This window comes from Meriones unguiculatus, chromosome 11, assembly GCF_030254825.1.
Source record: "Meriones unguiculatus strain TT.TT164.6M chromosome 11, Bangor_MerUng_6.1, whole genome shotgun sequence".
NCBI classification, from domain to species: domain Eukaryota; kingdom Metazoa; phylum Chordata; class Mammalia; order Rodentia; family Muridae; genus Meriones; species Meriones unguiculatus.
Window position 1 is genome coordinate 101,841,557 of NC_083359.1, and position 143,737 is coordinate 101,985,293.

The 143,737-nt window shown below is 47.7% G+C and overlaps 1 protein-coding gene across 2 annotated transcripts; it reads left to right on the plus strand.

Annotated features, from left to right (window-relative positions):
* The first annotated feature begins 374 nt into the window (after positions 1 to 374).
* On the plus strand, positions 375 to 120,307 carry Susd4 (sushi domain containing 4). 2 transcript variants are annotated; one of them, XM_060364851.1, is made up of 9 exons: positions 375 to 635; positions 1,237 to 1,419; positions 62,025 to 62,237; positions 82,081 to 82,254; positions 86,428 to 86,615; positions 113,399 to 113,597; positions 114,859 to 115,003; positions 117,464 to 117,849; positions 118,890 to 120,307. In XM_060364851.1, the coding sequence occupies exons 2-9, from the start codon at positions 1,272 to 1,274 to the stop codon at positions 118,916 to 118,918; spliced, it is 1,482 nt and encodes a 493-aa protein (XP_060220834.1). In that variant the 5' UTR covers positions 375 to 635; positions 1,237 to 1,271; the 3' UTR covers positions 118,919 to 120,307. The 2 variants fall into 2 exon arrangements, with proteins under 2 accessions (XP_060220834.1, XP_021489307.1); XM_021633632.2 differs by having other exon boundaries at positions 377 to 635; positions 86,428 to 86,616; positions 113,406 to 113,597.
* The last annotated feature ends 23,430 nt before the right edge of the window (positions 120,308 to 143,737 follow it).

Here is a 143,737-nt window from a genome sequence, read left to right on the forward strand (position 1 = left end):
CGCGCACAGAGGCTACCGGTGAAGGAACGCGGTGCAGACCTGCGCGTGTGCCCGTGTGCGCGTGCCTGCGTATGTCAGCTCGCCCCTGAGTGTGCGTGTGTTGGTGAAAGTGTGCCGCCGCCTGGCGACTCGTGCCCGACAGGTGCAGGCGCGCCGGCTTCCCATTGGCCGCAGCGTCCTCCTCCGCCCTCTCCATCTCCCCCCTATCCCCCCGCTACCGGCGCTGGCTGGGATCCGCCGAGGCGCGTGCTGGCCCGCGCGCCCCGGCCATACCCCCGCGCGCGCGCCCCGGCCCCATCCCTTCCTCCCCTGCTCCGCGCCGCCGCCGCGCGCTCCCGAGCTCAGGTAGCGGGGACGCGGGCGCCTCCCCGGGGGCGCGCAGCCCCGCAGCCCTGGCCCTCGTCACCCCCGCCCCCGGCCGCTCGGGGGAGCCCGGGGAGGGAGCGCGCGGCGGGACGGGCGGGGGCGGTGTAGCCCGGCAGCCGCCGAGCCTTCCGTCTCGCTCCCTCGCTCTCCCTCTTGCTCGCTCGCTGGCTCGCGCAGCGGCGGCAGCAGAGGTCGCGCACAGATGCGGGTTAGACTAGCGGGGGGAGGAGGCGGAGGAGGGAAGGAAGCTGCATGCATGAGACCCACAGGTAAGAAGAGCCGGAGCCCGGAAGGGGCTTGCCTGCCCTGGGGAGGCGCGCGCAGGCCGGGCTGGGCGAGTTGGCTTCTGGCTCAGTACCCTTAAGGGAGGAATTTTTAAAATAAAAATCACAGCTCAGATCTCCTAGAGGACTGGGGGCAATAGGACCCTCCCAATCCCTGGGAAAGCAGAGAAGTAGCGGGGGGCAGCAGGGGGCACATTGTGAGATTCCTGAGAGTGAAATGTACAGGCCCCGGGAAAAGTGTTTCCTCAGCCGCTTGATGCTAGAAGGCTTTAGACTGTCCTGCCATGATCACAACCGCTGAATCCCAGGGAGCAGCGTAGAGCCAGTGTGCACTAACCCCTGTCCCCTCTCCCCTCCTCCATCCCTCCCGCACGCGCAGTATCCCATGGTGGCTGCTACTCTCTGGACCCTGCATGGGGGGTGGCAGGGAGGATCTCGCAGTGGAAAGGGGGCGGGGGCTGCGTAGGGGCGAACCGGGATGGAGCCCGCAAAGCCCAGGCGCCGGTCCCCAGGGCGGAGGAAGGAGAGCGTGGCCCCAGAGCCCGGACAACCCCGGGGTATTGTCGTGTTCCGCTCCTGGTTGCAGACTCTTGCAAGCTGGATGCCCTCTGTGGATGAAAGATGTATCATGGAATGAACCCGAGCAATGGAGATGGATTTCTAGAGCAGCAGCTGCAGCAACAGCAGCCTCAGTCCCCCCAGAGACTCTTGGCAGTGATCCTGTGGTTTCAACTGGCGCTGTGCTTTGGCCCTGCGCAGCTCACGGGTGGTGAGTGACCCCGCTGTGATGGGGGGAACCTTGGATGGCCCAGCAGGGAGGGGAGCCTGTGCTGACAGGACAGCACTGCGCCTTCTGCATACATGCAGACTTTAGGGGTGCCTGAGAAACAGAATCCCCGTGTCCCAGCCTTCTGCAAAACCCCTGGCGTTCACAGAAAAATGTGTGGAATCAGTGTAGGTTCGCACACCCTCTGGCAGTCCGGTTGGGCTTTTTTGAAGGAAGGACAAAAAGCCTGGTCCATTATTTTCATTTTGGCCAAGAAAGGAAAAAGGGGGATAGAAGAAGAAAAAGGAAGGAAGGAAGGAAGGAAGGAAGGAGAGAGAAAGAGAGAGAGAAAGGAAGGAAAGAGAGAGAAAGAAAGAAAAAAGAAAGAAAGAAAGAAAGAAAGAAAGAAAGAAAGAAAGAAAGAAAGAAAGAAAAAGAAAGAAAGAAAAGCGGTATATTTGTGGATACTTGACCCTTGGTCTTTGCCCTCTGCAGACAGGTCAGGTTTGGGCTTCTGTATTTGAACAGCCTTAGAATATCCACCTTTAAGAATGTGAAGGGCCTGAAAATATGGTCAGACTAGTTGAAGGACAGGTTTATTTGAAAGTTAACTTTCTCTTTCTTGGAGACGCTGTGTTGAGGCACCAGGTTGGCTGTTGGGGGTGGGGGAGGCTTGTAGGGCTTTCTTTCGGGTGTGTTTGTGGAAGATTGCTTCCTGAGAGGTCTGATTTACAGGGGGGATCAGGTCAAGTACTCTTCTATGAAGTGGAAGTTCCGAAATAAAATTGATAGCCCCAGTCTCTGTAGGCAGCAAATCTGTAACATATTGGATTTCAAGAGAGAGGGCATCTTTTGGTTGTCGTGGAGAAAGACAGATGAACTTTCTGTCTGAATGACTCCCCTGAAGTATCTCCCTTATGCACCACTGTCCACCATGTCTGTCTGTTCCAAGTATTCCTTGAGAGCTTGCTGATGTGGGCATGTGAAGGACAGATTTGCATTCTCATAGCCAAAATGCTGTGGATGCCTGAGTAGCTTGCCATTACACGAGAAACAAGGGTTGCTTGGCATAAATGAAGCATTTCCATGTTGTTAAATATTGCTGTTTCAGAGACTTTGAAGGTCTCTGATAGGCTGAATGAACGAGTGAAAATTTAGCAAAGCTGGGGGAGGAGAATGACAACGCAGGCCTTAACACAGAGCAGTAAGTAATTGAGGCATCCCACATGGGCAGCCATATGATGCCTAGGGCACACAATTGTTTATTGTGGTGTGCGAGGAGTCAGAATTGTGGAGAAAGCCTTTACTTTTGCTTTGGTTGGGGTGGGCGGGTGGGTGGAGGTTTTTACTTTATTATTATTTTTTTAAAGAGTAACTTTTTGTGGTGTTATTTCAGTTTTTACTAGATGTCTCTTGGAGGCAGGCATCTTCACAGAGGACAAGGTCAAATGTGAGCCCAGACCAGGTCTTTGTGGCCTGCCAGGACTCTCTCCTCCGCTGATACTGACTGCCTCCTGAGACGATGGGAGTCAGTATGCAGGCCACCACTGCACAGGCCTGGATCTCTTTCTCTTACCTTGATTTTCAGTCCTAGCTCCCAGTCCTTCCAACCAGGTCCACATCATTTTCTGTCTTCCTAACCCCTGGCTCGCATGTGGATGACAAATGAGCTAATCGGAGTCCATCTCCATGTGTCTGCTGTTGTTCTTGGCTGTGTGAGGTCTGAGCAGGGGGTGCAGTGAGAGGCTATGCTCTTGGTTTCATCCAGTGTTGTTTTTAGGACTTTCTCAGTTCAGCCTACCAAGACCTGTCGGACTCACCAGTCACCTTTGCAGTTTGTACAGTGGTGTCTTTCTCTATCCCTTCCCAGAGCCTTGAAAACAGAGGGAGTAAGGGTTCCCTGTAACCCCTCAGTGTCAGAACCCTTTCATTCTAGGGCTCATCTGCTACAGAATGGTGGTCACCAGCCTGATCTCACCTTCAACTCTCTTTTGTCTGATACTGATATTCAGAGGAATACTTATCATTTCAGGATTCCTGCATGAATGCACAGTCTGGGCAGGAAAGGACAGCGGGGACATCCTAAGCCGTCGCCGTTGACTAAATAGGTTTACTTATTTGGACAAGAAATCTGTGGTTACCTTTACTCTAAAACCCTGCTCTGAAAACTTCCACATGTGTGCAAATAACCTGGGATCTTGTCAACAGACAGATTCAGATTCCACTGGCTTTGGGTGCTCCCTGGGAATTTTCATTTCTAGTATCTGCCACGTTTGCACCAGTTCCCTAGGAGACCAGAAGAGAGCGCTGGGTCTCCTGAACCTTGAGGTATGGGCAGTTATGAGCTGTACAAACTGGGTTGCTGGGATTTGAACTCAGGTCCTCTAGAAGAGTGTTAGGTGTTCTCAACTCTGTAGTCGTCTTTTCAGCCCCGAGGGTGCATATTCAATAAGCTCCCAGGTGAAGCCTTTGCTGCTGGCATAAGGACCACAGTTTGACTAGCAATACTTTAGATTAAGGTATTCCTTAGAATAAGTTGCTTCTAACTCCAGACATCAGACATCCTGACCTCCTTCTCAATTACCAGATGCAAATGGCCTGCTAGGGAGCACAAGTCTCACCCAGTATCTAATCTGTAGGTGAAACACAGCTGAAATCAGCCCTCAGAGAGTGCTTTCCTTTTTTAACCCACAAAAGGTGCATATTTAATAGACACTGTTCTGAAATGTGGATTTTCATTTTTGATTGCTTTCAGAGGAAAAAGAACACCACAATAGCGAGATATAATAGTCTGAGCTTGGGGTGGGGGGGAGAAAGCTGTGCCCAATATAAGTATTACAGAAAAAGCCTCAACTAGAAAGGGAGAAATTGAGAAAATGACCAGACAAAAGACGAGAGAGAAAAGAACTCCATCAAAACCGAAATGCTTTGTCCTGGGAAGCCAGAGATCCAATTCAACTCTTTGAGCCCTAGGATAGCTTTTATAAGCCTGGCTTGGGTTGCAGTGACTTTGGGTGGCTCTCCTCGGGCTGCCTTTTGTCATTCTCTTCATTTGGAGCCTCTGAAAATGGTTATCCTGAGCAGACTCTTTCCAGGCTCATGGAGGGCTAGGGGACCCTGCTGTGTCCAAAATCTTTGTGGACGATGGCTTCAGTTGCTTTCTTCTTTTGCCTCCGTATGCTTTCCCAGAAGCCTCCTGGGTTTTGAGGGGTGACTGGAGTGGTCCATCCAGATGTATAGCAAGAGGACCTAGACTGTGCTCTACAAATTACTCTTCAAAGGTGAACTTCTTCATTATTGAGAACTCAGGGTGGGCTCTGACACTTGATAGCTTCGAGGGGTTTTGTGTGTGTGTGTGTGTGTGTGTGTGTGTGTGTGTGTGTGTGTGAGTTTCCTTGTGTATACAATAAGGAGGATTTTCTAAGTCTTAGGAAGTTGGTATCGGGATGGAACTGCCACAGATGCAGAAGGTCATGAAGAATTTGTCGCAAAGACAATAGTTTTGGGTATCTCTGCTGTGTTTATTCAATAAACAATGAATACTTGTACCCACTTCAAACCAAGGCCTCTTGCTTACATTTTGCTTTTAAATACTAGAGCTATATTCTCTCCTCCCCCCGGAACAATGTTAAGGTATAGCCTAAGCATCATCAGCTCATACTTCTCTGATCAGCAAATTCTTCTCTCCCCTGTGCTCTTGTTGCCTCTAGAGGCAACCTTTCATCATACATTGTAAGCTCAGTGAGGGTAAGGATCCTTGACATTTTTAGCCACTAGTGCAGCATCTGATTCATAGCAAAATGCTCATCTGATGTTGAGGGAAAGCAAGAAAAAGGACACCCCAATTCCTACTTCACCCCACTTAGAAAACAATCACTGTGGGTGGATGAGTTATGAAAAGTCAAGGCCACATCCAGTTGGAGGTGGTCTGGGGAGGCTGGGGAAGAAATCGGGAAGGGCTTCAGAGACAGGGTGATGCTTAGGGTGGGAGGGGGTGGCAGAGATATCCCTCACAGAGATGTGGAGATGGTCACATGATTGGACTCACCAGAGATCATAGCCTGAGGAGTGCAGAACATATGACTGCAACAGATCGATGTGTAGGACAGATAACTTGGAGTCTTGAGGGTCTCCTGTCAGGCAGTGGGACCCAGCGAAGAGTTTGCAGCGGGAGTGTAATGCCAGGCCGGCTGTGCTTCCCACTTCCCTGTTTCCGAGTCCGCGCACCCGTGACCGTTCTTTCTGAATTTAGCCCTGTGAGGTCTCATTTGGGTCATGACCTGTGTGCCAGAAGATAGAAACAAGTACTTTCTGAGGGATCAGCTGGTTTGTAGATGTGAGTGAATGTCCTGGAGTTTTATTGAGGAAAAAAAATTATATGTTGTTGAGTAGAAGCTTTTCCTGCAATGCTGTATCTGAAATCCATGATTTCAAGCTGAACCTGGTCAACAAGGTCCCAAACTCCCAGAACTCTAGCATATTTTTCCTCAACAAAGCCTTTGGTGATTTAAGCAGGCTGGAAGCTCAGCTTATTGACAGGGTAAAACCTGAAAGCTTTGGGATGCAGAAGAAAGATTTCCTGCAGCAAGCCAGAAGAGATGAGGCTAAGCAGAGAGACTTGGGGTTCCTTTAATTCCGGAGAGTAACAGTGAGTGCAGACGAAGATCATGACCCCAGTAGGCACTGATTGGAAGTGGAGAAAAGCAGCTATGCTATTCTGATCTTAGTGTCTGAGATATTTTTTTCAGTGCTTCCAGAAGTCCTTCAAAGGAGAACAACGGCTCTGCATTCTTTACAGCATGAACAGAGTTCAAGGTCAGCTTTCTGCCCTTACATGCTTCATGGCTTTGGACAGATTGTATCACTTCTGTTTGGCTCCATTTCTTCCATATCGTGGACGCTTTTATTGTAGTTTGTTGCAGGGACCTCTGTTACAGTAGTCGGCCCTTCTCTGCAGTTTTGTTTCCGTGATTTCAGTTGCCAGTTATCACTGTGGCCTGACAATATTAAGTGGGAAATTCTAGAATAAGCAACAAAAGGCGAGTATTTTTAGTAGCATGAGGAGGTCTTTCACCAACCTTCCCAGTTCTGCCTGCATGGAATATAAGTTGTCCTTTTGTCCAGTATATAATGCAATAGGATCCCGTGAGATAATATACAGAACCTGTGTATTATAGCACATTGTTATAAATGTTCTGTTTTATTGTTTGATATTGTTAAGTCCTTACTATGCCTAACATGTAAATTTAACTTTATCACAGGTGACTATGTATAGGATAAAGCAAAGTATAGTATGTGGGATTTGATATTGTTCATGATTTTAAACATCCAGTGGGAATCCAGGAACGTACACTCACAATAAGGAGGACTTTTAGGAATTGCTGGGTTCCAAGCTCTTAGCTGTTTTTTCCATCTCTCCCTTCTATCATTTGGTTCTGTTGCATGCCCTGGAAGTGCATAAATAAGGACATTCAGTTTTTGCTCCCAGGGAAATACACAAAACTTCTCAGAAGTTTTAAATGCAGACCACTTACACAAAACTCTCTGAATACAGAGTTTTAGTTCAGTTTAAAATCTATTGTTATTTATTGATACTGATGAGAAAAGTGACCTTTCAGATTGCCTCTTTTTTTTTTCCTTGCCCGATTTTGGAAGCTCATTCAGTGTTTGATAATTGAAATAATCACACAGGGTGACAGTATATCTAAATAGGTCACTGGGATCTCTGCTTCTGAACCGAAGAAAAGAAATAGCCGAATGAATAGGCTTTTTAGGTTATTTACAGTCACAGTCGCCTTCCACCAAGACACACAGCAACATCTGTAAGACGTATAGTCTCCTGGATCTGACATAACACTTATCTACTTATTGGTCTGTGTCCACATGAACAAGCCGTTCAACTATCACTAACCACAGATGAGTGAGAAAAGATGGGACGCAATGTTAAACTGGCTGAAATCTGATTGATTGATTAACATTTCCAAATTGTCAGTAATACTGCAAATGCCTAGATCACGCTTTGTATGTGCCAACACCTATTTCCATACCTTAGATATGTTCCCTCATTTATTGCTCACAGTGAGTGTGCATGACATATCCCATTTTTATCCTTATGGAATAGAAGAGGAGCCTGAAGGATGGCACTATTAAGCCACTTGTCATTTTCATTTTGGCTTTTCTTTTAGTAAGCCAGGACGTGATGATTCCAATACCCAGCATACTGTTTTATGATAGTTAACTCAAAAAATGCCCCTTGAAGCTGAGGTTATCAAGCAGTTTGAAAATGGGCCTTCCCTACCACGACATAAAGGAGCTCTGGCATTGTGACCAGAAAGGGCCATAAACATACTTTTCTGTGAGTTCACAGAAAAGTCAATAATCCTGGGTAAATTAGAGACCAGGGTGCCTGAAGCTTGGACTGAATAGATAATGGACATCCCTGGCGTTAGAATGGGATGCTGCCTGACTCTCACCTGCTCAGAGTAAAGAGGTGCCTGCTCCCTGATACCCCTGCCAGTGACACGAATGCTCACTGCCCCTTTCTAACAGTTATAACAGCTTTCCATGCAGTTTCCATGTGCTTCCGACAGGGGTTCATGATCCCCTAGCTAACATGTGCTTAAAGGAGTGGAAAAAGTGGTGCAGACAGTTTTTGTATGTATCACCACCTGTAATTTGTGAATACACCAAGAGGAGATTTTGACTATCTCTCCTGTCTTTAACACCTTTATTTAAGAGACATCTTCAGTAACGTTGCTCTCTTGGAGTCTACAAATGGTCAAATGAAGCCAGAGTGGGAAGCAAGGCACAGAGGCACACACACCTGTAACCCAAACCCTAGGAAGTAGAGAGACAGTGGCCACTAGGACTTTTGGGCGTCAGTGAACATTTCTCTCCTGAAGAGTTACATCTGGCGGAAGAATAAGATAGGGTGGTTTGCAAGATCTGAGAGTCATTTGTGCTTGCTCTTCTGCCCAGGGAGGCATGTTGGGTAGATGAGCTTGAGGCTGCATTTTAGGAGGAAATTGGCCCCAGTTTTATCCTAAAAAAAAAAAAAAAAAGTCTGAACTGCTGCAAGAGAAGTTACCCACTCAAGAAGAAAAACAAATAGAAATAATTAAGTGAGTTGCTCACCAACTGGAATTGAAAGTGCATTTTAAAGTAGCTTCTTAATTGGGAGTATTGTAATTGCTTTATTAATCTTAAACGAGGTAAATTGGAAACATCAGAGAAGTCAAATGAAAACAAATTCTTGACATTATTTAGAAGTGACGTTAAACCTGGGGACACAGCAGTGACTGAACCTCCACTTGCTCCACTGTGGAGAGGCTGGAGGTGTTTGCAGCCCCACAGGCCATGCACTTCTGTGACCCCGCACTTCTGTGACCCCGCACTTCTGTGACCCCGCCTGTGCATAGGAACATGTCCCGAGTCTCCACGCATGGACTGCCAAGAAGTCACAAGCTTGGTCAGCGGTCACTTCAGCATCGTTCCGATAAACTGAGCTTTGTAACGGAGGGTGAGGAAGGGCGAGGGTGTGGTTCTTCGGAGAAGAAAGCTGTGCTTGGCTATCTTTTGCTTCTATTTGAGATGGTTGGATTTTATCTCCTAGAATCTCCAGTGTGGAAGTGGTGCTGGACAAGGAAGGTCACTCATGAACTATGTTTTTGTTGTTGCTTATTTCTTTCTAATAGTAACAAACTACAAAACAACCTTATTTCTTTGGTCTGGCTACATTGGAAGTGTGGTTGGATTGAGTGAGGCAATAAGAGGAAAGGTTTCTTTTAAGAAAGATATAAAACATATTCTTAGAGTGGATTTAACGTTGGTGTTCCCTCAACACAGGGGCTGATTTAGATAGTTATCAAAATTCAAGTTTTCGGTGAAGAATGTAGAAGTTTCTGGACTCTAAGCTTTTAAACTTGGGAGATTCTGACATAAATTGAACAATTAATTAATATCGTGAGATAGATAACAGTTTCCACTGGTTTTATGGAAATCTGGTGGGCTTAATCTTGTGAAAGGTTTTTCAGTTACCCTTTCTGAGGCTTTCTGTTAACTAGCATGGAATCTTAATAACTTAATCCAACCCACAGATACATTTTAAGATAAGATTTGGGGGCTGGGAGGTGGCTCAGCTGGTGAAGTGCTCACTGTACAGGCACAAGGACCTGTATTCAGCTCGACAGCAGTCACATAAAGAGCCAGGCTAGCCCGGTTGTGCGCACCTGTATGCCACTGCTGTGGAGGTGGAGAAGAAAGGACCCCTGGGGCTTGCTAGCCAGCTAGTGAGCCATCGGTGAGCTCTGACTTCAGTAAGGGACCCTGTCTCAGTAACTAAGTTGTCTGTGGTGGGTGGAGAGATGGGGCAGCAGTTAAGAGCACTTGTTGCTCTTACGGCGGACCCAGGTTGGGTTCCCAGCACCCATTTCACAGCTCACAACTGTCTTTAACTCTTGCTCCAGGGAATCTGATGCTTGTGGCACATGTCCACATCAGCAAGCAAAACATGCATCTATGCAAAAGAAAAGAAATAAACTTTTAAAAATGTGGAAGAGAGATAGGGAGGAAGATACCTGACCAGCCCCTACTCCCCACCATGCGTACTTACAGGCATGTGCATTCCCCATGAGCACATTTATATGAACACAACACACACACCCACAAAGTTTTTTGGAGGATGGTAGGAGGCTTCTGCAAATTTAGGTCGTGGTATAGCATCACGTACTCGGTAGCTGATGGGGACTCCCCTGTCAATTAAATTGTATCGAATTATATTTAAAGAGGGGAACAAGTTTTAGGAAACGTTTAGTTTCTTTGGTTAAAGAGAATTCAGTTGTGAGTTATTTTGTGGCCTTTTAAACATCTTGCCCGGGTTCCACCCACAGCCCTGTTTGCATTGGATTAGAAGCAGAGGGCAGTTTTTCCCTGTGTCATCTCATTTATAGCACTGCCTTGCAGATGGAAGGCACTCGCTTACTTTCAATGTTGACTTGGTGGGTCTGCTATAGATTCTGGGGCAAGCACTGGGGAGAAACAGCGTCTCACAGAGAGTAATCAGTTTGCGTTGCTGTTACTACCACTGGGCAGAAGGATGGATGGTAACCTACTTGCTGCCTTAGTTTTATTATCTGTGAAAAGGAGGTGCTTCCCTGGGTGCTGTGCGAATCAACTGTGGTGTGTGTAAGTGTGTGTGTGTGTGTCATAACTCCCCAAGGTGCCAGCATCCCTGGGAACAAACTGATGATGAACACTTGCTGCATTTTCTGTGCTGCTGTGGGATAACAAATTCACACTCAACCCCACAGGCCAAAGGAGACGGCCAGTGTGCGTATTCACTGCACAGCTACTGAATCTTGGTCTCAGCGGTCCCATAGAACTAACCACCATGAATTGGTATGGTAGGTTCTTAGTGGAAATATCTCTGAGATTCTGGGTTGGGGAGGGGTGGAGGCTTACAAAACACAAAGGCTTTGGAGCCAAGCCTTGATCAATAAAATAATTTTCCAGTCAGAGAAGGTATTGGAAGATGAGTTTTTCTGAGAAGAGAGAACAGTGCTACTGAACAGAGGTGCAGGGGGGAAAGAATGCACCAAAGGCAAGGAATGGCTCAGGGTCGCCTTGGTAAAGTGCACACGCAGAGGGTAGGTTGGACCGATGTGCCCAGCTAGCCATAACACGTAGGGGCTTGGATGAGAACCTACAAAAATAGGCCTGCAGGGGCATGGCACGATCTGGTTCATTTTGTTGTAACAATGGCTTTTTTTTTTTTCTTTTTTAGCAGTGTGGAAGATAGAGATGTAGAGAAACCTTTGCTCATTAAATATTTATCACGCATCTATCCAGGACGAGGTGGCAGATACGGTTGGAAACAAAGCCCTGCCCTCTGAAAATTCTATTCTCTCGGGGGCAGTTAGGAAACAACTGTATTGACTCAGGAGGGACATGCGGAGGGCTTCAAGTAGAGAGAGCTAAGCAGAAGGAAAGACTGCAGAGAAGCAGAACGAACTGAGGCAGACAGCAGGATGTGAGGCTGGCAGAAGAGGAAGAGCGGCTGACAGCCTGGCAGCGCTCCTTTGGAGGGGCCGCTGGTGAGGGGTGGCGTCAGGGAGGGTGTGCCCCGCCACTGCCACTCAGGTAAACAGGAAGGGACACATCCTGAAGAGACACTGCTGACTTTACTCTCTTAGCCTTGTCCTGCCAGCCAGGAGGGGGCCGCCTTGCTCTCGGCACGCGCATTGGGTCACCATCTGTCCATCCGACAGCTGAGAACTCAGTTCGATGCTCAGGAGAGACGTTAGGGCTGGGAGATGAAGATGTGTGTGTCATCTGCTGCAAGAGGGTTGTGGGAGGGGCTGGGCTTTCCCAGGAAGGGAGTGTGGGAGAGAGGTGGAAGATGCAGTGTTGGGAGGAAAAGCCAGCCTGGAGGCTGAGGAGCCATGCAGCTCATCAATATTGATACTAATAAGAATTTAAAAGCAAAACCGAATACACTTGATTCAGGCTATTGAATGCTCCCTCCTGTTTGGGAGCTTTTATGTTATTTTTATGTTATTATTAGGATAATGTTTTAGTGAGTCAAAATTCTGACTGTCTGTGCCAGCCAGCCAGAAAACCGAGCCAGGAAGAAGAAAGTTACAGGAGGATCTGTTACATTTGGGATGTAAAATGTCCCCTACAGGTTTTTTGTTGTTGTAGTCAGAGTTACTGTTATAGTGATGAAAACATGGAGAGGAGAGGGTTTATTTCTCTCAGTTCCATCTAACAGTTCATTATCAAAAGCAGCGCGGGCAGGAACTCAAGCAGGGCAGGAACCTGGAGGCAGGAACTGAGGCAGAAGCCTTGGAGGGATGCTGCTTACTGACTTGCTCAGCTTGCTTTCTTACAGAACCTGGGACCACCAGCCCAGGGATGGCCTTGCTCACAAGGGCTGGGCCATCCTCCATCAGCCACTAAGAAAATGCCCCACGGTGGAACACATGGGAGCATTTTCTCAATTGAAGCTCCCCCTCTTTCAGATAACTCTGGCTTGTGTCAGGCTGATGCAAAGCTAGCCAGTGCACATGTGTTTGAACATTTGGCTTCTAGGTTAGTGCTGCTGGTTTGCAAGGTTATATGGAGCCTTTGGGAAGCAGAATCTAGCTGGAGGAAGTGAGTCACTTAGGGTGCAGTGGGCTATTAGGGTTACAGCGAAGCCTTGTTCTCGTCTATTCATCTTGTTCCCTAGAGAACTGAAAAGGTAAGAAATCCTGGCCACACACCCCACCCCACTTCTCACTCACCCTCCATGGAGTGGCCTGCCGTCATGGCTTTCCCAAAATGGTGGGCTCTATTCTCTAAACCTCAAGTCAAAGTAAATCCTTCCTCCCTTTATGTTGCTTCTTATGAGGCTTTGGTTACAACTTAAAAGTAATGCAGGGGCTGGAGAATCCACACGGACAGGCTTGAACTCAACTGAAGAACACTTGGAATGTTCCCAATCTTTGGTGGGAGGAGAAGGCCAAAAGAGTAGGGGTTGAGCAGGGCCTCCAGCACCTGTGAGCAGCCGTGGATGCTTCCCTTCCTGTGTGCCTGGTGTACTGATGGTGGCAGGGCACCCCATTGGTACAGCCATCTCTTACTCCTGTGGTGCTGAGGTTTTTCTGTGTGCTCCATGCTGTGTGACAGTCTTTCCCGTGCATCTGTCTCCTTGCTGCTAGGCACCTGGCAGGGTTGTAGGGCATGGGGGTTCTCAGGGATAGTGCCAGAGGCCTCTGGTGAACATGAAGCAGTGATTCCTACCTGGACGTCTGGAAAGAGGTTCCTTTCCACCACACCGGTAACCACTTTTTCCTTTTACCTACCTAAGTAGGAATGGCCAGCGGGAAAATGCTCTGCATAATGTAAAAAGTGCCTCCCCGTGAATTCTGACCCTACAGAAACTCATGAGATGAGGCAAAACGGGATGTGCTAAGTGTTCGGCGAATAGTCATGTCTGAGTTGAAGAAGGTCCTTGTACCGCCAAGAGGAACTTCTCGATAGCTGTTGGCCCAAGCCCAGTAAGCTCTTTTTGTGCGCTGACAGAAGCCCCAGGAAAAGGGGAATTAAGCAAAGCAAGTTATTACAGCTCCTGTGAAGGAAGGCTCACGCGTGAGGGACTTACTCTGTGTTTCTCTTACTCTGCCTCCCTGATAGCCAGCATAGTCTTTCTAGGTGGAAGCACATGGGCTCGAGGGCTCCGCCTCTGCACGCTTAGTTCGATGGTGGGGTGAGCTGGGACCTTGCCTTGGGATCTAACACAAGTGGGTCCAACTGTTTGATAGTGTGATGTGATGTCACCGGCCAAGTTCAGACTCAAGAACCGGGTGGATTGTCTTGTGAAGAAAAACTGTAAAAAAAAAAAAAAAAAAAAAAGTCTCCTTTTTTAAGTCTGTGGTTTTTGTCTTGGGCCGTATCCATGGCCATCCTCAGCGGCGTGCAGTCTGTGGTCCACGGGGTGACACACCTGAGAACCTCTTGGTACTTGTATTTGTTAAACAAAGTCTCCCCTCACCTCCAACTACACGCCACATTTAAGTGATGGGATTCTTCATTGTAGCTTGGAGAGTAGGATGCACCTATTGGACATCTGTAGGCTGTTGATTGGCCGCGGGATTCCTAGTTCCTCATGATTGACAGGAAATCCTCTGTTTTGATCTCAAGGCCCTCCAGGAAGGCAGCCCTGTGAGAACAACTTCTGCTCTCCCTCAGACCTTGACCATGAGAGGGCTCCTAGAATCCCCAGCCTGACTTGAGGAAGGCTTCTTTCACACACACAACCTGATCCTTAGGCTTTGAATTGATAGCACAGAGTCTTGTGTGATTTTATGAGGTAGCAGCATTTATCTGTCCCTTTGAGAATGGCTTTGCTGAAAATCTGCTGCTGTGGCTGTCATTTACGTAGAAATGAGTGCCCAGACCTCATGCCCTCACTGTGCTCCAGCTGAAGGAAGTTAGGAGCTCCAGAAATTTCTGCATCTCTGCCCTGGCTGTCTTTGCACCTTGGCTGTAGCCACAGTCAGGGGCAGGTCCCTCTGAGTCTGTTGTTGGCAGCTGCTGTTAAAATTGGTCTTTCTTGGGTCCCTGCATGCAGTGTGGGTATCATGGACTCTAATCAAAAGCTGAACCAGTTACTGGTTTCTGCCATCACTGTGCTCTTTGGTTTGTAGGCCTCACCTCCTATGTGCCTTGGCCTTCTGATATTTGGCATTTTCTCTGGTGCCTGCTGTGTTGATGTTGCTGAACAGGGTAGTGTTCTCAGCAATACAGCATGAGCTAACTCCCATGCACAAGATTGTACCAAGTCCATTTCTATTGTTCCTTGAATTTACAGTGAAGTTATTGTCCCCCAAGAACTGTTTGTGGGCCAAACTAAATAAGAATTCTTAACGGGAGACAGCCACAACAATGGTCCCAACAATGAGATTAAAGCAAGGTCTCATCCTCTTTGGGTAGTGTGGTGGTATGAAATGGCCCCTATTCTTATGTTTGAATACTTGGTTCTTATGTTTGAATACTTGTCTCCCAATTAGTGGAACTGTTTGAGAAGGACTAGAAGGTGTGGCCTTGTTGGAGGATATGTGTCACAGGGGGGTGGGGGCTTAAAAGTCTGGTGCCATTTTGGGTTAGCTCTCTCTCTCTGCCATGCTTGCCTGCTGCCATATTTCCTGCCATGATGGTCATGGACTCTAACCCCCTGAAACTAAGACAGGCAGTTGAGACAGTCACTAAGAACAAGAGCCCTAGGGACATAAATTCCCACACCCTAAGGTGGAATCCCAGCTCAACAGTTTAATGGCTTTGTAGAACAACTGACTTGTCCCTGTCTCAGCTTCTTCATCTCTGAAATGGGATAGTAGTACCCAGCCACACCACAGGAATATTATGAGAGTTAAATGACTTCCTATAAAAAGCACCCAGAAGACTGCCTGTTATGTAGTGATTGAATCAGTGTGTACAGGATCTTCATCATTAAGCCCTCTAGAGGTAGGATCTGTGATGTCACTGAATTGAACAGAAAGAGGGGCTTAGAAATTGTGTGTTTGTGTGTGTGTATGTGTGTGTGTGTGCGCGCGTATGTATGTTTGGGAGCATGCAGGCCACAGCACACATGTGGAGGTGGGGGACACATGTGTGGAGTTGGTTTTCTTTTTTTCAGTTTATGTGAATTTGGAGGACTGAACTGGGCGCCTCCTCTAACAAAGACTTAGCCCTGTCAGGTCTGGGTCCCACTTTTATGGCTTCATTTAACCTTGATTGTTTTGTAAGGGTTCTGTCTCCAAATATAGTCAGAAATGAGGGCTGAGACACTCACTGTGAATTCAGAAGGATGTGGTTCATTTCTGAGCAGATCCCCAAGGAAGGAAAATATTAATTCTGATAGAAAGCTGCTCTGAGGCCTCAGAGCTCTCATCCAAACCGAGGGGAATCTGGAATGGCTTCTGGGAGATAGATGGGGCTAACTTTGTTCTGACACAATGCAGTAGTTACGTGGAGAAAGAGAATCGATATGAACAAAGGTGCATTCACCTGGAGCTGGGGGGGGGGTGGAAGCTACATGATATTTATTCATTGACTTATTGATGTATATCACTAACTCACTCATCAAACATTTTCTGAGGTCAGCTCTGTGTGCAGACACTGACTGTGGGGTGCAAAGAAGAGGCGGAAGCTCAGATTTGCAGCTTCCTAAATTAGAGAGCCAAAGCGTTTGCTCTAACCTAATCAACCTACTGCTAGACACTCACATTATTTGATTACAGCTGTTGGCCACTGAAAGTCAATTGCAAGTGGCTCCCCAGGCCATGCAGGGGGCCCATCCCTGGTTTAGGTCAGGTAAATATTGAATTGTTGTGAGGACTTAGCCTGAGGAGAAGTGATGGGTTAATAGCTGGAGTAATAGGAGGCCGCCTCTGAATGTATGCTTAAGTCGTTTTGAATTTATCTTCTGTGGGGTGTTTTCTTGTCTCTAGTCAAAACACTGCCTTTGTGTTTTCTCCTCCTGCCTCCTCTTTTCCTCTTCTTCCTCCTTCTCCTCTTCTTCCTCTTTCTCCACTCCCCTCCCTACCTCACCCTTTCGAGATACCTTCAACTTAAGAGAAAATGCGGCATCTGCATGATTTTTGTAGCCAGATCGGATTGCGATGCATTATAAGGCACCTGGCACCATGTTCCCTGCCATGGTAGTCATGGACTCTGACCCTATGAAGCTGTACGCCTCCAGTAAACCCTGTCTTCTGTGAGTTGCCTTGGTCATGGTGTCTTATCACAGCCATAGAAGAGCAACTAAGACAGGCCCTAACTAAGACTCATGGCCCGTTTGTTAGCAGAGGACCTCACAGAGACTGTTGGAGAGGATGGCGGCCGAGTCGAGGGGGGTCTAGCTCTTCTGCCCACCTCTCTGCTTGCACACCCCACATATTTACAGCCTCACCACAGACCAGCCTCTGCAGTCTCTAAACCATCCCCAAGGTCACTCATGACTGGTGTGGGCAGCAACCATCCCCAAGGTCACTCATGACTGGTGTGGGCAGCAGTGTGCGCTTCTCTGAAGAGGGTCGGTTTGAAGCTTTCAGCAGACCCCCCTGTGGGTTCATTAATGAAAAATCTACAGCTCAGAACAAACCGTTTAAGGTGAGGCTGTGGCCAAGCTGCAGAGAGCGATTGTGCAGAGACAGGAACAGTTTTTAAGACCCTGGGAAGATTTCTCCTTTTGTTCGCCTTTTCCCTGGAGGTTTTGTGCTTAACCAGCTTTGACAAAGGATTTGGGGTGTCCTGGGAGAAGAGAGTATTGGCTGAGAAGCCTATCAGAGAGAGCTGTTCTTTCAGCTTCATCCTGCCCCAGCCCGGTGGTGGTAAAGACTGCAGTTCAAAAGTCTCCTCTGCCGATAAGCCGTGTCTTTATAAGCATTGAAGGAGTAGTTAGGTCTAGAACAGGTGGGACTGTCTGCAAACCTTCTCGGAGCCTGTTACATGCAAGGCGCTGCTGGAGGCAGGGTGGGAGAGCAGGAGATGAATAACAGGCAGGTTCCAGAATCCTGAGCTGGTAGAAAATAATGAGTGGAAAATATTCATCTTCATTTTTTTTCCTTTGAAAATGTGGACAGTATGAGAAATATTCCAATAAACAGGCAAGAGCAACACTTTGTCTCTACTATCTCTGTAATTCAGCATGCTGCGGTGACATATTGAAGCATTACGGGTTTATAACTATGATTATGCTGCCATTTCCAGCACTATAAACTGATGGTTTCATTGAATATAAAGAAACTTGGATTTGCCTCTTAATTTTTTTCCCCTGGATGCTGTAATGAATATTAGGAACCCAATGAGTGTCTCAACCATGAAGATCTGTGTTAGATCCAGGCCTTTTGAGTTTGAAGTATTAAAGCATTGTGCCTCCATAGTCAGCTTAATGCCGGTGAGCCCGGAGAGCAGGGTGGGGTGGGGTATCATGACTGTTCGGTGAGTGACAGAGCTGCCACTGGGACCCTCATGACCTCTCTCTCCATAGCATTGCTCCTCTTCCTCCAGACAACGGGGGATAGCAGCAGAGAAGCTTCCTGTGAGGGCCTTGTACCTGAGCGCCTTGTGTGCCAGCCAGCTTGTCTATGTGTCTTCCAGGGTCTCCCTTGGTGGGTGCTCTTCCGTCCTCCTGAGGCTTGGCTGAGGGCCATGAGTAGTCCATTGCCAGGCTCAAAGCTTGTTGGGGTGACGGTACTTTCTGGCATTGCCCAGAGCACCGCTGCTGGCTCCGCCGTCTCCTGCCACAGACTGGGTGGTGGTAGTGATTGAACCAGGCTTTACCACCAGATGTGCCTAGAAGGCAATGGTATGGCCTCAGCTTTTGCTGAGAAAAGAGAAAGACGGTTACCTTGAGATGGCTAGCAGGGTTGTCAGCAACTGGGGAGAGAGAAAAGCCCAAACCTGCCTCCCTGTTGAGCCGTAGCGGGGTATATAGCAAGCGAGATGGGAGAAGCCGCTCGTTCAGTGATGGTGAGGCATTTCAGGGTTCGTCTGTACCCGTGTGTAGACAGCCATCATGCCTCTTCACAGATGCCAGGTTTTCTTTCTTTTTCCTGGTGAGTTCTGCAGTGGGGTTCTTAGCTTATGATGTTCCAAGGCCATTGGCTGGACCAACCAGCTGCTGTGCACAAGTCCACTTCTGAAAACCGGGTTCTCAGCCGTTCTTGGTTGGTCCTGGAGGCCCTTCCAGGAAAATGGTGTGAGTACCCTGATGCAAGGCATTCACACCCTGTTGGCTCCCGTTAGCAGAGTTCACGAACTCCAGGGCACAGGGACCCACTCAGGATTGCTGTGGTAGGGAGCGGGCCCTGGCGTGAATGCCCAGACTCACATGGACGCTCGGGGGTCGGTGAGCAGAAGTTGTTTTCCAACTCTCTGTTGTGGAACATCAAAGTATACCCAGAAGCAAAAGGAGGCTGAAGAAGTTAATGATTTACATGAGAATATTAACTCACCCCTTAAGATGAATTTTAAAAAGTGGACAAACGATGCTTGTCTTGCTTAAGACCTGATAATTAAAAAAAGAGGGAGAGTTTGGAAACTTTATTTATAATCAGTCCTCCGTGAGTTCCACACCCATGGATTCAGTCAAATAGGGACTGAAAATATTTGCGGGAGAAAGTGTCTCAACTGAGCACGCATACGTACTATTTTCTTGTCACTATCCCTTACACACACAATGTGACAGCTCTTTGCATAGCACTTGAACTGCCTTAGGCATTTCTAGTGATGATTTAAAGTCTACAGGAGAGTGGACACAGGCTGCATGCAAACACTATGCCCATTTTGATAGGTCATTTGAACATCCACAGATTTTGCTGTATAGGTGGGGGGTGGTCCCAGAACCAGTCTCCCTCGGAAGCTGAGGCGAGGATACCAGCATGTGTTAGGAAAAAAACAAGCCAAACAAACAAACAAACAAACAAACAAAAAGCAGAAGTTGTCTTCCTGTATGTTAAAAATGCTTTTGACAGAAATACCAAACCGTCCCTTGGTTACGTGTCATATGGGTTCACATTGTGATCACTGAGACTTTGCTGTGTGAAGGTCGAAGCCGGATTCCATGACTCTCAGACAGGCCAGCTGGGTGTGAGATCCTTAGTCAGGAAGGAATCCTGTCACTCAGAGTGGGGATACAAGGTGCTGCATGCATAGCCCAAGTGCTGTGGGGCTCAGGGGTGGAAAACAGGAGCTCTGGCTTGCTTGAAGATGCTTGGGACAGAGGTGACTCTGAGGTTAGGCCAGGAGAAATTTGTAGAGTTTCAGCATTGGAGATGTAAGCCGACAGCCGTGGAACAGAGGCTATGAGCAGAAGTGCCGCTGGGCCAAGCACCTGTGTTGTCCACTGGCGCAGAAGGACTTACTCTGACCTTATTGTGGACAAGTGTCTCCAAAGAGTGCGGGCATGACAGTTAGTTGCTAGCCTGTGACACTGGTGGGAAGTGGAGGGATGTTCAGTGTAGAGCCTAGTGGGAGGAAGTTAGGTCATTGATGTGTCCGAGATGAGGGTACTGAGACCACACACTCTCTTCTGTTTTCTGGCTTCCATAGGTGAGGAGCTTTGCATTTCCACATTCTCCCCAGCATGACATATGATCATACCACAGACCCTTAGGCAAGCGAGGTGGCTGAAACCGTGAACCAAAATAAACCTTTCTTTTTAAGTTGATGACCTCAAGCGCTTTGTCACAATAATGGAAAAGCAACAGTCTTGAACTGTGAGTGTGCTTGGGGACCTGCTGGAAATATGATATTAGTTAGTACATGATGCAAATGCTGGCCGCTGTTTGGTTCTCATGTGTTTGTTTTATATACTACCTCATTTAACCTCCCAGAACTTGAGAATCAGTTTTCATTCCCATTGCCACATAGGGAAACCGGGGTGAAGGGAGGTTAGGAAACAGATGCAGTTCCTTAGAACCAGGAGAAGGGAGTCCTGGGGCCCAGTGCAAGACATTGGTCATTCAAGTACACGGATGTTCACTCTCCTTCGCCTCACCACCTCAAGGGTTTCCCAGCCATGGGGGCCGCAGTGTTACCAGGGGTAGCTTTGCTTTTCCTCCACAGACCTCAGTTTCCCAGCCCAAAGGTTTAAAGCCCAGATCTCAAGAGAAAAGAAATCATATATAGGAATTCTCTTTTAAAATATTTCAAATTATTTAATTTCATTATTATTGAGTACCTGTGGATTTTACCTGCCTGTGTGTCTGGTCAGTGTCCACCAAGACCAGAAGAGGACAGTGGATGTCACACACACCTCCTAGACCCAGAGTCGTAGATGGTTGAAAACTGCGTTATGGATGCTGGGGATCGAACCCAGATCCTCTGAAAGAACAGCCAATGCTCTTAACTCCCGAGCCATCTTCCAGCCCCATAAATCGGAATTCTTATTTTACAGTTTCTGAAAACTATTTCCCTTTCGCAAACGCGCCCAGAGCCGGTTGGTGAGAAGCTAGGGCTTCTGCATGACAGGTGTGTTGGAGAGAGCTGCAGGTTCTCAGTGGAGGTGGCTTTACTCCTCAGGGAGGCCTTTTTGGTTGTGAGGGGAGTGAGGGAGGTGAAGTGGGAGTAAGTACACACTGGTGTTTACAGAGTAGAGACCAGAGGCGCTCCCTACTGACATAGCTCCACGGACAAAGAATTAGGCAACCCGGAATGTCCAGAGGGGAAGGTGAGCAGCCCTGCCTGGGTGGCCAATGTAATTGTCACCGTGGGCAGGGCAGACTGGAGCAAGGACTTGGAGATCGGTACCCTGGAGGAGCTATTGTGGGGAAAAAGCCCTGAGGGTGCTCAGGCATATACATTAAGGATTAAAAGGAGAGGAGAGAGGTGAAAACCAGGTCGGCAGCCACAGGCCTAGGTGTCTTGTATAGGATCAGTCAGAAGTGCAGCATTAACTGTGATTAAAAAGCAAGCAGGAAGCTTACGTTAGGTGGTGAGTTGGTCCTGAAGCATTTTGTTTGGACCTGGAGGTAGAAGTTCCCTCCAGCACTTTCCAAGGAAGGATGGAAAGGGTGAAGCTGGGTTGTAGATGAGGATTTAATACTCATCTCAAGAGAAGCTTGCATGGATGACCTCAAGAGAGAGTCAGGGCCCCGGGGTTCGAATCCCAGCTCATTCTTTGAGCAAGCATGTGAACTTGAATGTGTCCTTGAACCTTCTCTGCCTCGACCTCATTAGAGGAAGCCGAGAGAATGTTGGGAACTTGCGAGGAGCCACGCTAGAACAGGGTAGCATGAACTGGGGACGGGAGAACCGGAGGACTGGCCACTGGTCTCTGCACAGGAGGCGGTACGTGGAGTCATGAACAGCCTTGTGTTATAGAGCCCCTTGGTGACTTTGGGGACAGCAGTTTCATTATTGTTTCATGAGTGCGGCTTCAACATGAGTTAGCCTGCTTGGCACTGCCACAGCATCCAATTATGCTTTCCTTACAGAGTTGTGTCTGTGTAGATTTAATAACCAATTACTCATATTAACTTTATGTTTTCCTTAAGTAAGAGGAATACATTGTAGAGAAGGAGAAAGAGGAGATGAGTTATAAAGGAATGGGGCCGGGTGTGTGTGTGGGAGACGGCAGACAGGAATGTACGGTTGTTTCCACAGAATCTGTTTTTCTTTCAATTTCCAAACTCCTAGCATCAGACATGAGAAAGAGGGCAAATGTTCTGAACTTGGAAATTGGCCAGACCGACTGGAGAAAGTAGTCTGCTGGCCTCCCTGTCTATGCAGCCTCTGGATGGCAGGCAGGCCAGGTTAGCCTTAGGGAAAACACACCAGCCTTTGACATTCTGGAATCACCCGTCTTGGCTAAAGATGGGCCAATGGATCTGGAGAAGGGGAGACAAAGATGAGAATCTTGACTTTCAAAGAGAGGGACTGGACCCACACTGCCCTTCCTAAGCTTTGGCCTTTGCAGCCTTTCAAGGGTTGGCGGTCCTTGAAGACGAACAGTTTATGAGCAACGCTTTCAGTGTGTGCACAGACTTGTGCTCTTAGAGACAGTTAAGGCTGGTTTTATGCTCATCACTCATGTGCATCACTGCCTACGCTCTACAAATGTCCACGTTTGACTTTCATTTGTATGAGAGCCTCCCGTGAGATAGGGATTCCCACGTCCAGCCCTGTGTGGTGGCTTCTCTTCTATGTCCCCAGTGTTTATGCATAAAGCACACCGTCTCCTTGGCCTGAGAACAATCCCGCTGTTAAAGCTTTAGCGGGCTAGTGTTCTTCCTCCATCTTCTGAGGCAGTCCAGCTGCCCACATGCATTCTTTGAGAGGACAGCCCTGAATGCTGAGCAGATGTGAAGAAAACCATAACCCACATTCCATCTTGGTTGTTTTGAGGAGTCTAGCTCATACATTTGGTTTTGATTTTCTGAAGGTGGGGAGCATGGAGCTCGGAGGTGGTTGGACAGAGGTTCCCCTGTGGCATGGGCTGGGCTCCCTTTCCTACGGTGAGAAGCAAACCAACAGAGCAGAGAGGGGTCAAGGAAGGACAGCCACAAGGCCAATACAACAGTCACGCTTGGACTTGACAGTTACAGAGGAAATTTAACCCCACCCATACCCCGTGTCTGGGCATGCACTTACTGTTGGAATGTTCTAGAAAATATTTGATGAAAACAAAATTAAGAAAAATAAATCCCACCCTAATTCTGCTAAAATGTGGTTCATATCTTATATTATATATTTTTATCCCCGAAGTTGTACATACATATTATGTCAAAACCTGCTTTTTCTACTGAACAATATGTTGTGTTTTTGTCACCATATAAGAATTTACCTATTACAACAGCATTTAGACTTACAAAAAGAATTCGATTTTTGATACTCTATTAGCGGCTAGAAAAACCAGAGGTAGTTTATCCAGACACGGAGCTTTCTAAACACAGAAATAAATGTGTACTTACAGACTCAAAGTGCCAGGGAGGAGGTGTTGAACATGTTTATCAGAGCAGAGAGGGGCATCTGCATTTCCAGCGTGTTCAGGGGCTTTCCTGGGGACAGGGGCCTCACAGATAGTTGATGCAAAGATCCTGTATTCATAGATAGCCTGGAAAGTTCACGAACCTAAAGGAAGACGGCTGATGAGACTGGAGCACGGGGTGTTTGTGTGTTTATCTTTTTCTTCTTTGTCAATTTTCTTTTCTTAAAAAATAAATGTGTGTGTGGGTGTGGGTATATGTGTGTGTGTGGTTGCTGCAGAGGGCCTCAGGTTCCTCAGAGCTAGGATAACAGGAGTTCGTGGGGTATACAGTTCGTTCTGTGGGTGCTGGGATCTAACTCTGGTTTTCAGGATTGCTCTTAACTGCCGAGCTGTCTCTCCCAGCCCTTTGTCAGTCTTCCTGCTGATGCCTTTCCCCATTCCTTACAGAAGCCGTTTTCAGACCTCTCGTCCCTCAAGCGCTTGCTGCACTACTTGTTCTTGGTCATGTTTGTGAAAGTTCTGCCGGCATTATTCCTGTGTGGTTCCTGCCATTTGGTGGCATGCCTCGGAGGTTCACTGCCAGCCCAAGGTTAAGGAAATATCCAACTGTAGTGTCTCCTGTTAGTCACACTGAAATGTGTAGTCTGTCTGAGAGTTCATGCCTGTGTGTACTGGGAGAAGGGAGGGCATTGTTTATTGTTATCTAAATGATTGGCTAGTTGAAGAAACAGAATTTATTGAATAGTCTATCCTTTCTCCACTGTTTTGAAATACTACCTTCATAACATTCTGACATTGTGTAGATATTTGGGTCGGCTTCTGAACCTTCTATTATACGCCATTGATTTGATGTCTCCTCCTTTGCTGCCACCTTTCTATTTTCCTCCCATACCCTTTAAAATCTGATAGAACAAATCCCCACTCATTACTCTTTTTTTTTTTTTTTCCCAAAATGTTTTCAGTCCCAGGAAATGATTCCTCTGGATAAATTTTAGAATCATTTAGTTAATTTTGCGGATTAATTTGGGGACAAGTGACATCTATTCGATAGTAGTTCCTCAGAAAAACGGTAGAGCTCTCCATTATTTTAAATCTCCTCTTGGGTTATTGGGTAGAAAGGACATCTTTAAAGAAAGCAGCAGCCTAGAAGGCATTTCAGTTTCATCTAGAAAATTCCACAACCCAGAGAACATGGCCAAAGTGAAAACCAAGCCGGCATTAGGACGCTGAAGTTCCTGTGTGGACTTGTTGTGGTCTGCCTGAGGCTTTGGTCCACCGGACAGGCCTCAGCCATGGCTCTGAAGAGCTGTGGAAGGTAGGGAGCTTGATGTACAAAGCTTATCCATGCTGGGTCTCCCCCCTCAGGACTTGGCGTGGGCCTCCTTCACTCCCAACATGACCAGCAAATGAGTTCTCATGGGCTGTTTCAAGGCCATGAGAACTTCTGACTTCAAGGCCCTGTGAAGTAATTTAGCTTTGCCAAGAGGAGGGTAGTGATAACTACCGGGAGCATGGGTTGGGTGGTGGGGCAGCGCAGGAGAGGCGTCAGATGATTTGCGTGGGCAGGTAGCTGAAAATGCTCAGAGGTCCTGCCCTTATTGAATGAAGAGCGCCACCTGCAGGCAAAGGTGCACATGTACCCCTTTCTGTGCCCGGGCAAGGGGGAGAGATGTTCATTCCTGTTCTTGGTTTAAAGTCAGCCTGTGCCTTGTCTGTAGACCAGGGCCTCCCGACTTGTCTGCAGCTTCTGTTCTGCATGGGGAGTTTGATGGAAACTGACTCTCCACTGCTTCCCACCCAGCTGGGAGGCACATCTGGAAGAGGAACGAGAGGGGCGGTGGGCTGCTCCGGGTTCTGCCGGAGGCAGCTGCCTTGCTTCTCCTAGACCCTGGGCTGGCAAGATCAGCCCAGCTTTGCTATTTTTAAACTGTCCGCTATGCTCTGGTGGAGGCTGCCTGCACCTCATGCTGAATCATGATCCAGCCTGCTAATTGCAGCAGCGCCTGTGGCCTGCCAAGTACCCAGACAGGCATCTGGCTCTGCATTTTGGGTTCCCGCAAGAGGACAGGCAGAATGACAGACACTCCCCAGAGGCAGCGGTACCAGGCAGGCCCAGTAAGTATTTCTGTGGCGCTCCTTACCTTTGGACATCATAAAGAAATTTATAGCGGCAACACCAAAGAGCACCAGATTGTTATAGGTTACACATTAAAATGAGGAGCTTCAGGACTTGGTGTATCAAACACACACATTTCAGCCATCCAAGTCGCATCCGTTCTCTCTCTTAGAGCAGGTAGCATTCACATGCAAACCACATTAAAAAAGAAAATGTGTAACGCACACAGGTTGATGTATGAGGTCGACTGTGTCCTTTCTCAGAAGCCGGTTTTCCAGGGCCGTTATTATATCTCTAAAGCAACGGGGAATGAAGAATTATTCCCCCAGGGTGCTGGCAGCCTGGCGCTCTCTCTCACTGGCCGCCTGTTAGTGCGTCTGTCCTTAGTGTCCCCACCTATGAAGTCACAGGGCTAAGAAGGGCCACATGCCCCTCCTGTGAGGGCTTAACCTCCATGCCTTGTCCTCCTGGAGCCCCTTAGGGCCAGCTTCCGGTGGTTGCATGGGGCTTGACGCAGTGATGTGCGGACAGACGCCACCTTTGCACCACCAGGAGCATAAAGGACTGTGTTGACAGCCCTTCCTTACCTTTGACGGTGGCATTGCTCTCGGGAGACATTTTCCCATCTCTTCTTAAAGCACAAGGTGGCTGGTTTCTAACAGCCACCGTGTGAGTGCTTGTCTGGGTCTGCCGCTCATGCAGAGGCCTCACCTGCTCAGGCATTGCCGGAGCTGGTCCCTTTGACCCATCAGAGGTTCAGAGAAGCCAGAGCCTGGATTTCTGTCTGTACTGGGACACAGGACACAAGGGTTGAGCAATGCCAAGGGAAGAAGTGACCAATAGACTGTGGCTCCCTGGTTCGCAGGAAAAGGGGTGTCTTGATTTTTGACAACATTAGATCTCTTCTTAGGGTCTAGACCAGCCCACAGGCTTGCAGCACAAGCCAGATACTCTTCTAGGTCTTGGCTGTGTGTGTTCAAGTACAGAGAAGGCAATTTGAGCAAGACGATGTTGGTTCTCTCTTTTCTGCAATCTCTTGTTGAGGAGAGTAAAGAAAGACAGTTTCAAGGGCAGCTGCCAGAGGGGGAATGAAAGTCTCAGTTCTGTTGACTGAACAGATTGCCATCTGCCTCCCTCAGGACCACTGGAAATGGCCTTATGATGAGTGAAGACACTTAAAATGGGCAGGCCTTGAGGCCTGCCTGGTTTTGGAACACAGTGGTACTGGGCTTCTATATCTTGCAGGGACTCTAACATACCATCCACAGATCTTGTCCAGTTAATGCTGCCTCTGTCCCCAGCAACCTCGGGAGGCTTTCCACAGACTCCTTGGCTGAGCCACCATCGACTCTGATGGCAGGCTGTGGAATGTGGAGATACAGATTTGATCTTTGTGAGATTCTAATGAGTAGCTGGTGTGTTGGCCTGCTGTCTGGGATCTCGCTCCAGCTCTGGAAGGATCAAGCCACGGAAAGACCACAGAGCTTCCAGGATGTGGCAGGCTGGAGGGGAGATGGTCAGTTGACATGAGGATGACCTCTCTCCCACCCATCACTGCTCATAGCCAGCCACTCTTCTCATTGAACCCCCTTTTGATCCTGGCTTTCTACCATGTCTCCCTCCCCAGGGATTCCTGGAGATACAGTTCATATTTAGTTTCTTCCCTCATCTCCAACTTAACTGCTCAACCCACAGCAATCTGGTTCCACCCCCACCACGCCACTGAAATTATCCTGGTAAATGTCACCTCTGAAGACGTGTGAACAGCAGATCTGAGTGTGTGGTGGGTCTTGTGAGTTCATTTCTTTCTCTGGATTAGCAGGACTTGACTTCTCAGCTGTCTCTTGGCCATGGTATTTAGCTATTACTCTCTTCTGCCCTTTCTTCCTCTGACTATCTCTCTCTACCCCTCAGAGACCTTGGCTCCTTTCTGCCTCAGTCCACCGATTGTGCTGTGTGACCTCATTTGCCCTGTTTTCAATCACCCCTAGAGTTGGCTGTTTCCTCCCTCGTGTTTATTTCTGGCTCTGACAAGGAATTGTACCTGCTTGTGGAAATGTTCACTGTGTTGTCTGTCCATCCCCACCCTCCTCCCCCGCCGAATCTCATCTGGTCTAGATGATTCTATTGCCTGTCCCTGCATTTTCTCCATCTCAGTGGGGTTCTATGGCCTACCTCATCCTTTACCTCACGTGGGAGTCATCTTATGAGTCTGTACCAAGTCTGCCCTGACAGCTCTTCCTCTACCTTCATCTCTACCGACCTCATCCAGGCTCTCAATACAATTGCTCCTGGATCGTTGGACACATCTCTTAGCAAGTTTTTACCTGTAGGTAGCATCTATCCAACCCATTTTCCTTCCTGCACGTGGGATTGTTGGTACTGTCTGTACATGCCCAGAACCTCAACTTCCTGTGTTTGAAACTTAATCCTCAATGTAACAGCATTGAAAGTTGGGACTTAGTAGGAGGTGATTAAGTCATGAGGTTTCTATCCTTATTAATGGCGTTATCTTGGGAGTGGGTTAGTTGTGGACAGAGGTTGGCCCCCTCTTTCTTGTTCTGTTGTCTTTCTTTTTGCCATGGGATGGTACAGAAAGGATGCTTTCACCAGATGTGCCTCCTGGACTTCTGACTTTCCCTCCATCTGAAACATAAGGGACAAATCTCTCATCTCTCTCTGTATTTTTAAATAAATTCACCCATCTATAATATTCTGTCAATATCAACACAAAATGGACCAAGGCATCTGTGGCTCCAGTGCATGTTTGCTAGTGTCCTTTACTGCTGGAGTTCCAGGCAGTAGTAAACTCCAGATCATAGCCTCCCCAGTGCTCCGCAGTAGCCACCTTGTCTCTCTCTGGCCTCGGGGTTTGTGTCTCCTGTTTCTCCCCGCCCCCACCTCTCCGGCTGTTTGTGCAGCACGGTGGATCTGATTTCAGAGCAGAGGCCCCAATATCACCATAGCGGCTCGTGTTCTCCCACCTCAGGATTCCCCCTTTATTGTTTCAAGAGCATTCACCTGTCTTGAAAAAGATTGAGTGGCTTTATGAGTCCATAGTTAATCCATTCCTCCATTTCTGCCGGAAGATAGATGTATACGCAAACATCACTCTTGAGCACCAATATGTGTTTCCAGCCCAATTTACATTCCCCTGCATGGGACTGTTTGTCCTGGGTAAATGTACTATTTCCACTCACCTTTTTAAAGAAATGAAAAATAGTTCAAGCATTCTCTGGGAGTGCAGGGACCTCAAGTAGAGCAGGTCCAGCTCAGCCTGAGAAAGAGGCTCAGCCCAGAGGCTGGTCAGCCTCAGCACACGGTCCCTCGCGGGCTTTCTTAAGTAAGACGTTTGGTACGCTTCAGCTTCACCTTCTTACCACAGGCTGCCTGTGTTTCTGCGCCTATTTATGCTAAAAAAAAAAAAAAACACACAAAAACAAAAACAGCTTTTCCTCTTGGAGACAAAAGCGACCCTGAGCGATGACTCTTCCAGCTGACCGTGTGGCAGGTGACTGTGCAAGGGAGGCTGGGAAGAGGGTAGGGATCGAGTGTCCCAGTGAATTTATACTCAGCTCGCAGCTGCAGGCACGTGGCTCTGGGCTCCCAGGCTGAGGTGGCCTAATTGCTGTCTTCTGAGCAGATGGCTCATTCCCGTGTGCTAAGGCTGCCAGAGAGGCTCTGGTATTAACACAGGGTCGCAGCAAGAGCTTCCATTACCTACCCGCCTCCCACCCCCAGGAGTTCATTACTTGGATCCTTATATTCTCCCTCACACCTTGAGCTAAATTTAGATAGTGGAGGTTTCATCCACTTAACACCGTCTCTGGGTAGGCTCTGTGAAGTGTCATTCATTCATTCATGTGAGTACTGAGAGAGCAAGGGTGACTGTGGGACACAGTCCGTGTCCTCCTGCAGGATTGGAAAGCACATGAGGACAGCGCAATGTGGAGAGTACTTTGAAGAAAGTGCGCTGACTTCCATCTGGAGAACAGGATGGTGAGGAGCAAGAGGAAGCCCCTTGGAAGGCTGGTGACAGTGTCCTTGGCTGCCACCATGGAGGCCAGCCCTGGCTGCAAGCGCCACACAGGGTGCTCCTAGCTGTGCAAATTGTGCTAGAGCCTCAAGCTATGAGCATGATAGCCTTTGGACCCATTTAATGTGTCATGTATACTGTGGCAGGCATTGGTGAGACAAGAATTGGCATTAAATTTGGAGCCAGAACTTCTTGCTTGGTTTGAGTGCAGACAGAACAGCCTCTGGGTGAAATCTGACAAGTCTCAATAAACAGGGAGGCTAAAGCTCTTTGTATCCATTGCTAAGATGCCATTGTGTGAATGAATCTGTGAGCCCATTTATAAATGCTTACCTGTAAATAAGATGCAAACAAGACTCCCAGCACTGAACTTGGCCTCTGGGTGGAGTTTAATATGGGAAAGGGAAGTCCCCTGCATTGCTTCTCCCAGGCCTCGCCCCCACCAGCACCTCAGAGGAACCCCCACCCTCACCCCCATGCTCACACCACGTCTGTAGCTGCCTCCGCACATCTAACTCTGTTGCTTATATTACCACTTGCTTTCACATATTTCAAAATGTAGAGCATAATGATAGAAATTCCTTCGATTCTCATTCTTTCTTTCGTGGTAGTTTTTTTCTGGTTTTTGCTCAATCAGTAGTTGTTTACAGTGACTTTGTAAGTTCCTGCTAAGACAGAAAGTATAAAGATGGCATTTTTCTTTCTTCCTTTTTTTTTTTAAGCTTATAACCTTTCATTTCTCAGGAGTTAACCTGTTGTTTTATAGTAATTTCCATGCCTCTATAATTCTTTCTTTGATCTTTGTTTGTTTGTGGGGATTAGACCCACATGCTAGGCATGTAGTCTTACCAGTGACCTACATCTCAGCTCCAATATTTTTTGTTCCCACTTTTCATACGAATAGACACAGGCGGTAATCTTTCAGCTCCGTTATTCTGCCTACAGTCCTCCTTCTGGCCCTTTCTGGCCACAGTCCTGATTCCCTCCGGCTCATCTCTGGATCTGCTTCCCTTGATACTTGCCTGTTCTCCGGTGTTGCTTTCTCTGTTTCTGAATCTCTGTCAGCCCATTTCTTGGGATGCACCCAGATTTTAATTGAGAAACATTTTTTTTTTTAAATCAGTCAGTCTTGTGAGCAAAGGGGTCTGAGAGTTGACTGTCCAAAAATAGTCTCCCCTCCACCTTCACATTTACCAGGCAGCTTGGTAAAGTTTAAGCTAAAATTAATTGTCTTCAGAACTTTGAAGATAACACTCTAGAATCTTCTAAGTTCTGGTATCTCTCTTAAGTGTAATGTTACTTTGATCACTATTATTTTATGTGATCTGCAGTCTTACCACTAACCTACACCTCAGAATCTCTTCCTCTATCTCTCTACAAAGCTCAAAATTTTTTTCTTTATTCTGGTTCTATGCATTGTCCCAATTTTGGTATGTGTTGAGGAGGACTATTGATTTATAATGTGATGCTGGGGGAAAGGACATTCCTCCCGTCCCCAAGCCCCTGGAATAATGAGTTGTGAGACTCAAGTATTATTTACTTGAGTAAATACGTAGGCAATACAGCTAGGCTCTTCTCTGACCCGTTTATAATAATCTACATTCGGCCACGTGGCTGGTTACCTGAGCTCAGGTGCCATGTGTCCAGCCAGAAGACCCACCTATTTTCTGCCTCAGCCATAGAGCATAGGTTTTTTAATTGACAGGTGTTGCATGAATATAATACACTAGATAGTCCTTCTACAACTGTGGCCTTGACAGTTTGAAAAGCCTTTGATTTCATAGCCGTTATTTATGTATTTATTTATTTATTTTGCTTCTTTGATTATTTTTCTCTCTCCTTTTGGAATTTCCAACCAGTAAGGTGCTAAAACTCCTTGGTTGGCCTTTAAATGCTCTTATCTTTTCTCTCCATTTTGTTTGTGTGTCTTTATCATTCTCTCATCAGAGAGATTCCCAAAACTTATCCTCCAAGCTTTGGAGACCTTTTTCAGCTACTGCACATGACACTTTCTTTTTTTAAAGTGACGTTGATGGGTGCAATGTTGTCCTGTATTGTCTCGGAGAGTTGTTTTTCTTCCTGGATTGCTTCATACTTCTCACTTTCCTTTTTCCCTTTTATTAAAAAAATAGTTTCTTTTCCCACACAATATATCCTGGTTATGGGTTCCCCTCCCTCTACTCCTCCAGTTCGTCCCCACCTCTCCTCCCACCTAGATCTACTCCCTTCCTATTTCTCATTAAAGAAGAACAGACTTCTAAGAGATAACAACAAAACATAAAACAAAATACACTAAGATAAAACAAAAACCAACACATTGAAATTGGACAAGGCAAACCAAGAGAAGAAAAAGAGCCTCAAGAGAAGGCACATGAATCAGAGATCCACTCATCCACACATTCAGGAATCCCATAAAAACACTAAACTGAAGGCTGTGATGTATGCTCAGAGGCCTGGTACAGAGTCATGTAGGCCCTGTGCTTGCTGCTTCAGTCTCTCTTCTCTCTTTTCCCCCATTGTTTATGTATTTCTTTGTGTGAGTGGCCATATGTGTATGGGCACACGTGTGTAGGTGTGCATACACGTGTGTGGAAAGCAGAGGTTGACATTGGACATCTTCTTTAGCTACCCTGCCACTTTCTTTACTGAGGCAGAGTCTCTCATCCGATTCTCCTGGTCAGGCTAATCAGCCCTTCCAGGCACCCCTGTCTCTTTCTCTGAGCTCTGGGATTGTAGATGTCTGCAGAGTCCATCTGGCTTTTATGTGGTGCTGGGATCCAGATTCTTGTTCTCATGTTTGAACGGTCATGTGCTTTAACCACTGAGCTGTTGCTGTAGCCCCCACACTTTCATTGATCTGGGACCTTCCTTGGATGTAGGTAAGACTGAGATAAGAAGGGATACCCCAGATCATGAATTGGGGCTTGTCCATCCTTAGGCATCATTGAAACGGGTTGAGCTGGAATTTAGACATATCACTGATGGTAGGTGGTGTTAGGCATAGTCCTTGGCTGTCTTTATCTAGAGATATTTCCTCTTCGGCTATTTGTTTGTTTGTTTTCCCCCACAAGTCTGGAGCTTCTAAAAAGATCACATGTTCTTCAATGCCGTGATGGGGAGAGGAGGTCACCAGGAGGCCAAAGCCATTGGACTAATTGCTCCTTACACACTTCAACCTGTCTCTCTCTTTCCAGCCTCATTCCCCACCTCCTCACCTCTGTAGAACCTGGCTCTTCCAGCTTCCCCAGCTCTGGGTCTTTCTGTGGTATTCTGGTGATCTTACACCTTTCTGGTTCAGCTGGGTCCTTTATTCACATTTCTTCAGAGTTTCTTCTCGTTTCTGGAATGTCGGGGAGGGAGAAACGATCAGATGTTCAATTTATCACATTCAACAGAAGTGCTAATTTCACTATAATGTGTTTGGAATGCTTTTTAAAAGTTGATAGGATGGCAGGCACTGATCTTTGCGTTTCCTGTGTGTGATCTGACTGGGTCCTGATGCTTACCCTTAAAGGAGGTGTTCACCCTCCCAACCCAGTTTACAGGAGGTGAAAACAGGCAGAGAGAGACTGACTCAAAATGGGTGGTGTGGTAACCAGAAGTGGCAGCTGCTGTAAACTCTAGCCCCTATCTGAAGCATTCTCTCCCTGGGATGAGCCCTGTGTGTGTGCAAGCCAATGTATTTACTGTAACATTTGAGGTTGTGGTCAGGACGTAGGACAGATGGCCTGGGACAAGGGAGGGAGGGAGGGAGGGAGGACCTGAGACAAGGAATGAGGGCTGTGCAGGGTTATGGAAGGAGAGGCCACGGAAAGCCGTTGGCTAACTGTCTTACAAGTGTTATTCAGGTTGCTCCTACTTCCAGGTCAACATGGATGAGCCAGCAGTGGGAGACAATTGGCAGTATCCATTCCATGTGCCAATGGCTCGTGGTCACAGATGGACATTGGGCTGGAAACATGTCAGAATGTTTCGTGGCCTCCACGAGGTTCTCCTAAGATAGACCCATCCTCCCTAGCACCTGTGTACATAGAGAGATGTTCAACATTCAGAGCAGGAGATGGACTGGAGGCTCAGGAGGGCATTTTAATCTTGGATTCTAGTTTCCTGTTCCAGCTATGCAGGAAAGGGTTGTCTGTAGAGGCATCTGTCCTCCATGACTGATTTCTATTGCCAAGGATGGCAGAGTTAACTGCAGAATGCTCAGTCGTGTTTCAGTGCCCAGGCTGGATGTTTTCAAAAGTCCAGAATCCAAATTACAGCATTAAAGCTAACTAATGACCTTGAGTTTAAGTGGTCAGAGCTAAGGAACTTTATCTGTGTCCAGGCAGTGAGCTAGCGGGGCTGGTGTTAGGTAATGCTCATGTCTGGAAATTGTTGCAGACACCAGCAGCAATAAATACCTGATTTTTGCAAAGGAGCTCACCAGAGTAATTTAATCACACTGATGCTTGCTGGGACTTAGGTACCATGTCTGAATACAGAGACAGCATTTTTACGTATATTGTTAATATTTTCTGTAGATATGTATGCATACGAGCACATATAAAACAGGTTGCTTTGAGGTAGCCTTGCCATCATGCTTCCTAATACCACCCTGCAAATATTTTATGAACTGCATCTTATGTGTTTTATGTCCTTATAGAGTGTTCCTGATGCACCGCCCTGGCTGCTGTTTCATTTACCAACTGACATTCCCCCAAGAGGACTAGAATGCAGCCGCTTCAGAATAGGGGGCGGGGAGGTCTTGAAACCAGCGCACCCAGGTGACTCCTGCCCCTGTTGCTTAGCTGTTTCTACACAGGAAGCCCTGCTCAATGGCCATGTTGCAATTCCATGAAGCAGAACACAGGTTGAAGGTCAGGGGAATCAGGGCTGGGAAGCCAAAGTGACCCTTTAAGACTAACGAATGGTTCGCTTGCCGTCTCCCTCCTCAGCAGTTGTCTTGTTTCTGAGTATTGCTTCAATAAACCCAGTTATTTTGTTGCTGCCCTCCAGCACATAAAAGGGATGATTTCTTGGGGTGAGACATAGAAATCTCACCACTTCCTTAGCATCTCTGAGTTGATCCTGGCAAGCTGAGGCACAGGGTCCCGGGGCTCCTCAGTGTGAATCCTCTTGTGGGGGCAGATGACTTTCTCGGACAGAAACTTTTCAGCCTGCTTAGACAGGAACAAGGTGATGTGTAAGCTGAGGCCTCATTCACCACGTAAGTTCATTAGGAGAATTGCAATTTGAGCCTCAGGCTCCAAGAACCACGTTTGCCTTGCGGCAAGGGTAGAACCGAAGGTGCTTGGGAATGATGGAAAGCTGTTGAGCAGGAAGCATGGCGTGACTGGAATCTCCAGGTGAGGCTTATGGCTGCTTTTCACAGGCCCTCAGTCACACTCAACTCCAGCCACACGCGGACACAGCTTCATCTAAGTTACTGCTGGAAGTGATGAAGCTTTGTTGGTACACAGGGTCCTCCCGCCACCTTGGAAAAAGAAGGATAAAGAGAAAATGAAATGCTTGCGTTGGGGACCTCTGTGGCAAAAGGAAATGATCACGCAGTGAAGAGCCAGTCCCTGTGATGCTGGAAAGTAGAAGCACATCATGAACTCCAGGGGCCAGTGTGTCAGATCTTAAGTCACTTTTTCTTGCTCCTTTGGATCAGTGGCGTCTATCACTGTTCTGAGCAGTTAGCACTGACATCACTGTGGAGCTATGAGCAAGCAAGTGAGGTGACCTTGGGGTGCAGCCGTCAAAGGGCTTAGATGGCTCAGTGTAGAGGAATGTCCCCGCTGGAAGGCAGTCATCTGGTGGGACAGCTGCTGCACCTCTGGCGGAACCCTGGCAGGGGGAGGTGGGAAAATGGAGCAGGCGCTGGCATGAAGGGCCCAGCAATCTGTTGGAACCAGCATCCTTGGATGGGAACAATAATCCTTGCTCCCCACTGGGAAGCACTTCACTCATTCCTTTGACTATCCTTCCATCTTCTGTACATGACAGAGGGGTACTTCTGTGACATGGAGGATCTCAATAGGTTCCCTAGGGTCATGCCACCATAGGTTTCCCTGTTTTTACATGAAACCCAACAGCTGTGCTGAGTGGTTCCATGAGACTGAGTGCTGCAATCAGTCGTGGCTACAATCTGTTTACTTGAATTTGTCTTCACCGTACTTGAACTCCGTGGCTCCCGTTGCCTGGGGTGCTAACTGTACATTAGCAGCATGAGGCTAGAGACATGCAGTTTTGTTTCTATTAATGCCAGGAGAGCGCGGAAGGTAAAAGCAGCAACTAGGACAAAATGCTTTTATTGGCAGGTCCTCCTCTTGCTCTGTCGACTCACCTGTTTTATGTTTCTTGGCGTGACCTTTGTTTCCTTGTCTGCTGTTTTCTGAACCTCCCTGGTTAAAAATTAAAGTTTGATGAGAACAGGCAAGGAGTGTCTCAGGAAAGACGAGAGGCGTTTCTGAAGAACATGGGAGGTGCATCAGCAAGTGAGAGAAGGAAGGGCGGGGGAGTTTTCCCAACAGAAAACTTCTGCTTCTTAAATATGGAGTGAGAGTAGTGATATGTGGATTGCGGTTCTGTGGAAATCAAACCCTTCAAGTTGTGGGCCCTTTATAGCCTTCCCTTGCTGCTGTGTGCCAGTGAGCTTTTAATGTAGCGGTGGCAGCAGAGGACTTGTGAAGCCTTCCTTTGGGAACGTGCTTTGGAATCAGATGAGCGTGGTAATGAAGGTGAATGTGAGTTGTTATCCCAAAGAAATGAGAGAAAATTGTAGTAGCATACACGAAGGAAGAGTGCCCCTTCTCATCTTCCTCCCTGTCCTTTGTTCATCTTTCCTGCTGCCCAGCCGGCTGGCCAGCCGGCCAATCAGCCACCCATCTCTCCATGCATGCGTGCATCCATTCAGGAAATCAGATTTCAGAGCTCTACCCGTGTGAAAGGCCTGGAAGTGAGGATTCCACTCTAAATTGTTGACCCCTTCCAGAGTCTAAAATAGAAGATGAGCACAGAGCATGGTGTTGAGTAATCAGAAGCAAAACAGTAAGACATAGATGAAGTATCAGAGAATCCTGCAACTTTAAGGCAGAGTAAGTGGAGCCTGGACTTAGAGTGTGAGCCTGTGGGGAAAGACAAGGCAGTCAATGTCTGGGATCATAGGCTGTGAGGTCAGAGCAAACAGCTTAAGGTTATATCCTTCCACATTATTGATCCAGAATAGCTAAAATATGACAGCCATTGGTAATCTGAAAATTTTACCTCCATGTTGAGTTCCTGCCTTCTTTTCTCTGAGTTTAAAAACTGAATTGGGTTGAATATAACACCTTTTCTGAGGCACACCTGGTAACACGAACCTGCACTACCAGCATCTGGGAGGCTGAAGCTGGAGGGTTATGAATTCGAGGCCAGCCTGAGCTATACCAAGAACTGGAGATATAGCTCAGTGGTGGAAGGTTTGCCTGGCCTGTACAAGGGTCTGAGTTTGAGTCCTAGCACCACACAACAAACAAACAAACATAAAATCCTTTCTCTTTTTAAAAATATATATCCACCAATAAGGCTGTGGAATCAAGGCGTTCACCTCAGAGAACAGCAGTCTGGATGTGAAGGAAAGTACGAGAAAAGGGAGGCATACTGAGTACTAGCAAAGGAAACAAACTCTGGATGTTTCAGAATTGGTGGTCAAGATGGAACATAGTGCCTAATGGTTGCTTTCCTTCCTCTGAGCTGTCCAAGACAAGATGAGTTAGCCAACACCCAATTTGGGACTAGCAGTTGGTGTGCTGTCTCTAGAGTCAGGGCTTGCCTCCACTAGAGAGTCAAATCTTCCCCTGAATGGCTGACGTCCTGATGATCCTAAAGAGCCAACTGGCCAAAGGCCAGGGAGAGAGAAACAGCCCCAAGTGCAGCTGTCGGCATCTGGGCCTGGTCAGCTGGATCTGCTCGTGAGCCCTGCAGATGTCCCTGAGGGCAGGATCTGGGGACGTTGTGAGACTTGGGGGCAGTGGATTTCCTTGCTTTTTAACTACCTAGAGAGGTTCAAGGGGTCCTTGGGCAACATGGCAGTACTGTCCCCCCAAGGGGACTTTGTTTAGGCTACGCTGGTGACACAGGCCTGCACCCTCAGCTACTCAAAAGGTTAAGATAGGCAGAGAACAGGGCCAAGTCCCATCTGGGATACAGAGTAAGTTCAAGGCCAGCCTGGGCAACTTCAGTAAGAGCCTACCTCAAAATAAGTAAAAACCAGCTAGGGGTATAGCTTTATAGAAGAGCCCTTGCCTTGTATGCTTGAGGACCTAGGTTCAATTCCTAGTATCTCCAGAAATTAAAAATAAGATATGTATTTCATCCAAGCAATGCTTTTCAAATGATTAGGATGATTAACAAAGGAAAACTTGCGTGTAAACACAGCACCTTAGTGAATCTTTGGACAGCAACTCCACATGGCAGGCCTATGCAGATGGCACCCTACCCGGGACAACCAGGCAGCCAAAGAGTCTGCTCTTCATGCTTGGCTGGATATGGAGATGCCTGTTTGCAAATGCATGAGTTTCCTGGGTTGGCAATGGGCCCACTGTGGCCTTGTTCCCTGGTTGAGTTACCAGAACCATGAGTAGGGTGCTAATAGTACAGAAACACCTCAGTAGAACCTGGGACCATTTTCCCCAAGCTCTGGCAACCTCATGACCCCAGGCGGTGAGTTCACAAAGTCACAGTGGAACAATATAAAAGGAAAGCCACTTTCTCTTCTTCTCTTCTGGAGATGTATGAAGTCATAGGATCTGGTCTAGAGGAAGTGTACAGAGATGGATGTGAATTAGTCTTGCCTAGAACTTTGTAGATTAACTTGTAGATTAACCGTAACTTCCAAAGTAATCGCTCTTGTCCTTTCAGGATATTTGTTTTAGAGTTATGTCTCCTCTCTGTCTCTATCTCTGTCTGTCTCTATCTCTTTGTTTCTGTCTCTGTTTATCTCTGTGTATCTCTGTCTCTGTATCTCTCTCTCTCTGTGTCTCTCTCAGTGATGGAGATAGAAGCCAAGTTTTACACATGTTAACCAGGCATTCTGCCCCTGAATTATACCCCCAACCCAAGAGTCATGGATTTTCTGACTTTTTTCCTCATGACAAAATTCAATTAAATGATGATGCTTTTTGGGAATTCTTTTGTTTTGAATTCGTTTGTTCAGTTACTCAATTAAGTAAAGACCTTGGCACAGGAGAGGGTTTTCTTCCCTTTGGAGGAAGACAAGAAAGAAGGGATGGGAAAGCCAGGTCACAGAATAGATGCTCCAGGTCTGCGTGGCTGCAGAAATCACTCATAATTTGGATACCTGGGTTCCTTTTACCTCTTGGATAGGTGAGGGTTGAAGAGTCACTGGCTGGTGCCAGCTGCATGATGGAGAAGGTGTCATAGAGACACACAAAAAGAGCGCCACACTGGCACTCAGGGCACTAGTTCTGGACTACGAGTCCACTTGCTGGCTGTCCCCTGGAGCCCCCTCAGCCTTCTTATCGAAGAGCTGATGCAGCTGGCATTTGACCCTGCTGGATATGGGAGGTGGGACCTATGTGGGCCGGGAGGGAGGAAGAGAGAGGGGGGTTCTGTGCATTGTCGGGTCTGCAGGGAAGAGAGACAAAGTACAGCTGTGCTCTATTGATCCTGCAGTTCTAGAGAGGTGGCAGTTTCTGTGGAAGTCAATTCTTCATTAGCTGAGCTTTAAAGATACATTTTGAAAATAGCCACTTTGGATGATAGTCCTCCCAAAGTATGCATTTCTCTTTCCTCCCTCCCTTTCTTCTGGGTGGTTTGTTTTGTTGTTTGAGATGGGGGGTCTCATTACATAGCTTAGTATAATGTGAGGTCATGAATCTCCTGCTTCAGCTTCCTACCTGCAGCTCCTGCTGTTGTGTCTGGTCTGTACTTGTGTGTGTGTGTGAGTGAGTGTGTGTGAGTGTGTGTGTGTGTGTGTGTGTGTGTGTGTGTGAGTGTGTGTGTGTGTGGTGTGTGAGTGTGTGTGTGTGTACATCTATATAGAGGGTGCATGCTCTTGTGTATATACGTGCAGAGGTCAGAGACCTATATCTTATGTCTTCTCCATCACTCTTCATCTTATTTTTTTTTTTAAAGATAGGATCTCTTATCGAAGCTGGAACTTACCATTTTGGCTAGATTGCCTGGCTAGTGAGCTCCAGGGATCCTCCTGCCTCTGTTCCTCCAGTGCTCAGGTTATAGGGGTACATGGTCCCTCAGGATTTCATAGTAAGCACTTTACTTACTGAACTCCCCAACCCTTACTCCATCCCCAGCTCCTGCTTTCATAAGAAAAATCTTGAACAGTCACTGTTCTGGTGATTCTGGAGGTCTGTGGCAGCCCAGCAGCCCAGGCCCACATATCGGCTCACCTCCTGCCTTTTATTGTCTTTGTGTCTGTGTTCCTGTTTTCTTTACCGCCTGTTAGCCGTCACTTGCTCTCTCTACACCTTGCTCTTTACCTTCTCGTGCATCTACTGCATGGACACCGTGAGCCAGAGACAGGGCTTGGAGGGTGGAGGGGCACACCGCGCTCGGGTTTCCAAAAGCGTTCTTTACTGCCCATGGATTTTCATGCGGTGCCGGAGCCGCACACTCACGGGTGGTGAAAGACCCCTGTGTGTGCTTCCCTTCTCTTTAATCTACTGCTGCACTTCAGCGTAGCCGTTCTCCTAAATATTTGGGAAATTAATTCCAAGTTTAGACCTCCGTGTTCGTTCGTTCTTTCTTTTCTTTTCTTCCTTTATTTTGTGTATGTACCAGAGCATTTGTTTGGAAGTCAGAGGACAACTCTGGGATTTGGTCCTCACCTTCCACCTCATATCTCTTGTTTCTGCTATTCTTCAGCATCCTTAAGCTAGTTGGCCCTCAAACTTCCAGTGGATTGTCCTGTCTCTGCCTCCCATGTCTTCAATGGAAGGCAGGGGTTATGAGTACATGGCATTGCATCAGGCTTCTTGAGGCTTCTGGGGACTGAGATAAGGCTGTCAGTCCTGTAGCCCTGGCTTAGCACTCCCCCTCCCCCCAGCCATCTCCCAAGCCTGTTCCTCTCCCACCTACTTTCCCTATTCCAATCCTTTCCTCCTTACACCCTTCCTCTTGTCCTTTCCCTCCCTTCCTTTTCCCCTCCCCTTTTTTCATTCTGTACCCCTCCTTTCTTTCCTCTCTTTCATCTTCCTCACCTCATTCTGAGGATCAGCCCCAAGGACGGGAGGGACAGACAAATGGTGCTGCCCTCAGCCATCTCCCAAAGCTGAGGGTGGCAGGGCTGTTCCTCCTCTGCCTCTGTGACAGCCTTTCTGTGTCACCTCCTCCTCTGTGGCTTCCCTTGTGCCATGCTCCTCCCTCCCCCTGGGGGATGGAGTGGGGCAGCTGTAATTATGTCAAGGCTGCAGGGAACACAGTGAGAGGGGAATGAAACATACATCTGTTTAATATTTTCAAAATATCATTCCAGTTGCATAAACATAAATAAAACATGGACTCTGCCCATGAAAAACTTCCTCCTGTCAAGGAGACAGATTCATGAGCAGCACTTTGCGAATGGCTCAGTAGACACCCCGCTTCACTGCAGTCCCCCACTTCTTGCTCTTCCTGTACATGCTTGCGTATGCAACACTCTCTCAAGCCAGCTGCTCCTCTAGCCTCCTCCATGATGGCACTGGTGGCCTCTATCCCTTGTCACAGTTAACTTGTACACAGATTTTTTTTTTTTTTTTTTTTTAGCTCCTAGCACAAAAGAGCTTTGTCAGGTTTGTAGCATGGAGCACAATGTTCAAAATTCATTAATTAAAAATATATATATAACCAACAAGGTGCTTAGACTTTTCCCGACCCTGAAGTTACCTGGATGAGGCCTGTGAACTCTCAGACGCATTCCAGTGGAAGGCCCTCAGTGGAACCTGAAAGGTCTATGAACTGAGCTGAGGCACACAAAAACAAGTCCTCTTTTTATGTTCGTGAGTCTCTAATGAAATTCAGCATTTCCTTAACTTGGGAGTCATCTGAGAAGCCTCCCTGTGGCCTTGCCACCAACAGAAAGCAAGATGCTTTCAAATGTGCCTACAGTTGTCAGTATTTCCAAATATCATTCTATTCATCAGTGCTTTTAAGTTAGGGGAATTCTTGCGTGCGACAGTAGGTCTTATTTGATGTGTTAATAAAGAGGCACATATATCCCACATCACAGATCTGTTTGAGTATTTTGATAACTGTATTTCAGCATGATGAGTCTTTGCTGTAATGCTGTGCATCGGAAGACATTGTTTTACATGAGAGTTCACGTACTACCAGTGGGTCCCATTACCCAAAAGGTTTAGAACATCTCTGAAAGGCCAGTGCTTGAATAACCCTATTGATGTGGCAAGATCCAGGCCTTGGGCCTTGTAATAAGAACAGGGTGTTAGGGAGGCTGACGCCTGATGTCCGCAGAGCTCAAACAAGTCTCCACAGAAGCGATCCAGGGTCCTCAGCAACCACAATGGCAATCGTCAGTGTGTGTTGATGTCTTTGTCCCTGGCATGGATCTAAAAGCTGTAAGCTCACCATCCCACAGCTCCTAACAGCCTCATGAGGTGGGTGCTGGACCCAGGAGGCTAGCACTCACATCTTACTGATGAGGAGCCGGAGGTGAATTGACTTGCTAAGAGCCATGCAGGTAGACACTGGCTGACTCAGGATTGCATGTAGTGGAATGGTTTTTGTTGCTGTTGTTGTTGTTTGTTTGTTTTTCTCTGCTTCCCCAAGAATGGAGGCAAAGCAGGAAGGAACACTTGGGGTTGTTGGCTGTGCCTGGCAGAGCTTGTGTCTGCTTTTCCCTGGCCATGTATGACAGTGTTTACTTCACTGAGTGGGCAAGATTGTGGGGTTGGGCAACGGTCTGATCAGAGGAGAGAGGACTATTTCAGAAATGCACTTAGGAACACCAGGTTCCTTTATCCCAGAAAATTGAGGTGTAGGAGTTCTGGGTGCAGTCCACAGCATCAGGTCACATGGGAATGTCAGTCATCTCTTTGAAAACTTGAGAGAAATGGGCTTAGGAAAATCTAAAAACTGGCATTTAGAATCCCACAGAATGTGCACAGAAGCCTCGCTGCTTCAGAGGACTGACAGTTTGTGAGTGGCACAGTTATATGGCGCTAGGTCCAGAGCTTAGGGAGGTTACCTGTGGAGGTGAGGCTGAACCCCAGGACAGCTGTTTCTAAGCACAGGTGTGCTCCAGCGCGACAAAAAGCAGTGGAGTGCTTCCCTCTCAAGCTGGTTGAGCTGCAAGCTGGTTGAGCTGCAAGGAGCAAGAAGCCAGGTTTATCAACTTTCTCTGCTTTGTCTCTTAGGTGTTCTAGTGGTTTATGCCACTCACAGAAGATTGTGTGTGTGTGTGTGTGTGTGTGTGTGTGTGTGTGCACTCGTTCAGGTCAGGGTAAGATCTTGGGTGTTGTTTCTCAGGCACAGAACCCCCAACTTTTGTTTTCAAGACAAATCTCTTTTCTGCCTGGAACTCTCCAAGTAGCCAGACTGGTTGGCTTGTGAGCCCAGGGGGCCTGCTTCCTCTGGCCTTCCTGTGTACTGGTTTACAAGCACCTGCCACTGCTCCTGGAGTTTTAACGCGGGTCCTGGGAGTTGAACTCGGGTCACAGTGAGTTCAAGGCAAGCACTTTCCTAATTGAGCCATCTCCTCAGCCCACAAGGGATCGTTATGTCTCCACCACCTCTGTCCAGCCAGATGTTTATGGAGACCCAGGAAGCAAAGGGCACGAGCACTGATAATAAGAGCAGCTCCTGTATCCCAGCTGGATTCTGGGAACAGTCCAGTTTGGCTCACAGGCACAGCCATCCTGTTTCCACCTTTTCCCCTCTGATGATGACTTAGAAAAGGACAGTGCAGACACCACAGGGAATCTGCTGACTCCTTTAGATATGTGATATTACATTTAGAAAGAGAAATAGAGTTCCTAGAATAAATCATAAAGGGAAAATCTCTCCTGGCTGAGCAGGGACAAAGGGAAGCAGGCCGGATGCCTAAGAGATGACCACACAGAAGCGTGGCACTAGCTCCAGTGGGTCCACGTGTCTGTCTTTACCTGGCTTGGCTGAAATGAAAACAGGTATAGGAGGAGAATGATGTGCTCAGAAGTGGCAGGGCTGGATCCCAGCCCAGACCTAGTTGCCTTCAGGCCCTTGCCTTTCCCACTGCCCACCCTTCCAGGAACACTTCAGCAGTGAAAAGGGTCCGAGAATTCTGAGCATGCGGCCCTTTTGCTTTCTTTGAACGCTGGAAATGCCAGCTTCGAACTCCCTGTTCTGTCGACAAACAGAAAGTGATGGGTTAAAATTCAGCCAAGAAGGAGCACCCTAGGGAAGAAGCTGGTTGAAGAGCAGTGATGGTCCCACCTAGCACTTTTGGGTTTCTGGTGGCTGCATGCTGGCCGCTGAGTACATTGCCAGTGTGCTCTGGATGGGTGTACAAGGCAGCAGACGGAGTGTGTGGCAGGGCTGCTGGCCCAGCCTGGAGGGGTCTCAGGATGTGGGGTCGGCTGTGCACTCTGACCTCACACCGGGAAGGCTGGGTGGAAAGGGCTTTGGTAACGCTTGAACCTCTCTGCAGCCACAGCCATGTTGGTCTGGGACACTCAGCCTACTGACCTTGTGAGTAACACTGATTTGGGGATAAGAACAATCACAAAGTACTTCTGGGAATGTTGATGGAATGGGAGCTTTTAGTGAAGGCCGCTTCCTAAGTGAAATTTCAGAACAATGTTTCTCCAGAACTGGGATGAAGTCTGTGGCTTGCAGAGAGCACTGCTTGCTGGGAGGCCTTCCTCTCTCTTCCCACACCTGGCTAATTATGACCCCTCACAAGACCTTACTGATGATCCTTTGTCTTCACCAAGCCCTCACATGCCCGTGGATGACCCCCATGCTTTAGATGCTTCCCCTCCCTTCTCTGACCAGCCAGCAACTGTGCTTTAAGACCTTAAGAGATGGAGGTACGTGGTCAGAAGGACCAGCATGCCAATCCTGGCCCTGTGACCTTCAGTGAGCTCTTGGAGCCCTGTGCCACTGTTGAAAACAGTGGGGTCCGGGCAGCATAAAAAGAAGGTAAACTAGCATTTCTCTCAGCCCTGTTTCCTGACTCGGGATATAGCTGACTAGATGCCTCCAGTCCCTGCTACCATGGTTCTCCTGCCATGGTGACTGTACCCTTGAACCGTGAGCCAGAATAAACCCTTGCTTTTTACAGTTGTTTTTGGCAGGCATTTTACCACTGCAAGGATAAAACTAATGCAGATGGAAACCCTTTAAGCTGTGTTCACAGTAGTAGATAAGACGGCGTGAAGGAGCCGTGTCTTCCCCTCCTTTCTCCCTGAAGCACCCAGCCTGTGCTGGTGACGGCTTACTAGGTAAATGCAGAGGAAAATCTTTCTCCTCTCCTACCCCCCTTATTGTTTCTTGGTGCTTAGATACTTGGGAAGGCATTTTGGGTTTCTGTTACTCTTCTGTGCTGTCACTCCGCCATGCTTGTTCTTGCTCACCTCTGTGCCCTTCCACCCAGGCTGTGTTCACAGGAACTTGAGACTCTACCCAGTTTGCAAGGTAGGAAGGAGTCTCTCAGCCCTTCCAAGTCCTCCTCTTCTTGCTGTAGAATCTTCCGTGAGGTGGTTTCTGTCGGTTTCCTGAGACCTCTGGAAAGGCCTGCCATTACACACTCAGGCTTTCAAGCCAGACTGTCTGTGTCTAGCATCCCTTTCCCATGAAGTCAGGACTTCTAATCCCGGGGGTGGGTCACGTTTAATTGACATCTAGCTCTCAAAACTTAGACTCTCTTCTTAAGGCTCAGCCTCCTCAGATCTGTTCCTTCAAGTCTTTTTGGTAGTATTTTTTTAGTAGGCACACACACACACACACACACACAATGTGTCAAATGACTTTTTACCCAAAATTGGAAAAAAAAAAAAAAGAAGAAGGAAATATAACGGTGGCCCCGGGCCTCTCTCCCTCAGTTCCTTTCCCATATGAGTCTCAGAGAACAGGAACCACCCTGTGTCCTGGGAGAGAAAGTTCTCAGCTAGTAGAGAACTTGCCATATACTCTGTTCAGAGAGAGAGAGATTTCTGGAACATTTGGGAACCATCTCTCTCTGAGAACCATCTCTCTCTCTGAGAACCATCTCTCTCTGAGAACCATCTCTCTTTGAGATCTATCCGCATCATTTACCATTCACCTGCTCCCTGGCTGTGAGGACCTTAGCACTGTCGACATCTCAAAGGGCTTAAAGCTTAGATTCGCCCAGCTTCCTGCCCTGACAAATTCAGATTTTTAACCCAGAGCATTCAGGACTTAGAATATTTCATTCAATTCCCATTGCCCTGTGTTCTCCATGTTTGCCAGTCAGGAGACGGGGTTTGGGGAAATAGGAAAAGGTTGAGTAGCCAACCTGCTGTGGCAAAGCTAAGTGACAGTGGAGCAGGGTCCAAGCTTGGGTTCTAACCCAAATCCTGATCCGGATCACTGGGCCCACCTGTCTTTGTCTTCCTGCACCACTGGTCCCCAGGACCTGCAGCGTGATTGTGACACCAACAGTCAGTGCGGATTCTGCAGGCCAGGGCCCTAGGCTCAGACACCAGCTGGAAAGCTCTGGGGTTCCAGGCCACCAGCTTCTCATTTATAATGCAGCCAGCGCCTTAGCACTCTGCTCTTTGGCCCCTCCCCAACTCTTCTTACTGTATAGCTTCACTTTAGGAGGTTGCTGTGGTGGTCACCAAGTGGCAAAAGTTCCCATGTTCCTAAGGTGAAAATGACCTAGAAATAATTGTTTGGGTTTTTTGTTGCTTCAGTTTTTATTTTTCTCCCTTTTCTCGGCTGTCACTTCCCTGGCTCATGAGTAACACTGCGAGTAAAGACAGAGAAAATGGAGTGATTTTCTTTGAGCAAGGGAAGCCAGCCTCATGGTTATAGCTTTGAGTCCAGACAGACACGTTGTCCTTGGGCCTCAGTTTACCAATGCAATTCACTTCCAATTGTATTTGAATGGGATTTCTGAATCCTCTAGGCACCTTTGGGTTCTTGTCCTGCTTCCAACCCCATGGAATGGTAATTCCAAGTCTCTGGGTTTTGTCCATTAAATAACAAGTCTCTGGAAGCTTCTGTAATTGGCTGAAGCCGATGGACCCAGCCTCGAAGCTGGGATTAGAAGCTAGGTCCTCACCCCCAGAGAGCCCCAGGGAGTGATTTAATGCAACCTTTTTGTGTGCCCTACAGAATGGAGGCCTGGGCTGCATTCAGTTCCCAGTCTATCCTATTTGCCAGCTAATGAGACAAAATTGGGCCCCGTAAAATATTAAATAGCATCTGCTTCATTTTCTTCCTATCGAACTTTGAAATTATAGCGATCTCATTTGCACGGCAGCTCAAGGTGTGGATGTGGGGGCCTGCAGGGTCCAGAGGTCCTCCACTTTAACCAAAATCATATGTTCTCTCAGATTGGCTGGGTTAAAATATTTTGAGCAACCATTCATGAACGGAACCATTAGCCACACAAATAGAGCACATGATTGCTGATCATCCTGTTGGAGGCTAATTAATAATTCTGTACAGGTGGAGGTGCCAGGACTAATATCCAGAATGAAATTATGGAATGAATGGAGCTCCCAGAAAATTAGCATACTGCTGAATGCTAGGGTATGATGTTCTGTAGCCTTTCAGCAGGAGGATGACACAGACAGAAACCTTATTTTCACCTGCGTCCGTCCTACACATCCTCCTGTTTTGTTTTCTGGCCTATAATGATAGTGGAGCCTGCATTTTGACACCAGAGAAAAGAGGGCTTATTTGTGTCAGAGGTTTGGGGAATTTTTTTTTTTTTTGAAAGAAAAACATAACAGAAAAAAAATGTTGAATATATATTTCCGAGCAAACAAGAATCTATTTGCAGTTTTCCCCCTTGCATTCATCTTAATTTATTCTGGTGTGTGACTGCTCAGGCACCCCACCTCCACGACAGCCGAGACACACCATTTCAACCACGAATCTGGACCAAAATCTGCAAGTAGAGAGGACTGATGTTTCAGTGCCCTTTAGTGGCATTTGTTTGTTTACGTATTTGAAGAGAAGCTGCTCCAGGGCAGCCAGGCTACCGGAGAGAACACCTGACGTCATTTGTAGCCTCGTCCCCCATTATCCGGACCCCAGGTACTATTTCAGCTAACACCACAGCAAAGGCTATTTGTTTGGGGGAACTAGAGGTATTTCATCTCCCTGTTTCTGATTTATCTCCGTTCTTGGGAATCTCCGCCGACAGCATATTTATAACGCAGTGTTTAGGAAATTAAGTGGCTTCAGATATCGTGCAGCGGTTCATTATCAGCCCCCACCAGGCGGCTGCTCTTTCCTCAGATCCATCTGTGCTGTCCCTCTCTGAGTCTCCTGGTCCCCACCCAGCACTATTTATTCTCAGCATGCAGGCGACCCTTGTGGAGAGGAGGGCTATAAAGCACCCAGCTGCGTTCTGAATGTCACAGCCCTTCTCCCAGAGCTGCAGCCCTTCAGTGTCCTGGGCGGCTCAGAGACGGCGCTGCTCCGAGGCAGGGAGATGATTTAGGGGAGCCACTAAAAGGACATTATGTTATTTGCAGGCGCCTCTGTGGAATTTAATACCCTGCAGACTGGCTCTGGGCCTCTGCTGTATACCCCTGCAGTGACTGGCTGCTTCGTCATGTTTGGGGCCCTGAGGACTGTGTGTATCTGTAGATTCCCACATTTCTTACCCACCCCCAGTCTTGTGGTGTGAAGTTCATTAAAAATTAGCATTTACCTCTTGATTATAACTGTTCATTGTAAACGGTGTGAATAACTTAGAGATGTATGAAAAATAGAAAAATCACCAGTGGTCTTTTGCTTTATTTTTCATATATGTTACATCTTCTTTCCACATTAAAAAAAAAAAAAAAGACTCTAGGCCAGCAAGATAGCTGGATGGGTAAAAGCTTTCTATCAAGCCCAGACATCTGAGTTCAATCCCAAGACCCACACAGTGGAAGGAAAGAACTGACTTCTACAGATTGTCCTCTGACCTCCATTTGTATGCTATGGTGAGTGTGTGTGTGTGTGTGCGCGCGCGCTCATGTGTGCACACATACACACCTGCATATGCAAAACTAAATAAATAAACATAAATATAAAATATTTATATAAAATGAAAAAATTGTAAAAATTTAAAATCCTGCCATGTATTGCTTGGGGTAGTTGATATAAATACAGGACATTTCCCTGTAGCCGCTAACATTTGGTGATCAGAAGCTCTTCAAAAGCACGTTTAATGGTTTCAGAACGTTGCATCCCATAAACAGCTCAGCTTCTTGTACCGGTGCTACTGGGGAACTTGTGTCAGACCCACATGTTTGGGAACCAGGGTGGTAGGAAATTTTATACAAGGATTTCCAGTTTTAAAAACAATACTGGGCACCCACGCCAGGCTGGAGCTCAAGTCCCACACCACAGCTGTTGTTGTGTAAGGAGTACTGCACCAGCTCCCAGGGCTGGCTCTTACATGTAGTCTGCGGTCGCTGGCCTGCGTGGCTAAAAGCACTGCCCAGAGCTGTCTTGCCTAATGAGGGGAGTGGCCTTACAGGCCACGGGACTTGGTGGAAAATAAAATGGGCAACACTCGAGAATGGCCAACAGTGGGTCACCAGTGAGGCCCACTTGCTAGACTGGACACGCTCTAGAACCATCCTAAAAGCCAGACCTAGATGCAGAGCTCTAGTGCAGTTCATACAACACTCAGTAAGCCTCAGGGGTCACATGTAAGAAACCAGGTCACCCAAGTTGAGTAAAAGACAGAATAAAGTTAGTCAGCTCTGCATGGACATGAGAAAGCTTGTCCCAAAGGATTAGTCCCTCAACAGATGACTTCTTGTCCTTCAGCCCAGACCCCAAGCATTCTAGAATCTATATTTCCTTCTCCCTGTTAACAGCAAACATCCATATCATGAATGAGGCTCCAGGTAGCAACCATGAGAAACTTGCTATTACTATATTTCTCTGAATCACGCATAATCCAGCCAGCAAGTTGGGCTGTGCTCTTCTGGGAAGTCTTAGGAAGCCCTTCTGTTGCTCTTCCTGTGCCCCCTTCCCCAGTTTTGAGTATTCTTCAAACGCCGGAACTGACCCCACATAAGCTCCATGGTTCTAATTTCCCCAGCTCCCACTGTGCTGGCCACTTAGCTGCTCCAGCTTTCTTCTACTTACAAAATCTACTAGCACCTGCCAGACATACTTCTCAGCACACAGTACAAAGGGAGCAAGGAAAGGGGCAGATCTGTAGGAGTGGTGCAGGCATCTTCAGAGGCGTTAGGGATGGCCTGTGTGCAGCAGCTCTCTTTATTTTGGTTTTTGCCTTGAACCGGTGTTGATCGGTTGCAGCAAGGTCTGTTTCGTTTTTTGTTTGTTTGTTTTGTTTCTAATGTTTTACCCTGTGGTGCTTTCACATAATTTGTCACAAGAGGAAGAGGCACAGTTCCTTTTATGCATCAGAAGAATAATATTCGCCATAGTTTTATAGCCAAAACAGAGCCTCAGGTCTCTTGAAATGAACCCTTCTAGCTGTCCTCCCTTGGATGTCCTTGTATTTCCCCCTTATTTCTGTGTCACCCTTCCTATCTCACGGCTGCTGTCTTCCTGGACATTTGGCGCTCGTTGAAGATGCGGCGGCTCCAGGTGGGGATACCCACACGGCAGCGGGCACACGGAGATGTGTTCTGCTGTCCCTGGAGAAGGGCTGTGGATGCAGGTCTGTCCCCGGGTTGTAGTCTTTTCTCTTCGGAGCTGGACGAGCTTACACATCTTGTTTCTGTTTTTAAACAAGGACAGTTCTTTATATGAGGTCTGAGATGACTTCCTGCGTACTTTCTGTTTATATCTACTGGCCTATTGTGTAGTTTTCAGAATTATTTTATCAAGACTTAAATAGCCTAAGAGGGAGACAGGCAATAAAACCCCTAACTTAGAGTACATTATCTAAATAAATTACCCCTCCGTGTTCCAATAAGAGATGTGTTGCCATGCAGCCCTGTAACTGATTAAGGGACAGTGATCTAATGACTGTTCCTTCAGCCCAGAACCACTGAATCAAAGGGGGTGGCATTAATGGGGAGGTCTTGGCAAGTTTTGATGATAAATTTGCCTAGGTGGCAGAATAATTTCCTCCAGCTTATCATCCTGAAAGAAAACAAAGTAGAGGAGAGATAGCTCAGCAGTTAAGAACACTTGTTGCTCTCCTGGTGGACCTGGGTTCAATTCCCAGCACCCACATGGCATCTCGCATCCGTGTGTTACTCTGCTTTCAGGGGACCCAGCACAGACACCCTCTTCTGGCCTCCTCAGACACCAGGCATGCACACGACATACAAGTACACATAAACACACAATGGCATAATACACATAGAATTTTTAAAGAAAATGAAGTTAAAAAGTAAATAAAAGAGATTCCTCCTCTCATACTTGCATGCTTGGGCGTTTCGTGTTGAGGATCACCGCCACTGGGCGGCCTGGGCTGAGAGAGGGTGGTTGTTGTCTCGCACATGCTGTGGTGGATGCTCTATTTTCTAGCTCTTGTTTCACTGTTTGGATGTTGACTGCCTCTCGAGGGCAGCTGTGTTCAGTGTCCAGCTCCTGGTACTACCTGGGGTGACGCGCTGGAACCCTAAAGAAGTGGGACCTGGTAGGCTGCAGTTAGATCACTGGACTGTACCCTCGAAGGGGGTATTGAGCTCCTGGACCCCACACTCCATTTCTCATTGTCATGACATGAGCAGCTTTTCCACTGCTTCCCATGAACACACACACACAGTATAATGACCTGCCAGTCACAGACTGGAACTTCTGAGAAGTAAGGGAACACAAGCCTTTCCTGTTTGTAATCTGATTATCTCAGGTATTTCATCACAGTAAGGGCGAGCTAATGCCCCCCTAACTCCACACACACACACACACACACACACAACACACACACACACACACACACACACGTACTTGTGCAAACACAAATCCCAAGGTCACTTGAGAGCGTAGAGATTAAAAAGCTCACCCACTGGCTTAGACTGCACTTTGTGAATGAATTGGGTGGGGGTGGGGTGCAGTTCTGCTTGAAAGTTGTTGCTGTTAACAGTTGGGCTTTCTGCAGTGACTGTGAGAGCTAATGGTATCAAACTGTTGGAGTGATCTCTTGGGGATGCCGTGGGATGAGATGAGACCATGTGTGTAAAACGCTCTGTAAACTGTGAGGCTGTGTACATGTGGGAAATGTGTTTTAGTATTGTCTGAAAGCTGTTGCTTGCAAAAAAAAGAAGTAAAATTTTAATTTTTACGAACAACATAAAACAGCCACAGGCATCCTAAGATTACATTCTAGCTTTTCTCCCTCACTCCCTCCCTCCTTTTCTCCCTCCTTCCTTTCCTTCGTTCCTTCCTTCGTTTGTTGGTTCCTTCCTTCCTTCTTCCCCATCATCCCTCTCTCTTCTCCTCTATGTCCCTCCCCTAGTCCACTGATAGGGGAGGTCCTCCTCCCCTTCTATCTGACCTTAGCCTATCAGGCATCATCAGAACTGTCTGGATCCTTTCTCTGTGGCCTAGGAAGGAATTGTCTTCTGGGCTGTGTTGGTCTTAATGCTGTGGCCCTTTCATACAGTTCCTCATGTTGTGGTGACCTCAACCATAAATTTCTTTTCACTTCTATTTCATAACTGTAACTTAGTTACTTTTATGATCATAATGTAAATATGTGTGTTTTCTGAAGGTCTTAGGTGGCCCCTGTGAAAGGATCATTTGAACCCACAGGCAGGGAGTCGAGGTCTAAGCTCTTATATTCTGGGAGACCATTACCTATGCTTACCAAGAAGAGACTGGAAGGCAGTGGCTCCTCTGCTAGAGAGCTAGCTTAGCTCGCAGGAGGCTCTGGATGTGGTCCCCAGCACCTCGTAAGTCGGTTCAATAGTCCACACTTATCATGCTATCCCTTAGAACAGAGACAAGAGGAGCAGAAACTCAAGGTCATCCTGGGCTGCATATGAGGTTTAAGGCCAATCTGGACTATGTGAGACCTTGTCTCAAGGGAGGAGGAAAAGATTTTGAGAAACGGAATGGACCCAAGAAACCTTTTTCAATAAAACATTGAAACCAGGAATTACCAAGTTAGACGTCCAAGGTTAAGAGCTGGCTAGACAGGCAACCTGCATTATTCTCAGTCAGCATTTATTGAGGTGGAAAAAAAGTTATCTCTTCAACCACAGCAACCCATTCTCTAAAACTCCATCACACCTCATTCAGGTGCCCACACAACTGATTCTACAGTTTATGTCAAATACAAAATGTGCTGTCTCCTGCAGCCAGGAGAACTCCTGACTCTCCTGCTGGCCGGTGCTCAGGGCTCGCCTTGTCTTGCCTGCCGGGATGTGGATGGATAGATGCCGTTCTGTGCTGGGATGGCACAGTCTGGGACAACCGTGTTGCATCACCGGCTGAGCTCTCAATGAGCACCATCAGGAGATGGCAGTGAAAATCACATTATGAGTTAGCTTTGTGATGGGTTTTATTGGAACCGAAACCCAGTGAAAGGACTTAGGAATAATTGGGTAATCAAAGCAAATTAAATCAAGAGGGAGAAAATATCAGTTCTGGCATCAAACGGGGACAGCTCTGACATCCACATCTGTGGTCTTTATCCATTTTAATCAAGTCTAAATTATGCCATTAAGACTTATTTTTGTGATGTTTACACTTGCTCAGACACAGCAGACTTTCTATTCATCTCTGGATGTTTCTTGAAACGCTAAAACCTCCCCACTGTTTCTGGAGAAATGTCACCTAACTTGATTAGCATCCAGATACTCTTCACGCGTGCTCACTTGTGGGGTGTTGCATGTGATTTCTGGGAAATGCAATCCAGATGTTGGGCTGTCAACCCTTGCAGATGACTTTTCCATCCCCACACTCATTGTTGCCTTCAGAAAACCAGTTTAAGTGGTGTCTTGTTAGGGAGAGTCCACTAACATAAATATCCAAAGCATGCTCCCGGGTGACAGAAATATTACCACAGCAACTAGCCAGGGTTTCTCCTTCCCTTGCAGTATTTTCCAAAGGATATTCATTTTTCAGAAGAGAAACAAAAAAAATCTGTTTAGACCAACAAATGGCAGCAGTCAGTTTTCCATCCCTGATACTCTTGAAGTATGTAACTGAGAGAACACTGGATTTTGGGATGACAGATCCAGGTTCACAGGCAGCAAAAAGGGTGTAGGAACCTTATGTCTCCTTAGATGTAGCTTGGGTTTCTTTGTTGCTAAGTTTGGTCACTGTGTTCTCTCCCATTGGAAACTCTGTCCCAAGGCCCTCTCTTCTTTCGCTCCAAGCTCTTGCTGAGTACATCCCAGGATCTTGTTGTTGCTATACTTGGTTTGGTTTGGGGTTCTGTTTGCCTCGCTTGTGTCTTGTGCCCAAATCAGGAGTTGTTTTGGAGGCTGAGTGCTCACCCCAAGAGGGACCACTGGCCATCTTCCACAGGACCCAGCTACTGTCTCTGCAGAGAAGGTCACAACCCTCAGTGCACTGAATGCTGCTGGCCCTGGTATTCTCTCTGCTCTGAGCTTTGAAAGAAACTTGAATTCCTTTCCCCAGAGGTCTATGTGTGACTGTGAATGCTTTGGCCAAGGGAAGGACACTGTTAAGCTTCTGTTGTTCAAGTACAACCATCGTGTTCACAGGGGTCAGAAAGAGCAAGGATAAACTTGAGTGTCTTGAGGTGGCTCTAGGAAGCCCTGTGTTCTTTTATTTAGGAACTTGTTGAATATATATACATATATATATATATGTATATGTATATATATATATATTTACATCTCACTAAAAGTTCACAGTGGGAGGAAATAGAGAGCTTCCTTACAATACTTCCTTTATATAGAAGAAACTAAAGACACAAAGAGGTTAAGAAACTTACCCAAGCTTACAAAGCTAGAAAACCAACAAGCTTGGCTTCAGAGCACGCACTCTCACTTCACAACCTTCAGCCTTACATACAAGCCACGTCACTTCAAGTAAATACGCTGCCACCGTCCTGCTGTCGCTGTGATACTGAGCACTGTGTTTTGTCTGTCCTTTCCGGTTGTGGTCTCTGAAAGCAATGCAGAGATCAAGCAGGCACGTTTGCACAGAGCAACAACGTGCCGCACAGAGCCATCTTCATTCCCATGTAGCAGGAACTCTGACCCCTCCTTGCCTGTAGTACTTTATTTCTGAGGAGTATGTTTGTATTGAAGCCAGGGCTGAAGCTCTCTGACCCCTGATGGGGAGGCCGAGGCAGGAGGAGCTCATTTTCAAGGCCTCCCTGGGCTGCAAAGTGAGTGAGCCTAAGGCCAACCTAGATGATTCGGTGAGATCTTGTCTTAAATAAAAATGGGCCTGGGGATATGTTCTTAATGATAGCACTCTTGCCCAGCAAGGATTGCCCAGCATTATGTAGCTAGACCCTGTCTGCCCCCAGCCCGCCAAAAAAAAAAAAAAAAAGAAAAAGAGAAAAGAAAACAAGAACAAAATGAAAAACAAACCGAGCACAATTCCTGAAGGTGTGAGGGCGGTCCTGCTTCCTGCTTTTGGTTGGATGACGACCTCTCAGCACCCACCTCTCCCCAGCTCAGCATTGTTTGTTGACAGAATAAATAATATAAAAGCAACATAATTTTCCTTCTTTATCTCTCTTCTTTAAAAACGCTTTTCTCCCTTCTTCTTTCTTCTTAAAACCAAAGCTGAAATTTTGCCAGACATGGAAATTACTTGTCCCGGAACACAGGAGGCCAAGAAGCACTTAATAATCTTATCATGGAAATGTGTCCAAGAGACTCTTTATACAGCAAGTCACATCTTCCCAGCCATCGTCCTTGTCATTCTAACTGTGTGCCTCTGTCTTCCGCCCCGTCTGTCAGGAGCTGCTCCTGGAGACCTCGCCTCTCCTTGGTGAGGTCTCCCCAGGTCTCTGCAGAGGGTCTGGTTTGGGCCCAGCTCCTTCTCATTGAAATGGGTTCTGAATTGGGCATTCCTGATGCTAGGGAAGGTAGTCTCCTGGATGTCAGGACCTGGCCTTGGCTCAGGACAGACTTCCTGATCATGGAGAGCCTCTATGGAGACTGACTCTCGGGAAACCGCCAACAGTGTGTGTGCAGCTGGGAACTTTAGAAAAGGGCTGGGGGTGGGGGACAGGGCAGAGCCGGGATAGCCTGGATGTGTCATCCGTGTGGCATGGCAGGTGCTCCTGTGTCAGTAAACCGCCCATGTCCAGGAGCGTTGGGTTTTTGAATGTTGGCATGAGAGGCCGGGCCTCATGGGCATACTAGCTGTAACTTAATGTCATCTCTTTGATGTTGTCCCTCTCTTCTTCCCTTGTGGGTCCTGTGGCATAGACACATACCAGCTCAAGTGGTTTATGGACAATGATCTAATCCCGGAAAAGACAGGATGTCAATACGTGTGTGTGCATTGAGAAAAATAAGTCCAGGTTGTTCTGAGGGTGTGGGAGCTTTGGGGTAGGGGAAACTGAGGATGGTATGAGGGGGGAAGGAGTGTGTCGCCCTCACCCACAGGCCCCGGGGCAGCATGACTCATTTCAGTGCCTGAATAAACTTGCAGAGCTTTAAACCACCAAAAGGCGTTCTGCAGATTTTTCTCCATGGGATACAGGGTGTCTGTCCTGGTGCAATTTTTTTTTTTCTTGAAGCACAGAGACAGTTTCCTGTTCTGGTTGTTTCTAAGCAGTTTTGTCCACGTGTTGCACTGAAAAGCATTTGGTACTGGGGGAAAAGCAAGCTCTCTCCTATGGGAAGGTGTGGAGGGAAACGCTTGGGTGCCCAGGACACCCCTGCAAGCCCACCACGTGTTCCTCTGCCTTTCTGAAGCTTGAAGGTAAGATGCTATTCAGTCTGTGGGGCTTCCTCTGTCTTGTACAGCCATCATTTGGGATTAGGCTCTGTTATCCCCAAGGATACCCTCATCACCAGAAGTAGACTATGGACCCCTGCTATGGCCAGGAGATGTTGGATGGCTTACTTTCTGGATTCTTAGATGTTCTGGTGACAAGCCAGGTTCCCACTGAGAGGGTGTGATAAAGGCTCAGCTTTGGGGAACCCATGAGGGTTGTGTGGCACACAGTTATCAAAGAGCCCAGTGCTGTGTTTGTTCAGCCCTGTTTTAATATACAGGATTCACAAGCATTTAAGAGGTTGTCAGAAAGGTCTGAGTCATTTACAAGCTAAAGTTTGATGGGGGAAAAGCTGAGCTGAGACAGCACCATCAGGGGTACTGGATTGAGTCAGAAGCTTTGGGTCTGAGTTACACTCTCAGCTACCAGAGCGACTGCACCAATCCTTTAGCCTTACACCCCTAGCCACAGAGTCAGACCAGTGACCTTGCAGGCGATTTGAAGGTTAACTGAGTCTCCAGTACGTGCTTCGAGTGGGAGCAAGGCTTGGGCGTTGCTCTTAGTTTTATTTAATACCTGAGAAGATATCTGTTTAAACATTTGCAGGTATGGCTCCTTCTTGCTTGCCCAATACCCTCTCAGTAAAGAAAGGCATACAAAATCAATTTTTGTGTCTCTATCCTGTTTCTTCCCCTATAGACCTATAGAGCAGTTTACAAAGAAATGGAAACCCAGCCCTGGCTCTAAATTGATTTGGCTACATTTGATACACTCTTCCTTTCTAGAATATGACTTTTCAGCTGTAATAGCCCAAAAGATTGCTTTTCACACCTCTTTCGTTTTTATGATCCTTTTCAAAGACTTCTTATGTTGTTCACAGTAGAAATGTCGACTGGATTTCTGCAGTCTCAGAAGTAACCAAGCCAGAAGTGTCAAGACCTCATCATCAGACGGAGGGCCTGATGCATTTCTTTGTGTGAGAAGATAAGGGGCTCCCAATCCCTGTTACTCATGCGGATTTGGGTTCAGAGAAAAGAAAAATATGGAATCCTGGCATCTTCTGGAACCAGAGTCTAAATTACAGCTGTGTCTTTGGCTTGATCTGGGCTCACGGCAACAGGAAAACTGGCACCAGAGCTGGTGGTGCTGACACCCAAAGGGGAGGTACAGGCTCAGAGCAGCCAGCAGTCCTGCAGGCATCAGAGCACACTGTCCGGCTGGGTTGCCCAGTCCCTAGGGTTCAGGCATTAATCCCATTCAGTGAACCAGTTGTCTATCTGAACTCAAAGATCTGGAGAGAAGTGGCCTTTCAAAGCAGGCATGGTCGCCATCGCTGTTATTTACCTGTTAGAAGTGTCTAAGCACGTAGAAGCCTCTGAGTCCGGGTACTGCAGAAAAACAGAACTAATAGAATTAGCATCAGTCTATATGTCCATTCACCCACCTGTCTCCCCATCCATCATCTGTATCTCCTAGGGACCCAGGAGAGCTAGTGATGCAAGTCCTGAGCTGAGTCTTGGTCCAAAAGCAGAGGACCACTATTACAGCTTGAAGAATAGAAGCTAGGGAGAACAAAATCTTTCCTATTCCTCTTTCTTTCTCCATCCAGGCCTGTAACATGAAAGCATCCACCTTACACTGACAGGGCAAGCCACTCAGCTTGGTCCTCCGCGTCTCAGGTTGATCCCTCCCAGAAAAAATGACACAGCAATCCCTATTCAATGGGACTAATATCTGGGCACCTATATCCCAGCCTAGGCCATGCCTGAGTGTGTCTTGCATACACATGTACTGTAGAGTGACTATAGCAGGAATGGCCAAGGAGGCTGCTGCTGAGGTTTGTTTGAAATGGAGCACTCTCCCCTCCTCCTCTCCTCCACTTTCCCCTCCTCCTCCAACTCCCCCAAAAAACAAACATGTCAGAAACCACTCTGGGAACTCATTCTGCCCTCCAGGCTGTGACCACTGAGTTCCAAAGCATAAGCAGAATTTGAAGGATGGGAGGGGAGTATGTTGGGGCTTTAGGAAAGCAGATTCTTGAGAAGTGATCTGAATAGACCTGCACACAAGTTCTTTTCCACACCTCTGAATACCTACATCAGCCCACTCCTTAATGGGTCTGTTATCAGCGAGGCTGATCATCATCATTACGGAAGGACGCTATGAGAGGGCTCTGTAGAAAAATGGCCTGGGCTGGGAATTGATCCACCAAGGGATAATTTGAAACAAAGACTCCAAGATCTAGCAGGCCTAGAAAATTACCGTCTTGCTCAATGGGATTAGTTGTCCAAATAAAAAATATTTTCTCCATGCTCCGTCCTGTCTTCTGGTGGCTCTTTTTCCTGCCTGTCTCTTCTGTGACAGTGGCTGGAGCCATGGCCAGCAGCCTTACAGATCTTCAGCCCTGTGCCAGGACAAGGAACACAGCCATGCTCGCTGAGAGCAGAGAGCTGGCAGGGCTGTGCTTTACAGACAAGAAATAAGTAAAGAAAAAAAATCTGCCTCATGAGGAACTTTTCACTTTACCATTGTAATTTTCATGAAGCTCGCATCATTTTTTTATTAGCACAGTGATTTTCATGATGGATTGGGTCATTTTTCCTGATGGGTCTTCAGCCATCCCTTGAATAATCTGTCCTTCTCTGAAAGAGAACAGCTTTGTGGCCAAGGACAGGGTGTGGCCAGCTGGAGGAACTCCATAATCAGAAGCACTGATGTTTGATAGCAGGGGTGACTGGCTAAAATCCATGTATTGGGGAGCACAGATTCCCAAGGCAAGGCATACAAAGACCTGTCCTGTCCCTGTATTGACAGGCTAGGACATTTGGGGTTGGAGAAACTTAAGGAGTTGGGTGTGGTGGTGCACACCTTTAACTCTAGAACTCGGAAGGCAGAATCAGGCAAATCTTTGAGGGTTTGAAGTCATCCTGGTCTACATAGCAAGTTCAAGGCCAACCAGGGCCACATAATGTGATCCTGTTTCCAAGAAAGGAAAAAAAAAAAAAAAGGAAGAAATGAAAGAAAGAAGATTAAGGCTCATATTCCACAAGAAAGTGAGAGAGAGGTGAGAGTGCTGCAGAAAGTGTTTTACATCTCCTTGTCTGAGAAGTGTGAGGGCTTCCGGCCACTGCTAGCACTGCCTGGTGGTGAGGAGGGGTGGTTGTCTAACGGGTCTAGCAGAATAGTTGGCATGCAGTTCCATCCACTCATCCATGTAACCACACACCACCCTTTACCCATCTGTCCATTCATGCATCTAGCCATTTATCCATCCACACACCTGTCTATCCACCCATCCATTCACAAATCTCCTTGTCTCCCTACCTACTCCTCTGTTCATCCATTTATCCATGTATCCATCCATCTATCCTCCCATCCATCATCCACTTATCCAGCCGTCCATTTATTCATCTGTCCATCCATTCACGCACTTAGCTACCTACCTGTCTATTGACCTATCCATCCACCTACTTATTTGTGTATCCATTTGCCTACGCACATCTAGCCATCCATCTCTACGTCCACACGGCCAATCATCTTTCACTAATGGTGCCTGTGGAAGTGGCCACCACATACAGCACACAAATGCTGGGTGTTGAGGAGATGAGGAGGGTTGAGTCTTCTGCTTAGGCTTTGAACAGATCAGACAAGGATACAGATAAGTAGACCAGCATTCCTGCTCACAGTGAGGAAAACTGAGGGTGAATCCAGGCTATCCTGATGGGAAGAAACGCCTTCTGTGTATATTATAAAGAGGCCTGCATTGTGGGAAACATCCTTCCCTCATCCGAGGGTATAGCAAGACCTCCCTTTTGTTTCAGTGGAAGATAAATATTCCCTGCACTCCTGGGTTTAGGTCTCCTCCCTGCAAGTATCCAGGTAGCAGCAACTTACTGAAGTGTCCCCCTCTGTCATCCTCAGCTGCAGCCTTCTATTCTCCACCGTGTTTCCCTTGTTGTGTGAGATTCTTAGATCTTTGTCATTAATTTTTTTTTTTTTATTAAGGGCTGCCTCTTAACTGTGCATCCCAGGCTGACCTGGAACCCCCACATAACTCAAGCTGGCCTCAGTCTTGCAGTGATCCCCTTTCTTAGCCTCTAGAGTGCTGGGATCTCAGGCATGAGCCACTGAAACTGGCTTTCTTTTAGTATTTTAATACAATGATAGTAAAAACTCTTTCAAGGGCAGCTGCCTCTTGTGTTCTGTTCATACTGGACCTCCAGAGAGAGAGAGAATTCCGTGGTTCTGCCAGTCTTCCCTCTTTAAACATCAGCAGGCTTTTTATTGTGTCCCTTAGGATGTCCAGGTAGTGGTCGCAGTGTCTTGTGTCTTCAGCCATGGGTGCTCTCTTGACCAGTAGCCGTGATGTTCATCTTCTTTTCTGGCTGGTGCGTCCACCCTCCTCAGGACTCAACTGCAGGCCTTGCAGAAGCTTCCCTGCCCTCTGGGATAGGATACTCCTCCTGTCCTTCTGTGGCCACCCCCTGACACACTTGTACACGTCCTGATAAAATTAGAGAGAGACTGGCTCCATCTGACTTACAGAGAGAGAATGACCTTTTCAAAGGGCGCGCCATGAGAATGTGCGTTCTTCCAGACTGAAGTGACGTCCTTTACCTGGGAAGCACCGGAGGGTCTAAGCTACTTTTCCTAAACGTGCCGACCTGAAGCTATCATGTACAACTTCCTTAGATGGTGTCTTGTTGCTTTGAAGCAGTATCAGACTTGCTCCTAGTTAGGGGGTAGGAGTGCGGGTGCTGTCCCCCTTCACGGTTTCCCTTCTTAGCTCTTCCCTCCCTCCACCATCCCTCATCGTCTCTGCACAGAGGGAGCTCTGACAGTGCGTTTCAGACATGCTGCCATCGCTGTGCCTCCCGTGCTGAGAGGCTTTCAGCGCAGTGACCCTGAAGGCCAGCGGGAGGGAGGGAGAGCCTCAGATAGGAACATGGGGTGAGGGCTGTCACCGACAGCTGAGGACCTTTAGCAACCCAGGGTGTTAAAGAAGAGCAGGTACCTTATGAGGCCAGCGTCCAGGCAGCAGGTAGAAGCTGGTGAATCTTAAGAAGCACCAGTCCTGGGCACTGCCCTTCTGGATCTAAGAGCAGTGCCAGTGCCGGGACCTGGATCAGTGCCGGTGCCAGCAGGTTGTGGCGGGAATAGAAGATGGCACACCAACCTCATCTGCATGGAGTTACGCAGATACTCCTGGTTCCTGATATCTGTTCAGGGAGGATTTGTGCATGGGCTTTTCTTAACTTTATAGGAAAGACAGTAGACGTCTGTGCAGGGCCTGACCATTTCCATGCCTTCCCTTTGAGGGCACTTTTGGAACCTTATGCAGACAGAAGCTGCACCTTCCTCATCCTTGGCCCCTCCTAGCCACTAGAATGCAAGCTAAGGCTCTTAGTTTTGTCCATAAGCTGGAGAGGCCCAAGACACAGAAATAAAATCCCTGGAGAAGTATTCAAGGTACCTTCTCTCTCTTTCTCTGTCAATGTAGGGTTCGATGGCCTTAACGTGTGTGCTGACCCAGGCGCCCCAGAGAACGGCTTCAGGACCCCCAGCGGAGGAGTGTTTTTTGAAAGCTCTGTGACCCGATTTCACTGCCAGGACGGATTCAAGCTGAAGGGCTCCACAAAGAGACTGTGCATGAAGCACCTGAACGGGACCCTAGGCTGGGTCCCGAGTGACAGGCCCGTCTGCGTTCAAGAAGGTAAATGGTCCGCCCCTCTGTGGAAGCCAGCCACGTGTCTCTCAGGAATGAGGCCTGTGGACACTCTGGAGGAGTCAGTCCCAGGGCTGGGCTGGTCTACACAAGGAGTCTGAATGGTCCTTTCTCTGTCAGTTACCATCCAGTCTATCACCATTTGGGCCGGTTCAAGAGAGTCCCCAGGTTATACCGGGCGGCTTGTTCTTAGGCCGGGTCAGGGCTCACTCCCGTGTCACTCAGCAAGAGTGTAAGAAATATTTTTTTGTGCAGCAGGCAGATGCTACTCAGAGTCAAACCAACTGGTACTCTTCAGGCGTTTGGTGTAGCCTGTTTGAGAAAACACTGTGACAGGGAGAGCGCATTGACTGACGAGGCAGATAGTCCTTTCTAGCGGTGACCCCGAGTCTTCTGGTGATGGTGGAATGCTCACCGACTCCAGGCAGCTAGGCTGAAACAACCTCACCTGCCTTTTGGCTCTGTTTTACTTTGTTTTATTTTTTCTCTGCCAACAATATTTAGAGTTAGGAAAATGCATTGTTTAATTAATTGGAACGCTAAGAGATTGATTATGATTCCCTCAGGATCAGCGAGGCTCAAGTTGGAGCAGGCACGGATCAGAAATTCTAGCCTGCAGGAGGCTAGCACATGCAGGCCTGCTGTGTTTCACTGAGCTCATTGAGAGTCTGCTTCCATTTCTCTTCATTAGCAAGATTATTTTGGAAGGAAGTTTTTATGATAAGATGTAAAGGATCATTGTGACTTATCATGTGCACTTCCTTGGTGAAACTTTAAAAAATAATTACGTGTGCGTGTGTGTCCATGGGCGAGTATATGCATGTGAGTGAAGGCGCCTATAGAGGCCAGAGGTGCCAGAAATCCTGGAGCTGGAGTTACATGCCTGGGAACTGGACTTAGGTCCTCTGCAAGAGCAGTCTGTGTTCTTATCCACTGAACCATCCCTCCAGCCCCGCTTTATGACACTTTCAAACTGATTTAATCTGACAAGCACTTTTATTATGCTTTCTCATATGGAAATTGCGAAGGATGAGCAAGAATGATGTCTTGCCCTGAAAGTACTCACTAATAAATTCAGTGTTCCCTCTTGCATGGATCCCATGTGAGCTGTGCTCCCTATAAAATGCTAAACTAGAAGTTTATTTGGCTCACGTCTGCATACGCTGTCAAAGCCTGTGGCCTGAGATGCCCCATACTCAGGAGCATGAGAGGACAAAGAAAAGGAGAGCAACGACCCCAGATGTTGCCCAGAAATGAAGGCCTTCTCTTAGTGCATCTTCTTGGGGGCAAAACAAAAGCAGTTTTGTGTCTCTAAAAGGAGCTCCTCTCTAACTCTATGGGGTAATTCAAGGTGTGGACCAATCTTCTTGCTTGGGGGCTTCTTGAGAACCTCACAGGATCTGTACCAAGACCCATGGAGAAGGCACAGCGTCAGGTCCCAGAACTTCCATCCTGCCACTTGAAACCAGACCCTGACTCTCCAAACGAGGGTCCAGATGTGCATCCTGGCCACGATGTTGAGTGGTAAGCAGCTTTTGGGAAAGCTTGGATGGACAGACAGCTTAGGCACAGAGGTATGCTTATTTGAACTTAGTGGTGGCACCACTGGCCTTCGGGAAGTTTGTGTGCAGAGATAGTTGTTGTGCCTCCATGTTGGAAAACATCACTGTTATGTCTTTAGTGTTCTTTCCTTATTTATAGTGTTGGTCCTGGGGATTGAACCCAGGGCCTCAGGCATGCTAGGTAAGCTCTCCACTGCTGAGTTATCTTCCTGGTCCTTTATTTTGTACAGCTCATAGAGAAGGTGGTGGTTGGGGGCTACACCATGCAACCCCCCTCACCCTGACTTGAGTGCTTCAGATTTCTGCTGGCTGTATTGTAAGAGCTGCTGAATTAATTTTCTGCCCTTGCCAGTTGCCTGAGAAGGTTTTGTAATGGAGATGATGACGATTTATTTCAGACTCACTACAACTACCCTATGAGATGAGATTTATGCTCTCATTTTCAGTTTTGGAGTCTGAGACTCAGAGAGGCTCGGTCACTTCCTCAAGGTCACACAACTTATGATGAAGTGACAGAACTGAAGGTAACTCTTACATTACGGGAATCATCAGGGACTGTTTTAGCTCTACTGAAAACCAACGAGACAGAAGTGATGGAGAAACAGGCTTACTGGGGCAGCGAAGGCAACCTCTCCATCGTTCAGGGCTCAGGGGTGCAGAAGGCTATTCTGGGGCACAGGAGGGTACAGTGAGACAGAAGTGAGAGTCCCTTAGCTCTGTGGAGGTTCTCTTCCTGAAACTCCATCTAGATGTGACTTCTGGGACAGCATCTGTATTTTCTTTTAGGTCAGCCAGTCTGTATGGCCATGCAGAGAGGAGAAGGCCTGAGAGAGCATCACAGGGAAAGAGTGGGTATTAAAAGACTAAGGAAAGAGGGACTGCTGGGCAGAGTGCTTGCTTACACAAAGCCCAGGGTTTGATCTTAGTGCTACATCAATGAGGGGTACTGGCACTTACGTGCAATCCTCCCAGCACTTAGGAGGTCATAGCAGGAAGGTAAAAATTCAAGGTCTGAGGTTAGCCTAGGCTGACGTAAGACCCCGTCTTAAAAAAAAAAAAAAAAAAAAGACAAAAACACTGGGTAGAGACACAAAAACTAAAGTCCCAGCTTATTGCCTTGTTCTCCCAAGCGACTGACTTTTTAAGTTTGCTGTTCTGGATATTTATCTATATTTTCACATTTACAGTGTAAACATGGCTTCCACCTGTTCTGTCACACTAAGCTGGGGTGCTTGTCCTAGATGTGGTTGTGACTGATCTTTATTGTGTCACAAAGACCCCATTCTTATCAGGCACGGGAGCACGTTGTTACAGAAAGTAACTTGATCAGAGTTGGAGTTGGAGAGATTCATAGGAGTCTCATAGTTGAAGCAGCGCTTGCCAGGCAGAAAAACTGAGTCTGAAAGAAGTTCTCTCAGGGCTTAGTAACAGATGGACCAGGTCCAGCGTCAAGCCTCATTACTGTGACCTCCACTGCTTTCAGAGGCCCTTACCCTGCCTGCCAGCTCTGTCTGAGAAGTAAACCTGTTTGTTTTGAAACAGGGTCTCCTATATCCCAGGTTGGCCTGGAATTTGCTATGTAGCCAAGGATAGCCTTGAACTGCTGATCCTCACGAAGCTCTCTGTGAAGTGCAAGGAGGAGAAACGTGTACGACCGTGTGTCCGCTGGGAAGCACATTTTTTAAAACCAGCCGGTCCCCTGGACTCCTGGTGCACACTATCTGTGCAGGGCTTTGCAGAAGTGTCCATGTGATGTGCTGTACAACAAATTAGGCAAAAAGTCTTCTTGGCAAGTCCATGGATTCCACCCCCACCCCTAACTCTCCATCCTAACATGTGCCAGATTTTCATCATCCCCCCTGACACGCACACACACATGCACATACTCCAGTCTGAATTGCTTGTCTCAGGGAAGCTCGGTGTGAGCCAGGGTCTGACATTACAGGAAGTAGATTCCTCTTGCTACCTGGATCTCCTACTTGATATGTGGATGCTTTCCCTGAGCTCTCATCCAGGAGCCAATCTAGCCTTCAGGACCTGGGTGAAAGCACCCAGTGGACTGGGAATTCTGAAACTGGCCAAAGACGCAGAGTATGTTGGCACAGGACTACAGACCTATGAGGTCAGGGTGCCAGCCGCCAGCTGGGTCTCTGCTTTGGCAAAACCACTCAGCTAGGTCTAACCGGGGACACCTTCCCAGAGAAAACACCCTTTCCTGTGAAGAAGAGGTGAAATAAGATTGCCCTCACATGAGTTAGATTTATAGACACAGCTAAACACAAATGTCAAGGCACAGACAGACAGACAGACGAGACAGCTGGAGTCAGCACTGGTCCAACTCTCACCTTGGTGTGAATGCCTTAGGCTGAGGCAGGAGGATTGAAAGTTTCCATCTAGCCTGAGCTGTGTGGTAAGATCCATTCAAAAAAGAAAGAAAGGAAAAAGAGAGGCATAATATATATATATATTAAACTGTCCCAGAAACTAAAATAAACTCACTTCAGTTCCTACCTGTTAGGAACAAATGGACAAGGCATGGGAGGAAGCTCCTCGGCAGCCTGTGGCTTGGCAGTATTATTGGAAACGTTGCCTTGATCAAGCATCTTTTGCTGCTGGGCTACAGAATGCACTTTGCCCTTACGCATTGGTTATACCAGCTAGACAGAACTTTCTTCTTTTGATTTGTAAGCAGAGTGCCAGTTTCTGCTGTGGCAACAGTCTCTACGCTGTGAGCCAGCACTGCACGGCACTGAGGTCCCTTAGGAGTCTCCGCGGTAGGAGGGTGTTTACGGAGCTTCTAAAGTCAGATCTATGTAGCAGGAATGTCGTCGTCTGGGTGGGCTCACAGTGGCCCCCAGAGCATAGGTGAGGGGGCCACGTAGCTGTCTTTTCTCCTTTAAGTGTCCGCATCTGGAATGGGCTGCTTTGAGAAGTAGACACCTGAGCACTGAAAACTTAAGTCTGTATGAAATTAGTATTAGACTGCTTCCTCAGCAAGTCCTCTGAGGTGAGGCGAGGGGAACTTTCGATTTCCCCCCCAGCCAGCTTCCTTGAGGAGCTTGGAGAAGAGCTGCTGGCCTCCTTGGTCATCCCATTTCATATCAGCTTCCGATAAATACATATTAAAGGCGGGGGGGAGTATGCCCATGACGCTGGAGTCCCCTAGCTCGAGCAGACAGCTTGCTCCAGCGTGTCTTCCCAGCAAGTGCCCAGGTGGCCTATGAGGACAGTGACATACTAATCCCAGCACAATGCTCTAAAGAGATCTTTTTTTTTTTTTTTTTACATTTTCTTTTTTTTTTATTTTTTATTTTATTTTTTTTATCAGTTACATTTTATTAACTCTGTATCCCAGCCGTGTCCCGATCCCTCATTCCCTCCCAGTCCCTACCTCCCTCCCTCCCTCATCTCCACCTTGCCCCTTTCCAAGTCCACTGATGGGGGGGACCATACCTCTCAGAGCACCCATTGTTTCAGACAAACCATCTGAGGGGAAAGCTTTTTCAGGCAGTGATTGCTCTCCAGTTGGCCAGCCTGTTCCTCTCAGCCGAAGAGGAGTAGAAAAACATTGTTTAAGCCGCACAGGAAATGCAACCCCAAAGCACTGCCTACCCAGAATCCCCTACTACATGTAGTATCACCACAACCTCCTGCCGCAGACCCCAGGAACAACCTTCAGTGCTGTTTCAGGAGCAAGGCTTAATTAAAGGTGGCATTTGCCACAGTAATGGAGAGAGGTGTGTGGCTCCGGGAAACTTGTAAAAATTACTGGATGTGTATAGGTGTTTGGGCTGCGTGTATGTCTGTGCATCACGTGTGTGCAATGCCCTCGCAGGGAGGGAGAAAGTGCCAGACATCCTGGAACTTGAGTTACAGAAGGTGGTGAGTCGCTATGTGGGTGCTGGGAATCCAACGTGGGTCCTTTGCAAGAGCGGCCAGTGCTCGTCACCGCCGAGCTATTCCTCCAGTGCCTCCAGATTTTTGTCCCCCAAATACCAACCTCGTTCCAGCTTCAGTGCCTGCAGATGAAGGGAACCCCTCAGTCTAGGATGCCGCTGCAGGCGGCATGCTGCCGCACCTGGGAAGGTGGGTTGAGAAGCTGCCACACACGTGCACATTCATCACGTGTGTAACTCTCACTCGTGAGGTGTGAAAGGAGGACCCCATGTTCTGCAGCTCCCGCTTCCTCCCTGCTCTCCTTCGACACTCTGGCAGTGGTCTTTGCTGGCTTTGCCTTGACCTCTCTGACTAATGTTTGGGTTTCACGTGCAAGGCGGCTCCAGCTGTTTGCCCTCTGTCACACAGAGCATCCTTCCTTCCCTCTGGACTTCCGGTGCTCACCTCATCACTGCTTTGACACAATGAGCAGTGCGAGTGCAGTTGAGTCTGAGTTATCTGTAGGGCCGTGAAAGGAGTTGCCAGTTCCGGATCACGCACTTTGGGACCGTTGACAAAGAGGAACAATGACAGCCAGACATCAGCTCAGAATCTACCTGCACCCCAATCACGAGACACAGAGCAGGTCCCCCATGTACTCCTGCACTCTGCCCGCCTCTGGCTCACAGGCCAGCTCTGCAATGCCCTTGCTCTTCTTTCCCCCGAGCAGACTGTACTGCTCTGAGGAGGTGCGTGCTGTGTGGGCTGGGTGATGTAATAGATGCCTGCCCAGTGTGTTCTCCAATGGCTAGGCGCCGTCCTTGATTCGCGGTGTCTCCTGCAGTGGGTGCTGAATACACAGTGTTCCTCAGTGGGTGCTGGGGGCACAGTGTGTTCCTCAGTAGCTGGGTGCTAATCTGTGTTCTTCAGTGAGACCCCAGCATGGTGGCTCTGGCATTTGTTTTCTTGGTGAAAAGACAGAGGCTTAGAAGAACGGAGTTCTTGATGGAACAGCAAAAACCTGGGCAGCAGCGGGAATGGAATCAGCTCTGAGCTTTCCAGGACACGCAGCTCGCTCAGCTCACCTGGCCAGAGCTCATTTCCTCCCACTGGGGGTAAGGGGATGACATACATGTTAATGGCCCCAGGCCCATTTCTCCTTAGGGAGGCCTCATCCTGTCAGCATCCTTAAGGTAGGGGCCAGTTCCTGCAGGACACTGGCTTTTAAAGTGTCATCAAGTGGCCGCTGCCTCAGAATCTGGTGTGAATACCTATTCAGACCTCTCTCACTAAGGCTCTTAGGGACAGGACTAAGGAATCTGCACTGTTTAAAAACAAAACAGGAAACCTCCCAGGTAATTTACACTTTTAGAAGCCCTGAGAACCCCTTACCCAAGGATGTATTGTCCTTCAGCTTTGTGAGAAGGAAGAGAACTTATTTTCTGTAGTGTGGAGACCGTTCATGCAGTCAGAGCATCAGTTTGTCAGACAGAGGCCTGTGTGAGCGTAAGTGAGTTATACACTGTGCCCAACAAGCAAACTGGGAGTGTGGGGGTGGGGAGCGGCCAGCATCCCACTGACTTCCAGTCCTGTGCCCTCTCTTGGAGGTGTGTAGCCCAGAATGCCTGTCAGATTGCCTTGGGAACTTTTTAAAAAGCATAAGACTGTACCCTTCAAGCTTCATTCACTTGAGCGTGTCCATTTGTAGGAGATACTCAGCACAGGGTACCTCTAAAAGCTCCCCAGGCTGGTCCCAGATGCCCCCAAGGCCTCCTTCCATCCCTGCTTCCTATCTGCTTCCTATCCCTGTTACCCGTTGGCCTGGTCATAGCCCCAAGGTTGATTAGAACGCAGGATTGCTCTTGCCAGGATGGCCTGACCCCAGCTTCCTTTGCCTGCATGTGTGACCCTCCTTTGTCCCGGTTCCTTGCAGCATGTCAAAAGAAAAGAACAATAACAACCCATTCATGAAGCACACTTTTTAAGTACTTCCTAAAACATTTTGGCTCCCGGAGGCCTGACCAGGATTGCTATAAAAGATGAATAATATGACATTAAGAAGATTCTTTGAGCTTCCTGGGGGAAGGGCGCGATGTGAGTTTAAGTATTATTATTACATTATAAATTTTTAATTAAAAGATCCAACTTGACTCACAAGCTAAAGCTGGCAGTAGAGTTGGCAGCCAGCCCCTTTATTCATCGAAAGTGTGGGGTGCAGGCATTTTTCAAAAGCAGGGGGAGTCTTATTCCCTTTTATGGCTACTCATAGATTAAGCTGAGCTGTCTTCCACCTCCGGGAGCCTCACCGAAACAGACGGAAGCCCTAAAAATGTTTTATTTAGCATTCTTTTCTTCTCAGGTGCATTTTCTATCACCTAAAATTTCTTCCTTGTTGCCTTAGACACGAGTTATCAAAAGCGACAGCCTCTGCCCACGTGGGCCAGTCTTTCCGCATCCTCCCCCCCCCCCAAGATGTGCTCATGTTTTCATCTTCTAAGGTAGGGGAGTGCGGAAGGACACCCCTGCCTGTCTCCAGGGCCACGGTCAAGTCTCACTTTCCCTGATGTTGACAGAGTTACAGTCTGCCTGTGTGCTCTCCCTTGTTGCTTCCATGTGAGTTTAGCTTTTGTTCTTGAAGGATTTCTTAACTTAAATGTGAACATGACTTGAAAGGGGAAAAAGAACCCAGAGAAATAAGGTCAGGTCAGACTGAGGCCAATCCAGTAAAGATGAGTGGCAGAAATGATCACTTATCCCCGTGGTGAGATGACAGCCAGGTAGCCACAGGAGAAGGTTCACTAGCCTCACTATCAGGCCCCACAAGTGCCAGGGGAGGGGAGGGATGCCTCCATCAGGGCAGCATCGCTCCTTGACCAGCTGCACCCATATTCTCCATAGTCTCATATTCTTTCATCCGTGAGCATTGCGTTCCCACCTGTCTGAACGAGGACCCTGCAAGTGTGCGGGGGTGGGGGCAGGGTGTTTCGGCAGGTGGTCTTAAATCACAGAGCTATCAGGTAAATGGAGAGTCTAGACATCAGCAGTGTTCAGATCCCTGCCAGGTCACTGGAAGGGTCACATGATGACAGGTATTGACCTTGAACACCTAGTTGTCTGTGGCTCTCCAGAAAGCAGTTTTTAGTAAGCTTACGGCTTAAACAATCCCCAAATTCAGTTGTTTATGTAGGAAATTGTAGGGCTCATTCCCAGCAAACTCATCCCTGTGTTCCCAGTTCTCTCACTCTAGTATGGAGTGGTTTAAAGCTGACTTGGGACCCCCGCCCCTTCAGGCCCCATCTTCTGAGTCTCATTAGCAGCAATAGAGACCTCCTCAGATCCCATACTGGGTTCTCAAAGCAAAGGCCTCACAGTGCAGACCTGCTCTTTTTAGAGTCCAGTTTCTCTTGGCTAACACAGCTGCTGGGATCATTAAATTCCCGGCCACCATTTTTTGTTTTGACTGATGTCTTCTGTCTTCCTGGTCACCTGCACTGGCCTTGGCTTTCTCAGAGAGTTCATTTAGTCTTTGATTGCCCCAGAGGCATGATAAATGCATATTTCCAGGCATCACACCCCAAGCATTTTTCAGGCTGGAATCTAAATTTATCAAACACATAGATGATTCTCCTGTGGGGCCTCAGGTATTCCTTGCCTTAGGTCTTCTGTCTATAAATAAAGCATAGGAAGCAGGGCAGATGCTCTGTCAGCCATCGGTTTGTGAGAACTGCCTTTGAAACCCATTCTTGGCTGGGAGATACAACTCAGGAGGCCAGTTGCCTACCTAGCACATGCATGGCCATGAGCTTGGTACCCTGGACCAGCAAAACAGAGCAGCTGCCTGGCATGAAACTGTTTTTTAATGCTTCTTCTGGGCCCGCTTTGGGACACACAAGGCTTCCCGTCTCTTCATTGAGAGAAGCAGAAAAGGCTGGGGAGATGGCTCTGCTGACAGAATGCTTGCTGCACAAGCATGGGGACCCGAGTTGGGGTCCCCAGAACCCATGCGAAGGGCCAGGCTTAGTGGCTTGTGCTTGTAATCCCAGCACTGGGGAGGCAGAGCCAAAAGGATCCCAGGGCCTGCTGCTCAGCCATCTCACTGAATTGATAAACTCCAGGTTCTGTGATAAGCTCCATGTCTCAAAATAATTAATAATAATAATAATAATAATAATGTGTACAGCAATGGAAGGAAATACTTGAAGTTAACATCTGTCTTCAGTGCATATGCATGTGTGTGTGTGCATGCTCACGTATACATGTGTACACACACACACAAACACGTGTATACACATACACACACACCTACACACACAAAGAAAAAGCCACAGTTTATCTGTATGATGAAGCTGCACTAACTTCTGTAAGTTACATCAAGAGGTCAGCTTGCCTTCTTGAAAAGTTTCTGCCAAATCATTAAGTCCTTGTGCTTGGGGGACGGGGGGTGTTCAGTGCTTTGTGTCCATGCACAGTCAGTCACCCCTAAACATCCTGCCGGGTGGCTCCACCTCCAGCCCCGGTGGCTCTGGGTGAGGGGGGGTAAGAGGTCAGCATCTTCAGTGAGTCCGCTTTTCTCCATGCTGGGCTCGTTTTGCCCTCCTTATCACGACTTTGTTTAAACCTGTGAACTGTAATGCATATAGGAAAGTTCAGGAACCGGAACAGCCCAGGGAACACTCACAACATCACCACCATCCAGGGAAGAAACAGAACACTGCTGCTGTCCCAGAAGCCTCTGAGAGGTAGCAATCACATCTCATGGTGCCAAAGCATGGGCATCCTAAAATAAGCATGATGTAATTTCAAGTTTAATTTGCTTTTGCCTGGTTTTGGAGCTTATGTACATGGACTTACAGAGTAAACGTTACTTTATGTTTGTGGAATCTAAGCATAATATTGCTCGCAGCTGCAGTTTGATCATTCTCGTTGTTTCATGGTGTTCTAATGTATGGATGCTCCATCATTTGAGTATTCATTTTTGTGGCCCTTTTAGGCTTTCCCAGTTGACTTCCGTCACAAGCAGTGCTGCGGTAAGCATGTCTGAACACGCCTATTGATGATTGATAATCTCCTGTTTCTGTTGCCTCTGTACCAGATGACAGAGCTACCAAGGTGTGTAGTGTGCGTATACCTGCTCGTTTTCTCAAGCGGCTGTGCTAGTTTATACTCCCACAAACAGTAGATGCTCTTCAGCGTTTGCTGTATTTTAACTGTCAGGCAGGATTGTGGTGCCCTCCCTAACCGTCAGGCAGGATTTTGGTGCCCTCCCTAATTCTGTAGTGTTCTGGCTGTTTGGGAGTTTGTCTCTCTGAGCTTGGTTGGCTGATTGGATTTGTTCTGAGACGCTGTATGTCATACAGTGCATACACCTGCCTCAGCCTCCTGAGTCCTGCTTTTACAGGCATGCGCCACCACTCCCTGAATCTCCACCTTTAATGCTCATCTCCCTGGTGAATAATGAAGTTGAGAACCTTTCTGTGTTTATTGGCCAGTTTGTGATTCTCTCCTGTGAAGTGCCTGCTTAATTTGCTTAACCAGATATCGATTAGTTGTCTTTTCCGTATTGATTTTTAGGAGATTTTATATACACTACATACGAGTCCTTTGTTGGTTACAGGTGCTGCAAAGCTGTCCTGTGGCTTAAGGTTTTACTCTCTTGTTATCGGTGTGATGCCCAGAGTATTTTAACTTGAATGCAGTCAAATTCATCAATCTTCTTTATGCGCAAGTTGTGCGGTGTCTTTACTGTTGTGTTAAAAATGTTTTCACAGGGCTGGAGAGATGGCTTTTTCAGAAGACTTGAGTTTGATTCTCACCATCCTTGTTGGGTAGCTCACAACTGCCTGTAACTCTAGCTCTGGGGGAATCTGATATCCTCCTGTGGCCTCCACTGGCACGTGCACTCATGTGGACACACACACACATACATACACACACACACACACACACACACAATTTAAAAATGAAATAAATCTTTCAAAAGTGTTTTTGTATGATGATAGGGCAAAGGCATTTTCTTGTGTAATCTCAGAACCTTACTGTCTTACCGTCATATTTATTTATCCCTCTAGCCATTCCTCTTGGCCGGGGTTTATGTATAATACACGTAGCACTGTTTATTGGAATGAACATTCCCTCTGCTTCCTATGGCCACCTTTGTCAGGAGACGGAAGTCTTGGCTCAGTCCTCTGATCTGTTGGTCTGACTGTCGTGTGCTAGGTGTAATTCTGTTTTTGCTACTGCAGCTCTGTCGTTCATAAATGCTTGTACTACACGCATTCTCTATTCCTTCAAGACTGTCTTGGCTCTTCTTAGTCTGCCATGTTTCCATATAAATTTCAGAAAAAGCATAGCAACTGTCAAAACGAGTCTAAATTCTGAACATTATTATGTTGGGTTTTGTGATGTTTGGTTGTGTCACCTTGACACAGTCTAGAATCACCCAGGAAGAGAGTCTCGATGAAGAGCTCTCTAGATTAGGTTGACCTGGAGATGTGTCTATGGATGATTGTCTTGATCGTGTTAATTGGTGTCGGAAGACCCAGTGCACCTTGGGTGGCAGAAACCCCTAGGCTTGAGTCCTGAACTGTGTGAAGAGTGGACGAGGGAACTGAGCCATAAGCGTGTATGCGTCCATTCTTTGTCTACTCTCGACTATGGATATGACTAGCTGCTTCAGGTTTGCGATCTCTGTGATTCCCTGGTAGGACTATAAACCGAGTATTCATTTTTGTGAATGAAAATAAAGCTTTTCTCCCGAAGTTTTTGTCAGGACATTTGGTCACAGCAACTAGAAAGGGAAAGTGGGATGGATTTCTAGTTAAAATTCTAAGGAAAATAAGACCTAGGCAGTATTAGTTTTCCATATTTATTTAACAGTTCTTCTCCATTATGTTTTCTGTATGGAGGTCTTGTCTTTTGTTTATTTATTTGAAGTTAGCAATTCAAATGTTTGTGTGTTGAAGAAAGTTTTGAGTTTGTTTAAATCGAGCTGTTAGGAATTTGTACATATTCAACTTATTGTTATTTTACTATTTATATTTGTGAATCCTAGAAACAGTTTTGTTTTTTTTTTCCTCATTCCTTTTATTTTCTGTGTATGAGAGTTTTCGATGGTTGTGAGTCACCGTGTGGGTCCTGGGAACCGAACCTGGGTCCTCTGCAAGAGCAACAAGTGCTCTCAACTGCCGAGCCAGCTCTGTGGGTCCACCTTTGTAAATTCTTCTGGGGCTTGCCGTAAGCAGCATCATGTCACGTTTGGATAGTAAAACGTTTCTTTCTGTCTATCTGATTGCTTCCACTTTCCTCTCACTTGGCTCTTGCTTCAGTCAGGAAAACCAGTGCAGTGTTGGACAAAAGTGTGAGGAGTGCACACTGTAGTCAGGGGCCCAGTCTCAAATCAGTGCCCTCTGCATTTTTGCAGTGGCATAGTTTTCTAATAATATCCCTTATTAAATTGCAGTATTTTAATTTCTAGCTTATTAAGAGTTTTTTTTCATTTTTTAAAAATATGTCATTCTATTTATTAGTGGTGATAAACCTTTTTTAAAAATTTATTTGTGTTTATTACAATTTATTCACTTTGTATACCTGCTGTAGCCCCCTCCCTCATCTCCTCCTAGTCCCACCCTCCCTCCTTCTTCTCCCCCTATGCCCTTTCCCTAGTCCCCTGATAAGGACCTCCTCCTTTCTATCTGTCCCTAGCCTATCAGGTCTCATCAAGGCTGGCTGCATCATCTTCTTCTGTGGACTGGCAAGGCTGCACCCCTCTTGGGGGAGGTGATCAAAGAGCAGGCCAATCGGTTCATGTCAGAGACAGCCCCTGTTCCCATTACTAGGGAACCCACTTGGGAACTGAGTAGTGTATAGGCTTCCTCTGAGGAGGGGGTGTAGGTTCTCTCCTTGCAAGGTCCTTGGTTGGAGTATTGGTCTCTGCAGGACCCCCTGGGCTCAGGTCTGGAAACAACCTAGATGTCCCTCATTGGAGGAATGGATGCAGAAAGTGTGCTACATTTACACAATGGAATACTACACAGCAGTTAAAAACAAGGAAATCATGACATTTGCAGGCAAATGGTGGGAGCTAGAAAAGATCATCCTGAGTAAGGTATCCCAGAAGCAGAAAGACACACATGGTATATACTCACTTATAAGTGGATATTAGACATATAGGATAAACATACTAAAATCTATTGTCCTAAAGAAGCTAAACAACAAGAAGGACCCTAGGGAAGATGCTTAATCCTCATTCAGAAGGACAAACAGGATAGACATCGGAAGTAGGAGAAGACAAATAACAGGAGAGGAGCCTTCTGCAGAGGACCTCGAAAGACTACCCACCAGGGTATGGAAGGAGATACGAGACTCACAGCCAAACTCTGGGCAGAGTGCCTGAAACCTTATGAAAGAAAAGGGAGATAGAAAGACCTGGAGGGGACAGGAACTCCACAAGGAGAACAACAGAGTTTTTTGTTTTTAATATGAATGGATGTGGAATCTTATCAAATGCCTTTTCACATCTAATAAGATGGTAATTCTCTCCTTTATTCTATAAATGTTCAAGTCATATTGGTTGATCATTAAATGTTAAACCAGCTTACTTGTGATGTATTTGAATGATACTACTGTGTTAATTTTAAGTTTTGCATCTGTAATGCTGAGATGGATTGGCCTGACTGGTTTTCCCTTCTGTGGGATTCTTTCCACATTGTCTAACATAATCGAGGGAGGCTGCCCCATAAACATGATAGTGTGCTTCAGAAGCGAATGTCTCAGACAGGGTGTGTGGGACTGCTGCTATCTCACCCACAAGTATTCAGCAGAATTCACGGAGAAGTATCCTGGGTCTGGAGTATGCTTTGTGGAAAGCCTTTATGATTTAAATGAATCTACTTATATGTTTTGTATAAGTGTAAGCTGTCAATTTGGCTAAATGATATTTCTTACCGTGTTTGAATAATTTGACTTTATCTAAATTCTCCAGTTTTTTGATTTCAAGCTTTTTTCTGTCTGTTTAAAGTTTTTAATGTAAGCTGTGCCATGCTATATCCTTTTTATCCTTGCATGCTTAGGGCTTGATGAATCCCATCATTCATTGTTGATTTTGACTTCAAAGAACCAATGTTTGGTCTTGTTGGTCCTTCTTAGCTTGGTTCTTTCTTTTTTCATTAAAATTGTCTCTTCATTTACTCTTTATTATTCATTTCCCTGTAGTTTCTTTAGGTTTAATCACATATCCATTTTTTGACCAATAAAGAATTCATTTTAGTTATAAACGATAATCCTGAATTTGTATATACCTAGTAACATCCTACAATATTTACAAAGCAAAATTCAATAGAACTTGAAGCACAAACCCACCATCACAGTAAGAACACAACTGACGTGGAAAGCTTGGACAACCAATCCACAGAATTGACCTCATCAACTCTGAGATGTGTGTTCTTGCTTTTTCAAGTAATTTTTTTCTGAATGCACTTAGATTTGTTTGTTTGCTTGGTTGCTTATTTGTTTCATGAGACAGGATCTTACTGTGTAGGCATAGCTGACCTTGAACCCTTGAAGAGGTATGTAGGACAGGATGCAGGAGTCACAGCCACAAGCACCCAGCTGGATAGACAGTACCTGTCCCTCAAACAGCGCTGTGTAACAGTGTATCAGCAACCAGGGAGACTACCCATGTAGTGTCCAGAGTTTTATCAGGGTTCTTTCATACAGAAAGAGTTGGTTATTGTGGGCTGATATTGGTCTCCAGCCCCCCCTCCCCGAAGCTAAACTGATATTTGGTGTCCTGAATCCCACAGACTATGTAGCCTAAAGCTGCCAAGTGTACAAGGGTACTTACCTCAGGCGGGACACTCCAAGAGCTTAGCGGTTACCTCCAAGGTTTGAGAATATAATCTAGACCTTTCTGCATGCTTTGGCTCTAATAGCTTCCCATCCCCTCAAATAGAACCCCACTCCTTCCTCTAACGTTCCAGGCCTGGTGTGGTCACCAGTTCTTCCCCCTGTTGGCCACCGTGTGGCAAATACACAGGTCTTCCCTGGTTGTTTTAGAACCCAAAGCTTCTTCCCGGCCTTTGTGCTGGCCCAGCGATTCTGCCTGAAATCTCCCAGATCCACATGTAATTGGATCTGTGCTGTCATTCAGGTCTCAGCTTAATAAATGTCATTTCCTCAGAGGCCCCTTGCCTGTCTGCTCGAATTAAATGAGTCCCCAAGTCACTCCCTGTCTTATCACCACATGAGCTCATCGCAGCAGTGAGATTTGCCTGTTATTTTCTAGCTCATTTGTCTCTTAATTTTGCTCTTAGAAGCCTGCTCTATGCAAGCGCTGTAAGAGTGGAAACGGTGATGTCTTCTTGGGCCCACCCCCACTTCGGGTACCCTGGACCTAGTGGGCGGGCTCAGTAGTCACTGAATGGATGAATGAACAGCAAGATGGATAAGTAAGACTTACAAATGCCAGCTTCATCAAAATTTAAGTCAAATTCTTTACAGCAAGGCCTGTAGAGCCTCTAACATAATAATGTGGATTGCGAAGCTCATGCGTATCTATACATCATATATACATGTTCCTGGGAATGGTCTTGCGTTTTTACATGTAACCACCACCTTGAAATTTTTCTTACTTTTCCTGTTCCTGCTGCATCCCTGGAGACTGTACTCTGTGCTGACTGGTCTCATAAGCTAATCTGTACCCAGGTTAACTGTTCAGTTTTCTGCCTTAGGATCTTCTTCTCCTTCTTTTACATGCTCCTTGCACCGAATCGCCATCTTTAATAGATTCGGTGTACAACAATGGCTGTGGTGGGCAAATCTTCAGAATGGAAGCCTTTGATACCCCTCAGGCTACACCCTGGAAGTGGCCATTTATTTATGCCTCACCAGCCCTAAGTTCTACCTATTGGCCAGATTCTATGTGACAGAATCAGATATTTTTGCAGGTGCTTTAGTCTTTGCTAATGGTATGTTTGAAGTGGCTTTATAATTTTTTTCTGAAGGGATGAACCTATGATGTAGGAAACTATGTTATAAACAGTCTCTGACTTAACAGTGGTTCAACTTACTACTTTACCGTGATGTGAAAGCAAGAAACCTCACTTCACATTTTGAATTTTGCATTTTTCTGGGTTAGCGATATGTGGCGTGGAATTCCATTTCAATACTAGCCAATGGCAGCAAACTGCAGCTTCTTGTCAGCTGCAGAATACTGAGGGCAGACGACCCACGCTCTGCACTATGCTGGGTAGGTGTGCTGGGAGGTTGTATATTTCACACTTTTTCAACTTTGTGTATGTGTGAGTTTGTGGTCAGAGGAGGGGTTCACACACATGTGTGTGCACAGGCATGTGGAGTCTAGAGGACAACCGTGGGTGTCATTTCAGTAATGCCATCCACCTTGTTTCTCCTTGGTCTAGAGCTGGCCCATTAGGCTGCGCTGCCTGGCCATCAAGCCCTAGGCATCCACTTGTCTCTGCCTCTCCACAATTACAAGTGTATATCACCGTGCCTAGCTTTTTATTATTCTTATTCTGGGTTGTAGGAATTGAACTCAGGTTCTTAGGTTTGCAAGCACCCCCCACCCACCCTCGTTTTCATCCTTTCAATTTACAGTGAGCTTTTCTGGGTATGGCTCCTTTTGTAAGCCAAGGAGCATCCATATTCCTATGTGAAATTAACTTCAGCACGCATACATTTTCAGATGCTAAGGACCCTGATTCTTTCCCCCGATTGTTATTTCCAGTCACCAGAGGTCATTGGGGCAGATATTTATTCTATTCTAGGCACCATCTTGTTCTGACCTCACACTTCCTGCCAGGAGAAGTGGATGCCACATAGTATGCGGGAGAGGATGTGGTGACCTTTTCTTCTGTTGAAGCTCAAGGTTTATTAGAGCTGGGCTCGGCTAGCTTTCCCCTTGGTCCTGGAGCACATTTTTCTGTTTTCTCCACTTTGTAGGAACTTGAAGTACAAAGCCTGACTGCCCATTGGATGTGTGTCTCACCCAGGTAGTGACCTGGCGCTGTGCCAGCCCTGTTAGCCTCCTTTTTGGCCATAGTGTGTATGTAAACACACACACACACACACACACACACACACACACACACACACACACACTGCAGCAGCCCTAGCCTGTGTGAAGCATCACACGTTAATTTTACCATGGTCTGGGAAAACAATCTTGAGAGCAAGGCCTGGCTGCTTCTTCCTCTGACTAGCCAGTGTTAACCCGTCGGTGATGTCCATCAACCCTACTCCTCAAACTGGCCACCTCCTGATTGTGCTAGTTCACTCTGAAGGCAGTTGGAGTCAGTCATGGAATGGTTGCTTGGATCTATACATTACCCCTTCCAGAACTGTTTATGCCAAGATTTTACAGACACACGCCCTGATAAATGTGTTTTTACTTGCTGTGAATAATTTCTGCTGAGTGCCACTGAAAAAAAAACATAATTCACATTTCCATTCAGAAGAAGGCAGCTCTGGTGTGCAATGGGTTGTTGGTTACCTTGTTACTCCATTCAGGACTATCCTGAGGTGGAGCTGGAAGAAATTCAGCTGTTTTTGACTTGGAAATGATTGGTTCAGTTAACCTTGACTAGCTAGAGCCCTCCTTTCTGCTGCCTGATACAGAATGAAGGGGAAATGGAAACCAGTAGACAGCTGTCCAGCTGAGACTGTAAGGAGACTTCCAGAGGGACCCCTGGGTTGTGCTCAAAGCCAGCTAGCCAGCTCGGAGGGCTTTGCACTTCCAGGGTTCCTAGTGGTGGACAGTCAAACACGGCCCCCTTCCCACAATTCTTCTTTGCCAGGAGCCTGAAATGGGGCTGGAAATGGGGAAACGATTGGAAAGATCTGTGCCAAAGTGTCAAAGTACGTAGCACAGGTCTTGCTCCTAAGCTAGTAGTGGCAGCGATAAAAATATGCCTGGCCTGGCAAGTGAGCTACGGTGAACATTCCCTCCTCACCCCCTACCTTCCACTCCCTCTTCTCTCACTGAGGCCTCTTGCCAAGTCTTCCTCATTGCTCATGATGCCCTGACTTATGGAGTCTCTGTGTCCCATCCCATGCTTCTACTAGAGAACATGGCCCCAACCCTGTTGTGCCCTCGGATGGGCCCTTTGTAGAGCGACAAAGCCACCAGCCAGCAGCCACTGTGAAGTCCTTTCCTTCCACTCGTATAGGGCTCCCAGGGCTCGGGGCCTCAGAGCTGGCAGTTCCCAGCTTAAGCATCTTGATGAACAGGGCCCTTGTTAATGCTGTTCCAGCCACATTGTGGATTCATTGGCCTCTGGGGAGTAGCTAAGAAGCCAAAGATCCGTTAGCGCATTGAAGACTTTCTGGAGAAAGGTTCTGATTGGAAAAATACAAACCTTAGATTTTTGCCTTGTTTCAAAAAAAAAAAAACAAAAAAAAAAAAAACGAAGAAATCACAAATCTGGAGCATAGCCTAGCTCCAGGTCAGACTTACAAACCTATATGCATCTGAAATCAGGAGCATTGAGCCAGGCTGGTGATAAAGCCCAGAGGTAGAACATTTACCCTGCAGGCTCAGTGTCCTGGTTTCTATCCCTGCGCGCGCGCGCACACACACACACACACACACACACACACACACACACACACACAGTGGCCTATGTGACTTAAACCAGAGGGGACACGTTGTACAGTGTTTGGGGGTAGGAGGAGCAGAGTCCCAATTTGGCACTGAGGAGCACAGTGGCTCCTACAGTAAATTGTGAGTAGATAGAGTCAGAAGCAGACACTCATCTTGCATCCTTTGGTGTGTTTTTGTCATTTCACCGTGAGTCCTCCCTGCCCCTTTAACCTTCTGTTTCTCCTCCTCACAGTCCTTTTCACTCTCAGGCACTCTGTGTGAGAACACAGCATGCCCAGCTGTCCTGAACCCTAGGAGGTTGGCAAGAGTGTGTGTGCTGGCCTAGCACCCTTTGAAAAGCACACAGAGGCAGTTCAGCCTCCATGCGATTCTGTACACCCTGTTTGATCATCAGGCTGAGGCCAGGCCCTGTCCATGCCCGGGGGCTACCTTCACCAGCCTGACAGGCCAAACAATGTTAAATCCTGTCTAAAATATAGCCAACTCTTCATTTATTTCCACAATTATTTAGAAGATCAATTGTCTGGTAGAGAGTGTCATAGGCAGAAAATAAAGCTCTTTTTTGTGATATGGTCTTTGCATGCTGGGTCCCTCTTCCTGTTAGTTTGGCGATGCAAGCTGTGAACTTGTCATTGTCACCTGAGTCTGGTGACTGGTGAGGTACCATGAGTCTGTTTGTTACGTGTAGGTTGAGACTAGGGCTGAAAATCGGGGCTTCCTTGTAAAGCTGTTAACCGTTTTAAATTGCAAAAGCAATGCTCATCTTTTATTGCAGACTGCCGCATCCCCCAAATTGAAGATGCTGAGATTCATAACAAGACATACAGACACGGAGATAAGTTAATCATCACCTGTCATGAGGGGTTCAAGATCCGGTACCCTGACCTGTACAACATGGTCTCGCTGTGTCGCGATGATGGGACGTGGGATAACCTGCCCATCTGTCAAGGTATGAGGTGGGAGCCACTTTTGTCAGAAAAGTAGCTTAAGAATCAGGAGAAGTGGGCATGATCCTCTAACTGCACCTTGCCTGGGTCCTGCCCGGCCTTCCTGCGACTTAGAATCTCACCGTTGCTCCTTGTTGTGACCCGGCACCAGATACCCAGGTTTCCCAGTCTAGCCAGAAGAGATCTTAGTCTGTAGTGTGTCAGGCCTCGTATTCCTTCCCCTTAGAGAATCAGAAAAGTAGTTTAAGAACCGGGAGAAGTGGGCTAATGAAGGGGCTCAGCAGGGAAAGGGGCTTAATTGCAAGCCTGGAGACCTGAGTTTGGTCTCCAGAGTGCACTAATAGGGGTAGGGGAGAACCGACCGCCACAGGCACCTGGCGGGTGTGCGCGTGCCTATGCACACACGTGGGTGGGCACACGCACACACTAGTAATGAGGAGGCTTTGTGACTGGGCTGTGTACATAGGGATGAATCGTTGCACACTTAAAGGGAAGTAGCGGGGTGTGATACTCCAGCAGTGGTGAGACTACAGGAAGCCATCTTACAGAGACTGTTTCTCTTCATAATGTTATCCCTTTTATAATGCATGAAAAGCAGAAAAATAATCACATTCAAATGCTTCCAAACTGCACCGTGAATATTTATCTTTTTACGTTTTTAAAAATTTGTCCCAGCCACCATATATAGAGGGACCTGTTTTTTAAAATAAGCCCCCGAGTTCACATTAATTCTGATTTTCTTTTTTTGACATGTGACTTGGTCTAAAGGACCAAAAAGCCAATGCATAATTCATAATTTGGGGGAGAAGGAGGGCATTCGAATTTGCTCCAGAAGCTCTGGCATGTTCCAGTCGAGATGAATGTTAACTTTGTGCTTGGGAATCACAACTGGCAGGCCCTGATATTGCTTTGTGTGCCCCATCATCAGAAATAAATTGTTTTCCTACATGAGAGCTTAAGAGTTGCGACCCTGTAAAGGAACAAAGGCTTCAGAACTGGGAGGACGGAGGACAAGCCCAGCCATTACATTCCCTGCCCTGTGGCCTGTGCCACTAGCCTACCTAAAAGAGACATGGGTTTTATTTGTGTGTTCCGAGACTGGCCTACAAAACAAGCAACCGGCGCCTGGGTTGGGCTCATCATGCAAATAAACATGGTTAGTCAGAGACTCATTCCAGGACCAAGCCGTTCCAGGGCGGAGTCACGGGTGAGGGAAATCAGCACAGACCCCAGCCACACCTTGCAGTCCTATTTTCCCCACATCCTCTCTCTGTGGCTTCTCCTTCTATCTGCTTCCCCTTTTACAGCTTAAATACGGTGGGTTTCCTTGGGGAGTCTTTCTCCCTGTGGCCACTGGTGATGCTATTTTTAAGAGTTCACATATGTGCCTTGCTGTTGCTCTGTCTGGCCAGTCTCAGTCCTTGCCCATTCTTAAGACATGGCTTTTCTAGGCCAGCAACAAGAGAGCTGACTGGCTGCTCTTTTTCTTTCTTTCTTTTTCTTTTATGGTATTTCTGGGATTTGAACCCAGGGTTTCACACATGCCAGGCCAGTGCCCTGCTTCTGAGCTATGTTTGTATTGCTCTTTTTGAAAGTTCTCACTAAATTGCCCACGCTAACCCTAAACTCACTCCATAACCCAGGCAAGCCTGGAACTTGTGATTCTCTTGCCTCAGTGTCCCAAGCAGTTGGAATTACAGGCCTACACCACCAGGCCTGTGCCTGGTTCCTCTTAAAAGCTGTACTGCTCTGAGCAATGCCCCAGACCCTACCCCTGCTGTCACTCCTCCAGACAACCCCCCAGCCCACAGAGTGGGTGCCCTGCCTGGGCTGTGGCCCCAGCCCATCCTGTGCTTCGCTGCTGCTGACGACAGAGTCCTGCCAGCTGCCACTGCAGCAGCTCTCTTCTGGCCGCCCAGCTGGTGCAGCACAGGAAAGGAGTGTTCGGAGTTGCTGCAGACAGCCTGGCACCTCTCCGAGCCCCCTGGTAGATTGTAATTGGCTCTAAGAGAGACATTTCATTCTAGAACTTTTATTTGCACCTATAGATCCAGGGGCTAAAGCTCCAGTAGGCATCTCTCTATTATCTAGAAGTGCAAATGGAAATCCCATTGAACTATTGAGCTGAAGCCCGTTTCCCACTGTTACATTTAGGATGGGCTGTCTCCAACCAAGAGTGAGTATATCTCAGCGCTGATTAGCTGCATGAATTACAGCTTCTGCCATCTCCTCAGGAGGCAGGGAGGGCAGGCTGCTCAGAGGCCATTTTTTGGCTGGTACATTAGGTTTTGGAGAGTGTCTGCATGCCCTGCTCACCGTGGGGCAGAATCATTTGTGATTTGGGAAAGACCACCATCTCCACACATGTAGCTTACAGCTGGAACCCGGTCATGGGAAGCAATGCCTGGCCAGCACATCAGCCACCTGAACTGTGTAAGCGTCCCAACTGTGCCTTCCTTTGTTCCTGTTAATGGACTTATGTGCTGTTTCTCAATTACTGTTTCCATTTCTTCCTGATTTCCACTCTGCCCTCAGACCCCACAACTTTACCTTTGCTGTGAATATTACCAATTTTTAGCTCAGGGAAAGTAAAAGCTGTCTAGGGAAGGGAACTCAGGAGATGGCCCAGTTGGTAAAGTGCTTGCAGGCATGAGGATCTGAGTTGGGATTTCCAGTACCACAGAGGCTGGACATGGCATGGTGGAAGGGTCTGCATCCCAGTGTGGGGGGGGTGTACAGAGATGGGGTAATTTCTAGGCCAGCCAGCGGAACTGAGACAGAGACCCCCTAGTACAGTGAGAGATTCCGGCTCACAAGCAGAGAGAACAATAGAAGAAGACACCTGAGGTTGATCTGCAGCCTCCATACTCTCCTACATACAGCACTCCGAGGGGCCAGGGATTAAGAAAAACAGTCTAATACAATGACATGGAGTAAAAAGATGCTGAGTTCCCCCACCTTTGGGGGCATCTAGAAACATCCTGACTGGTTCTGAGTCAGGGTACACTCAGATTGTGGCCTTTGGTGCCTAAGGCACAGCGGTGTGGTAGGGATCACAGGATCACAGGTGTGAGTGACTGTCCCTGAGTTCTGTACCCCAGGTGTCTCTCTTGTCTCTCCTTACTCCGGTGCACAGGTACTAGAGCCCCTCGCTGAGAGAGCCCCTCAAGACAGTATCTAACACTGCCAGCCCTGGAGGAGGGCCTGGTCACCTGCCATTGGGTATGGAGTACAAAGCCTGTGTTTGACAGCATTTTCATTATATGCTGTTTGCTTCACACACATGCTTTGCCCTGTGGAAGAACAGCACCATGATCTCATTATGCACTCCAGTGACATAACGAGATTCACTACAGTTTCAGAGGAGCAGGAGTGGCACACACAGCAGAATTCTGTGCCGTTAGAATAGCACAGGCTTCAAGACCCAGAGGCGGCCAGTGCTTTACAAGTAGGGATCCCGAGTCTGCTTTCCCACTTGCTCTCTGATAGCGCCTCGTATGTTCCATTTGGGGCGTAGAGCCGCCGTAAGCCTGTGCTTCTCAGGAGGCCCTCCTCCCACCTGGCTGTTAGCAATGCATACGTATTCTTGGGCTCCACTGATACCTGTGGAGGCAAAACCTGCATGTGGCTTGGAGTCTGTGTCTATCAAGCCCTCTGGGGGAGTTCTTCCATTTGAAAAACCAGCACAGTTTCAGAGTCTTAACCTATTTCTCTTCAAACCAGATCCCCAGAAATCGGTACTGTCAGTGCAGACAGACACCTAGCCATTGGAATGTCTGCTTCCTCCTAGGGTGCCTCAGTGGTCCTCAGCCCTGATGTCACCTTGAAATGACACAGGGGAGCTTCATAAACATGTCGTGACCCCAGGCTCTCCTCCTGGGCACCACTGGTTTGTAAAAGCCCCTCAAGTGATGCTAATGGTCCATACAGGACAGATTGAGCTGGCTAAGGATGCACTGATCCATACCCCATTCACCTCCCTTCTGCCCTCCTAACCCTTTATCTGACCCTCGTGACTCCAGATAACATCAAATGTCTGCGCCTATGTAGCTCAAGCCTGCAGTGTACTTTTCCCGTTAAGGGGCAGTCCCAAAGAGTCCCTCTGTACCGTTGGCCATACATGTACACAGAGGCGGCCCAGTGAGACCTTTCCATCTTGCTTTCACATTTCGCAGGCTGCCTGAGACCTCTAGCCTCTTCCAATGGCTACGTGAACATCTCTGAGTTCCAGACCTCCTTCCCCGTGGGAACTGTGATCGCCTATCGCTGCTTCCCTGGATTTAAACTCGAGGGTTCTGAGTACCTCGAGTGCTTACACAACCTTATCTGGTCATCCAGCCCACCCCGGTGCCTTGCTCTGGAAGGTAACACATATTTGTCTCTTTGGATACGGATGCTTTGGTGGGAGGTGTCTCCTTGTGGCCAGTAGTGACTTTTGCTTGCCTCTGTCCAGATCACCCACCTGACCTGGAGCTACAGTTGCATTAAGCTTGCTCCCCTCCCCCCACCCACCTGCCACCATTCTTAGATTTTAGGGGAAGAAGGCAAATAAAAGAAAATCAAATGTCAGACAGCAAAATATTGCAAAGTTAAATGAAATGCCTTCAAAAATTAATTTTCTCTGCACCAAAGCGATAACAGATGGCATTGTGGCGCCATCCGTGTCACCCCTCGTTTTATTGTTGTGGCAATGTTTCTTTCATTTTTCTCGTGCATTTATAGCTAAGCCATAAATGTTTGGCTGTAAGACAGTCTTGGAAGCCTGAAAGCAGGAGCTGTCTCCCGTCTTCCCTGCCCTGGTGAAATCTGTGTGGTTATGCAGCGTGTGCTGCTAACAACCAGTAGACGGGGGGTCTGTGTTGGCTGGGGTCGGGTGGGCTGGCAGAATCAGGGCAGTGTCCCGGGGTCCCTCCGTCATTGAAGTCCAGCATCTGGCTTCATCCCTGGTTTGTCTCAGGTCCTGAAGTCTCATCTGATGCACATCTTAACATCTGAGTCAGTGGGTGGAAGAGGAGTCTCTGAGGAAATGGTGGGGAAGAAAACTTCCATTCCAGAGCCCTCTCCAAACCTGTCCAAAACTCGACTCCCCAAAACCAATAACATGCCAAAGCAAACTGGTCCCCCAAGCTTACAGCAGCATAGACTGCCTACCTCTCCAGGAGGAGAGGGGTTGGGGGTGTGCTGCAGAAAATGGAGGCCTGCAGAAGGTTCCCAGAGCAATGAGGGAAGGCTCATTATGAAAGGGAAGGACCGACATGGAGAGGGGTTGCCCAGAGCCATGGGGCCTCCTTAGAGAACTGAGGAAGAGATGGGAGGGAGGGATGGCCATCTCGCGCTGTTCATTTTTCTATCTCCTAGGCTATTCCTTAAAGTCCCTACACATCCCTGTCTCCCACATAGCCCAAATTTTATAGGGGACAGAGGCCAAGATAGAGGGTTAAAGTTGAAACAACCTGGTACATTTGAAATGCTTATAGAAAATAAGTTTTCAATAGCAGCATTCAGTAGGAAGTTAGTGTGTGTGTGTGTGTGTGTGTGTGTGTGTGTGTGTGTGTATGTGATTTATTCTTCGTCTGAAATTCAAATAGAATTGACTGTTTTGAACCTCTATTTGCTAAAGCTGGCTGGTCTAGTCTGCAGAAACAAGGTCATCCCCACACCCCATCTCCAGTGTAGTTACCTCTCCACAGTCTTCATGCTGGCGGTGGGCCATGGTGAGTGTGTGCTATCATTGAAGGGCCCACTTTCCAAGTTCTCGGAGGTTTTTTCATATTCACATAACCAGAAATCAAGGGCAGTTTGAAGATATCATTGTTATGATTTTATCAATTTGAACTGCCTGTTTTAGGATCTTTTCACATTTGCCTTAACTGCATTTCAAGTAGTCAGATTCTATAAGCTTCATTTGGGGACTTGGAGAGCAGCTTTTTATGGAGCCTAGGGAATATGATACGGATAGACATAAAACAAAATCTAACTTCAAGAGGCGATGGTCTAGGGTTATAAACAGGGAGCTGTGAGCGGCTTCTGCCTGAAAACGGGCCTCACTGCTGAACACATGCACTCTCTCTGTTGCCAGTGTCAGCTTTGGCCAAAGAACAATCTGAAAACCCTGCCGATGGCTGCCTGTGCCAGCAAGGCCATTCAACACCCTCTCCACCCAACTCACACGGTTTCTTTAGAAGTAACTTTTGTACATTTGCGTCTTTGTTTTTAACACATATCCCTTCAAAATATCCAAGGAAATAGTGTGTAAGCCCCTTCCAAAGCAACAGAGGCCCAAAGCATAAAAGCTAGAGGTCTAAGCTCACAGGCAGAGTAAGCCAAAGGGTTGCTTGATACTAGGACCACATAGAAACTCAGGTAGGCAGTGTGGGCGCAGTGGTGCACGCTGTAGTTCCAGCGTGCTAAGGCAGGAGGATTGGTTGAGACTGACCAGTTCAAAACCAACATGAACAACAAAACAAAATCCTGTCTCAGAGAGAGAGAGAGAGAGCACTGGGTTAAAATACAGTGATTCATAAGATAATCATCTAGGGAGCGCCATTTTTCATTCATCCTTTCATTTTAAGACATCGTTGATACATCATTGCAGGGCAAACAACACAGAAAAAAACTCCATTCCCTGACAGTCTACCCCCTCACATGTCACCCACATTTCCTCTTCTTCCTGTCTTATGAAGCACACATATCATATAATTTGATTTTTCTTTATGGTACAGTCAAAACTGCCTAACTGTGCTCTGTAGCCTGTGCTCTTGGGGGCTTGTAAATCCACTGATGTCCTGACCCCAGAAGTGAATAGAGGTAGGCCACAATGCTGTTAGAAAGCATTCCCAGCCTCTCTAACTTACTCACCCCCAAACTCCCACAATCAGTGGACCTGTCACTCATGCAGGTCACTGCAGCTATCACCAAATTCAACCTGATCAGGGATTGAACGCCTACTCAACGCTCATAGCACTAGGGGTTCATTTCCCACCACTACATAAGCCAGGCACGGTGGCACAAACCTGTACCCCAGCACTCAGAAGGCTGAAACGAAAGAATTGGAGTTCAGGGCCATCCTTAGCTATATGGTGAGTCAAGGCCAACCTTGGCTATGTAAAACTACATCTCAAAAATACTAAAATAGGACTGGAGATCTGGTCCAGTGGTTAAGATCACATACTAACTACTCTTGAAGAGGAACTGAGTTTTGGTTCCCACACTTATGTCCGGTGGCTCACAACTACCTGTCACTCCAGCCCCAGGGCATCCTTCACCTTTGGCCTCCACCTACATGCTCTTATGTGTCATGCCACACACACACACACACACACACACACACACACACACACACATACAATTTAAAATACTCACTTCATGGAACTACAAAGGTTCAGTATGATAACAAACTTACTGTTTTTAAGGAAGTTCCTGGCATGTAGTGCTAGTCTAGGGTATATTAAAACCCTTATATTTAGGTATAAAGTCACCCTAAATTAAATATGACTATGAATAAAATTTCCAGGCTTTAACACTGGTTGGTTGTTTGGTTGAGTGCTATTCTGGCTATCTGCATGTTCTTAACTGTGTTTGGAAATACCTCATGATCACAATGATCACTTAAAGCAGGGCATGGTGGTGCACCCCTTTAATCCCAGCTCTCAGGAGGCAGAGGCAGGTGGGTCTTTGTGAGTTCAAGGCCAGCCTGGTTGGAGAGTGAGTTCCAGGACAGCCAGGGCTACAGAGAAACCCTGTCTCGAAAAACAATGAAACAAACAAACAAACAAACAAAAAGCCAATGATCACTTAATTCTTAGAGCTGACAAGCTGTGAGTCAGGCCCTCACAAACAAGTCATTTCTTCCTCATAATATCACTCTCTGCTCTCAGCCTCACCTGATGATTGAATACAGGCTTCTAAAGCTCAGTGACAAGTGCAGTGATGGAGCTGGGACTCAATTGCGGGCCTCTGGCACTTTAAAGCCATTGGTCTTGCCTAATTAACTTGTGTGGATTGCCTTACAGTCTAACAGACAGATGATCTGATACTTGTGTAGTCATTTATGAAGTTAAAAAATAGAGAAGGGCATGATGGCACATGCCTTTAATCCCAGCACTCGGGGAGGCAGAGACAGACAGATCTCTGTAAGTTTGAGGCCATCCTGGCCTACAGAGCAAATCTCCAATAGACAGACAGACAGACAGACAGACAGATAGATAACTAAAGTAACTGTTGCCTAGGAAGGGATTTGTCTTTCTGGACTAGTTGTCCCCCTGGAGATATGCCAGACAGAGGCCCATCGATGCTGCCAGCATTTGCTTCTGCCTGCCAGCAGTACCAGGTACCCTTGGCTACAGTGGAGACCTTCTCAGCAAGGGAGCTAGGCAGAGATTGCTGGTCCCCTCCACAGACTGAGGCAGTGACACCTTGGTGGACAGCAGGGCTCCTGTAGACCCTCTGCCACATGGCCCCACTTCTCTCTAGTGGGTGAAGAGCCAACATTTGGGTGACAGGTGTGGGAGATCCCACCCTCAAAGTTAAGCTTCATGAGGAGTTGATCGACTGGAAGAGTCATGGCAGTGCCATCAAGAGTGCCAAGGACTGACGGTTGTTGAAGCCCTGTACTGTTGCGTTCATCTTACTGACATGGGCCCATTCTGGAAGGCACATGTGTCCCCATGTTCATGTCGTGGGGCAAAACTTCTGAGAGCATAAAGCCTTAAACCTCTGCTATTGCAGATGAATTTATTGATCTGTTTGGGCCGGAAGCGAGTCCATCGCCTCAGACATTGGGCCGTCTTTTTTTTTTATTTTATTTTATTTTTTGGGGGGGGCGTCTTTTATAGTTCTATGTGTTTGTCCTTATGTGGCTGTATCTTAATTCTTTCTCCTCTCAGGTCCTTTGAACTCCATGGCAGTTAACCTCTGTCTGTCTGTTTCCCAAAACTACTTCTATGCTGAATCCAACTCTTAGTTTTACAAAACTTGTTGGTGAGCATGAGCGGCCTCCCATTTCTGAGTGCTGAGAGCTCTGTTGCCCACTTACCGAACACTCAGGAGGCCTGGAGCAACACTGAGCTGGACACTGGGGAGCTCCGGGGAAAGGGGGCCTCATTCAGTTATTTGAAGAGTTGACAGTCTAATGGGGAGAACAGGGCAGACGTCATCATCTGGAGACCCGCAACATTACCATAGTCTGCTTGTCCACAGGCAGCTACTGTTACCAAAGGGTGCAGCAGAGCAGCTGCTCTGGTCAGGGCTGGGAGGGCGGAGCTAGTGGGAGATAGCACAGTCTCGAAGTGAAATTTCTACCCAGAGATATATGGTTTTTCCTTTTTCCTGGAGTCCGAGCAGTGGCGTTGTGTTTTCTGTCTGCACTTAAGCTTCAGGAAGTGTGGGCCTCTCCTGTGTGAAAGGCTTCCCTCCTGAAGCTCCACAGAGCTCACCAGGCTGTGTGAATGGCTTAGCATGTCAGGGGGCTGCTGGTCTAGGGGCTTGAAAGATGCAAGGATGAGAGACTAAGGGCCATCAGACGAGTGAACTGCCCAGACAGTAGTTAAACTAACTTCATATCCCCTCTAACTAGCAGTTAAGCAGGTGGGCACATAGTGAGAATGGGTTTGTGTGGGATGCTTAGCCATGTGTGGTTGCAGACCAGGGCTCTGTGTTTTCAGGAGGATGAACCCTCAGCAAGCGTTTAGTGTCTGGAACATTCTCTTACCACCCAGCTTTCAGGGGGCTTTACGTGTGCTGCACATATCTAGTTAGATAATCCTGGTGACCAGTGTCCACAAACGGTGGACTAGGAACTGCAGTGAACATGTGGTCATGCACATGCCAGGCAAGAGACAGGGTCAAGAGAACAGATGACTGAAGCAAGAACTTGGAAGTCAGTCTGTGGCTTACGGTCCCTCTTCGCTTAAAAATTCTCCATCCCTGTTCATCTCCCACATCCCTCTTCCTTTCGGAGAAGGAAGGGTTTGTTTTGGGTTTGCACTTTGAGGGGACGGGGTGAATTGTGATGGGAAAGGCATGGTGGCAGGAGGGTGAGGTGGTTGGCCACATTGTGGCCACAATCAGGAAGCAGAGGAGAGACAGGAAGTGGGGCTGTGGAAGCGGAAGGCCCGCCCCCAGTAGCCCACTTGTTACAGGAAGCTCCCACTTCTGAAGGTTTCAGAGCCTGCCAGCCTCCCCAGTGGTGCTTCCGGCACCTCCGGCTGGGGACCAGGGAGATGCACCCGCCTTTGCAGGACATTTTACAGTCAAAGCACAGTTTTCTTTCTCTAGTTCCGCTACGCTCTTGGCTGTCTCTTACTGCAAAATGCATCATCTAAATTCCAAAGTCCCCGTAGTCTTTAGCGGTCCCAACCTTGTTCAGATACCCCAGTCCCTTCTGAGACGCAAGGCACTCTCTTAGCTGTGAGACGTTTAAGAGCTATTACAGTCTATCACAGAAGGGATGCTGGCAGATGGGGGACGTGGCTGGTCATACACTTCACACTTGCAGTCAGCCCCTAACTGCTGAGTTAGAGGACCTGGACCTCAGTCAGAAGTCCTTCTTTCAGTAGCTCTCTAGAAATAAGGGGCGGGGGGTGGGGGGCATGATTCCCTCTAGAAAAAGCCATATATCTCTGGGATTAGGCTTTGGAAAGAAAGACACTCAAATCAGCACTATTGGCTATTTTAATTAAATGCCTGTGAGATTGATGTGTTCATTCAGCACACGTTTGGATGCTCAGCTGCTTTGGAGTCTGCAAGACCCAGAGACAAGTCAGTTACTCAATTTCTCTGCAGCTCTGGGGTTCCCGAATCCCATGCTGCTCCTGGGGAGACCCACTCTGCCAGCAGGTGGACATAGACTGAGGATGCCCTCCCTGTTGGTCATCGGGGTGGCTCCTGCCTGCCCTGGGGCCAAGCAGAAAGGCTTCCAAAGTGAGGCCTTCCCGGTTCTGAGAGCATTGAGAGGGACATGCTGCCTAATGGGTCGTCTGCAGGGAGTTGGGTGTGCGTGTCTGTTTGGTTTTCCCCGAGAAGAAGCCTATCATTCGGGGTCAGTGGCTGTCCACCTTCTAACCTTTCATCCAGTTCCTCATATCATGGTGACCCCCAACCGTAAAACTATTTTCATTGCTACTGCATAACTGTCCTTCCTTTTGCTGCTTTTATGAATCAGGTCTGTGTTTTCTGGCGCTGTTTGGAGGGGTGCTGTTTTGAGGGGTGCCCCCGCAGGTTTGAGAACCGCTGCTCTAGGTGCTTCGTGATTATTGGAGCAGTAGCTGCCCCACGTGGTCAAGGCTGTCTTGGAGTGGTGCTTGCACTTGTACCAGGAGCAAGACAAAGCTGATGGGCTCTCAGGAGCGTAGTGCTCAGGAGTGATTTCCCCCATGTCTGTTCGTGGCCCAGCTGCCAGGGTGAGATGGAGTGTAATTCGTGATAGGTTCAGTCTCAGAGCCGGGTACGATGTGGTTTCCTCTAGTGCCCAGGGACCTTTTGGATCAGCGTTCTTTCATAAGAAAAAGGGGGAAAAAAATAAGAAACCGAAGAGCGCTGTTTGGCCACATGTGGAATAACTTGAAAGGTTCCAATTTGAGATCAGAGCTCAAAGCCAGCCTGGATGTGGAGGGCTCGTTTTGTGGTGCACTTTGTTCCCAAGTCAAAACACACTTAGATACAAGAGGCGAGCAGCCTAGGAGGTGCCTGTCATGATTTCTCCCTCAGGGATTTCTGCCTTCCCTGGGGAGCACCTAGGGACTTCAAAGCACAGGCCACGGGGAATCTGAGCATCTTGGAGTAGGAGGCCTTTGCCTGCAGCAGAGAGCTCCTGGGGGAAGGCTGCCTCACCTCATACCCAGCCCCCATTCTCACATGCAGTGGGTAGGCAGAAAACTGAGAGCGCAGGAAGTCCAGCCTCTTCCCTCCAACGTGGCTGTCAGTCATGGCCCACGTCGGAATCCATTGTTACCAGGTCACCTCTTCAAGCCAGAGGTGGGGTACTCTGAGAGACTCGGAATCTCTCCCCTTCCTACCTGCTTGAACAAATAAGAAAGGCTTGGATTAGATATGCCGATTAGTTCTCTGTAAAGTATTCCACTCTGAAAACAAAGGAAATGGCAGGAGAAAAATCACCTCAGGACTGTCATAGATCTGACAGTTTTTTCTCCTGAAGAGCCAGGTCTTAAACCTTAGGTATGGCAGGCAGGTGCCCTGGTATTGAGCTACATCCACAGCCCCTGGTTTTTAAAGACAGGGTCTCTCCGGGTAGCCCAGGCTGCCTTCAACCTCTGCAGTGTTGAGACTGTAGGCCTGCGCCACCATCGCCGGCTGCCTGATGCTCATTGAATTAGAGATCACAGAAGACATAGCGGTAGACATGACCACTGTCTCTCTCACCCATCCTACCCTGCCAAACACCTACCCTGGGGAGATGAATGGGAGCATCGGAGCTGGCTTGGCTATGGCCTTGAAGCCTAGAGCTGCTGTGCACACTGAGTCCCCATACACAGCCCCAGGCTCTGACACTACCCAAGCTGCTGTGCATAAAGGAGGGCCTGTGCCCTCCCTCGCCTCTCCCTTCAACAGCCGTGTTCTGGAGCAGGAGGAAATAGCACTGTTCTTTGAGCATTTCCTTGCTGGAAGCTAGTTCTCCCTTTCTCCCCAACCTGGGCCCTAGGTGTCTTCTCACACCCCAGACTGCCTTAGCTCTCCTGTCATTTTTAGGTGCTTCCTCCAGGCCACAAAGCAGTGACTTTGTGATCACTTCTCAGTCCCAGTCCCAGCAGGTGTGATGCTAGCTGCAGAAGGCTCCCCATGCTTCCCCAAGCCTTGGATTAGATCCCCAGATTCACTGGACACTACTCCGCCTGGACTTCAAGTAGAACAGAAAGAAAATCATAAGAAAAATCACGTTCCGGGAAATATGTCTTCTGGAACCCAGGCCTTCTAAACCCACACCTGTAGCTCTGTAGGCCCCGAGTCCCCTTCCTGACAGCACCATCCTCTGATTGTTTATTATTATTATTATTATTATTATTATTATTATTATTATTATTATTATTATTATAGCTACTCAGGAAGGCTGCCTCACTTGGGCTGGATGGGAGGAGGAAAGGGTCTTTGATTCTGGCACGTGGTTCCCCTTGGGAAGACCAACCAGCTCACAGGCACACAGTCAGTCAGCCCGGCCTTGCTAGGAGCAGCTACCATCCCGTCTGCTCATGGAGGCTCATCTGAGAGATAGACACACCCAGTGTCATCTTTCTTCAGAACCAATTCCAAGTAGTAAGGCTTTTTACAGGAAGGAAACAGGCTGGGTGACTCCCCTTGGCCTCTGGTGCCACCTACAAGGAAGGCAGATTCAGAAGCAGCCCTGCCCCAAGATGGCGCTCTTTCCCTGATCGTCTCATTGTCTTCCTTGGAGGGATTGCACAGGCTATTGAATGACCTGCTCTGCCACCCACAGACACCTTCCTCTTGGTCACTGCTCACTCTCCCTGTAGTGTAGAGTTGTAGAGTTTCAGTATGCAAAAGCTTTTGCAGGTGTGGGTGGGTTGGGGGTGGGGGAGATGGGACTCATGATTGTCCCCAAGAGGCACTGCATACCCGCATCCAGTGGGCACTGTGAGAGTTACTTTCCTTTCTTCCCTTCCTTTCTCCTCAGGTAGAGCTCAGTACCGAGCAGAGCTGAAAGCATGGGGCTCTGCCTATTAGAATTCAAGTCCTGCTCACCTCAGCTGTTGTGATAATAGCGGTGACCAGGCGGTCACCCAGCCCCTCCCCCTTAGCTTCCCACCCTCTGAGTAGACCAGCTGGCCAGGGCACAGTCTCCATTAGCCTCTCCTGGCCCTCGAGGCTCCCCGCAGACTCACCCGTCCTCCCTCCCGGCAGCAGCTGGATGCAATATAAAATTGAATCAGCAGAAAGTGAAGAAAAGAGCAGCGGACGCCTTTTTTCTCTCCCCTTTCCCCGACATAGCAGTGGGGCCTCTCTATTCACGGAAAGCAGAATGTGGACTCCTGATTTATCTCTTTGCCCCAGGCCCTGCCCTTCTCCACCACATTACTGGACAGAGGGGTCAGGTAAAGCTTGGTTAGGTGATTTGGGGTTACTGTCAGCCAGGCTCTGAGGCCCAGAAGCCCTTTAGCAAAAGAAATTCCCACTTAGCTTTATCCCAGGCTGTCCCTGCTCCAACTGCTCTGTTTGATGTTTTCACATAGTGTGTTCCTACTCAGGATTGTTTGAAAGAAGACTTTTGTTCTGGTTTCCACGTGTGTGTGTGTGTGTGTGTGTGTGTGTGTGTGTGTGTGTGTGTGTTTTGTTTTTGTGTACCCCTCTAGAAGTTGCTATGTAGCTGAAGCTGTCCTCAAACTCGCAGCAATCCTCCTGCCTCTGCCTCCAAAGTTCTGAGATTACAGCTCTGTGCCGCTATGCTTAGCCATAAATATCTGGAAAATGTTCCCTTAGATCTGCCTCCTTGAGAGGAGAGGAATGATTTGCTGGGATCATAAAAATCCCAGCATCTTCTCAGACTCTCAGCCTTCAGCTGTCGGGATGGTTAATTTATAACCTCAGGCAGGAACCTGCTTTACACTAGTCAAGGTCGCATAGGGCCTGGGGATCTTATTCTCAAAAACAAAGGAATTTTCACTTGCTTTGAAGACAGACTAGCGTGCATTTCCTGCGCCTGGGAATCTTGGGCTTGCTCCACCTTAGGGGAGTCCTGTCTGAAATCTTCAGCGGCCAGTGTCTGAGAGCAGACACAGTTGAGCAGACATGCAGGTCTGGACACACACTTTGTGCCCTCTCAGTGAAGGGCCTGTCACTGCCCCGTCTCCCTGATGGCCACCTTGCCAGTGACCCTGAGGAGGTGTTGTGTTAGCATTAGGAAATGCAAAAGCACAGGCAATCCCGTTAATTTATTGCTCGTAAGCGACAGTAAATTATCCTAATGCTGTTCCCATGCACTGCTCTACGCGGCGACAGCAGAGTGATGACGAGAAAATAGCTGCTCGCGCGCTGCGCCAGCATCCTGCGCAACTGCCCGCCTAATAGTTTCTTTCTTTCTACGATGAGTTATGGCTGGGGATGTCGTCCACCTTCCCAGTCCCAGATGCTCCTGCTGCAAAGACACTTGGTTCTGACTTTGAGAACCACTTTCCCCAGCTCTCGGCTCTTCTGCCTCCAGCGCCGCTGCGTCTTCCCCTCTTCTCCCCTCTTCCAACAATTGCCTCTTCCTCCTCCCCCTCCTCTACCTCCGCCTTTACCTCCCCTTCCTCCTCCACCACCACCTTCTTCTTCCCCTCTTCCTCCTCTACATCCTCCTTCACCTCCTCCTTCTCTTTCTGCTCCACCTCCTCCTCCCCCTCTTCCACTACCACCACCACTACTTCCTTCTCCTCCCTCCACTCCTTCCCCTCCCTCCTCCCTCCTCCTCCTCCAATACCACCAGGACCACTACCTCCTCTTCTTTCCCCTCTTTCTTTCTCCTCCTTACATTTTTCTGCCCCTATTGAATTAAGAAGCACTACTTTTTTCTCTTACACACACACACACACACACACACACACACACACACACACACACACACACACACATTTTTGGGCTGGAGAGATGGGTCAGTGGTCAACTGTTCTCCAGCAGACCTGGGTTCCAGTCCCAGAGGCTCATAACCCTCTATAACAACTACTCCAGGACATCTGATCCCCCCTTCTGGCCTCTTTGGGTACTGCATGCATGTGGTACACAGACATACTTAAAGGGAAAACAAATGAGCACATTGAAAACAACCCCCCCACACACACACACACAGCAACCAAAACCCCAGAAGATTTTATTTCTGTTTTTCAGATACACCCAGGGCTTTTTTCAGGTAGACCCAGTTGCTGTTCCTTTCTAGGCTCATCTCCATTAGCATTACACCTCACAAATAGACCCTCACTCTCCTTCCCGCTCCTTCTCCTGTACCCATCCTTCACTAGACTTAGCCTCTGGCAGGGCCTGCCTTGCCTCCTTTTTTTTCCATTTGTATTATTTCGACCATCAACTTTCATCTCTCCTGGATTTTGACAATGAAATGTTTTGTTTTGTTTTGTTTTAAACTTCTTTTGGGGCAGAAATTTCAACTGAGGTCAAAGGAACAAGACAGGTGATTCCTCTTCCACAGAGAGGACTCCAGAGGAAAATCACCCCCTACCAGACCAGAGTCTACTCCCCTCCCCTGCAGGCCCCGGATCCCTCCTCTTACCCAGCAGGTCACCTGTCCTGGGTCCCTGTTGGGGACAGATGCAGGAAATGCTGCCTTTGCCTTGTTCAGGGTCCTCACCAGCCCTGCACTCCTTCCCATTGTTCACATTGATTCACAGATGAGCGAGCCTTTGTTTTGCAAGGATTAAGTGTCAGCTTCCTAGAAGAAGCAGAGAGAATCAAAAGCTGTGACCAGTGCTTGGAGCCCCTCATGAGAGGGCCGACTTCATCATGCTCGGGATATAGATGGCCACTACAAATGGGAAATTCTCCGTGTTTGTCCTTAAACCCCAGGATCTCCTCCAGCCCTGCTCTGGGCAGAATTTATTTCCTCCTTTCCTCTCTAGAAAGTAGGATGACTTGTATTTCATAGTAATAAAACCTCTTGCAATCAGGTACAACACAGAAAGTAATAAATCCCCTCCATCACTCTGGGACTGTGCCAGCCTGGCAGAGTGCTGTGGGGTCATTCTTCCTTGTTATTCTCTTTCCATTCTCTCCGCCAGCTCCCAGCCCCACCTCACCGCCCTTCATGAGCCATTGCCGCACTTGCCTGCCGCTTCTTCCAGAGGCACTAGGCATACAGCTGGGAAAGGGTAGGACAGCACACCAGCCCCTGTGCACCTCGCTTCCTGTGACAGTGCCTTTCGTCAGCCTAGAGATGACAGGGAAGACTAGACTGACTGGCCAGGGCGCCCTAGAAACCCACCTCCCCAGACGTATGGGTTCTGTGCATCAACTTGTACAGCAGGTCCTTCACTGGCGGGGCTATCTCTCCTGCCCAGCCTTTGTTTGTCTGTTTGCTTGTTTGTAGACAGGGCACTTTCTCTCACTCTTTCTTCTTGTCTGTTCTTCAGTGCTTCTCAAGATCTGCTCAGATGTCACAGTGGTGCTCTCCACAGAATAGCGTGGGCTTTGTCTCACAGAAGACTGGTGCACTTAATTCTGACCTGACTCTTAGAAGCACTGTCCATAGGCTGAGATGTAGCTGTTTTTTACGTGTGGCCTGCAACCACATCCAACCGTGGTTGCACACGTGTTCATCCACTTACACGGGGACCAACGACTGCCCCTTGGGAACAACTGTTTCCTCATCTGATAGGACTTTCTGTAAAACCACAACAAGGAAGTGCCAATTTTTAAGGGGAGAAAAGTGATGGCAAAAAAACCAAACCAAAACAAAACAAATCACAGTCTGAGAGGCGGAGGCAAGAGAATGGATAGTTGAGGACCATGAAGGCCCCCCCACCCACCCCCCAGAAGGTGCATCAGAAAGGTGGGGGTCTCCTGGTGGGAAATGACCTTTGATCTTGGCAGCTGATAGATGCGAAGGACATCTAGCTGTGATTGTTTTCTTAAGGTCGGTTAATGCCTGCCCAGCCTGCTGCTCAGGTTTTCTTTTCCTTTGCCCATACTTGTTAAAAGTGAGGCTTGAGGCTCCAGCGTTCAAACAAAGATGGGTACACTCACAGAAAAACAAACCACAGTGCCACTGCGAGTGTCGGCGAGGAGAAAGTTATGCTTGAAATAGTAGCGAGAGGAAGGCTTCACGTATAGACATCTGTTTTCGGTTGCTCTGCCATGGTGTATTAAGAACAGCTCAAGGTAGAGGGAGGGGCAGGGAGATGTCCCAGCGGGGCTTGTGTCCACGCCTGATGATCCGAATTTAATTCCTGGAACTCACATGGTTGAAGGAAGAACTGACTCTCACAGGTCGCTCTGCCCTCCACACACTAATAAGTAAATGTAAAAATAAAACAAACACCCCATTTTTACCATACTGCGTTACCTTAGATCACCCTGCTTGCAGAGCCAGTGCCTGCTGTAGGGAAGCTAGGCTGCCATTTCTAACCTGCCTCTGTCACTGTATGTGAAGAGCTGCTGTTGAGTCAGGGTTGCATTCTAAGCCTATAACCACGTGTTCCCTTGGCCTCAAATACTCTGGGTTGGACTGGAAATGGTACCAGTTTGTCTGTCAGAGGAACTCTATCTGGCTCAAACATACTGATGCCCCCCTCACCTATGGCCTAAAGCTTGTGGTAGCTTTTCAGATTGGGAGCCTAAAAGATTTACCCAGATCCCTTTCAGCCCTGGGTGTAAAGGGCTGAAACAAACATATGTCCACTATGCAGGCTGATGTGTGTTTATGAGACTCATGTTAGGCGTTCAAATGCTGCTAATTGCACTGTACTAGTGGATATATTTCACCTTTCATTGTGTTCACACATATGAAGGGACTATTTGTATTTATTTTAAACATTTTAGATTTGATTTGTTTATAAAGTTGTAATACTTAATCTTGTGTTTCACTTATAATTAAGGAAAATCCAGACAGGAGAGGATCAGTGCAGGAATGAGGGAGAGAGGGGGAACCTGGGCTATATAGTGAGAATCTGTCTCAAACAAATAAACAAACACCTTGAGATTCAGAAAATCCCACACTGATTTATCAGTGTGCTCCCTTGGTCTAGCCTATGGATGGAGAGTTTGAGAATCACCAGGATCCAGGATACCCTAGCCACCTTGAAACTTGCATGGTCTCTGGTGATGCAGGCTTTTCTGAGCTGCAGAGAGAGAGAGAGAGAGAGAGAGAGAGAATACAAGTAGCAAATGCTATCTTACATGTGAGCTTTCTGGTCTACCTTGTGGCGCACACTCCTCCCTTTCATCTTGAGTTTCTGATTTTTCTTAAAAAAATAAAAATGAAGAAGTCATGCTTGGCACTGGGAGTTCCAACTGCAGCAGGTTGTGTGTTAGAAAGGGTACCCAGACTTCAGAGTGCTCTGACCCCACAGATGTATTCTCCACTGGTGGTGGCTGACACAGCTCTCAATTCTGCTGAGGCTCCTGTCATTTCAGGGAGTTGCATCCTTCCCTGGAGTACAGAAACACATGTTAGCTTTTGATTTCAGCCCATCGTCCCCTGCTGCAAAGTCTTGTCAGTAAATTGTAGGCCCAAACCAGCTGCCTCACCTGTGCGTGCTCTTCCATGGTTTCTGCATGGCTGTGGCACCAGGCACATAGCATTTTGCTTATGTGATGCCTCATTTTTGTTTTTATGCTGGAGTCTAACAGTTGTCATCAAATGCATGCTGCGTTTCCTCAGGAAAACCCCATTGCAGTGACTCGGAGGTAGAGAGCAGATCACAGCCCCCCCCCCCTCGGGGCTACCAGGTAATATTGATCTTGAACTTCATCTGTCAGTGCGTCTCAGAGCAGGTGAAAACCATTTTCTACCCAGCCTGGAAACAAGCAGAGCCTAGCCACATGATCGTTTGCTTCCTTGGGTGGACACATTTATTGGCCTTCTGTGTTGTTACAACAAAAGTGGAAAATGTAATGTGCTGAATAACATTTTATTGATTTTCCCTGAGCTAAAAGCAAAGTTTTCTGATGTCTCCTTGGAAACAGTTATGACTCTGGCATGCAGGGGTCCATACAGCTTCCTGGATTCATTACGTAAACTTGAGTCAGATTGGGGACAGCAGCCACAATGACAGTTTTGAGTACTACAGGCCTGCAGATCTCCTGAGGGACAGAGGATGGGTGATTCTGTACATATCTACCTGAAACCATATAGATGATACAGGAGGCTGCCTGGAGGTGGTGTCAACACACAGAATCGTGGATCTTCTCCCACCATTCCTTGCTCTTCAAGGTCGATTATAGCTTAAGTGCAAGCTTCTTTCCTTCACACCCCTAGGCTCATCTACAAAGTTTCCTTAGCTCCCCACAGTCCATTTTGAGCATGGCTTACCATGGCATTCTCTAACACAAAGCTTGTGATTCAGCAGGTCAGGGTGTGGCTGTACTCTGGGCACTTCCAGTGGGGTCCTAACTCACCCAATGCTGGTAATCTATGGACTATAGCTCCCAATGGTAAGATCTTGGTGAAAGGTGAAGACCAGATCAGATACTATGACAGTTTAGTTCACATACCAGCTCTGCTGAGTGTGCTAAGCCTGCATCCAGCAGCTGGTGAGTGGAGGGAGATTGGTTTTTCCCAACTGTCTATTACAACTGCACAAAGCGAGGCATCTTAACTTGGATTGCCTATTAGAATTACCCAGGGAGCTCTTAAGAGCTAGCCAAGACTAGTACCCAGCCCTGACCAATTAGGCAGAGTTCCCTAAGTGATTCTAATATGCAGTTGGGGCTAAGGAGCCACTGGCTTAAAGCATTAAGACACTGTTCAAATAGAGCTTTAATATGGCAGCGAGGGTGCATGCTGGCTATGATAACAGCGAACTCATCAAGAGAGCAGTGTGCTACTTCACAGAGCAGACTTATGTCCACTACTTACCCCTTATTCCAAGTGTAAGATAAACCAGGACTATGAGAAAGTTCCTAAGGGGATGGGGGTTGGACTGTGGTACAAACAGAACAGAAGTTCGTCTTGACATTGCAGTGTGGTGTGAGTTTCGGTCAGTTAGAACCTCTTCTCATCACCATGTCTCCATAGGCTCTGGAGCTGTGGCTTCAGGTCCCTTTGAGAAATCACTTCTATTCTAGAAAATATGGCAGAGACTCGTGGGTCTATCCTGAACTCATGGTACCAGTTGCTGTGAGTTACTTCTAGCCACAGTCCATCGACTAGAACCTAGACAGACACGGGGCTCTGGGCAACGGAGGCTGGAGGATACTCAGAAATAAGACAGCAGTGTGGCTTGTGTGAGCAGCGAACAGCCTTTGCCAGTAATCATGTCGGGTAGATGTGGATTCATAATCCAGGTGTCAGCTCTCTCCTACATGAAAAGTGTGCAGACTGTGTCTTTGGACGAAGTGAGAATGAAATGACCAGTGAAAGCCTCTAGGCTAATGTCTTGGAAGAGTTTTAAAACATTCGCGTGTACAGGTTATAATGTTCTGCGCTTACACCCTTCCTGTCTGTGTGAATATTCATGAGGGTCCTTGGCTGTTTTTAAGGTTCATTTCCCTCTTTTGCATGGATTGAACTACATAAATGGCTTAAGGACTATGATAAAAAATACATAATTCTCAGCTGTAGCCTCCTCATAGTTAACTCAGAAAATAGGAGTCTTTAGAGAGCAGTCTGCCCATCTTTACCACCCTTGCCTTAGAGCTACTTGGACCTATGCCCACACCCAGATCCTCTTCCAAAGCAAGCCTCCCTGTTCATGTGTGATCCCATCCCCTCTCACCTCCATCATGGCCGTCCTCCTTCAGACCCTCTACCTGAATCTCCAGTCTTGTCCACCATATTGGACTCTACCAACATACACCAACCATGAACAAGGTCCAGAACTCTAATGGGGTCCTCTTTGACACTTTGGCTACTCCATTCACTGCCTCCCTACAGGAGACTTTTCCTTCCGCCTTATTTTCTCCAGTCCATCCAAATGGATCTAGTTCTGCCACCAAGTCTCAAAGTCATCCATGCTTTCTGTGACCCATGACCATGCTTCTTTTTCTAACCCATGACCACACTTCTCTTCCTAACCCATGGCCCACTTCTTTTTCTAACCCATAACCATGTTTCTCTTCATTACCCATGGCCACACTTTTCCTAACTCATGGCCATGCTTTCTCTTCCCACCCCCCTAGGGAGCACTCACTTTTCCTAACACCCCTTTTCTCAGCATCTGTAAAACTCTGCTTGTCTCTTTGTTCTCTCTGATGTCTCTGTGTTTGGACTTGGGACCCTTTCTGTACTTTCTCCTGTGTGAGTGCATGCAGTCCTGTGGTAAGAAGTCCTGTCTTTCTGCTCATGACTGCTGAGCTCTAAATTTATCCCAGACCTTTCTCCAGGTGCTTGATTCATACTCACTGGCAGTTCCAACCTAACCAGAACACAGCTGAACTCAGTACCACTCTCTCCCACAAAGCAATTTTCTAATGTGGTGGGTGAATAGTACCACCATCAACCCAGGTCCAAAATCTGGTCATTGTCTTTGGCTCTTCTCCCAGGGCCCCCAAATCCACCTATCAAAAAACTATTTTAGAAAAAGAACTAGAATGTTTGAAGGATGTTCCACCATCTCTTTCCCAGATGTTGGCTATCACTGTCATGATCCAAGATATCACCATCTGTCCAAGTCATGACAACCACATCCTAATGACTCGACAGGTCTGGATACCCCAGCTGCCAGCCACACACACAGAAACCTGTAAAGGCTGTTCCAGTCCTTGATCTTCACAGCATCCCTTCACATTTCTGACAAAATCCCAACTGCTTGCCACGGAGCTATGGACCTCACATGCACTGTTCCATCTATCTTCTTGACTGGTTGCTATACAGCCCTCCCTCTCCTGTCCCACATTAGATTACATTTAAAATAAGAGAAGTTAAAACTGCCTGTGGATGTTGCAACAAGGTCTAATTGGTTTTTTGTTTGTGTGTTTGTTTGTGTGTGTGCACGTGCGTGCGTGCGTGCGTGCGTGCGTGCGTGCGGACTTTTAGCAGACAGCTGCTGTTCAGGTTCTGGTCTGAGAACCCTACCAGGGACAGAGCTGTTCTGGATGTCAGCCTTCCCTGAATAGCAGATCCTTGGGGTCCCTATTACTGCTGGATTCCCTCCACTGCCTCCCAGTGATCCCAGGAGAGAACTTGTGATCAGGTATAACAGATCAGTCCTTTGCTGCTTCTCTTGTGGGTAATTTCTCCACTTCTGACAGGTAGGCCGTGCTTCCGTTAGGTGGGGAAGGAGAACAGAACAGCTCCTGATAATGCACCCTCAAAAAACATCACGCAGACCTCTGCTGAGGCTTGGTGGATTCTTTTTCTTCTCTTTCGTGGGTCAGGAAATCAAAACGAGGGCCTTCCAGGACTGTGCCTCCTAGCTGCAACCCAGATCTCCAGAAGATTGTAGCCCCGAGTTCCTAGGAGTGGAATCCAATCTGTAGTGTCAGGGTGGAGTTGAACTGCAGTGGGGTGTCTTGTATTATCCACATGAAGGAACTGAGACCTCAGTGGTGCCCACATATAACCTACCCTCTCCTCGTAGAGACCTCTCCACCCACAGCTTCCCTCTCCTCCTGGCCCTTTTCTCGTTTTCCTTATTCCTTACTCACAGTCCTTTAGCTGTCTTGGTCAGTATCCTTTTGCTTTGAAGAGACACTATGACCATAGCAATTCTTATAAAGGAAAACACTTAATTGGGGATGGCTTGTAGTTTCAGAGGTTTACTTCATTGTCATCATGGCTGTGAGTATGGCAGTATGCAGGCAGACATGATGCTGGAGAAGTAGTTCAGAGTTCTATAGCCAGATCCACAGGCAGTAGAAGAGAGAAAGCCACTGGCCCTGGCTTGGGTTTTTGAAACCTTAAAGCCGCTCCCCCTGCACCCAGTAATGCACTTCCTCCCACAAGACCACACCTACTCCAACAAAGCCACACCTCCTAATCCTTCCCAAGTAGTGACACTCCCTGATGACTAAGCATTTAAATATTTGAGCCTATAGGGGTCATTCTTCTTCAGACCACCACACTGGCTGTCATGTTCTGCCCCTTCTTTCCTCCCCTTGTGTCTGGAGATTTCTCAGAGTCCTCCTGTTCCCTGTGTACACAGCCCATTTCTATTATAAAGAAGCGTCATGCGTGGCCTTTAGTCTCCTGTCCCCGAATACATCTCCAGTTCCAGCACACATTTGAGATCTTACCGCATACAAAAGAACTTCTAATTCCTATCAGCTGTGCCTGCCAGGCTCCCCAGAGAGGTATGCAGGCTGGAGCTTCATCCTGGCTCCTTCAAGTATATGAACAGGTGGTAGTTAAGTTTCTTTGACTAGCAGAAGGCTTTCCAGGCCACAGAAGTCGCCATTGCATTACAAACTGAGGACAACTGTAATTCCCTTTCAGCTGTTGGGGAGGTGTTAAATAAATGACTTTTAAAACAAGTTAATATAATAAATAATATAGCGATATGCTGTGGTAAGAAAGTGAAGAATCCAGCAAGCCCAGAGCAGGCTACTCACATTTCTTTGCCTACGGGGGCAGGTACACCACTGCTAACCCTGTGCTTAGAACATGCATTGGCTTTTCTCTACCACTTCATTTTGCTTGAAGTCGTACTTCACCTTCCCTGAACCTAGACAATGGGATGTAGGCCTGGTGTACACAGGAAAGGGAGAAATGACTTAGGTTCATTTGCCTCTGGCCAAATGAAATGTTTGGACGGTACAGTGATTGTGGAAAAAACATGGGCTCCTGCTTCTAATAATCCCCACAGTGTTTATTTGATTATGGCACTTGCTGCCTGGCCTTGAGGAGAGCCTCAAGCCAGGTGCACGCTGAAGGAAGCAGGAAATCATCTGTGGAAAGAAATCAGAGGTAGGATGGAAGGGGTGCTGTGTTAGTTTTTTGTGCATCACTGTGGCCAGAGCATTGATAGAAGCAACTTGAGGGAGGGAGGGTTAGTTTATTTTCTCTCCTGACTTCATAGAGGTTTCAGGCCATTGGGCTGGGGAGGGATGGCGGGGGCAGGCAGAAGTGGCTGTCAAGACTGTGATGGACCGGAAGCCAGAGAAAAGACCAGAACCAGGGGCGCTTTATGGCCGCCAAAGTTCTTCCCCCAGTGCTCTGCTTCCACCAGCCAAGCCCCATCTCCCAGAGGCTCCACAAACCTCACAACAATGTCCCATGCTGAGGACCAAGTGCTCAAAACATGAGCCTTCGGGGGACACGTGAGAGTCAAACCGTAACACTGATCTTGGTGAGAGAAGGTACTGGGATAGTGAGGCTGGGTGTGTCACGGGACGTCCCAGAGAACAGGGACATCCACCTCCCAGGAGCTCGCCAGGACCGCCAGGAAGTCCTTCCTGCTTCTTCAAACCTATTAGGCTTATGAACTGCGTCAGCCTCCTGAGAGTGAGGCGGCTGTCTCCCTGGGGAAGGACCTTTACACCTTCACTTAGGAATGACCACAGAGCCAGTGTGCACCAGGATGGAGCCAATGGCATGCGCCCCTGTGGGTTGTGTGTTCTTTGTGTGGATCATGCTGTGGGGCGGGGTGGGGGGGCTCTAACGTACCCTTAATTGGAACTTACTTTGGCCAGTGTTTGTGGATGGGACCGCCATTGCTGGCATTCCCCCATGAAGAAGAGAGGCAGCAGAGGTGGAGAAATCCCAGACGATCAGCACAGTACCTTCTTGACCCCCAAACTCCAGCAGCTTCACTTGTAACCAGGCTGTAGGGGAGAAGTGGAAAGAGGCAGAGGGACTAGTGTCTAACTCATTCTGTGTAGGCAGCACGGTCCTAACACCCAAGCTAGACAGGGATGCTATGTGAAATCTGCAACAACACATTAGCCAATTGGAGCCAACAATGCATAGAAAAGCATTCGCTAGAGTAAATAGGATCTTTGCCAGACCTGTGATGAGTTATCAGGACTTAACCCCAATCTAAGTACAGAAATATGTTTATAGTCATGCAGAATACACAGAGGGCCCAGGAAGGTTGCGGGTGTTTTTGCTGTACTCCAGCCAGACAGGGGAGAGAGCCAGAGGTGCACAGAGCTTGGCAGCAAGGAAAGGAAGTGCCTGAGAAATTCCCAAGAGGCACAATGAACGAGAAGTGGCCCTTTGTAGCCCACGTTTGCTACTTTTGTGGGTTCTTCTTTCTTCCATCCTTCTCCACTCCTTTTCTTCTTCCCTTTCAACCCCCAACACTAGATAAGAGAGAAAAAGAGGACAGAGAGGAAAGGAAAGAGATCCCTGAATAAAGGGTCGGAAAGGGAGCTATGACATCGTTAAACTACTTCCTGCTGATTAGGGGTGTCAGGCTCGTTGGGGCAAGTTTGAACTTTGCCATCAGGATAGCTAATTTCTTCTTGTTGTTGTTTCCTCCTTGTGCAAAACTACTTGACAAACCACAACCAGCACCAGCCAACAGCCAGCCACCTCATCTAGCTGGACTCTAGAACTGACATACCCTCTAAAAGTTCCCAGAATTCCAAATGCCACACAATCACAGAAACTATCTGCAGCTGGTAAAACCATGCCTCTGCTAGAGCACGAGGCAAATCCTAGTTAGCTGCTGTGTACAGTCCGAAGCAGCCCCCTATCCCTACACCTGGGATTAAAACGGAAACATATTCTTATAATATTTCAGTGTTTTTTTTTTTAAATAAAGAAACCAAACTTCCACAATTGTCACTACAGCCCTCACTTGGGAAAGGCCCTTCAGCTTGCTTATCCAGCCCCAGCTCAGGCCACTGGTATCCAGCACAGAGCAGACTATAGGTCCTGGCTTCTGCCTCCTATCTCCTATCCTCTGCCCTAGCTAGCCCACCTCTTGAGCTCTGTGAGCAACAGACAAAAAGCTACTCTGCAACCACTTGACAGGTAGGAATATCCCTTTTGTTCTGCAAGGAGACATAACCCTCTGTGGACAAATGGCAGATGAGGAGCAGAGCAGTGACACCTGGGGACAGTAATTAAGATCCATTCCCGGCTGAGCCTCAGCAGGGCCTCGCTTGGATTCTTTCTGCGATGCCCTGAAACACAGGCTGCAGTCCTCCAAAAAACAGTACCTGCTGTTGATCTTCTCTAAAGTCAAAAGAAATGCTTCAAAAGCTAAAGTTGCAATGGACTCTCTGTTCCTGCCGCCCACAGCTTTTGCTGTGAGCTCGTAGCTGAGGGGGTCTGGGTTGGGCTGAAAGAGTGTTGAGGTGAAACTGTTGTATGCTCATGAACATGCGGGTCCCTGCAGAAGCTCGTCGCACAGCGTTGGAGCAGGCTGCTTGCCCTGTGCCTGAGACCGCTGTGTGGGCAAGTGTGTCTGTCAGTCAGTCTGTCTGTCTCCTAGGGATGCTGTGGGGAAGATACAGAGCGGAATTCAGAGAGTGTCATGGTGAGGCAGTGTTAGGTGACTTAAGGTGGGAGTCCCTTGAGCCCCATATTAGGATTTTGAAATAAGCCTAACTTTTCTGATGATTGTATGTATGTATGTATGACCATGCATGTTTGTGGGGGTGCCTGCATGTATGTGTATGTATGTGTGTATATGTGTGTGTGCTCATGCATGCACACACATTGTGTGTGTGTGTGTGTGTGTGTGTGTGTGTGTGTGTGTAGGCCAGAGGTCACCTTGAAGTCATTCCTCAGGATGACTTCTGCCGTGATTTTTGAGATTGGGTCTCTTACTGGCCTAGAACTTGGCACCTGGGCAAAGCTGACTGTCCAGTGAGCCCCAGGGATCCACCTATCCCAGCACTGCAATTTCGAGTGTGCACACCACACCTGGTCTTTTCTTTTCTTTTTCAGACATCAGTTCTGGGTACCAAAGCCAGGTTTTCAGGCTTTACCAACTGAGCCATCTCCCCAGCCCGGCAACTTTATAATTAACAACATTTTTGTTGTTTCTTTCCAATTCAAAAGAAACACCTTGCACCCCAAGCTGTCTTCACGGAGGTTTACAGTGAAGCTAGCGGTGTTTCCAGGTGCATCATTAGGACATAGCAAGGTGTGCAGATACATTTTTCCACTTCTGGGAAACAGGCCTCCATCACATGCCGATTCTGAGAAAACACAAACCTACACAACACTGGCGTTCATCTGGGCTCCGGAGGGATGTGGTGACCAGGGGCTCCGGGGTCTCTGCCTTCTTGGTGCTGCTCTGGTGTTTGTTGGGACTCCTTTGCTGTGTAAGGAGCCAGCCTGGCATGGGGCCTGGGCTGTGCTTGTCCTGAGAAAGGATGCAACAGAGCTCTGCGCAAGTCTGAGCACCCTCTAGGGAGGCTAATTACCAACATTATTCAGAGCCCGCTGGGCAGCGCACGCAGTTTGTACCTTGCTTCTGATCATCCGACAACCTGGGCGTTAGCGATCGCTTCTCAGTAAGACGTCGCCGGCATCAGGAGTAGAGCAATGGTATGAACACAAAAATGAGGACAGCTTCACCACACCCACTGACTGGTTGTAGGGGGAAGCCCTTTTTGAGCTGCCATGAGTCGATTTGCCTGGAGGCTGATGTGCTGATTTCAGCAGTCATTCGTTCTTCAGGCCAAGTTGGGGAAGACACTGCTCATAGCCACTGATATCAACATTGGGCTTCTTTCCTGAGGCGTCCCAGCCCTTGAAACCCAGTCTTGGAATTTCCCAACCCTGTGGTGTCCCTTGGGGGCTTTTTCAGAAAGTGTACTGAGTAGGAGCACCTTGCTACAGGGTGTAGCTTTTTTTTCCAACAGTTTCATACATAGAGGTGTATAATATGGTGTATTGATACATATCCCCATAGTGAGATTTTTACTTGGGCTGAGCCACGAACATTTCCGTCTCCTCGTAGCTGCCTTTCATCAGAGGTGAGAGCTGAAATCTGCTTTTGGCAAATGTTAAGGACACAGCCTAGCACTTCTAGCTGTACCCTTCCCCAGGCTTACAGAAGATCCCCAGTCTTGTTTACCATGCCCAGCAAGTTTGTGTTCTTTGACCTCCGTATTCCCAATTCTCCATCTTCTGGCTCCTGATAGCCTCTGTTCTATTCTGTTTCTATGGAATATGTACATACATATATACACATACATGTATACATATACGTATATACATACATACATAAATATATGTATGTATATATATGCACACATCCACACATACATATCCACTTACTGGTGAGTTCACAGTCATGCAGAGTTTTCTGACTCTGGTGTGTATTTCATTTATCATGATACCCTTGGTGTTCATCCATGTTTTTGAAAATGGCAAAGTTCTCCCTTTTAAAGTCTGAGTGATATTCCATGGTATATTGCACATTTCCTTTACCCACTCATCAGTTAGACAAACACTTCATATACTTTTTCCCACAGAAAGGGTCTCCGCTAGTTACAGCACTCACAGCAGCACAGGGGCAGTTGGTCTTGTCAGCCCTGGAGGCCACTGGGTACCCTTCCCTTTGGCCTCATGGGAACCAGAGGCAAGACAGTGACATAGAGGAGGGACTAGGCAAAGGAGGAGCCCATAGCATCCTGGAGTTCTCTGAGGTATGGACATGGGTACCTTTGCTTTGTCATTCCTGGTCGCCAGCATCCTTGCTGGCCTTCTTACTTACCTCCTGGGAACCTGTGGATGACCGCTCTGGACAGAGAGCCCTTTGTGGAAACAGAAATAGCGGTGCTCGGGATTCTTGTGCCATGCTGTGGGCAGTGCAGATGAGGCCATGAGCTAGCCCAGCAAACCCTTCCAAGCAGCAGAACGCTCCTCAGGGTTGAAGTCAGAACTCAAACTACGGGTTCTCCAGTGCCTGCCTAAAGGATGCTCTCATCAGCCACCATTTAACTGTCAGATCCTACTCTGGATCCTTCCCTGCACACATCATGTTCCAGGCCAGCTACCTGCTACAGACCCTACTTCCTAGACCCCCTGTAGGAACCTGTTTCCAGTGTTCCCTTCCCTCTCTCTGCCCTGGAGGCAGTTGCTTTGGTTCTAGCATCTCCAATATAGACCTCCGCCATTCTGCTTTCTACTGGGACCCCAACAAGCCCTTTTCCAACCAGCCAGGAGTGGCAGTGGCCTGCTCTTGCTAACCTTGAAACTTCCCAGTTGCCGTCACCATTTCTCTACCGCCTCATTGAGATCCCATGATGCTCAGGTCGTAGCCAGCCCCACTGACCCACTGTTATGCTGCTGGCTTTCATGGGCACTCTGAGATGAGAAGGGACTTGCTTGGAACCACTGGGTGCTCCCTCTCAGTCACTTTTTGCTTCTTTTAGCTTGTCTCCTCATCTTTAAATGAGCTGCTGAGATCCACATTGTGCCATTGTCTGCAGGACTAGAGATAGGTGCCCAACAAGGGCACACTTTGGGACACCTCCATCTTATTATGCAGCCTGAGGAACACACACCAACAGGGAGAATGCTGTATGCTCTCGGAGAGCCCTGGCCAGTTTGAGGGGCAGTGCGTAGTGTCAGGGGGTTCTACACTAGCCAGATTATTTGGTTCTCCCACGAAGGGTCACAAAAATTGCCTCGCTTTTGGGTTTGTCTGTCTTGGTTTTCAGCCTTTTTAACAGTTTCTGGGGTGGGATCTGAAAGCCAGGCTTTGGTAGCCTGCAGTTTGATTGTTTCCCAAGGAGTATTTAAGTGGCACGCGGTTTAGGTCTGAGTCTTCTGCAGACAAAGGATCTCTTTGTGGCATGAGATGAGTAAATGTCAGACTCCACTAAAACCCATCTGTCCAGTGTCAGACATGTAGCCAGATGTAGCCAGATCCACCTCTGCAGCCCTGGGGCGATGACTGAAGACAGCCTTCTCCCCTAGCATCGTAAAACGTGGGTCAGAAAACACTTAAACGGCAGCAGCAGCAGCAGAATGAGATGGAGGAGAAGATCAGGCCTTACAGAGGGTTAAGTGACACATTTAAGGTCACACGGTATATTGACAGAGGGAAGCCTAGGCCTTCAGGCTCCTAATTCTTGTTCCCATTGCCCTGGTGGCACCTGTGGGGTAGGAGGGACACTGCAAACAGAAGTAGGAGAGTTCCTACATGCTTGTCACCGGCCAAACCCCAGCAGGACGTGAGGTGAAGTGAGGGCCCCCTCCCCGATTTAAACAGTCTCAGATGACTGCTTTGGTAACAGAAGCAGACTTGGCACCACTGTGCCACTGGGTAAAGATTCTGTCCATAAATATCTTAATTTTATTTACTAGGTTGTCTGGCACATAGTGGCATGCATTATTAATAGGCTAGCTTAATACTGTCTATTAAATAGGCGTGCTCGTCACATTGTAAGATGAGCCTCGCTTTTACTATGCACTTTACAACACCACATGACAGCGTTCGTGCTCAGAATATCCTAGCAGGCTTCCGCTGACCTTCCGTGGAAAGCTACGCTGTCTCTGATTCCGTGCCTTGGTGTTTGACGTGTTAGTACATCTAAAAGTAGCTGTGGTTGGTCATGCCTGCCTTGCGTCTGAAGGGCTCCTCCAAGGAGCGTATGGTTCTCAAACTCTTATTCTCCCCAACTGCCCAAGTTTGTCCACTACCTCCTATGGTGAGTCACGGAGATTTCATCTGCCACCCGAGGCCTTGTGAGCGCTACAATCATGGAACCGTGGTGGAGTTCTACTGTGATCCTGGCTACAGCCTCACCAGTGACTACAAGTACATTACCTGCCAGTATGGAGAGTGGTTCCCTTCCTACCAAGTCTACTGCATCAAATCAGGTGAGACCGCAGGCCGCACCCCTTGGGCAGGCTGTGGCCAGGCTGTGGCCAGGCTGTGGCCAGGCTGTGGCCAGGCTGTGGCCAGGCTGTGTCCCAAATGGCATCCACTCCCATCTTACCACGAGCCTCAGGGCCGGGCTGTAGAAATTCACAATTTTGGATAAGGCGGGGTGGCTGTGTTGGACTCTGCCCAGGGATTCCAGGCCTTTTCCAGAGGGTCAGGAATCATAGCCCTGGCACCCACAGGGAAATTCAACGTCTGCAGTTTCTCACAGCCTTGGTGCCTCCCCTGGCAAGGATGCAGGCCCATGGGTGTAACCAGAATTATGTGCATGGCCCTGGGAACTGAGTAGCGCATAACCCACCCTTCCCCCACTGTATGAATAATACTGTTTTGTGTGTGTAAGAACTGATCTCACACAAGCGGAGACTGTACACCAGCCCCACTGGTAAATGACGTGCGACGTGGCCATCTTTCCCATAGGTCCCAGCACACCCAGGAAATGGTCCCATAGAGGCCCTGCTGTCAGCACACACCCTTCGCCTGTTCTTTCAGCTCCTGCCCACTCTCTCTAGCATTTCCCAGGCCATAGCTGTGGCTGCTGCCTTAGCCCCAGTGATGGTTGGATGCTGCTCTTCTGAGCACAGATGCGGTGCTGGGTGTCTGGAGGCACACAGACGTCATGTGAAGCAACAAGAGGAGAGGCACTCAGTCTAAGAGATGACTCCTGAGTGGGATAATGGGATAGGGTATGCTGGGAGTAAAAGGATGAGAATCCATCCTAGAATGGTCTGCTCTTACCTGGCAGAAGCCACAGAGAGTACAGTGATGGCCAAGGAGTGCTGCACCCTTAGCCTTCACCGCCCTTGCTTCCATCCTTCACCCCAGAACAGTGCTTTGGGCCGTATCAGAACAGGCTCTTCAGTGCAGAAGGACAGCTTTCGCTCTCTTCCCAAGAAGCAGTTCATGGTTGTCCTGTCCTGTGCTAGGTTCTCCTGCCCAGACTGCAACATGATCACACGTGTCTACAGTCTCAGCAGTGTCTACAGGTACATCATGTGCCAATGTGTCTCAGCCCAGAAGGACCCATGCTGGAAATAGGTTTTAGTGTTGTGTGGGTCCTCACATGATTTACCAGCTCTACTGGAGCGTTGGCATGTCTGTTGAGTCCCAGGAGGCATACCATGGGTACCTCGTGTGCCAGGTGACCGCCAAAGGAACACGGCACCTCATGCCTGGCTTTGTTATCTCTCGTGGCAGAGCAAACGTGGCCCAGCACCCACGAGACCCTCCTGACCACGTGGAAGATCGTGGCATTCACAGCCACCAGTGTGCTGCTGGTGTTACTGCTCGTCATCCTGGCCAGAATGTTCCAGACCAAGTTCAAGGCCCACTTCCCCACCAGGTCAGTGCAGTGGAGAGAGCACAGATGAGAACAAAGCTTAAAGGGTCTGGGTCAGCTGTCAGGGAGAGAGCACCATGATGGAGACAGGCCCCATCCCTGCCTCCCTGGGAAGACCATTCTGAAGCAGGCACTAGGGGGGCTGGAGGAAATGACCAGGTCCGGGATGCAAGCTGTGTACACACTATCAGGACCATCTCCCTTCATGGTGCACCTGCTGTGGCCCTAGGTGACTTGCACATCTTCTGGGGAGGTGACAAGATCAGAGTTACAAAGCAGAGGTCAGCCAATAGGGTAGGAAGCTAGGAGGGAGAAATCAGACAGGGTCTGGGAAGGGATCTGGGTCTACAGAGGGTGACTCCCTGTCCTCATTGGCTACACCAGAGAGCTCAGGTTAGTGTCCTCACACCTGAGTCCTCCTCACACCAGAGCTGTCCTTACAGCTGAGTGTTGTCACCTCACCACTCTTCTTACCCCTGAGTCAGTAGTCATCCTCATCCCTAAGTTGCCCTCACCATGGTACCTAATCATAAGAACAAGGAATTGAGGTTCATGAGGAAAGGTGAGAAGGAGGCTCCTGGAATCAACTATCCCCTCCAATACAACACACTCCCAAGAGTGTGGAGAGGGAGCGATGTAGCAGCTTCCCAAACCCCACATATCAGGACAGCTTCATCTCACAGCTCACGGCAGAGCTCCTGGCAGCAGAGGCACCACAGGCCAGACCTTGCGGGCACCTCACTCTCCCCAGCAGTGTTTGCTGGGTGTGCGGGTCACCTCCCCAAGCCCAGAGGTGTGTCAGCACCTCCCTGGTGGCATCACCAAGCCTCTGCTGAGGTTTCTTTCTTCTTCTCAAACCTTCCATCTGCTCTCCGGGTCTTCAGCATTATTATTTATTAATCAAGGGACCATGTTCTATCACTAAGCAATTAAAGTTTCTCAGGAAGGCCAAAGGATCACACAGAGAAAGCTAGACTACACAGCTGTGATTTATGGTGTATTAGCAGACCTTCAAATAGCCCACAAAGCTATTTTTTTATATATGCTTGAAGGAGTTTTCTAAGATATGGACTATTAGGATGTTTTTGAAATCTTCTCAGGACTCACTTGATGCTCTCACAGTGTCCTCTAGTTGTTTAGGGGAAAATTGGTGTCATCTGTCCAAATGGAACACAAGGTTCTCAAGGGCATGCCAAGGACAGACGCCTGTATTTCCAAGGTCCCCAGTGTTTGAGATCAAAGTATATCAAAGTCACTCAGCATCACTTGAGCTATGCAGAGGGCAATGCGGCCTGAGCATGGGCTGTTAGGGTGAGAAATGAGACAGAGGGATCTGCCTGCTCTGGCCTGACAACATGAAAAAACAGGAGCAAGGAGGAAGTTCTGAGTGAGCCAGAAATGCTAAGGGGAGACCACGGAGTGGCCAGCGGGGAGTGGACACCCATTGTTCCGGGTGCACTAGCAGCATGGGGTCAGAAGCTTGCTCGTCCATCCTTCCTGCCTTCCACCTTCCAGGGGGTGCAGGCCTCGGTCTTCTCTCGCCTTCTCTGGCTATCCTTTAAGGACTGTGGAGCAAGAAGACAACTGCTGTAACCCCTGAGTTTTTGCAAGATGTTTCAGACAGCCATGGGCTTGAGGCAGTCCCTCTCATGTTAGTGAATGGCGTAGGCTGACGCTGCCCCTCCCCCTCAAATGCCATGTGCCTGCATCCCATGTCCCTCCCCTCCCCCCCCCAAGCAGAGTTCCAGGCATGGTCACACCCAAACTGATCACCTCCTCTTCCAGCTGTGTCGTCCTCTGGCCTAATCATTCAACTTCAATCGACCTGATTGATCAGCACTCTAAGGTGTTTTAACGACTGCTCTGGGCTCTTCTGGGGCCAGGAGCAGAGCCTGGCAGTCATACTGGTACAGATGTTGGTGACACACATTACCTAGGGTCAGGTCCAGCACTGCATGTTCAGAGGGAGACGGGCACAGGGGCCAGGCAGGAGCTGTGGCCATGACCGACGAGGAAGGGATGGTAGCCTGGCTTCACTGCCACCTAAAACCCTCTCAGCAACTGTCCAGGTTCAGCCTGGACCACAGTGTAGCACTGGGCCTGAGGCGGCCATGAACCTCGGTCATTGGAATGACACAGTCAGGGGGGCCAATTAGTAGCCCTCCTTTTTATTTCCTGTTGTGTCTGGTCTATCTCTCTAAAAATGAGCGGTGTGGTTTTGTTTGTTTGTTTTGTTTCGTTTTGACAAAGAAGCCTAATAAGTACAGACTGGCTGTCCCCTGTGGGCACTGAGTGTCCACCCTTCCTTAGGATGGAGAGTGATTAAAGGGAAACCTCTCTGCAGAACCAGGCCACGGTGCATAGCACGCCTGCCGGGGACGTGGGAGGAGAGGCTTTCTCCACACCGCCTCCTTGCTGGGGTGGAGCGGACCCTGATGTGTTCCCACTGTCTCCTCTGTGCAGAGGCCCTCCCAGGAGCTCCAGCAGCGACCCTGACTTTGTGGTAGTGGATGGAGTACCCGTCATGCTCCCGACCTACGATGAGGCTGTGAATGGTGGCTCGAGTGCCTTAGGCCCCGGGTACCTGGCCTCCATGGGCCAGGGCTGTCCTCTGCCTGTGGATGACCAGAGCCCACCAGCATACCCCGGCTCCGGGGATATGGACACGGGCCCCGGGGAGTCAGAGACCTGTGACAGCACCTCAGGCTCTTCAGAGCTGCTCCAGAGTCTATATTCATCAACCCCCATGTGCCAAGGGGGCAGCCGCCCTGCCCCGGACACCCCTGACACTATCTCAAGCACAGCAGGGGAGGTGGCATCGACAAGCCCAGGCATCGACATTGCAGATGGTAAGCATTCCCAAGGCTTGGGCTAGCTCTGCAGCCCAGGGTCAGAGCCAGGGACCTGCTTGTTACCCAGCTGTCATTGCTTCCCATTCCCTCTACTTAAAGGCCAGTTGTGGCAAAGAGTGATTAGTAATGAGCCCAGGAGGCCCCAAAGGGTACCAAGCCATGGAGTTAAAAGGCTGGAGAGTAGAGAGCATTTCCGTTTTGGTGCCACCATTTTGGTGCCTTCTTGTCCTTGAACTGAATAGGACTCGTGATGGTGGTGCTGGGAAGAGCATCACACACAGGCAAAGAGGAACAATCTAGGTGTGTGCCCCAAGCCCCGGCCCATCTGCCAAAACTGAGAGAAGACTGGTTTTTCTGTGCCAACACGCACTCGGGGCCTACCTTCCCCCAGGAAGGCCAGTGCAGAGGGGAGTGCTGCCAGCCTCTGCCTGACCCCAGAGAAACGCTGTGTCCATAGAAGTCACTTTACCCAGTGTGCTGTGAAAGAGGCGCCTGTCCCTAGGGAAGATGGTGGCCCGTGAATTCGGTGAAATGTGCCCGAGGAATCAATGCTCCACTCCCCAGGGAAGGGAGGCCCAGCACAGCTCTGCAAAATAACATGTTGATTCCAGAGTGTGGCCACAGTACACACTCTGTACTGTACACCAGCAGAAGCAGGGCACAAACAGGCCAGTACACAACAGAAGCAGGGCACAAACTCCTGGCCACCCCCCACCCCCACCCCAGAGCTCCCTTCCTGTGTTCCAACCTACCTCTCTGCACTTCAGATTGTAATATTTTGGTCTAAATGGTGGTGAAAGTTTAACATTATCCTTTTTTATGAGCTGGATATAAAACCACAAATTGTTCTGTAGCGGATGGATGGTGTATGGGGGCAGGGGAAGGATGCTGTTTTATATGACCTTTAATGGGTGCATGGAACTTAGCGTTTTCCTTTCTTCGCTGCTTTCTGGGATTGGAGCTGTTTTAATGAGGCTCGTAACTCCAAACCGGGTAGTTTTCAGCCGGACTAAGCAAATAACTCTCTTGCTTTCCAGAGATCCCGCTCATGGAAGAGGAACCCTAGCCTGGTGATGTCCTACTAATCCCACTGTCCCCTTCGGGGACAAGAGCCTTGAACCTTGGAGTGAGGCCACAGGAGGACAGAGCTTGGGGGGAGAAGGGGTCATTTTCTGATCTGTCTACGTGGGGACAGTGATTCACACGGTCTATCTCCAACGGGGCTATGGGTCTGAGCAGCAGCAGCAGCGGTGAGGCTTTTAAACGAGGGTTTGTCATGACCTGCAGGGGACAGAGGACAGCAGGGACACTCTCCGCATCACCCCCAAACTGAGTGTCTCTTGCCACAGAGCGTGAGACAGTGCCACACACACCCCATCCTGTCGCTTCTGTTGACAGCACCGCCCCTGCCCCTCCGAAAGCATGTCACATTGTATAAATTCGCTTTTAAAATCTGTTTGAGCCATCTAGGGACTCTAGATCTGGACAGGCCAGCCTCTGTAGAAAACCCATATTGGCCTGCCAACCCAGGAGCACCTCCTTCTCTTTGCCCTTATTAGTAAGGGACAAGCTCCCAAAGAGACACTCTCCAGGGACACTCAGACCATCTCCTACACCTGGACAATGGATCGAAACAGGATGTGGTGGTTCGAATGGGAAAGGAAAGGAAATAAAACAAGCCAGCGACTCTGCTTTCTGAAAATGTCCTGATGCCAGGCCCCCAGTCCCCCCCACCCCATCCTCTGTGCTGCCCTCTGGTGACATGCATCGGTGTTTGCAGTCGTGGTCTGGCAGTGGACCTATGGTGTGGGATAAACCTGTGGCTTTACGCAAGGTGAGAACACACTCAGATGTGTCTGTGGTGGACCACGTAGCCTGGTAATGTTTGGTTTGGGCATTTCGCAGACTCCACTCATGTTTCTCTGCTCATGCCTTCCTACGTGGGTCATTGTATCACATCGCCCCTGACTCTAAATCTTAACCATACTTTTATTTTCCAAAATGGAAAGTTGTGTAAACACACCCTGAAGAAAGAAGAGAGCATAAGTTGGATCTTTTGCCTCTCCCTGCACACACACACACCCTCCCAGTTCTCTATTTTGTCCTGCTAAATCCAAAGGCTGGCCTCCCAGCCCCAAGCCACGCTGCCCTCTTGCTTTCAGGATGCCCTTGGCCCTGCTTGCCTGCTATTCTACATCCTTAATGTGAAAGTGTCATGGCACCCATTGGGTGTTGTGCCTAAGCGATTGATTTTCAAAGAACCCAGTCCAGAAGTGTCTCTTCAAATACATGTCGGTCTGTGGTGTCGATTCCGTTCCTCCTCTGGGTTTTAGACAAATATAAACCAAACTCTCATCCATAAAATCACCGTGCTGACAGAGCAGCAAGGGCTGGGAACTTGATCGAGTCCTGTTTTCTCTCAACACAGACTGATTAAAAATTAAAAAGAAAATGACAGCTTGAAGCGTGACTTTAATAGCAGAGTGGAGCTGGGAGGGCAGGAAGTGGGTGACATTGATCATGGGTGATGGAATGAGACACAGGAGGAAAAACACACAGCCGAGGGAGATGCCATAGAAAAAGAGTGGGCTTTGCCGGGACTTTATGCACAGCTACCTTCGGTGACAGAGCGGTGCCCAGCTCCTGGTTGCAGCTGTGGGTAATCGCAGATTGCTCGAGTGACAACCTCCTGCTCCCTGTGCCATCAACTCCAATTTTTCAAAAGCGTCAAATTGTCACTGCCCTCATGGTGTGTGTCCCGAGGGCCTGGGCCCGCCATGGGCAACCTCTACCTGGGAGCCAGACCTTGGCTCTTCATCCTCACCTGCACTCCTTTCCACGCCTGCTCACGTAGGTTATGTCCAGAGACGTCCAGGTAAGAATCCCATCTCCCTCGAGGCGTACAGAGCTGTCTAAGCAGGACAGCCATCCGACCTGTACACCAAGCACAGAGCTGCCACCAGGCCCCAGGAAGACAGCAGCAGGTGTCAAGGAGCTCATCCATGCTGTTCTCCTACAGCGGCCGCAGCATCACCCAAACCGAAGTCACCTGCACCCGGCCTGCTGTCGCTCAACCTTGTGTCCATATCAGTTCTTTTCACCACGGGTGTTATTTATGGTTTATTTTCCTTCCCTAGTTACCTCTGACAGAAACTGTGAGAGTCCAGGCATGGTATGGTCCCAACATAATTCTTACAAATCTCCCAAAGTCCCCATGCTGTGGGGGAGCAGGTCACCTTCCACAGACCTCCTCAGTATGGGAACAAACCTGGTAGTGGAAAAGGGAGCCAGCCAGCACTAGTCCTGTCCTCAGGCTTGGGCAGCTTCATCCGAGTTCCTGCACAGCAGGCCGGTGCTGGCTGGCTGGCTGGCTCCCATCATGAGCGGAGCACAAGTCGCAGGCATCTTCACACTCCATTGCCATGTAGCTTTTCTTAATTGCAAGGTTGTGGTTTGCCTATGTGGGTGCTTCAGGCCCTTTCCCACCTAATTACACCCAGCCTGGCAGCTGGCACACAGACAAGGCTGCCTTCTGTTACTACAGAAATGCTCCCCGGCCACCAGCAGGTCCAAGCTTATCAAACACAAAGAATCCTGATCCACTGCCCATGAGGTCCAGTGGCCTCTCATGTTCTATCCCCCCCCTTGCCTGCACACCGGGCATTCAAATCCCCTCCCATTCAGACAGCCTCAGGCTGTAGCTGTCACCTCCAGAGGATCATGGGAGAGTGTGGGCTTCATAACCTGCCTCCATGAGCACCGGGCTGTGAGCTTGGATCACTTACTAGCCCCACTGGGTTTTTTGTTTCGTGATGCAGAAATCCAGAATTGCTTCCCTCTGCTTTCATGGCTAGGCTGTGGATGGCAGCTGATACAAGTCAAGCAATCGGGCACAGAGGGCATTTGAGCCATGGCAGCTGCAGGTTGTGTGAGTAGGGGACTGGCTGTCATACAGGTGGAGCCCCACATGCATTCCCACATATCTTTGACTCACCTCAGTCCCTTTGCCCTCCAAGGTGTTTGCAGATGAGGTTTATTAGGGGCTATCCAAAGCAGAGACTGAAATAAGCCACATCTGTTCCTGGAATTGCTCTCCCAGGAGCCCAGCCCAAGCTTTTGTGTAAATGGCCCATCAGTCCCTGGCCTGTCAGGCCTTGGTGCTTGTTCCCAGACCAGCTTATCTCTGCTCAGGGAGGGCAGGAGAGCCTCAGAAGGCCTCCACCCCCACGAAGACTCTGAGGACTCACTTGTCTCCAGAGGCAGCCCTGCAGATGATCACTAACCTGCTTCCTTAATTTTATTGTCTTATTTTGAATTTAAAGCATAAAAGTTAATGCCCGAACATTTCCACGGTGATGAAGGGGAAAGTCCGCAGGTAAAGACAGCTGGTCCAGCAAGCAGAACAGGGCCCCCGAGAGTGTTAGTCACTTGTAGGGAGGATGAACGCTGAGCATGGTGGCCCTCAAACCATAAAACTTAATGTAGAGAGTGTATGTCACTGTGTGTGTGGTTAGCTGCCCTATGGGGCAGAGTGTCACCCCACACTGAGTGAGAAACCAGTCTCCAGATGCCTTCCGTCTGGCATTCTAAGTGATTGAAGCATAGACTGCCTACCTGAAAGCAAGCCGGGAACATCCTAAGAGCCTCGTGCCTGGGTTCTGAGAGGCCCGTAGCCTCAGGAGGCCTGGCCTGTGGTCCTCTGAGGCCAGCAAAGAAAGAAATCCAGCAGATGAAACTGTTGAAGGGGCCCAACGGAATAGACTAACATCTGCCTAGAGACTGGGAGAAATATTTGTAGACCTACTATGTGCCGGCCACCTGGGCTCCCTAGTTCAGTGGGCAGTAAGTACTAGGAAACAGACAGCTACCATCCAAAAGTTGAGGGTGTCTGCTTTTGGTGAGAACAACTCCACAAAGGCTTGGGGTTGTGCTAAGGGCCTTAGTGGATTGCCTTGGAGGAGCGGGAAGCCGTTGGAAGTTTTGAAGCCAGGACATAGCCAGGATGAGATGGGGGCAAAGTGAGCTGGGCTGAGAGCTAGTTTGAAGGCAAATTCAGTTTAGTGGAGCACTGGCCTCAGAGTCAGGGTACGGAGGGTCTCTCCACCCTCAGGTTCCTCAGCTATTTGGTGAGGATTAAACGCACCTTAAAGATCTCTTCCTGCTCCAAAACAGCAATCTTCCTGGCTGTTTTTGTTGTTGGTTGGTTGGTTTGGCTTCTAATCAAGAATCAAGATTCACCCAGCTCTTTCTGCTCTCCAATCTCTCTGGCTACTGCTCACTCCTGTTAGTCCTCAACAGAACTCCACCCCCACATCGACAGATTCCGACAGTGGCTCTGTGGAGTCCATTCTAGCGTGAGGACTTGGGACAACAAAAATCTCACAGAAGTCTATTGGCCTGATGGAGCCCACAGATTTTCACTATAGTTAGGTGGCATTGCTGGCTGTAGGGAGTGTGTCCACTTTTCAAAGCCTGCTTTCCTGTCTGTCCCATGGTGTAAGAAAGCCACGCTTCTGCATAAGGCCCTATTAGTATGACTGCTGATACAGACTTCCTGTTCATGTAGGTGTGGCCAAGACCTCTATTCTGCATGCCCCACCGTGTGTGTGTGTGTGTGTGTGTGTGTGTGTGTGTGTGTGTGTTATACAGGCAACTGAAGCCTTCCAAAGCCTCACACATACTAAATGAGAACTCTACAACTGAGCTAACTCTCTTACACTCCTGGGCTGACCTTGAACTCACTCTGTAGTCCAGGCAGGCTTTGAACTTGAAATCCTCCAAGCTCAGCTGTAGAGTCACTAGTATTACAGGCCTGTACCCTAAGGCCCAACTCCTTAATAAACCTTTTGTTGTTGTTGTTTAAGAACAGTTCTAGATTTATTCTAAAAATTGCCCAAAAAGTAGAGCACCACAGCCCTGGCTGCCCCTGTTAATGCCCTGCATTTGTGGGGTCAGTTGATGATTAATCAGCTCATATTTGGGACTCTGCTGACTGAACTCCTTAGCTTGCCTTGGTGTTGGCTCTTTTGTGTCCTGCATTGTACAGATTTTCACATGCTTAGTGACGAGTCCTCTGGGATCATCACACACAGAATCAGTTCACTGTCCCAAGCCTCTTCTATGCTCAGCCTCTTCATCACCTCCCCCATCCCACTAGCAGCCATTTATCCTTCTCTTATCTCTAATTTCGCATTGTCCAGGAGGTCATACAGTGGAAGGCAGTCCTTAAGCCTTCCAGCCTAGCTTTGATCATGCACATGTAAGTTTCCTCCATGTCTTTCAAAGGAAGAGGAGAGCAGCCAAGCTTTTAGACTTCAGAGTCTGTTCTTACAGATTTACTGACTCTGGGAAAATTATGAGAGGCTGAGAGTGTCATACCTTGACTCCTCCCAGGACGTCCAATGGTTCCAGGAAAGGAAACTCCATAAGGACATTCAATACTCCAGGAGTGGGTGGAAGACATTTGATTCTTATCCTCTCTCTCATTTGGTCTTTGGTTAATTCTCTTCATGCATGCGCCATTTGTCATGCTTCCCTAAATGCCCTCCAAGTCTCCTATCAACATGTATGCAGTGCTGATGCATGCCTTGTCACCATGTTTGTTGCTGGAGATTCATAATGGGTGTGATGATCTCAGGAGAGCTGCAGGCATGAACAACAGGAAGCAGGAACTGTGCTGAGCACTTGATGTCTTGTGACTACATTGGAGAGACCACTATCCTGGAGCTGCCCAAAGAAGGAGGCACCTGAACCACTTGACATGAAGTGATTATCTTTTGGGGGTGCAGACTTTCCATTTTCATTCTTTTAAACAGGGCCTCATTGCATGACTCAGGCTGACCTTTGAACTCATAACCTGCCCTTTGCCTCTAATGATAGGATTACAGGTATTCACCATCACCCTTGGCTACATTAGCCTCCCTTTCTCATACTTACCAGTAGAATCTCAGAACAGGTTGAGACGCTCTGTCTCAGCTATGTGTTAGCCATCACCCTGTCACAGGGCTATAGCTCAATATGTCGTCAGCTGTGAAATATGGGAAGATAATAGGACCTGCTTCGTATAGCCACTGGGAGGAACTCAATTAGCTGATTCATGTAACATGATTAGAACCACATTTGGCTCAGGTTCATATTTAAGACTGTTGGCTATCATCTTTATTATAATTATGCTCAGACAAACCTAGCGTGGCTCACCTCCCCAATTTCTCAGACAGGCTCACCTCCCCAATTTCTTAGACATTGCTAGCATCCCCTTGCTGAATGGCACTTGAGTTGCTCCCCAAATATCCAGGAGGACGTATTCTGTTACTGAGTCATCTCCAATTTGTACCAACACTTCCTCTGAGCCTATGGTGGCTCAATAGGCCCACTGAGGCACAGTTTTCAACCCGCAGAAAGGCAACCTGGGCTTAAGCCCCCCATCTGCACTTGTGGATGGGAAATGTGGACAGATCATCTGTGGAAAGCCATCCGCAGGCTCCCCTTCAGTACCACCTTCAAGCCATCAACAGAGCAGTGGCATCAGGAAGACTGAGGCTGCTCACTTTGGCTTGTTCTATGCCCTCTTTCACACTTAAGGTGAGCTCTGTCGGCCACTTCTGCATCTCGGGGTTCATGGCCATGGGTCAATCACTGATCCAGGGCGTGTCGAGCAGTGGCACTGAATCCTCAAGTCCACACAGCAGCCACTTCCTTCACTTCCTTCAAACATCACACCAGATGAGCATGCGGGCTCCTAACAGTGACTTGGTGCTGTCGCCTTTGAGACCTGGGATGAGCACTTGGGCAGGGATGCCCTCTAGTTAAACTCATTGGTCCTGCATCATCCCTGGAGCCTCAGCACTGTCACCCACACAAGCACAGCCGGGCATGATAGCTGACATCTAAGCCTCTTATCTTTGTTCTGTGAAGCGAGGACACTAATGGCACCACCCTGAGTTTGCCGTAGGATTAAACATGATGATACAGACTGCTTAGACTCATTTCTGGTGTCACGCAAACACTCAGAAACCAACGCTGCTCTCAGCTCTGTTGCAGCCTTGCGTCCCTTAAAGATAACAGTGGGCTAAAAATACCTTGTTAGGCAATCTTGTCCTTGTGTCAACACCAGAGTGCCTTTACACAGGCCTAGGTCTAGGTCAAGGTTGACATGATGCCATCGAAAGACAAACTAAGACTGGGTCTGTAGCTCAATTAATAGAGAGCTTACCTACCATGCTGGAGCCCTGGGTTCTCTCCTTATCATGACATTAAGGGTAAAAATAAAAAGCCCGACATTGCATGCCTGTAATCCCAAGACTGGGGAGGTGGAGGCAGAAGGATCAGAAGTTCAAAGGCATCCTCGGCTACACAGTGAAATTGAGGGCAGCCTGAGCTGAGAGGTCTCAGAACACACGGTAGTGGTAAAGAGGAGGTAGGAGATGTGTGAAGCTGCTGATCGAAACATGACAGACTGTTTCATGATAAACTCTTTAAGTAGAAGAATTAGACTCCAAAATAACAATAAAACTGCATTAAGGCAATACACGACCAAGTATGCCGCATACACACAGTTCTGCGTGTAGTGCTTTTACACAATAGGCTGTTCACTAGGTTTGTTGACATCAGCATCAGCATCAACAGGAGTGGTACATGGTACAAGGACACTAACAGCCACCGTGTCACTAGATGACAGGAAAACTTCAGCTCCATCATAGCTTTTTGGAACCACTACGGGCTACACCATCCAGCCTTGACTAATACGTCATTATGTGCTGCATGACCATATGTCCTCTTTGTACCTAAAGGAATCAAGAAATGCTCTTCTCTTTGGTCCCCTGGTGACTGGCCTCAGCCTTTAGGACAGCAGTGTGTCCCTGGTGCCTTTGTTCTTTTAGGGAAACCAAAAGTCCTCTTAGGCTGGGTTAGTTATCCTGCACATCCTGAGTTTACTACCCTGCCCCCCTCTTTCAGGTCAGGTGGTTTCCTCAGGTCTTCACATCCCCATCCCAGTGTGAATTCAGTGAGGCTGGGAGCCCGGGACTCCCTGTCAGAATTACTCTCATGAACACTGTTAACACTTGTGGGGAGGGACTGCCATAGCTTCCATCTCAGACCAGTCTCTCTTGATCTTGAACCTGCTGAAACCTGGTGCCCTGAGAGAAAATGAGACAGGATTCTGCCTTCATTGAATGTTCAAGCATTGCCATATTGCCACAGTTAACTTCTAAAAAAAAAATCCTCTAGTGTCACACTGGGTATGGGGCACAACACTTCTCCACTTCCTATGCCCTCTCCCAGGGCACATGGACGCGTTGCAAAGTGCAGAGATGGCACATTGGTTATGATAGCCAAAAATGGGGTGCTGCCTAGAGGGCAGGCACCACGAGTACTGCTTCAGAGCCCAGGACAGTGACTATTACCACTGTGACATGCCTACAAAGATGCAGACAACCTACATGCCAGTACTGCCAAGGATGAAAGTCTCTGGTTAAGGATAAGAATTCCCATGTGGTTATAAAATGTACTCCACATCCTATAACAGAAATGACTTCAGGGGGACCTGGCTCTGTAACACATGCCAAGTCAGGTATCTGGACCATTTTGTATTTGGAGCCCTTTGACAATCAGGTGAGGTTTGCAGAGTCTTGCTCAGAGCTGTATTCCTAAGTGCATGTGGTCAAACAGAGCCAATGAATTCTGCTGAAGCCCTATTATGACAACACTTTCAAAAAATTAATATACAGCATGATTGCACTTTCTGTGAGCAATGTTAGATGACAGGTCTGCTGTGAGTCTAGCCACCATAACTGCAAGGCAGCGAGTGACAAGCCATAGATGTAATGTTCCACCTACAAGCTCTGTCCTGTGATGGAAGAGCTTTTGTAGTTCATTCACGTGACACAGTGGCTGGCACAGCTACATGGTAAATGATGGAAATGCCAAATTCAGCTAGAGGTTATTGACAGCATCCAAGTGGTTCTCATCTGAGTCAATGGTACCACAAGTTCCGGGTGATTGAAAGCTTGGCTCTTAATCCTGGATTCCTAGGCATCCACCCACATCCCAGTGTCTCCGTTTCTTCTCCCCTCCCCTGCAGTATGAGGTCAGGATTCAGAGCAGGCTCTACAGGGTCACATGAGCTGTTCTTGTCCCAGATTGCTCTCTGACAATCACCTATATGCAAATGAAAGAGCAAATGATAAAATTCAGGTTTACATCTCAGATCCACCATCAGTCTCATGTGTGGGTTCTTATTTGTTGCTCAGTCTCTCTGAACCTTCAAGTATTCATACACAGAACAGAGAGAGCACTATTCCCTATTAGGCAGGTTTGCTGTGCACATTAAATAAGGCAAGCAAATACCAGATGCCTGATGCTGTGTGGATTGCATCAATGTGGTGGAAAGCCATTGTTCTTATTCTTAAGGAAGGTCAGAGGTGAATAATACTTTCAGCAAGACACTAAGAAGTTGACATCACAATGACATACAGTGTCTGTCACATCAGCCATTTCTCATGTCTGCTCAGGAGGCTTTTCATGAACTAGTGCACCTACAGTTATCCACCTAGAAATATTTTGAAGTTCTTTGTCCCCAAAGCCACAAGGTTCATACAAGTGTGTCTCCTGAGCCAGTAACAGCTTCTGTGTAGGCAAGGGTCAGTTCTCAGCCATCAACACATGTTTACATAGAGTCTCGGGACAACCCAAGGCTAGCTTATTGGCCTGTGTCTGGAGCGATTTGGTTTTCTGTGCTTTCAGACGCTTTCTCTGAACAGTGCTTCTGACCTTCACACTCAGTCTTGTTCTCCACCCAAATCTTCTCACGCTCTCAGTGTGGACACAACAACATGGCCACCTGCAAGTCAAGCCCTACTGTGTCACGTATGTACACAGCTGGATCTAGGTCTTGCTGAAAATAACATTATTGAAAAGGACAAGCCTCAGGCAGAGCTGACTTCTTGATGAAGAAGTCAGCCCAGGGTCTTCAGCTATGGGGTCCCTTCTGCGGGTCTTAGACCTCCCACACCCTCACTTTTCTGTACGTCCCTGGTGGCAGTTTCTCTAAGTGCACGTTGAAAGAAGAGTTGTAGATTGGATTTTAGGAGGGATCCACAAAGCCGGTGTCAGGTCCTGAACTAAAGACTTCTCGGTGTTCAATTGTAATGGTTATGTGGGATATCCCATAGATGATGATGATGATGATGATGTGGGATATCCCATAGATGATGATGATGATGATGATGATGATGTGTGTGTGTGTGTGTGTGTGTGAGTGTGTGTCCCAGAACTTATATTAACACATGTATTACTTGTTCTTTCTATTACTATAACAAAATGCTTGACAAGATACCCTTGAGGAAGGGTTTAGCACGGCTCATGATTTAAGGTGTTACACAGTTTGCGAGGAGAAAGAAGACGTAGTAACAGGAGCATGAGGCGATGGTCACACTGCATCCATGGTCAAGTAGCAGAAGAGAAGAATGTTGGCAACTCAACTCGCTTTCTCCTTTTGACTCGGCATTTGCACATATGACTAAGCCAAAGCAGCTGCTTGGCTCTGAACCGTGAGCCAGGCCAAGGAAGACCCTGTCTGCCCAGGATATTGAACACCGAAATACAAGATGTTGCAGACACTGCATCACCACAACAAACGGGGAAGGTGGAAGGAGCACGTTTTCAAGTTATCAGTAGGCTCACTGTGCCTACCGGAAAGACGGAGTTGTCTGTTAGTAGTAATGGCACAAGATCACCATCCTCTGAAGACATCCACGGCGTACAGCCAAAGCTCGTAAGATTACAGATGAGTGGCAGCCAGTGATCCATAATAATCTGTAAAACTGTCTTGTCAGTTTTGCTGGGGTCTAACGGCTGTGTGGTTAGCTTTTAGAAATGCACAATTTGTTATGATTTCAGTCCTGTATAAATATTAATTTTTGTATTAACTTTGTACTTATTTGGCATACTTTTTCTTAAAATAAATTCCTCACTCTACCCCACCTCCGTGCCCCACCCCCTTGTTCCACCCTTTGCCCCACCCCCCTTGCCCCATCCCTCACCCTACCCCCACACAAAGCTCTGAGACCACCCTGCCCAAGCCTCATGGAGACAGGGTGGAAAGACAGATGCCTCCCAGTTCTGTTTCTTTCTCAGTCTCCACAGAATGTCTAAATATCTCCTGTGGGCAAAGAGGGAAGCAAAGGCCCTCTTTGCAGCCTGCACCCAAGAAAGGGGAGCAAGCCACTCCTGCAGGGCTCCCCTCAAAAAAAGCCACTGACAACAGTGCCATTTCAAAGTGCCCCCAGCTTAGGGAAGGGCAAGGGAGTTGGGAGAGGGGATGAGGAAGGAGAAGGAGATGGAGAAGGAGGACCTGGGAGAGGTGGCCACATGAGACAGACAGCGGGGCTGTCGGAAGTGAGCCCTCCCCATCCCACCCAGGGTCGCCAGCAGCCTGGTGACTGCACAGTGGACAGATGTGCACACCTCGGCTCTTTCTAGCCCTGCACATCTGCTCTGCAGTCTGGTCACCCTTCCCCCAGTCCCCATCTGATCTCCAGAGAAGCTCCAATCTGTATGACTCATGCTGGCCGGGCAGGGCCCTTGGTTCCCTGCCAAGTCCCTCGCCCTCTCCTTGCCTCATCAGCCAGTCAGAGCTGCTTCTCTGAATGCTGCTGGCTGCTGGAAAGAGCAGCTAGCCTTTCCAGAGGGTGCCCTGAGAAGGTCACCTAGAGTCCAGCCGGCCTGTCTCTACTGATTTCCCTTCTTCCTGACCTCACGGGTCAGTGAGGTCACATGCTTCTGAAGGAGCTAGGGACGAGAACAACCCAGAATGTCGTGAAGATGGATGGCTCCCACACAGGCTCAGCTGTCTGTGCCTCAGTTTCCCCATCTGTATGGTAAGGCATGAACAGAAGACTCCTAAAGTCCCCACTGGCTCTGACATTCTCCACTGTCCCTTCACTCAGTATCTGCAGAGCACCCCAGTCTACCCCCTCCCCCGCCCAGGGGATGACACCATACAGGGAAATAAAGGAAAGTTTCTGAGCCTTGGGAGCTCTCCATACTAGTGCATCAGTCTGTGAGGTCTGGAAGCTAAGGGAGACTATGCTGAAACATGAGAGGTAGATCTAGGGAAAATGTCACACACTGGCACAGCAAACCCAGCACCCCAGCCTAGCTTAACAGGAGACCAGGCATGAGGTGAGGACAGTGGAGTGCCCACATGGTATCCTTCTGTGGCCTGAGGCTGTTCAAGATCTAACTGGCCTCAGAGACCTTTGGATGAGGAATTACTGCAAACAGACTGACTGGACAGGACGTGGGCCAGCACTGACCACTGGTAAGACTGGAGAAGCCCCCATTAGCTCACACTGAGCGCTCAGGCTGCCTAGCCAGCCATGCCAGCCATTATGGCTGCTTTCACTTAAGGGCGAAACCTCCCAGCGGGCTACAGAAACAGCCTTACAGACAGCCTTGGGCCCCCTCTCCTTTCAGGGCCTTGTTCCTTAAAAGAATGTGGCTTGATTCCTTGACACTGCAGGTCCACCCTGGTCAGGCTCATTCTCCCCCTTCCCCACACTCCATACCTTACCCAAGCTCTGGGGTCTTCAAACGTCCCCACCCCTGGAACTCCCGGACATTCCTCACGTGCCCTCTCAGCTTGGGACCCTTTGGCCTCTTTTCTCCTTTAGATTTGTCTGTTCAGTCTTCACTTTTAATTGCATCACGAAGTAGTCTTCTTTGTATCTGCTTAAAATGGCATGGCCATGTGGAAAACAAGACTGTTTCAAAACCAATCCTGTTAGTAGGCACAAGCCCGGAGGAACTGGACCTTGCTGAGACATTTGCACAGCTTTATTCACAACAGCATATCTCACAACAGCAATACAATGAAGCCACCAGGCATCTATCAACAGATGAATGACAGCGTGTAAACACAATGGGATATTATGTAGCCATGGAAAGGACTATACTGTAGCCTGGTGCTTGCTATAGTATAGTTCAATACAATAAAAAGTTAAACTGGGAAGGTATTGAGCTAAGTGAAAAAAACATGTGAAAAGAGAGGCAAATGCTGGTCCGGGTACCCGAATACCTAGAGTAGTCAATACACACAGACTATGGTTCCCAGGGATGAGGATGAGGGAAATGGGGAGTTAGAGTTTAATGTGGCAGTTTTGCTTCTGTAAGATGAAGAGGGTGCTGGAGACAGATGGTGGTGAGGTATTTGATGCCTCTGGACTATGACATTAAAAATGACTGTGATAGTAAGCTTAATCATGTAAATGTTACCACAATTTAAAAGAACTTTTAAAAAGCCTAAGAGTCTAGGCTAGTCACTCCCACCACTGGTATTATTGAACTAATGAGTTTTTGGCTGTGGGTGTTAGACAGTGTCAGGGAAATCAGAGAGCTTATAATATGGGTCTGCAATGTCCCCAAAGGCCCATGTATTAAAGGCTTTGTCACTGGATCATGGTATTATTAGAAGGTGGCAAAACCTTGGAGGGAAGGAGACTAGTGAGAGGAAGTTAGGACATTGGGAGTGTTCTCTTTGTGGAAATATTGGAAAATTCTGTTTTTCTTTCCCTCTTTCCTTCCTGACGTCATGAAGAGGATCGTCCTCTGTCACATGCTCCCATCATGATGCTTGGCATCACCGTGGGCCCAAACAGTGGGACCCAGAGACTAGTTCTGTACCATGCACTAAAATAAACCTTTCTCTATTGTAAGTTGACTTCTTCAGGTATCTTGTAATTGTGATGAGAAACTGACAAACACATGAGAGACCAATACAAAACTTGCCCCTTTCCCTACGGGTCTGGGTATAGGGGGACAGAATGTGCATGTCTTCCTGAGCCCTTCTCTCTAGCTGATAACAAAAGAGGCATGGAGGGAAGAGGAGACAAGAGGCATGACTGGGTAGAAATGTGCAGCCTAGGCCCACATCCTTATACCTGTATTTGCAGGATAGACAGGAAGCTCAGGCCATGTTCCTCTTTTGTAACAGCTTGCTGTGTGTGCCCAGACCCAACACCCAATGCTCCGTACCTTTCATGTCTGTCAGAAAAAAAACATGGAGAGGCTCAGCCAATGGTTATTAGTCAAGCAGGCTCTGCAGGCCTTGGATTCCTAGGTGTAGCCTCTCCAGTCAAAGAAGAAGTGGGTATCTACCCTTTCTAGAGAAGACAGACTACTGTGGAATTCTAGACAGTCCCAAAACACCCTCCAGGACAATTTACACAAATGTTTGTTATTTGTAGCACATTCCCAGAAGCACATGGGTATGAGTTCTTTTGTAAAAAGTGGACAGCTTGAATCCGAACATGTTAGAAGTAAAACCTGCCACTGCCTGTCAGTAGTTTCTAGTCCCTGAGTGGGGGGCGGGGGGCGGAATGGGACAGTAGTGGCCTTGAGTGCAGAAGGCCTCACAAGAAACTCTTGGTCCTTAGAAGTTCATCAGACTAAATGACAGAAGAATGCCTGCCCCCCAACCCCTGGGCATCCACTGTGGTGAGTCACGTGAGGCCACCCTTGTATTTCACAGAATACACTATTGACTTGCATTAAGACTTTTAAGATCTCAGATGCCATGTAACTATGCAGTTCTAGGTTCTTCATTTATGTCCTCCAGTAGCCTGGTGACAGTCTGAGTTCCCAAGCCTTACTTCTGTCTGACCAGCAGAGCCTGAAACAAGGACATGTTGAACTTGGGAAAGAGGCCAAGAAGTAGGAATGAGTTGGGATTTGGGCAGAGCCAGCGAGAGAGTGAGGGAGAGGCAGCATGCAGATTTCTTCAGCATAATCACTGCATAGTCACTGCTTGGATCCTGGGGACTCATGCCTCCTGGGCTCCCAGATGTTTAAGAAAAAGTTATTGAGAACTTTAACATACCATCCTCTAGTGACAGAGAGTAGCACTCTCCACCAATTGCTGGATTGACTCCCATTGGTCAAGAGTCGTCCTGGTGTTGGTGGGACCCTTGGTTCATTTGGGCTACCCATGCATGAGTGCCAAGGAGACCCCTTGAGAGATGAATGCACCCCTAGGGGGAAAGTAGATAGGCGGTGGTACATGTGTCCTCACCTGTGGCTAGAGAACAACTGGACCATCCAGGTGGTTTTGAACATAGCATGTCAATCAACCTTTTATACCCAGCACATGGATCCAGCCTAGAGGTAATACTTAATAGATAATTGTTATATTAGTAACTACAAATACATATGGTAAATGTACTTACCATATGCCCAGCACTGTCACAGAAATTAATCAACCCTCCCAACAACCCTCTAAAAGAGTCCTTAGGTTGTATGTATGCATTTAAGGATATATAATATTCCTAACTAACAACTGCTGAAAAAGAGGCCATGAATTTGAAAAAGAACAAGGATAGTTATATGAGGTTTGGAGAGGGTATAAGGAATGTAAGAATGCTGTATTTACATTATAATTCAAAAAATAGAAGAAATAACTTTTAAAAATGATCTCACTGTTACTCTATTTTAAAGCCCAGGATGCAGAGGCAGAAGCATCTCATTGGTGAATGGTGAAGCCCTACAGCTTCCCACCGGCTTTCCAACTGTCATACAAAATAGTTGGAAGAAGACAGAACACACATCCCAAACCTGTTCATTCTTTCCCAAGCCACCCAGGCATCACAGAACACTAAAAAGAACTTTCTGGACTCTAGCATTAGCTAGATCTTATTGAATTTAAACTTTGGTCTGTCTCTCACTGGCTATGTGACCTTCAGTGGGTCACTTCAACTCTGAGCATCACTTTCCTAATTTGCAGAAGGCAGAGCGGATATATTAGTCCCAGTGGGCAAATGCTGGCAGCAACCCAAGAGCTTTTCAAGACAACAGTGATGCATCCATCCATGTAAAGAGACACAGCCTGTCTTCCATAGCCATAGGCTTTACATACAGGGATTTAGCTGTAGATGAAAAACATTCAGAAAAATAATTGCTATGTATCAGACATACAGACTTTTTCTTCTTGTCACTTCCCCTCAAACAATACAATGGGCAAAATCTTCATAGTGTATTTATACCACACTGGTACTGTCAGCCATCCAGGAATGATTTAAAGGATACAGGATAAAGGGTTGCATGATGATATGTAAATGCTATACTATAGGAATTCATAGAGAGGCTAGAACAGCTACAGACTTTGATACCTGCAGAGGATCCTGGAGTCAATGCCCCTTGTATACTGTGATGCTGAATCTTGTCTTTCAAGCCTATGGGATTTAGGGTCATTATGGGAACAGCCCTCTGAGTGTGTCTATGTGGGACTTTCAAGAATAAGCTAATTGAGACTGGACAACTCACTCTGAATGTGGGTGGTATCTTTCCATGGGCTGGGGTCCCATGTTCATTTTTTAAAGGAGGAATGGAGTATGAACTGTCACCCTCTCAGCTTCCTCAGTGCACATGCAATGTGACCAGCTGCCTCAGGGTCTTGCCTCCATTACCTTCCCACAATAATGGAGGCAAAAACAGCCCCTCCTGTCTTCCTCCTTATCCTGTTGCTGTAATAAAAATATATGGTCAGAGGAATTTAAGGGAGAAAGGTCTTATTCTGCTTAATAGTGTCAGAGAAAATGCTTCATTGTGGTGGAGAAGACATGGCGGAGTCAGGTCAGGCATGCTGACAAGAGCAGGAGGCTGGATAGTCAGGTTGCTCTTCCTCTCAGAAAGTAGGAGAACAGGAAGTGAAGCCAGGCTACAGAACATCAAGTCCTGTCCCCAGTGACCATTTCCTCCAGTGAGACTCTACCTCCTAAAAGTTTCACAAGTTTTTCAAATGGCAACAGCAGATGAGGACCGTGTGTTCAAACATATGAACCTATCAGGCATATTTCACATTCAAATACCACCTTCCTTCCTTACATTGTTTAAAGGTCTTTTGTAGGAGCAAGAAGACAGGTGACTATACAGATACTGAGGAAAGACTGCCCCATTCAGCAAGAGCAGAAGAAGCCTCCAAGGACTGGTACAGGCAATGGCATTCCCTCAACATGGATGGCCCTTACAGAAGTCACACTCAGTAGAGGACACCTTCACCTGCAGGACACATTGGGTAGGATTCTATCTATGTGAAGCTTTGAAATAGCGAAAATCTAACCTAGAATAGAAACACACACACACATACACACATACTAGTGGTTGCCTCTGGGTGGCAGGAGCCGGAATTGGCTGAGAAAGGACATGAGGGAACTTTCCAAATAGGACTTTAGATTGCATAACTGTTTGCTTTTTCAAAACTCAATAAATGTTCACTTAAGAGTTGAACATTGCACAGTATGTACATTTCACTCAAAATAAAAATCCACTCTTCTATTGAACCCTAGTTAATGATTGCATGCTCAGTTGAGGGGACGTGCATGCATTGGTTTATAATTCACTCTGAGATATGTTAAAACTGAAGTGGATTAGTGGATGGATGAGAGGGATGAATAAATAAATGGGTAGATGAGTGACAAAGTAACGAAGTAAATGTAGTAAAATGTCGATTGTAGAATCCAGGTGGTGAGATATGGGTTTGTGGAACAGGACATTTTATGAGGTCATGTTGGTGTGTCTCAAAGCTGATCACTCCTAGAGGTCTTGGCCAGAGAGACGAGGACCCTGATGCCAGTCAGGGAAGGGTCCCATAGCCCAGAGAAGAGGGAAGAGGTGCCTCTCAGAACATTACCTTGGACCACACAGGGGTATAGAGTGTCACGGTGTTGTGATCTTGGCCTCGGTACATCCCTGTGCTTCCTACAAATCACGTCAGTCCTTGCCAAACAAGGTCCATTCTAGTCCACGCAACACCACTGGGCAAAACAAAGGCACCTCCCTTAGACCAATCACTTGAGGCCCAGCCCCAAGCCAGGGCACACAGCTGAGCAAGTGGGCCTAAGCTGGGCATCAGTAGTGCATGAGGCTTCAGCTAACTTTATGCACAATTCCTAGCATTGCACACAACTTTCTTTCACTGCCTGAAGCTGTTGCTTTCTTGCCCCAGAGTCCTTAGTCCCTTAAAGTAAGGAATCACAAACTTGCCAACTAAGGATAGCTCTGTCTCTTTCTATTTAGAATTATTCTGGAGACTCTGAGTGCATCTCAGTTGTTTTGGAGTCTTCCTAGCATGCAGGAAGGCCTGGGGTCGATCCCCAGCACTGCATAAACTGAGTATGGTAGGGTATCACTGTAATCTCAGCACTTGGGAGGTGGAGACAGAAAGAACAGAAGTCCAAGATGACCCTCAACTACATAGTAAGTTCAAAGTCAGCCTGGACTACTCAAGTCCTTTTCTAAAAATAAATGGAATAAAATAAAATTAAAATAAGCAAATAAATAAAAGTGCTGGGGGCTGGTGTTTAATCTGATACTAGTTGGTAAATTCCTTCCTAATCCACTCAAAGTTCAGTTCCCAGTCTAGGCTTTTCCTCTTTCCATCAAACCTGAAACCCTAAATCCCAAGCTTAGCTGTTATCAAGCTTGCCTGTTCTGTGTTCTCTAACAGCTAACAAAGTTGGGCCTCTGCTTATGCAGAGCTAGATATGCAGTCACCTCATCTGCCCATTGCCAATCCACATCCCTTTATCATTTTCTTACTATGTTTGAAATGTCTTTTAAAAATACATTAATCCAGAAAGACTCTTTCAATGTTTTAAGAAATATCCACCCACTTATTTGTTATATACTGGAAAATCTATTTCGGCCTCTATTGCTTGCTCATTAATTTCACTGATAGATTTTTTTTCCCCCCAATATATGAAATGTTTAGTTTTCACTTAGTCAATATAGTTACTATTTTTCAGTGCCAGGGAGTGAACCCAGAGCTATGTAAATGCTGAGTGTTCTACCCTAGGGCTACACCCCAACCCTGCATCAGCCCTGTCTTGGTGGCTTCTTAGTCTTACTAGAGAGTGATCTCCTGCCCCAAGTTTACATGAAATATGTCCCTAAATCCTGTTCTACTGGGAAAATGTTTTATTTCGACAAGTAAATCCCATTAAGACTAGAATTTACTTTCATACGTGGTTAAGACACAGTTGTCTTAATTTGGAAGATATTTTTATCTTATTGTATTAGTTAAGACCTCCGAAGCAGTGTTGACCAATAATTGTGACGACAGCCTTTACCTCCTTGAGTTAATAGAAATAAATATAGACTTCTGTTTTATTGCTTTGTGCTGTTGTATTGGAACATCTCGTGTAGCCCCCGGGCTGGCTTAAAACTCAATAAGTAATTGAGGGTGACCTGGAACCCCTGATCCCCTCCCCAAAGTGCTAGGCTTGCAGGTCTATACTCCCACACAGGCTTGTTTTTCTTAAGTGAATAATCTCCATTACGTTTGAACAGTTACTACCTAACCAGTCTCTCACAGGAAAGGTGCATCTGTCAGATACACGATAAAGAGTCACCCTTGCTACACAGTCAGTAACAGAACTCTCATTCACATGAGATATGTGCCTAATATGTAATCTGTACTATCCCCTTGCTCTAAATAAGCTTTTCTTACTACTTTTGCAAGTGTGCATGAGCCCTTTTCTCCAGTTCTTTGCATAAGAGGCCAAGAACCTGGAAGCACCCAGGAGAGCCTGACTCCAGCAGCAAGGCTGGCTGGTCCGGGTAGCTGACTCCAGGTTTTAATGTCTCCTGGGGTTCCCTTTCATCTGGGCTCTTTTCCCCAAGATTCTCTGGAAACTTGGAATTTTCAATTATTTCCTCCTATATTAAACTTTAAATTACTTTAAATCTCATCTTTGAAAGCAGGAATCTACAGTGCCATTAAATTTTTATTCTAATGTCTCAAATGTATATATTAGTTTTTGAAGAACTGTCATCTTTATGATATTAAGTCTTTCCACATAAAAATATGGCTTGTACATCTCCATTAGCTGAGAGATTTTTTTTTATGTCCTCTAATACGTTTTTATCATTTTATTGGTATAAACTGCACGGATTTTATTGTTAAATACAACCTTTGAAAGTTTATACTGTTTGTTGCTATTATGAATGGGCTGTTTTCCCCACTTTCTTTCCCAAAGGTTTATTGTTTCCATAGATCAAAATTCTGTATTTATATATTTATCTGTGTTACTAAATTCTCATACTAATTTTAATATTACTTTGTTAAAACCTCTTAGGTTGTCCAGACACCTGTAAATATATGTTTTTATTGTCTTTGTAATCAATTCATTTTTCTATCTTACTGTATTGTTTAAATTCTCCTGAGCTGTCTTAATCAGCAGTGGTGACAACTGTCATTTTCTGGAATTAGTAGAAGCAACTGCAGCTTTTTTCTGTTTCATAAATGTTTTTAGTGTTTTGTTTTGTTTTTTTTCTTCTGTTTTTGTTTTTTCATTTAAAGAGTTCCTGTTGACCCATGGCAACCCACAACTTAGAGAGAGAACTGCATGTCCTCCTCAGATGCATGGAAGAACTACCCAATGTCTAGGAAACTGGCTACAGAATTGTAAATATGATGAGTCACAGTGCTGTTTACTGTACAACGGTGAGAAACTCAGGAGGGTTTGTGATGAGACAACTATGATAATTAAAAACAGGGTCATTTCCTTCTTTCCCTTGGAAAGAACCACAGAGCCAGGCTTCACTCTGTCCTCCCACCTCATGCATGGCTGACCACAGGTCACCAGATCAAGGCTCAGCAACCAAAGGCTGACCACACAATGGGTTTCCAGTCTGAGGAAATAGCCAGCATTGGGCAAAGGAGGAGGAGCATGAGAGAACTGAAAAACAGCAAAGGGAAGGCAAAGTGGAAAGGGTCAGTATCCCAGGCAGGGGTTGGTGGTTAGAAAGAGGCCCAAGAAGGGTCAAGCACAGTGTGACAGGGCGAGACAAGTCTTGAAGTGGGTCCCTTCCCAGCTGGGGCTTCATGCCTTCCACTCTCATTCTTTGAAGTTCAGATTGATTCTTACACACCTTTTCCCAGATGAATTCTTCTCTTAAGAGAAACTTGACCCCAAAAGCCTTGCCCATAAAGCCTCCCAGCCCTGACTTGGCACAGCCAGCCTACCGACCCACCCATTGCTTTGCTCCAGGCTTGCTTTAGCCTGGCTGTGTGCTGAGGGGTGTGGTCATGTTGCAGACCTGATGCTTAGAGATCGGTATCTAACCCTATTGTCCCTACAGAGCCCCAGAGGCAAGTAGCTAATTGTCTATTTGTTTCCCTAACTGTCTCAGGAAACAAATAGGACAGAGCTAGCCCCTCCGCCGTCCTAGCTGGAGGGTAAAGCCACATTGGTATTCGTGGCACAGACACAGGCTGACTTTAAGCCATGATTTGCATTTTCTTCTTGCAGAGCTGTTTATCCTGGGATGTTAGAGCTCTCGGTATGTGGGGAGAGATCTCATTTAGCCTTATATAAATGGACTCCGGCTGAACCCATGTAGCTCAGGAAGGTTTCTGAACGTGGGCAGCCTATCCTCTAAAATAGCTTTCCATAATTCTCTAACAACCTTAACACCACGACTTTCCTTTAACACGTGCAAGAGAGTTCTGGGAGAGATGACTCAAACTGTGATCTCAGAGATTTGAAAAAAGTTTCTACCTCTTGACTGGACCAGTAGAAGAGCGCGCTGTTTAAGGGATTCTCCTTAAGCTACAAAGCACTTTCAAGGCAGGGAGAAAAACAAGGTAAATATTTAAATGAGCAACGGAAGGGACAGAATAAGAAGACATACTTCCTGCTCCAGTTTTGACTAGAACATTCCCCCCAAAGGCCCTTGTGTTAAAGGCAGGGTTCCCAGCTTCATGCTGTAGGGAGCACTGGAAATTTTAAGTAGGGCTTAGTGGGAAGCCTTTGAGGTCATATCTTTGAGTAGGTATCAGGACCCTGGGCCTTTCTCCTCCTCTACTTCCCAGCAGTGAGAAGAGTGACCTTGTGTCCGCACCGCGATGATTTATGCTGCCACAGAGCTTAAGTCAATGGGGCAGCTTGAGCAAACGCTGAAGTCTCTGAAACTGTGAGCCCAAATGAGCCTTTCACAAGCCAGTTGCACCAGATATTTACCACTTAGTATTTGATGGGCAACTAACCTATCTAACCTTCAAACTCACCCAGACAAGAAGGCTGAGTTCATTTTGGTTCAGATGGATAGAAGTGTCCTGGGACCAGGACACGCCCCCTCTGTGTGTTGCGGTGGCCACGGAATAAGAGCAGCAGCTTTATTTCATCAGTTAGCTCACACAATACCATTGTCAAAGGTCGGTCGAGACCTCTCAGAGAAGGCCACCCAGGCTGCGAGTCTTTAAATTCATCCTATGATGGCTACACAGCAAAGCCACTGAGAAACCTGAGAGGGAGAGGTGGGTGATGATACATTTGGTTATTATGCTTTTCAACCAAATACACAGATACTCGGACTCAGTCCAGTCAGCGACACTGCATGCGCCCTGAAGAGACACTACAAGGTGACTCTCAGTGTCTCATGATCATTTTCATGCCACCAACCAGGTTGCAAAGTCTTTTGAAGACAGGAATAATGTCTCAGAGTCCAGCATTCAGTGGTTTAGTTCACTGTTGACCTTCATTAGTGATCCTTAGGCTTGAAAGGGCTTGGCATCTCTTCAGGGACATTCCTGTAGCTAGGGACACTACTGCAGAGTAGAAAAGCCAGAGGCAGGAGGATGAAGATCCAGAAATCTAACTAAAATGCCCAGAAAACATACAGACTCCAAAGGAAACTAGAATGAAACAGACAACAACAAAGCTAATAAAGAAACCAGTCCCTCCTTACCCCACACACATGTACTGTGTGTGTGTGTGTGTATCTGTGTCTGTGTATCTTTGCATAGTACATGTGTGCAAATATTTATGGAGGCCATAAATCAGCCTTGAGTGTTTTGTTTTTGTTTTTGTTTTTTTTCAGGAATTTTCTACTGTGTTTTCTGAGACAGGGTCTCTCTCTGGGAGCTAGGATCAGCCTAAGTCAACTGCCTGGTAGGCTCCAGGGATCTGCCAGTCTCTGCCTCCCCAGCACTGGGCTGGCAAGCACACACCATCACGGCCAGCTTTTTAATGTAGCTGCTAGGGATTGAAGTCAGGTCCTCAGGCTTGTGCAGCAAGCCAGAGCCTCCTCCCAAGACTCCCTTGACAGACATTAAAAAGGCATCCTCACCCCTTAAACAAACCTCCCTACCCTAGACTACACCAGGAAGCATTCACGCACCCAGAGGCATAATTTTGGGTGAGTGTGATTTGTTGGTCTTGGCAACTCCGCGAGAAGTTCCCAGGCGTTCTTGAGAGGCTGTTGCTCTTCCAAGGTCTAGTGTAGTCACCGTTTCGGTTTCCTCCCATTACCATTCCATCCTTGGATGACAGGACATGAGGTGTTAAAGTGGAGGATCTTTTTCCTATAAAACAGCTTTGTAGTGATGTTTGAAAAAAAAAAAAAAGGAGAGCTGGCTTGGCAGGAATAGCATGAGGCTATGCAAACTTTTATACACACACACACACACATACACACAAAGGGCGAAAGAGAGGAGAGATCCAATTTGATTAGGTTAAGACAACAGAGGAAGAATGAGATATATAGGCCATTCATAGGTCTCTGTCTCTCCCCTTCTCTTCAAACTCAGGACACTGGACTCCTCTTAGGGACTGTCTGTTTATCTGGTCATCATAAACCTGAGTGTCCAGCTCATTGCCTGCACAGCGGCCCCTTCTGTCACATTAGTTTCTCTGGGGTGCTGCCTGCTCTTCATTTAATTTTGCAGCCTGTCACGGTTCTGTGATTCTAAGGCAGAGGGAGGAACAGGTTATGTATGAAACCATGTCTGTATCTCCAGCCCCTTACCCTCTCCTCCAGACTCCTCCCCTGGCTTGTGACTTCCAGCCACCCCACCATTCACTCAGAGTCAGGGTAGATAGGAAATCTTTCCTGGTCCATTGATCTGTCAGAGCCTCCAAGACTGGCTGTGCGGTTGTACATTCTTGTCTAGATTAAAAATAAAGTCTGTATGAAAAATCCATCTGTCCAGGGAAAGAATCCACAGCACAAATCGGCTTCTTGGGACTTTGCTGGCTTCTGGGGAACTGGTCTTCCTGGGAGAGTCGGAGAAGACACTTCCCTACCTTCTTGGACACAGCACCATTTTTGCTCAGGACTATTTTGTAACACAGTGAAACCCTTCCTTGGGGAAGCAGGGTCTGACTGTGCTGTGCACATTGGCTTGGCTGGCATTTTATTTTGCTTATCTTCACTTCTCTTCTATTCTTAGTCTTCCTTGAAAATATTCAGCAATGCCCAAAGGCTTGAGCATCTGTTTTCTCTACTTCCTCATTTTTGCTCCCCAAATCCCCCAAGCACCATGGCCAACAGTGCTAGAGGCTCTAGGGCTAAACTCCAGCCCTGAAATTTGTTGTGTGTGTGGCCTTGGATAAATTATCTCACCTTTTCCTAGTCTTTGATAACACAGGCATGATGAGTCAGGGGTTGAAGCAATGCATGCATGATGTCCTGCTTCCTCTCTTTCTGCTCCCGGAGCCTGCAGCTATCATTTTAACTTTGAAAGGCAAGCTTCCAATGGCACAGGAAGACCCATGTACATATGTGGGCTCTCTGAAATTTTGCATGACCCCAGAGGACTCAGGGTGTGTATCACAAAGGACATATGTGATGAAAGCTGACCCTTTGGAGACAGTGCTGTATAGGATGGACAGAGGTGGACAGGCGAACAAGACTGGGAGCAGACTTGCCAGAATTAAGTCTTTCTCCACTCATGTGACCATATTCCGCCTCTTCTCCCAAGCCTCTTTCTCCACTCCTACATTAAGGACGTTTTCATAGTTATAGTTTCATGAGGCATATAGCACTGCCTGGCCTAGAACAGGTTCTCAGAGCTCTGAGCTGTCTCTGTCATGTGACTCGCGTGCTCACT

Coding starts and splice junctions, on each gene's coding strand:
- Susd4 (XM_060364851.1), top strand. CDS start 1,272: ATGTATCATGGAATGAACCCGAGCAATGGAGATGGATTTCTAGAGCAG. Junction 1,420..62,024: donor CCCTGCGCAGCTCACGGGTG/GTGAGTGACCCC, acceptor CTGTCAATGTAG/GGTTCGATGGCCTTAACGTG. Junction 82,255..86,427: donor TAACCTGCCCATCTGTCAAG/GTATGAGGTGGG, acceptor CACATTTCGCAG/GCTGCCTGAGACCTCTAGCC.